This window comes from Capra hircus, chromosome 28 (genome assembly GCF_001704415.2).
Source record: "Capra hircus breed San Clemente chromosome 28, ASM170441v1, whole genome shotgun sequence".
Taxonomy (NCBI): Eukaryota; Metazoa; Chordata; class Mammalia; order Artiodactyla; family Bovidae; genus Capra; species Capra hircus.
Genome location: NC_030835.1, coordinates 20,307,611 through 20,420,508, shown reverse-complemented (window position 1 = coordinate 20,420,508; position 112,898 = coordinate 20,307,611). Strand labels below are relative to the sequence as shown.

Below are 112,898 nucleotides of genomic sequence, written 5' to 3'. Positions count from 1 at the left end.
AAGTAGTTTATGTCCAAATTCTGCAAGTCTAGGACCCCTGATATTTTCTAGTAGAAGTCTACATGGTTTGGGGACCCTTTCTACAGGTCCCAAGGCTGGTTTAAGTGCTTATTTATGCCTTCAACTGACACTTCGCCATCTCCCCCTAGTCTACAAAGCTTATTGAAGACAGACTTCTGTGCCGAATCCCAATCTTGATTCTCACACCTGACACAGTGAATGCTCAGCGGATATATGTTGAGCGCATGCATGAATGAATGACCAGACCCGCTTAACATCTAGTTCTTACCCAGGCTTGTGAGTCTGGGCGTCTCCTTTCAAGGGTCGAAGTTTCCACAAGATGATTACACATCACGCGCGTTTGCGCGTGAAAGGACCTTACAAACGCGAGCAATCTGATACAAAGCACTGAAGAGGCGCCACTCAAAAGCAAAAGCAACTTCAAATCTTCATTTATCAGGCCGGGGCTAGCGAGAATCTGGGCAGTGTTCGAACGAGAATAAAATCAACCTTTGTGATTCCTGCTGCTGCTGCTGCTAAGTCGCTTCAGTCGTGTCCGACTCTGTGCGACCCCATAGACGGCAGCCCACCAGGCTCCCCCGGCCCTGGGATTCTCCAGGCAAGAACACTGGAGTGGGTTGCCATTTCCTTCTCCAATGCATGAGAGTGAAAAGTGAAAGTGAAGTCTCTCAGTCGTGTCCGACTCCCAGCGACCCCATGGACTGCAGCCTATCAGGCTCCTACGTCCATGGGATTCCTACCCTTCTATAGAAGCCGTCTAGTCTAGGCGCCATAAGCAGTTAAGTCACAGAGTCCTCCGGATGTGAGAAGCAGCTACTTGGGTAATACCACCGACGCCCTCGCTTCCCGGTATATTCCGCTTCCGCTTTACTACAGGAAGTGACGAAAGCTGGGTGGGCTGTAGCGGCAGCGTTTTCTCTTCCTCTCCACGCGGTAGACGAGAGTGGTCGGCCTACACAGCTTGTGCTGAGTGATGCCAGGGAAACTTCTTAGTGACGCGGATTTGGAGTCAGACGCAGCCGTGGCAAAAGTGGAGATGCCGCGAAAACAAAATGAGAAGGTACCACTGAGGGCCGAGGGACTTGGGACCAGGCAAGACGAGGGCCCGGGCGCTAAGAATAGGAGCCCGGGCCGGGGAACAAGGCGCGCGGCGCGGACCCTGCCCGGCCGGAGACCCGCGTGGGTTTCGGGGATGGTCGGTGCTCTCCACGGGCGATGTGCGCGTTGCCGAGAAGTCCGGGCAGGTGGGAACTAGTGAGCCGGCCGGTGTCCCACGTGGTCCCAGAGTCTGGACGTCCGACACCTGGTCACCGTTAGGCCCCACATTTTGGCCGAGACTCAGACCTCCCGGCATGAGAGTGCGCGGAGGGAATTGTAAGTCAAAAGAGGGAACAGCGTTTCCTCCTGAAGTGGCGCAGCCAAAAACCCATCCATCTGCACACGTGGGTGGCGTCCGTCGTGACATTTTTTACCCTAGTGGTGGGAATATAGTTTTCCGGAAAGCGGCCCTTAGACGAAAAAGTAGTTCAGTTTGTCTTAATGTTTGTTGGCCAGATTTCCCGTGGAAATGTAGACGTGTTGTGCTGACTGCACACCGTGTTTTTTTTTTTTTATATAGGCCAGCAATGTGCGGTAGTCTTAAGTTACCTCGATAGCTGTCTGCTTCCTTTCTGTTACTTCCTTAGAAAGCGATTTAACTTGTGACTGATTCTCTGTTCTGAGGTAAGGTCAGAGAGAACAGATTGTCCCTAGGAACTTGTGTTGTTCATGACTTAGAATTTCCTGCTGTTTCTGGGTCTTTTTAATGGGAGAGTCTCGCCAGCAGCAATATTTTGGTGTTGTAGGAAGCGGAGGTAGCAGAGACTTGTCCCCAAGGGGAGGAAGTAGTCCTGGTTTCCTTGCCTTGCATCGGCCAGCCTATTCAGTCGTGGGATGCTGAAGATAGAAAGGACAAGACCAGCAAACTCCACTGCATTGCAAAGCAGTCCACAGGGACTGAAAATCCGCTCCCTTTGGTGGAACAAAGGGATGATAGAATTGAAGTCTTAAGATGGAGTGGACCAGATTGATTTTCAGATGTCTGAAGGATAAGTCATATGAGAGAGATTACTGAGAGTTTACTGTTCATCCACGATTTAAGAGCAGAGGCCAAGCCTGAAGTTTTTTGGAGGCAGATTTCAGCTCAATAAAATAGTACCCATATTTCTTGCTTGGCCTGAGGCTCTGCCACAGAGGTTTTAACAGAAGGTAAAACACATTTTCACTAAGTTTTCAGAAATATGAAAAGTTGGAGGTGGTCAGATATTTCAACTCAGAACTGTAATCTAGTTTGGTTTTGAGGTTTCCCTTGTTCCATTTACTTGTGACTTTGTGCTCTCTGTTTTTCCCTTTAAGTTTGGTATATCTTTTTTACGCATGAGGTGATAGATTGGGTTTTTACAACTTTTTGGTTCATAAAGTGTCTGTATGTAAATTTCTTTGCATTTGTGAGAAAAGCAAGGCAGAGATTATGAATCTCTTTTTTACTTGTAGCGGGCTTCAAGCAGAGAAAGAAATCTGCTTAATATCATCTATCTGTGGATGTACCTGCTTGTATTAACTTAATTAATCAAGTTAAATTCAGTTAAATTGTTCTTGATCACTTCCTGTCCTTTGTGGTTTATTTATTTTTTTGGTAATTTTATTGGGCTTTTTTTTTTAAATTTTATTTTTACTTTATTTTACTTTACAATACTGTATTGCTTTTGTCGTTTGTGGTTTAGAACATGTTGGAGAATCCTGTGAGCCATTCCAAGTCCCTTGTAAAAATTGGACTGTACAGCTTGTACAATTGAATAGTTACCAAGTAGCATTCTCTTCCAAGCTAATGAAGTTATTGGTATATTATTCTCTCCATGTTAGCCAAGAAACAGTATTAAAAAACATACTGCTTGATTTTTGCCTTAGTGCAAGGTGGAAGTACACATGTTGAAAAATGCCTCCATATTGTATTTTTCATAATTATGTGATCTTGAAATAATGCATAATTGATATATTATGCAACTGTATCAGTGCTTTGCTCAGCATTTGCATTGTCTTTATTTTTTAGAAAGGTAAGAAAGAGAAGCCAAAATCTAGTAAGACTGAAGAGGCAACAGAAGAAAAAGAAGAAATGATTTCTTCCAAAACTAAAAAGGTTAAAAAGAAAGTAGAGACTTCTGAGGTTGACGTGAATTCTCCTAAATCTAAAAATGCAAAAAAGAAAGAAGAGCCATCTGAAGATGACATTATTTCTCCTAAAACCAAAAGTTCGAAAAAATCAAAGGAGCCCTGTGAAAAGAGAGTTTCTCCTAAAACCAAAAAAGCTATAAAAAATGAAGAGCCTTCTGAGGAAGAATTGGATGCACCTAAGCCCAAAAAGATGAAGAAAGAAAAAGAAATAAATGGAGAAATTCAAGAGAAAAGCCCCAACCTCAAGAATGGATTCCCTGACTCTGGACCTGACTCCAACTCCAAGGAAGCTGCCAGTGAAGAAAACAGTGAGTTAGAGCAGGTGAAGTTGCATTTTAATATGTAGAATGTATCTTTTGATGTTGATTCAGTAAATAAGTATATAATTGTTACACATACTGTTTAATAATGGGAGGAAATTGGATGTGTCCGCACTTCATAGCGCCTCTCTTGAGGTGCAGGGTGAGTATTTTAAAAACTGCAGTGTCAGAATGCCTCTTTTGCAACTAAGCAAGGTTTAAGTTTAGAGAATGTCTTCTCTCCACACTTGATCTGCTTATTTTCAAGTCAGAAATCAACAGGAGGTATATAGTTACGCGTATGTACTCCAGCATCCCTCTGAGGGTTTCACCTAGTGAATCATGATTAAGTGGAACCGCTGAAAAGGTGCTTGCTTGATTGCACAAGTCTTCTTGCTTAGGTCATTAACTAACTTGAGATGAATACGATGCTTAATTGTCCTTGTGGAAGCTAATACTGTTATCTTTCAGAAGCTCAATCATCAAAGAAAATTGCTAAATCTAGTAAATTTCTCTTTGCCGTAGGGATGTAATCAAGATTAAAAAATTTTTCCTGATTATAAAAAACATATACAGCTGTTTTTTGTCAGACTATGATTTTATCAATATTGTATCTTGCCTTTTCCTAGCTTACCTATATTTTTATTTTTTAAACAACTTTTTTTATGATTGTGCTGAGTCTTTGTTGCTCCATGAACTACTCTTGGATGGCGCACCTGGGCTTCTTATTGTGGTGGCTTCTCTTGTTGGGGAGGACGGGCTTTAAGACTTGTCGGTTTCAGTAGTTACGGCACTTGGGCTCAGTAGTTGCAGCTCCCAGGCTCCAGAGCACAGGCTCAGTAGTTGTGGTGCATGGGCTTAGCTGCTCCGTGGCTTGTGGGATCTTTCCTGACTGGGGATTGAATTCATGGCTCCTGCGTTGGCAAGTGGATTGTTTACCGCTAAGCCACCAGGGAAGCCCATTGCCTATATTTTTATATAGGCATTTTCCTTACTTTTAAATATTAAATATTTTTAGTGGTTATATCCATCATATAGATGTTTAGAAATTCACTTAATTATTCAATTGTTGGACATTCAGATTTTTCACTATCACATAGTGCCAGTGTAATCATTTCTCATAAATGCTTATCCCTTATTTTCTGTGGATATATGAAAGATTTTGCTATGGGAAGTGGTTAATAACCTGTTCACCAGTGTACTGTTGATTTGGAATAACTGGAAAAGTTCTTAGTTGAGGCTGACTCTGCTTTCACTAGCCATATGTGGTATATCTGTACTGTATATATTTGCCACAAATTTTTCTTCTGTTAGGGTTTTATAGATTACTGTCATCTTTATCCTTTTCAAATCTTGATTTACTTACCAGAGTATCCGTGCCTTTTTGGTTGATTTAGAAGGAATGTTTTAGAATAATTTCTTAGGAGGCTTCCTGTATTTAACCTTTAGGGATAAAGTTACTGATTTCTTTCTGTGGCCCTTTATTTGATAGGAAATGACTGTGGAGCAAAAAGAAGGCGCTTTCTCTAATTTTCCCATATCTGAAGAAACTATTAAACTTCTTAAAGGTAATATTCTTGGAAACATTGTATAATGTTATTTGGAAGCACTTTACTGGTTTTGTTGTGATAAACTGGGACATGTTCTTATTGGAGGACAGTATACGCAGCCATATAATGAAGTAGGTCTGTATATTTGGTAAAGGACTAAACTAGTGATGGCCTTTACTGCCTCTTAAACGAATGATTAAAATTTATTCGATATATTCAAAAAAATAAAAAATCCATTATGTATATTCAGAGGTATAATGACTGATATAGTATTGGTGCCATTAAATAGTTGATGCCATGTTGGTATTTTTTTTTTTACCCTCTTGCACTTCTTGAGGCATCTCTAGGTTAATGATACTAGCATGACTCAGAACTCAGGTTAGTATTGTGCCTATGAACCAAGTAGAAAGTCACAGATGCTCAACTTAGGTGTTTTCTGAATCAGGTGTGGTGCAGTCAGGATAGCAAAATGCTTGATTTGGGGGCTTATATTGGCCTGTGGATGAGATTTCATGACAAGGGGCTTCATCTCTTAAGATAATTATTTACTGTACTCTGGTGCTTTAAAGTTTATTGATATTTTTTGGTCAAGAAGATTCTTCATTGCCAGAATATATTTGAACTTAACTTTGTAGATATGACCAGAATGTAGAATTCTAGAATTCTGCAGGATCAGAAGCCTGGCTATGCTTTCATCCTCCAGTATGACTGAGGCTTTAAGAACTGCACAGTCAGGTAACATGGCTCATTTATTCACAGCCCGTGGGGTGACCTTCCTGTTTCCTATACAAGCAAAGACGTTTCACCATGTCTATAGTGGAAAGGATTTGATTGCACAGGCGCGGACAGGAACTGGAAAGACATTCTCCTTTGCTATCCCTTTGGTTGAGAAACTTCTTGGAGAACTGCAAGACCGGAAGAGAGGGCGTGCCCCTCAGGTAAGTATCTTTAACACAGTCTTTAGAGTTTACAGGTTCCAAGTCCGCACAGAAAAGAGACATTGCTTGGACTTCACTTATATATCCCTTTGTTTTGTTTTGAGTTCTTAAGACCTTTTTCTTAAGATCTTTTTTACTAGAGATCTTTATCTGAAGATATATCAGGATAATTCTTTTAAGACTGTTGACCGCAAACCTTATGTATTTAAATATTGTAATTTGTTCCATGGTAATGATCACCTCTATTATTAATGCTTATATATTTCTTTAAGACATTCAGATGTCCCTGGGGCTCAAGGGTTTTGTCAAGTGTCTGCATTTTTGCCTAAAATGGGGAAAGCATGTTTAATAGAGATGTCTGAATAGGAAGGAGTATTCGATGTGAAGAGGCCAAGCCCTCTGATCAAGATGGTGCTTATTGAGCTCATTTCTAAAGAACTTGGCATTCAGACCTTGACCTCCTTGAAATGCCTGTGTTGTCACCTTGGCTTTGGGTTGTTGTACCTGACTCTTTGGCCTCACCTCATTCACGGGCTTTCCAGTATCCATGCCCCCTCCTCATTAATTCATTTGTTTACTGTTATTTGTCTGTAATTTCAGCAGCTGTAACAATAAATTATTCTAGCGCCTGGAATAGTGCCTGGTATATAATGGGTGTTCAGTAAATACCTGTTGAATGGATGTATTAGGTTGTTCTTAACTCATATTTGTTTTCATGCTGTTAACCCTATTTGAGGGTCTGTTGTGGTCTTGTGTTTCCTGTCATGATTCAAAGCCCTTCACCATATTGGTCTGCTCTTACTCTTCTAACTTCCATTCTACTTCCATTTCACTGTAGTGTGGAGATTTCAGACTATAGATTTTGTATCCTGGCTACCTGAATTTAAATCTAGGCTCTACCTTTTGGTTTGATAGAAATCTGTTATGTGTTATTGTAGGTATTATTATAGATATTTTGAAAGTAATTGTTAGGATGAATCGAACCTCTTGGTGCCCTGGAAATTTGTGAAAATATACTTTGGATTCCATTATTAGTTTTTCTTTTCAGGTACTGGTTCTTGCACCCACAAGGGAGTTGGCAAGTCAAGTAAGCAGAGACTTCAGTGACATCACAAAAAAGCTGGCAGTGGCTTGTTTTTATGGTGGAACTCCCTATGGAGGACAAAGTAAGTTAATCCACAAGTGAGGAAAAGAAAATGCCATCTACTGTTAAGATGACCTGATTGAATTTCTTCTGACTCACATCTGTCTTTTCCTACCTGATATAGTCATTTATGGTGGTTTTCTTTTGTCTTTTTTTTTTTTTCTTCTTTTATTTTTTGGTCATGTTATGTGGCTTGCAGGATGTCAGTTCCCCAACCAGGGATTGACCGTGGGCCATGGCAGTGAAAATGCTTAATCCTAACCACTAGACCACCAGGGAACTCTCTCTTTTGCCATTATTGTTTAAAGATGGTCAGGCACACGGTCCTGCCTGATGATGTGTCAAACCTGTATATGGATCTTAGGACTTTTGTTATTATTTATCTGTGTTTATCTAAAGACTGCAGTAATGCCTTACTGAGCCTAAGAGGACAGAGTCCAGGAACTAGAAAGTCAGAATTCAAGGTTATTCTTTTTAATCTGTCAAGGACCTTAGGTCTTTGCCTCTTTTTACTGAAGGCAGCCTTTCCTTTTCCTGGTGCCAAGGGCCATATGTATCCCCTCCTATAATATTCCATCATTTCCCAATTTAAGACCTAGAAACTTTGTTTTGTAGATCAGATACATAATTCAAGAAGGGACTTAAGCATTTTGAAAGTCTTCATATTGGACAGATGAACGAGTAAAGATATGGTCATACATACAGTGGAATACTACTCAGCCATAAAAAGAATGAAATAATGTCAGTTGCAGCAAGATGGATGAATCTAGAGATTATCATACTAAATAACTCAGGCAGAGAAAGACAAATATATGGTATCACTTATGTATGGAGTCTTAAAAAAAATGAAACAAGTGAACGTATTTACAAAACAGAAACAGACTCTCAGACTTAGAAAACAAACTCATATTTGTGAATTCCCTGGTGGTCCACTGGTTGGGACTCAGTACTTTCACTGCCAGGGCCCCAGTTTGGTCCCTGATCAGGAAACTAAGATCCTGCAAGCCACATAGCCCAATCCAGCCCCTAGCCTCCATTCCCTGGGACCCCCAAAAGGAAGAAAACAAACTTATGTTATCAAAAGGGGAAAGGTGGCAGGGTTGGAGGGTGGGAACTAAGTTAGGAGGTTGGGATTAACATCTGCACGCTTCTAGAAATGAAACGTGATCAACAAGGTGCTCCAGTATAGTACAGGAAACTCAATACTCTGTGATAACCTGTATGTGGAAAGAATCTGAAAAAGAATAGATATATGTATATGTATAACTGAATCACATTGCTATCTATCTGATACTAAAACAACATTGTAAATCAGCTGTTGTTCAGTTACTAAGTTGTGTCTGACTCTCTCTGACCTTGTGGACAATAGCCTGCTAGTCTCCTCTCTCCATGGGGTTTTCCAGGCAAGAATACTGGAGCAGGTTGCCATTTCCTTCTCCAGGTGATCTTCCCAACCCAGAGATGGAATCCATTGGCAGGTGGATCTCCTTCGTTGGCAGGTAGATCCTTGACTGCTGAGCCACCAGTTCAGTTCAGTTCAGTTCAGTCGCTCAGTCGTGTCCGACTCTTTGCGACCCCATGAATCGCAGCACGCCAGGCCTCCCTGTCCATCACCATCTCCCAGAGTTCACTCAGACTCATGTCCATCGAGTCCGTGATGCCATCCAGCCATCCCATCCTCGGTCATCTCCTTCTCCTGCCTTCAATCCCTCCCAGCATCAGAGTCTTTTCCAATGAGTCAGCTCTTCGCATGAGGTAGCCAAAGTACTGGAGCTTCAGCTTCAGCATCATTCCTTCCAAAGAAATCCCAGGGTTGATCTTCAGAATGGACTGGTTGGATCTCCTTGCAGTCCAAGGGACTCTCAAGAGCCTTCTCCAACACCACAGTTCAAAAGCATCAATTCTTCATTGCTCAGCCTTCTTCACAGTCCAACTCTCACATCCATACATGACCACAGGAAAAACCATAGCCTTCACTAGACGGACCTTGGTCAGCAATGTAATGTCTCTGCTTTTGAATATGCTATCTAGGTTGGTCATAACTTTTCTTCCAAGGAGTAAGCGTCTTTTAATTTCATGGCTGCAGTCACCATCTGCAGTGATTTTGGAGCCCCCCAAAATAAAGTCTGACACTTTCTACTGTTTCCCCATCTATTTCCCATGAAGTGATGGGACCGGATGCCATGATCTTTGTTTTCTGAATGTTGAGTTTTAAGCCAACTTTTTCGCTCTCCTCTTTCACTTACATCAAGAGGCTTTTTAGTTCCTCTTCACTTTCTGCCATAAGGGTGGTGTCATCTGCATATCTGAGGTTATTGATATTTCTCCTGGCAATCTTGATTCCAGCTTGTGTTTCTTCCAGTCCAGCGTTTCTCATGATGTACTCTGCATAGAAGTTAAATAAGCAGGGTGACAATATACAGCCTTAACGTACTCCTTTTCCTATTTGGAACCAGTCTGTTGTTCCATGTCGAGTTTTAACTGTTGCTTCCTGACCTGCATACAGATTTCTCAAGAGGCAGGTCAGGTGGTCTGGTATGCCCATCTCTCTCAGAATTTTCCACAGTTTATTGTGATCCACACAGTCAAAGGCTTTGGCATAGTCAATAAAGCAGAAATAGATGTTTTTCTGAAACCCTCTTGCTTTTTCCATGATCTAGCAGATGTTGGCAATTTGATCTCTGGATATGTATATCAATAAGGAAAAGATTAAAGATGAAACAGAGAGCATTAATGTTTCACATAAGAAAGTGGATTGTAATATATGAAATAAAATTCAGTTTCATTCACAATTAGAGATGTAAATTGAAATTATAATGAGTATTTCACCTGTTAGACTATCAAAGGATAAAAGATAGTTTGACAATTCCTTGATGAGAAAACAGGCATATTCTTTGACTACTAGAGAATTAAACCACCTCTTTAAATTGGAATACATAAACCCTTTTACTCAATAATTCTACTTATAGGAATTTATCCTACTGATATGATAACCATGTAGCCAAAGAGCTACTTAAGGTCCCTGACAGCAACTTAAGGTCTCTGAGTTCAGATGAGTTGACTTAAGAGTTCACGATTTTACAGTGGTACAAAAGTGATACATATTCAGTAGCAACTATACTTTGAATTTCTATTTTTTTCCTGGGCTAGTGAAATGCAATATACTCTCTCAGGATGCTGGGCAGTGGCAGCATACTCCAATATAAAATAAAAATTTACAAATAATATAAAAGATGACAAAAGAAGTCTTAGTATTGGCACACAAGGCTTGTGATTATCTCTTTTCGGCTTTGGTGGAACTAACATAGGTTTTGGCATCAGAATGGCCTGGGTTTGCCTCTAACCTCTGCTCACAGAGTACCTGAGTGATTTTTCAGTTTAAGTCGCTTGATTTTTCTGCACTTTAGTTTATTCATGTAGGATTGCTAAACTCACCCTGCAGTGTTGTGAGGATGAAATTGGGTAAGTATGTCAAGAACCTAGCAGTAGATTCCTCAACTGCAGTAACAACTCGATAGAAAGTTGCATCCAGATAACTAATAAGAACCTACTGTATATAGCACAGGGAACACTTTGCTGTACACCTGAAACTAACACAACATTGTAAATCAACTATACAGCAATAAAAATTAATTTTCAAAAACAGGATAGAAACAAAGTTGTATCATTACCATCTCACCCCAGTTACATTGAACCCCACTTTTCTGCACATCTCTGCACTTTCTTATAATACTTGCCCATCTATCCTGTCATTCTTCCTATATCTGCTTGCCTATGTTGTTGTTCAGTTGCTCAGTCATATCTGACTCTTTGTGACCCATGGACTGCAGCATGCCAGGCTTCTCTATCCTTCACCATCTCCCGGAGCTTGCTCAGACTCCAGTCCATCAAGTTGGTGATGCCATCCAGCCATCTTATCCTCTGTCGTCCCCTTCTCTTGCCTTCAGTCTTTCCCAGCATCAGGGATTTTTTGAGTGAGTTGGCTCTTTGTGACAGGTGGCCAAAGGATTGGAGCTTCAGGATCAGTCCTTCCAATGAATATTCAGGATTGACTTCATATAGGATTGACTCATTTGATCTCCTTGCAGTCTAAGGGACTCTCAAAGGTCTTCTCCAACACCACAGTTCAAAAGCATCAATTCTTTGGTGCTCAGCCTTCTTTATGGTCCAGCTCTCACATCGATACGTGACTACTGGAAAAGCCATAGCTTTGACTAGTGAGACCTTTGTCAGCCAAGTAATATCTCTGTTTTTTAATATACTGTCTAGGTTTGTCATAGCTTTTCTTCCAAGGAGCAAGCTTCTGTTAATTTCATGGCTGTAGTCACCATCTGCAGTGATTTTAGAGCCCAAGAAAAAGTGTTACTGTTTCCATGGTTTCCTCATCTATTTGCCATGAAATGATGGGACCGGATGCTGTGATGTTAGTTTTTTGAATGTTGAGTTTTAAGCCAGCTTCTTCACTTTCCTGTTTCACCTTCATCAAGAGGCTCTTTAGTTCCTTTTCACTTTCTGCCGTAAGTGTGATGTCATCTGCATATCTGAGGTTATTGATATCCTGGCATTCTTGCCTATAGGAAGTTACTATTTTTAAGATACTTGTTTTCACTTTTTGAAATATTGATACCCTCCACTAATAAAGGAAATAATCTCTTTCCTGGTGCTACCATCCCTCAGTGGAGCATTTTTTTTGTTATGTCAGGTAGTACACTGGACTGCCACTCTATTTTTTTCCATCCCACTAACACTGTGTGGTATGTGGGATCTTAAGTTCCCCCACCGAGATTGAACCTGTGCCCCCTGCATTGAGAGTGGAGTTTTAACCACTGGACTGCAAGGGAAGTCTTGGACTGTCATTTCTTACATATTTCCCCAGTGGGTCAAGGAGTGCTTCAAGTGTCTCTATCTAAAGTACTTGGCATAGTACCTTTTTTAATACTTGTAGTTAATAAATACTTTAGAATAAAAAATATATCAAATTGGTGTTCCAGATTAATAAAAGGACTTAAAAATCCAGCATGTCTCATCATTGGTGTTCTTTACAGTTGAACGCATGAAGAATGGGATCGATATCCTGGTTGGGACACCAGGTCGTATCAAAGACCACCTGCAGAATGGCAAGCTAGATCTCACCAAACTTAAGCATGTTGTCCTGGATGAAGTTGACCAGATGTTGGATATGGGCTTTGCTGATCAAGTGGAAGAGATTTTATGTGTAGCATACAAGAAAGGTAAATTCCACATTCAAGAACTGGCATAAGGGATCGGAGGAAGGGTAGTGATTAAGTAGTCTTCTGAAAGTTAAATGAAGCCTTAGGAAGTTGGCGGGAAATTTCCATGATTTGCACATAGTTACAGTAGGGAAAATTTGGGAAAATAAGAGAAGCCAGCTTGGTGTACTTTGTTTTTGGTTTATTCCTCATTTGTGCTATTGTGTGTGTATGTTAACGGTAATCATACTGTACATGTAAAACTCCATGAACTATTTGTGCCATGATAATCTGTCTATATATTTTAATTTTTACATAATATAAATCTGCTGATAGGCATTTTTATGTAGACAGCTTACTTCAAACAACAATATTCAAAATTAGTTCTTAAGGATAGATTTCGACAAAGGAGATCTGATTTGAAAGGTATAAATAGTTCATGTTCCTTAATATACAGTGTCAGGTTGCTCTCAGAAGGGTTCTGTCATTTATGCTACCATTTGAAATATAGGAAAATGCAGTGGTATTCTAAAAGCAAACTTTGAGTGGTATTCTAAGAGCAAAAAAATTGAGGTTGGGGAGTTACTTTTAGTGTCTGACCTCAAAAAATGAATAAACTAGAATTCTAACCTCCAAATGTTGAGGAAATGCTTGGGAGAATAGATGAGTACAGAATCTGTTGTGTTGATTATAGGTTATTTAGTGACTTAAATTCATTGGTTATTGGACCTCTTTAATTGGTGTTATCCACTTAGTAGGTCTCATTAGAAAGGACAAATTTCCCTCATGGTTCATAAGGGACGATGGTTAGAAAGCAAAATAACCTTAAAGTTCTCTGGGTATTTCAAGAATCCTTTACTTAAATTATTAAGGCAATATTTCTTTGCCCACTGGGAACCTTGATGTCTTTAATTTTTATGTTCTCAGTGCCTGGCTTGGTGTCAGAAGTGTTTCTTGTAGAATGTTGGATGGACCCTGGAAAAATTGGAAGGCTATGTAGGCTATTTTGAATTCTTACTTTTTTTTTTTTCTCCCTCAAAGATTCAGAAGACAATCCCCAAACATTGCTTTTTTCTGCAACTTGCCCGTATTGGGTGTTTAATGTTGCTAAGAAATACATGAAATCTACATATGAACAAGTGGACCTGATTGGTAAAAAGACACAGAAAACAGCGATAACTGTAGAGGTAAATGATTCATTCATTTGTTGGCATTAGTTACAAATAATATATAATGTTTTTCCCTATCTGATTGTATTTAGACTGCAAATACAAACTCCTTTTCCCGATAAGTATTAAATCTATGTGAAAAGCCAAGTAAAGTTATGTTCCTAATCGAGTGGTAAATGGTATCTGTTTTTTTTCTAAATTTCATCATCTGGTAGCCTGATTGAAGAGTCTTTTGGAACTTTATATAAATTAGTAAGTGGAATGACATTACACGTTGAGTTTATACATTAGAGGGCAACAGAACCCTAGTGTTGGTGTTGAAGCTGTTTTTTCCTTAGGGTCCGGTACCTAGTGGAATTTATTGCATCCAAGCAACAGACCTGTATGGAAGCTGACTACTGATTGCATGTTTAAGTGGATGAAAGAACAGAACACACAGAGGCTTTCCTGCTGTCTGATATTTGGTTTCTTGTGGGAATTTAGGAACAGCATTTCTTTCTTACATTTTCTGGGTTAGGTCAAAAAATGGATAAAGAAGCCGGATACTCTTTGGTGAAAGGGAAAAGGCTCTCTACTTTAGTTGTTTAGTTTTTTCCCCCTCTAAACAGTGGTGGTGGAAGTTTTCTGTAGTCAGGCTTAAACAATTGCTTTTAGTATCATTAGACTTGGGCAGATGATTTTAGATTCCTGTGGGGCTTTACTGAATAATCTTTTTTCTCCTCTTTCCTAAGCATCTGGCTATCAAGTGCCACTGGACTCAGAGGGCAGCAGTTATTGGAGACGTGATCCGAGTTTACAGTGGTTTTCAAGGGCGTACTATCATATTTTGTGAAACAAAGAAAGAAGCCCAGGAGTTGTCACAGAATGTGGCTATAAGACAGGTTGGTCTTTACCCTCTCTTCGCATAAGGAGACAGCATCTTTCAATTAATAGAGTATACATCTTAGAGTTCATGTGATTTGCCCATCTTATCTCATAGATGAAGAAAGCGTGGCTCAAACCCAGGGTTACTGTGACGAATATTTGATCACTCATATTTGGTGTAGTTGAATAGTAAAGGACAGGGAAGCCTGGCATGCTACAGTTCATGGGTTTGCAAAGAGTCAGACATGACTTAGTGACTGAATGACAACAAATAGTTGAATACAGTTGATTTAATGACCACCATTGAAAATTTGAGACTTGTCCGTGGAAGGCATATTTTCCACTTTGTATTATTTTCAGCAGAGGTGTCACCAAAATGTGAATGTCTTCGTAGGCCAAATTGGTGATTCTAAAAGTACTTGCATTGTATGATCTGGTATTCTTAAGTGAGCTTGTTTCTTTGGCAGGATGCCCAGTCATTACACGGAGACATTCCACAGAAGCAAAGGGAAATCACCCTGAAAGGTTTTAGAAATGGTGATTTTGGAGTTTTGGTTGCAACCAATGTTGCTGCACGTGGGCTAGACATCCCCGAGGTTGATCTGGTTGTTCAAAGTTCTCCACCAAAGGTAAGGGATTTACAGTTAGATGTTATTCCCCCCAGTTAGTAATTCATCTTGGATAAACTTCGCTGGCTACGATACTTCTACTGTGCAGAGCTACACTTAGCTTTTATTTTGTTGTTTCTTTTGGGTGTTAAAACAAATTGAAAGTTGTATTGCTTCTCTTCAGATGATTAATGATAGCTTTCTTTGGGGTGTTAGGTTGCTAAGGGTGATTTTAAAATGAACCTGTCGTATGTCCCCATCTCTCTCAGGACTGACAGTGTGGTGAGTGGGCAGAGGTTGGAAAGATAGTTTCTGGTCAGAGCATTGTCCTGAAAGGTTACTGGATGGGGGTAGTGCAGTTTTGAACTGGACTTTGAAGTTGGTAAGGCTTAGATGGGGTGGTGGTAGGATAGATAAACTTGAGAGCTAGAGAATAGAGAAGCGAGAAAGGCCTGTAGTTAACAACTTCTGGTTAAAACTCCTTGGGTGATGGGAACTTCCCAAAGAGGTCCTTGATGAACAGTTTATATAGTGTGGACACTTACATAAAAGTTAGTCTGAAGGAGCTTGTTCCCATCACTTCAGGCATGAAGAACCCATTACCTCCAAATTTGACAAATCCCTCAGGATTAATATTCACAGTGATGGAAAAATACATTACTACAAAGTCACCATTTCTTACACAGGATGTCCCATAAGTGTGTAGCATAGACCTTATTTAAATAAGCCGGTATACCTGCACTATCTGGTATGAGCACCACAGGCACGTGGAGCTGTTCAGTACTTGAAATGCAGCTAGTCTTAATTGACTTGTATGTGCTGCAAATATGAAATACACATTGGATTTTTTAAATATTTAAACTTTCTATTATGCACAGTAGTTTTGAAAGACTTGTGGGAAAAGAATGTATAATATCTCATTGGTAACATGTTTTGTAGAAATAGTATACTGAAATGGTAAACTTTTGGATATAGTGGGTTAAATAAAATAATGCTTTTTTAAGAAAGCAATACTTTTTGCAGATTTACCCGCAGCATAGGGACGGACCACTGTTCTAGAGGTTTCAGAGTTTTTCAGTTCCTAAAGTTGGAATGCAGAGGCGCCTCCTCCCTCACACCATCCCCTCTCGGCCCAGGTCTGCCGCCACACGTGGCTCTGCATAGGCTCTCGGGAATCTTCATCGGTCGCTGTCATTGACGTATTTTACTTCCATAGGATGTTGAATCCTACATTCATCGTTCTGGGCGAACAGGTAGAGCTGGGAGAACTGGGGTTTGCATCTGCTTTTACCAGCACAAAGAAGAATACCAGTTAGTCCAAGTGGAGCAAAAAGCGGTAAAACTTTTTTCTTAGCCTTCATTCAGCTAATGTTGAATTCCAAAGTCAGCCTTTGTCTCTTTATTCGGTTTTTATTAGCTTTATTTAAGTTTTATTTCTAAGCACATGGCCATGACTGAAAGCTTGTTGTTACATATGTGTTTTATATATTGTCCTATCATTTAAAGCCTGTTTTGAATAACTTTGCATTTGAAAGCAGTGGCTTTGTCTTAATATTTATTATGAGAAGGGGTCTTTTTTTATTGAGATGTTTGAAAGACAGTTTTCTGACAGTGATGCACAATGAACACATCAGAAATATTTTAAGTGTAGGTTTAGGGGGTTACATGAAGTTTGGAGAATTGCTTGAAAACCATAAAAGACAAGACTGTCAAAAGGAGAAACTTTTTAATGGGAAAGAAGGCACTTTTCCTTGCAGAAGAATTTTATACTTTCTCCTATGATAGGTGGAGCTTTAATCACCTTCAGTGGATTTCACTTAGTTACCAGCTTGTAAAGAGCAGAGTGTGATTGGGGGTGAGGACTTTCTCCCCTGGGGAGGAGCACCACCTGGCCAGGTGATCGTGGTCAACATCAGTGATGGGCATGTGCCCTTGATATGATGTACTGAGATAGGCATTTACCTCTGGTCATCTTCCTCTAAACCCATAACCCTAGTCTAACCCCCGTGTGAAAAACTGATATTCTCAAATTGAGGGCATTCTACAAAATACTGACTAGCTAGCACACCTTGAAACTGTCAAGGTCATGAAAGACAAATTGTCACAGATCAGAGAAGACCAAGAAGACACTGTTAACTAAATGTAGTGTGATGTCCTTGGTCATATATCAACAGAAGAAAGGATATTAGAAAAACTAGTGAAATTTGAATGAAATCTGGGGTTCAGGTAATAGTGATGGAGCTATGTTGGTTTCTTAGTTCTGATAAATGTACCAAAGTAATAGATGCAGGTGGACAGGAACTCTGTGTACTATCTTTGCAACTTTTCTATAAATCTAAAAACCTTTCTAAGATGAAAGTTTTGTTTTAAATAATTACCAAATATGTTTGGTAAGTATTAGAAAATTGGGGGCCTACTGGTCTCAATAGGAATAATTGATGGCCATGTTGTACATTAAATTATGGTTCATTTCTTTGTAGGGAATTAAATTTAAACGAATAGGTGTTCCTTCTCCAACAGAGATAATAAAAGCTTCTAGCAAAGATGCCATCAGGTATGTTCTATACCACTGCTGTGGTTTTTTTTATGCTTACTCTATTTATTACATGTTATTGTGCATTAATGAAATTTAGATTAAAATATATTCTATTTAGTGTTTTAAACAATTTATAACCTGCTTGTTAAAAAAAACAGACTGTGCTGAAGTAAAATTGAATAAAATAAAAATTCTCATTTCTGCTCATTGTGCCCAATCCTGTTCACCAGAGGAAACCATTATTAATAGTTTGGTTGTGTTGGGCATTTTAAATAACTGTGTCTTAGATATGGTGTAGGTAAAAGTTATGGAAAATATCTAGATGGTAAGGATTAGATTAACAGTATCATTGGAGGTGCTACTTGCATAAGGGCAAGAACATTCTTCATTGTGTGCAGTTGTCCTACAAGTTGAAGAATACTTAATATTTTGTTGTTGTTGAACTATAGTTGATTTACTGTATTGTATTAGTTTTAGACTCCTATTAGTTTTAGACTCCTAATTTATCCCTTTTATCCCTCCACTCTATTCCCCTTTAGTAACCATAAGTTTGTGCGTCTGTTTCCTTTTTGTAGATAGTTTCATTTGCATTATTTTTTTAGATTCCACATATGAGTCATATCATATGATATTTGTCTTTCTCTGATTTCATTTATTATGATAATCTCTAGGTCATCCATGTTGTTGGAAATAGCAATACTTAATTCTTTTTTATGGCTGAATAGTATTCCCTTGTATAGATATACCTTATCTTTATCCATTCATTGGTTGATGGACATTTAGGTTGCTTCCATATCTTAGCAATTGTGACTAGTGCTGCTATGAAATTTTTTCAAATTGGCGATCCCATTTTCTTTGGGTATATACTCAAGAGTGCAGTTGTAAGATCACATGGTAATTTAGTTCTAGTCTGTTGAGGAACCTCCATGCTGTTGCCTATAGTGGCTGCACCAATTTACATTCCCATTAACAGTGTGAAAGAGCTTCCTTTTTTCCACATCCTCTCCAACATTTATTTGTGATCTTGTTGATAATAACCATTCTGACAGCTGTGGGGTGATGGTCATTGTAGTTTTTCTTTCCATTTTTCTGATGATAATGATATTGAGTGTTTTATCATGTGCTGGTTGGCCATGCATATGTCTTTGGAGAAGTGTCTGTTTGGGTCTTCTGCCCGTTTTTTTGATTGGCAAGGATACTTAGCTGTTTAGCATCCCTGGCTGTGCAGTATATTCCTGAGGTTGAGTGTGGTGGCACCAAAAAGGTCCCAGTCATTTTTCAAATGTTTCCAAGTGGTGAGCTACATCCCCTGCTTAAGAACCAGAGTCTGAGCAACATTTTTACAGTGTTTTTCATAGTTACTATTATAAATGTGTGAGAAACTTGATTTAAAAAAGAGTTCATAATCAGAAGAAATGTTAAATATTAGCATACTAGTAGCTCAGGAAAGTTTTGCAAATGAAGAGAATTTCACTCAGCATTTTTCAAATTTAGCATGCTTTTCTTTATCCTACAGACAGGGTTTCCTGTGATGCCAGTTAAGAAAATTTGGGGTTAGATAGCCAGAAAGTTGAAAAGAGACCAAGATGCTAGTGGTACATGAGAAGGCCTGTAGAGCGGCAGCCTTGCCAAAAGAAGCTGCTTCATGCAGCCTTGTTCCTCCTTGTCTTGGGCGATCTCTTTCAATTTTGAGATGTGACATTTATTTCTTATCACCAGGATAATAGTCATTTCCTAACAAATGTATAGTCTCATAAAGGTCTGATATAACCTGATTTGAGAGTTCTTTTATTTCAGAATGAGAATAGCTGTAGTATTTTCTAATTCTAAAAGTAACACATACTTAATTGTAAAAGTTTGTTATTTATTGATACATTTTTAATGGCAGTATGGCATGTCATTGTATCTGTTTTATGGTTTACTTAACCAGTCCATATTGGTGCACATTTTAAAATTATTTATATTCTTTCTGTAACAGTGTAATGATCATCTTTAAACTTGTCTTATTTATTGTTTTCTTGGATAAATTTTTCTTAGTTAGATGGTAAATTAGAATTAGACACAATCAAAGGAGTGGATTTATTGCTACAGAAATGTGATAATTTTATTCACTACATCAAAATGATGTTACACATGTGCAAGATTTGGTTTGAAAGATCGATTTATCTCAAGATTGTGCTGTCTTGAAAATGAAATCTGTCCACTTTGACTATCCTTTTTTCCTAACAAATCTACTTTCCATCAAACCACAGGCTCTTGGACACTGTGCCTCCCACTGCGATCGGTCACTTCAAGCAGTCAGCTGAGAAGCTGATTGAGGAGAAGGGAGCTGTGGAAGCCCTGGCAGCGGCCCTGGCCCACATTTCCGGCGCGACGTCCGTAGACCAGCGCTCCTTGATCAACTCAGAGGCGGTAGGGGTCCCTGTCAAATTTCTGACACTTAGTGTCCCATTGAAACTTCTCAGCTGTTTTGACTTTTGCATGAAGGTTGATGCATATTAACAAATCCATAGAGACAGAAAGTTAGTTGTTACAGTGTCTTCCTGGAGGAGGGCAATGGCAGTGATTGCCGAGGGGAATGTGGGTTTTGGTGGGGTAAAGGGATACTGACGTATTCTGGAATTTTAAATACTGGTGATGATTGTAGATCTTGTGACTAAACCCCCTTGAATTGTATACTTTAAAATGCCAGATTTTATGGTATGTGCATCATATGTCAATTTTTCTTAATCTTAAAAAAAAAAACCCAGTCATATAAACAATGTAAGTGCATATGATTCCTTTACCCAGCATACCTAGAAACTTAAAAAGGTAGTACTTTTCTTTTTTTTTAAGTTGAAATTTTTGAGATAATTGTAGGTTCTAGTGAAATTGTAAGAGTTAATACAGAGAGATTCCTTGTACACTTGGCCAGTTTCCTGCAGTGGTAACATTTTACAAAAGTGTAATATGATCTGGATACCAGTGCTAGCGCAATGCACCAGTCTTATTCAGAGCTTCTCAGTTTTACTTGTACTAAAATGGTAGGGTGGGAGGGGTATGTTTTTAGAAAGAACTTTCTCATAAATATTTTAGAAACATGAGGATGAGTGTTTATATCATGTACGTTTGTTTTTGAGACTTTAACTTTGTTCCCCTTCCACAGGGCTTTGTGACCATGATCTTGCGGTGCTCAATTGAAATGCCAAACATAAGTTATGCTTGGAAAGAACTTAAAGAGCAGCTGGGTGAGGATATTGATTCCAAAGTGAAGGGAATGGTCTTTCTCAAAGGAAAGCAGGTAAGGCTGAGGCCTCTGTTGCAGCCTCCCCTTGGTTCAGTGGCTTCATGCTGGCAGTGAAACACTGCATGGTAGCTTTTCCCTGTTCCGCGGGATGCTGCATATTTTCATTCTGTAGATAGTCTTCTCTGGGCAGTGTCTTCCGTGAGCCTCAGTTGCCACTTAGTCATTGACAGCTGCCCCAGGTGTATCTAGCCTGAACTGTCTGCATAAAGTGCCAGACTTGAAGACCCATCTACTTCCCTGACATCCCCACCTGGATGGGGTTTATTAAGCAACTTAATGTAGAAAATTATTCAAAATTGGATTAAAAATCTAAAATCTTGCCTTTTGAACCTAGTGTTCATTCTTCTGACCCCTGCCCTCAGTTAATGGCATAGACTATTACAGCAATTCTCAAATATTTTGCTCTAATGACCTTTTTACATTCTTAATAAATTGTTAGGGACACCAAAATGCTTTTGTTTATGTGGGTTATACCTATTGATATTTATGTATTAGAAATTGACTGAAATTCTAATAAAGCATTAAGAATATGTTCTGTTAGTCATCAGACAACTGTATCAACTATAATGTAGTGTCTTGAAAACCTTCTACCCTTAAGAGGATGAAGAGGACAGAAAACTTTGTAGTATTATAAAAGTGTTTACTAGGTGGAATGCCTCAAAGATCTCAGGGTTCCAGTGGTTCATGGGCTATACTTGGAGAACTACTGACCTGGTAAACCAAATCAGGTTTATCTTCAACTCATTGCTTATCTGACCATGTTGTTTATCCTCTTAAGCAACTCCACATTTTCTGTGGGATAGAGTCCCAACTTTCACATGGGGATTCTTCATTAGCTGGCCCCTGTCCTCATTAGCAGCTTCCTTTCTGTCTCCTCACCACCAGAGCCCTCCAGTCCAACAATGCCAAGTACATGTTGCTTTCTTTCATCCTAGTGTATGCACAGTCGACTGTTTACAGAGTGTTTCTTATCTCCATGGTATTTTTTATGACTCGGCTTAGCCTTAAGTCTTTTTGAAACTTCCCCTGGCCAGATGGCAGAGTTGGGGGTACCTCTGTGTATACTTTAGCATTCTTTGAGTTTATTCATGTAACTTTTGCCTTGCTGTGCATGCGTACTGATTTAGAGTCTCAAGAACACTATGGCCGACTCAAGGGCCAAAATTGTTTTCTAGATGTCTCTATACTGCAGTGAGTGCCTGGTATTGAATGATTAGTTAATATGTGAATCAAGATTCCCATAGGTGGCAAAATCCAACAGTACCTGATGCTATCTGTAGTTATAATTGGGTATATTGTTAGTGAAATGGATGTTCCTCAAAATTTTGCAGTTAACAACAGCCCGGGGAGAGGAGTGTCTGTGTCACTTACGAAGGGAATTTGATTATTTTGTGGACACTGAGAAACAGGAGGACTTTTTTCTTCTGTTTTTTTTTTTTTTCCTTCCTTTTTTTTTTTTGACTTCATCCAGTGGCTTATGGGATCTTAGTTCCTTGGCCAGGGATTGAGGACTTCTTAATTGGAAATGATGGCACTGCTTGTTAACGAAGATACTGTCCTGTATAGTATTTAATTTTTAAATACTTTCCATTGGAGCTTGAATTATAGAAACTAGAAAATGAACAATATAATTTATTTTTCTGCTTTTAGTTAGGTCATCCTGATTACAGGAAGGCAGTGTATTTTAATGGTTTTAAACCATAGGTTTTAGTTTAGAGCTATGCTTACCAGGTTTTAAAAATTGCTCTTACCTGCTGTGGGACCTTAGACAAGTGAGTTAGCCTCATCAAGCCTTTGTTTTCTCAGCTATAAAATGTAGCTGATTGCTCTGTGAGGATTAGCACAGTGTAATAACCAAGAATGATCTCTAGTCAATTCTAAGTAGTCTTGAGTCCTTTCATAAATACCTCTGGCTTTTTGCTGTTGTTCTTTGGGGATGTATTGTGTTGGGCTTGGTCTAAGGTTTATCTAAAATGGTTTTTTAAAAAAAATCTTTTTGTTTGTCTTTTACATATTACCTAGTCTTTTGGAGTGTCTATTAATGTGCATTTTATAATTCTTGTCAAAATCTGGATTGACTTGCATTTGTTTTGATTTCTAGGGTGTTTGCTTTGATATCCCTACTGCATCAGTAACAGAAGTACAGGTATTCTTTTCTCTTAGATTTTGAAGTTAATGTGTATCTAAACTGTAAAATGTTTGTTATTTGAAGCACAGAATAATAGGGAAACAACAGCTCTAGGCTCTAAAAGACCATTAAGAAGTAAATTTTACTACTTTTTCTGCTATTCTTTTTATATTGATATCTTTTCTTTATTCAGCCTTCCTGTTCTCCTGTTTTTGTTTACAACATTGTGAACAATATCCAGCTTTTATCTCCATGGATTTTACAGGGGGTTTATATCGACATTTTAAATTGCTATATCGTTTTTCATTACTGTCAGAAATATGTTTATACATGGTATATTTATATGTTTTACTACCTGACAGCTGAGGGTACTCAGAGTGATACTTTATTTTTGATCAGTGATCTTTTAAGCACTTAGGTTATCAATCTAGTTTTTCATTAGAAAAAGGGTAAAAATATTGTCTTTCTCATGCCTTTTAAAAACAAATTCAGTAGAAATCACAGCAGGTAAAAACAGTACCTTCTCTCAACAGGGAAAGTGGCATGATTCACGGCGCTGGCAGCTTTCTGTGGCCACGGAGCAGCCAGAGCTAGAAGGTCCACGGGAAGGATATCGCAACTTCCGAGGACAGCGGGAAGGCAATCGAGGCTTCAGGGGACAGCGCGAGGGCAACCGAGGTGGCAGAGGACAGCGGGAAAGAAGCAGAAGCTTCAGAGGACAGCGATCAGGAGGTGGCAACAAAAGTAACAGATTCCAAAACAAAGGCCAGAAGCGGAGTTTTAATAAAGCATTTGGACAGTAACCTGAAGTAGAGGATTTATTTGGCAAAAACAGAACTATGTTCAGCAATGTGGAACTGAACATTATCTTTCATACAAAGTTAAAAGTACATTGTATTTCCTTCCTGACCACTTGCCCAGTCCACATCTCTTTGAAAGAGAAAAGCTTCATCTAAATTATTTCATCTGATTGATGACTATCATTTATAACCTTATTGCTACTTCTGTCTTGGGTATTCCTTTTGAGAAGGTGTATGGATTCATTACATATTCTAATGTATTGTTTATAGATTATAAGATAAAGTGAAGCATGTATCTGCTGATACTTTTTAAGTTGACCTGTCTTTATACTTAGCAATGTCTCTTAATAGTAGGCTTCAGATGGTGAAGACTGTCCTGCAATGCAGGATCCCGGGGTTGGGAAGATCCCCTGGAGAAGGAAATGGCAACCCACTCCAGTAGTCTTGCCTGGAGAATTCCATGAACAGAGGAGCCTGGCAGGCTATACAGTCCATGGGGTTGCAGAGTCAGGCATGACTGAGCAACTATCACTCACACTCATTCTTAATAGTGCCCTTCCTAAATACCATGGGGAATACAACAGTTTCTAGAGAAGCACTTTGAGCACTCAAAGCTTTGTTTTCTAACTGGTATTCCTCAGCCACTTGCCCACCAATTACTTCTATGGTTCTAGCATATATCTTTTGAGAATTAATAGCAATGTTTGGAAGCACGGTTTCACACTTAACCGTGATTAATACAGTTTATGCCTGCATATGCTCTAGATTTGGAGGATGGTGATACATTTGATAGGAGATAGTATTTAGATTAGCCATTGTTATGTGCATTTTGATACATTTTTAGCTTCTCAATAAAAGGTGATTTCATGCCTCAGTGAATTCTTCACAGATTTTAAAAATAATGTATATGTGTAAATACAAGTATTTTACTAGAAAGCAAGTATCTTTAAGGAATTCCAGGTGTATAACATGGCCCCATAACTTTCTTCCTAAGTAAGGAGGCTAGATAAATGGTGCTTGATGATAATGTACTCCACCTCCTATTGGAAAATTAACATTATTTACCAAGAAGGAACTAGGGGAATAGGAGGCAGAGACTTGCATTGCTGAAGAGTCAAAAAAACCATTGAAAATATTTTCTACAGCAAGAAGGAAACATGTATATTGAGAGCAAAGAGAAGAACAAGTGAAGGTGCATGATAAAGCTTTTTTTTAAATGATGTTAGTCTTTCTAGTAACAGGCAAGCTGAGGATTTTAGGTACAACGATCCAGTTTCATTTCTTAAAGCCTAGCTGATATAGCCACAGTATAGGATCTCTTCCTATTAGACTGCTACCTCATTAAAAGGTTGCAGCTACCTAGAGTTCTTCTTAAGAACAAACTATGGTTATTTTTAAGTTGCTTTGAGGGAACCAAAGAACCTAAAATAGCCCCTGGCCAGTATTGCTCTGAGGTCTCAAGTGTTATTTCTCTGAGAAACTTTGTACATGGTATAGGAGTTTAAGAGTAGCATTGTCTTCTTGCTTTAATTTCTGTACTGGGAATTTCAGCAAATAAACTATGACATGAGGAATTCAAACACATGGCCTATCTTACTTTCATTTAATTATTTTGAACAATTGAAGTCTTGTTAGACACTGGTTTCTCTGACTGGGTCTTTATAGCCAACTGCTGCTTACTCAGTCACATTTTCAGTAAGGGGCTCTCAGATTACCAACTCAAACTCCTTGGTTCTTGAGATAGCATTCTTTTTCTACTAAGATTTTAGCTCTGTTTTTGAATCCTGACTGGATGTCTCTGCTCTCACATTCTCTTGGCTTTTCTTCTTTGATCCACTTGTCACTTTCCTCATGGTTTCCCATTCAAACCAGAGGAAGTTAGGTAGTTGATGACCAACTACTCCTGCCTTGTGGATCACGTTTTATTAAACTCTGCTTTTGCTGAGATACTGGACATACTTAAATAACAACCCAAACATTTAAGTTTGGATAGGAATGGGTTGGTTTATCAAGTAGGACAGTGTACTTGTCCTTTAGGAGGAAATACTCGGGAGTGTAAGGGAGAAGATGAATGGGAATTTCGTTTTACACAGCTTAGGACAACATGACTCAATAAATGAAGCTAAACTTTCTCCTGGATCCCAAAATTCAAACCATATTTATAAATACATAATTCAACTACTGTTCGGTTTAAATGGGCTCGTTGGGCTAGCCTGGGAAATAATACCATTTTTACCATTTTCTACAGAGAAAGTATTTTCCAACTTATGTATCAGACAACTCAATGATCTTTTAAAAAGCAACCAGTTTTTATGTTGGAACTATCTGTGCAGCAGTTTCTTTACAGTTGTACATAAAGTGTTTTTACTGTAAAACTGAGTTAATGTATACAAATAGACCTTTATGCCATAATAAAATAACTAGTACTTACTATTTATGTTTTTGGTGACTTTTTTCCCTAAAATTGAAGCTTGGAATTTTTATTTTAAAAATAATAACTGATGAGTATAAATATCCAAACAGAAAAGCAAGTTAAGTCACCATATATCCAACATATTTGTGAAGATCTCTTCCAGGAATTCATTTACAAAACTGGAATCATTCCTTCAGTTTTGTGGACTGCTTTTCCCTCCACGGCATGTGCATCTTTTTCTGTGTCTTTTGTTTTTTTAGTTCTCCAACCAGGGACGGAACCCACAGCCCCTGCAGTGGAAGTGTGGAGTCTTAACCACTGGACCACCAGGTAAGTCCCTGTGCCATTTTTGATAACTGCCGTCTTACAGTATAAATATGCCACTATAAGATGGTCATGTTGGTTATTCTGTAAACAGTCCTAAAATGAATGTTCTTGTTTAAATCTTTGTGTACTTACCTGATTTCTCACCACTGTAGGATAAATCCTATAAAAGAATTGCAGGGTCAAAGTGAATGAATTTTAAAATTCGGTGCAAGTTGCTCTCCAAAGCAGTTCCAGTTTATGATCCTACCCTCCACTATTTCCCCACAGCAGTAACACTAGGTGTTGGCTTCTTTTTGTCACTTTGCTAGGTGCATTACATGGATTTATTTACGTCTTTTACTTGAGTGAGGATTAACATCTTAAGTTTATTGGTCACTTGCATTTCTTGAAAAGACTTTATTTTGAACTAATTTTGTACTTAGATAAATGTTGCAAAAATAGAACAAAGTTTGTGTATACTCTCCACTGGACATGAGTGGAGTTTAATAAATATTTTCCATTATCATAGCACAATGAATGAAACCAATCTATTAACCATCCCATAACCATCCCATAGCTTTTCTTTTCTTCTCAGTATACCCTGGAAGTCACATTAGTTCACAGAAATCATTTCTTCTTACAGCTACATCATACTCCATTGTGTGGGTACACCATAGTTTATTCAACCCTTTTCTTATTATCAATGGGCACATAGGTTGTTTCCAGTATTTTTCAATTACAAACAGTGCTGCAGTGAGAAACCTCATAATATGTGTATTTATGTACTTTCAGAGGGGTATCTTCAGAGTAGATTCCTAGGAGTGAGATAGCTGAATCAGAAGGTAAGTGCATATGTAGTTTTTGTTCTTTATTATCATGTATTGGCGAGGGGAATTCTAGAAGGGCAGTTTTTTTCTTGGAATTTATTTTTTGAAGAAGCCAGGCCATTTGTTCTGTAGATTTTACCACGTTCTGAATTCTGCTGAGGCATCTCCCATCTGTCACTTAAGCTCCTTTTCCTCCTGTATCAATCTAATACATTGATAATTAGATTGCAAAGTGTACCCAGTGTCCAGTTGAGAGCAAGAAGTGATCGTTGCCTAAATCTCGGGTCACCGTGTCCTGGTGATCTGTACTCTATGGCACGCACTGGACACCTTTTACAGGGACTGCTCCCTGGCAGCCAGAACACGCCCATCTTGTTTCCTAGCCCATGTCTGTGTGTTTCTCAGGTATGTCTGTCTAAGGATTGATCAAAATCCCTCTGTTTTCATCTGTGCATGCTTCTTGCAAGGTCCTTAGAGGTTCGCACCAAGTGTCGTGGTTTGTTGAGCTCCTATTGCAAGATGGTATTGCATAATGATCAAAAGTATGGGTTCTTGAGCAAAACTGCCTTACTGTATGTGACCTTTGGTAAATTATTAATCTCTCTAGACTTCAGTTTCTAATCTGCAGAATGGGAATAATAATATCTCAGAGTTGTTCTGAGGATTAGGTGATTTTAATATATAGAATGTTATCTGGCTCATAGCAATGAGATACCAAATAAACCATGTGCAAATCACTTTCCTAGTCACAGATGTATACTGGGAACCTACTATGGTCATTACAGTAGTTTCCTTAAAAGTCTTCCCGCTTTTTCCCTTCAGTTTGTTTTCTGAATAATCCTGTTAAATCATATCTTGTCACTCCTTCAAAACCATCCCATCTCACACAGACTATCCAAATTCACCATCAGTCAGTTCAGTTCAGTCGCTCAGTCGTGTCCGACTCTATGCAACACCATGAATCGCAGCACGCCAGGCCTCCCTGTCCATCACCAACTCCCAGAGTCTACTCAAACTCATGTCCATCGAGTCGGTGATGCCATCCAGCCATCTCATCCTCTGTCATCCTCTTCTCCTCCTGGCTCCAATCCCTCCCTGCATCAGGGTCTTTTCCAATGAGTCAACTCTTCGCATGAGGTGGCCAGAGTATTGGAGTTTCAGCCTCAGCATCAGTCCTTCCAGTGAACACCCAGGACTGATCTCCTTTAGGATGGATTGGTTGGATCTTGCAGTCCAAGGGACTCTCAAGAGTCTTCTCCAACACCACAGTTCAAAAACATCAGTTCTTCGGCACTCAGCTTTCTTTATAGTCCAACTCTCACATCCATACATGACCACTGGAAAAACCACAGCCTTGACTAGACGGACCTTTGTTGGCAAAGTAATGTCTCTGCTCTTGAATACGCTATCTAGGTTGGTCATAACTTTTCTTCTAAGGAGTAAGCGTCTTTTAATTTCATGGCTTTAGTCACCATCTGCAGTGATTTTGGAGCCCCCCAAAATAAAGTCTGACACTGTTTCCACTGTTTCCCCATCTATTTGCTGTCAAGTGATGGGACCAGATGTCGTGATCTTCGTTTTCTGAATGTTGAGCTTGAAGCCAACTTTTTCGCTCTCTTCTTTCACTTTCATCAAGAGGCTTTTTAGCTCCTCTTCACTTTCTGCCATAAGGGTGGTGTCATCTGCATATCTGAGGTTATTGATATTTCTCCTGGCAATCTTGATACCAGCTTGTGCTTCATCCAGCCCAGCATTTCTCATGATGTACTCTGCATATAAATTAATTAAGCAGGGTGACAATACACAGCTTGATGTACTCCTTTCCCTATTTGGAGCCAGTCTGTTGTTCCATGTCTAACTGTTGCTTCCTAACCTGCATACAGATTTCTTCATGACACAGATAATCACGATGGTGTGATCACTCACCTCAGACATCCTGGAATGTGAAGTCAAGTGGGCCTTAGGAAGCATCACTACGAACAAAGCTAGTGGAGGTGATGTAATTCCAGTTGAGCTATTTCAAATCCTAAAAGATGATGCTGTGAAAGTGCCTCACAATATGCTAGCAAATTTGGAAAACTCAGCAGTGGCCACAGGACTGGAAAATGTCAGTTTTCATTCCAATCCCAAAGAAAGGCAATGCCAAAGAATGCTCAAACGACCGCACAATTGCACTCATCTCACACGCTAGTAAAGTAATGCTCAAAATTCTCCAAGCCAGGCTTCAACAATATGTGAACTGTGAACTACCAGATGTTCAAGCTGGTTTTGGAAAGGCAGAGGAAGCAGAGATCAAATTGACAACATCCACTGGATCATCGAAAAAGCAAGAGAGTTCGAGTTCCAGAAAAACATCTGTTTCTGCTTTACTGACTATGCCAAAGCCTTTGACTGTGTGGGTCACAATAAACTGTAGAAATTCTTCAAGAGATGTGAATACCCGACCACCTGACCTGCCTCCTGAGAAAGTTTTATAAGACCTGGGTATATTCAGTGCTTTGAGATACACAAAGGTGCACTGATTCTGGAAGCTCATAGACACAAAGTTTGAATCTCAGATGTGCTTCAAATTGATAAGCTTCAAATTTTTTAAGCTTCACCTTTCTCAAGCAAAACATAAGTGATAGTATTATCTTCTCTATACAGATTCTATCCTTTATAAATGCTGGTGCTTCTCAGGAGTCTTTCCTAAATTCTGTCCTGGGGAGATCTTACAAACTTCCAAAATTTCTGTTGCATGGGCTGCTCACTTCCAAAACTTGGTCTCCAGGCCAGATGGCTCTCTGGAGATACAGGCTGTAATATTCATCTCCCAACTGGAACAACCACTCCTGGATGTTCAGCTGACTCCTGTATATCATTATGTTCAAATCGGAACCCAAGTTTCCTCTTCACATTCCCCTTCCCACCCACACCAAAATGTTCTCCTGTTTTGCATCTCAGTGAGTGACACCACTATACACCAAGCTGATTTCCTGCATTCACTCTCCTTTCTTCTCTCATCCTTATATGTAAAACTAAGCACTAGCCACCTCCAGTCCACCTTCTATAAAGCTCTTACATTGGTCTACGTTTCATCTCTTGTAGTTCAGACCATCATCTTTTGAATTATTTTAACAGGTACTCTTGCTGCCACTTTAGCTTCCTGCCAGTGCATTTTCCACACTTCCAATGACTAATTTGTTCATTTGATAAATACTTTAAATGTTAATTTGCCAGGCACTGTTCTAGGATCTGGGAATTCAGCAATTAAAAAAACTTTCTGCCCTAATACAAGGAAAGACATTAAACTATCCAGGTGGCCCAGCAGTAAAGAATCCACCTGACAATGCAGGAGACTCAACAGACGCAATTCAATCCCTGGGTTGGGAAGATCCCCTGGAGTAGGAAATGGCAACCCACTCCATTACTCTTGCCTGGAAAATTCCATGAACAGAGAAGCCTGGTGGGCTACAGTCCAGGGGGTTGCAAAGAGTTGGACACAACTGAGCACATGCACGCATGGGAATATGAGTTGTTATGGAAACAAAGGTGATAAGAACTGTTAGCCAATGAGGCAAGGTTGCTATTTTTAAACATGGAGGTCAGGAAAGACCTTCCTGAAAAGTCATCATTTGAGTAAATATCTGAAGGTGAGGGATTGAGCCATGAAGACAGGGGAAGGATAGATGAACAGCAAATACACAGGCTTTGACACAGGAGACTGTCTGATGTGTTCGAGGAAAAGGAAACTTCTTGGCTGGAGTAGAGAGAATGTAGAGAGCCATAGACGATGAAGTCAGAGAATTTGTGTGGACCTAACTATGCAGCGTTTATAAGGCTTTGACTATGCCAAAGCCTTTGACTCTGTGGATCACAATAAACTGTGGAAAATTCTGAAAGAGATGGGCATACCAGACCACCTGACCTGCCTCTTGAGAAACCTATATGCAGGTCAGGAAGCAACAGTTAGAACCGGACATGGAACAACAGACTGGTTCCAAATAGGAAAAGGAGTACGTCAAGGCTGTATATTGTCACCCTTCTTATTTAACTTATATGCACAGTACATCATGAGGAATGCTGGGCTGGAAGAAGCGCAAGCACACTGGACGTGAGTTTGGGTAAACTTCGGGAGTTGGTGATGGACAGGGAGGCCTGGCATGCTGCGGTCCATGGTGTTGCAAAGAGTTGGACACGACTCAGCAGCTGAACTGAACTGATAAAACTTTCTGGAGCCAGGCCTCCGCCCCTTCTATTTAGCTTGGTAATTTTAAAGGTTATGTAATCGGAAAAGCGTTGATTGAGTTGTCTTGTGACAGCTCTGGGACTTAACTCCTGTATTACTTCGAGAAGTTGAAATGAAAATATTTGTCAATCACTCAGTGCTTTTTACATTCATAGAGGCTATACATTAATAACAATACACGGATCATTGTTACATTTTTATCCACTGATGGGCTGGGTTATAGACTAATGTCAAAACGTTTCTGCCTTTCAGCTTATAGCAGTTAACGAGAGTAGTTACCTAGCTATGTTTGTAAACAACATTTCCTTGTGATCTGTTAGTCAATCGATGTCACCAGGTAAGAGAGACTCCCCGCCGCAGAGGGAGGGACTGGGCGGGAAATGGTAATACCTTCGGACAGCTTCCTTTCCATGACAACGGTTGCTGTGGTGACGACTACGCCTTCCCATTGGTCACTGCAAAGCATACTGCGGTTCCTTGGGAGTACGTCACTGGATAGCGTTCCGCAATGCGCAGGCGCAGGACTGTAGAGGCCGTAAGTGAAGCGTCGCAAAAGAGAAGGAAGGCGGGAGTCCCAATTGAAACCGAGGCTGACCAGGCCGCTATGGCGGATGCTCCGTGGGCCGAGATTCGTGAGAAATTCCAGACTGCGCTGGCCTTATCACGGGTGGAACTGCATAAAAACCCGGAGAAGGAACCGTACAAGTCGAAATACAGTGCCCGGGCGTTGCTGGAAGAGGTTAAGGCGCTATTGGGACCCGCTCCTGAAGACGAGGATGAGCGACCGCAGGCCGATGATAGCTTGGGCGCAGGGGAACACGCCTTGGGGCTGCCGGCTGAATTGGTGGAGGCCGAGGGGCCCGTCGCCCAGGGGGCAGTGAGGCGAGCGGTTATTGAGTTCCATCTTGGGGTGAACCACATTGACACGAGGAGTTGTCGGCGGGGGAGGAGCATCTGGTAAAATGCCTGCGGCTACTGCGCAAGTACCGACTGTCGCACGACTGCGTCTCCCTCTACATCCAGGCGCAGGTAAGAAAAATCCGGGCCCGCTGCTGTTGGCCAGAGGCCAGTGGGTGGAGAGGGGCCTCAGCTCTTGCCGAGACCAAAGGCAAACGTAATAAGGCACAATATGTCCCCACGTTTTCAAAACCTCTGTGGTAAGCGGCTTCCAAACTCCCTCTCCATCCTCTTCGCTTACTCCTTCATCACATTGCTTCACTTTAGTCGTAGTCAACACATCGGTTACCCAAGACCCTCCTACATCGTAAATGCTCTTTTCAACTCTCCACCTTTCCAAATCCAGTTCATTCTATTAAGAAAAACCCAAAGTAATTTGTTTATTAATTTCAGGTGTCAAGGAAATTGTAAAGAATAATCAGAGTGCATTCTTAATTTGAAATAAGATGTCTGTCTTGCCGTAGTCATTCGTTTGCTTCCCAAGGAATTTCCTGCCCATTCTTCAAAACCGATTTCAAGAATCACTTCATACGTTTAGTAGCTTTCTTTGGATCATTGTATTCTGAACTGACTTCCTCCTAGTACGTTTGATTTCTTGTAATACTGTTTCCTATTTCTGTGGTGCTTGGTTTATTAAGAAATAAATCTGACATTCTCGCTGGGAACGTAACAGTTCAGAATACAAATATGTATCAACTTTTGTGTCACGTACTTTGCTTAAGTTAGCTCACAAACCCTTACATTCAGTAGTTCCAGTTCCTAGTATATGTGATCCAGGGAACATTTACCTCAGTTGATCTTAGGGTAAGTAGGTCTCAAAGTTAAAAAGGACATTGTATAGGACATATTCTGTTATCATGGCCCAATTAAATTAAAAGCTACAAAATAACAGGAACTATATCTCTTTTTTGCTCATTATTTGTAATCTCAGTCCCTGGCACATAAAAGACCATTCTAAATCATTTGTTTGTTGAGTAGATGAATGATCTAATGAAATCCATAAGATGTTGAATTCAAACAAAATCTCAATTATTTGAAATTTTCTTCAACCATTTGGCTTCCTAAGATCTTGCTGCTAAGTCGCCTCAGTCGTGTCCGACTCTGGGCAACCCCGTGGACTTCAGCCTACCAGGCTCCCCTGTCCCTGGGATTCTCCAGGCAAGAACACTGGAGTGGGTTGCCATTTCCTTCTCCAATGCATGAAAGTGAAAAGTGAAGTGAAGGTGCTCAGTCGTGTCCGACTTCTAGCGACCCCATGGACTGCAGCCTACCAGGCTCCTCTGTCCATGGGATTTTCCAGGCAAGAGTACTGGAGTGGGGTGCCATTGCCTTCTCCTAAGATCTTAATGAACATTTAAAAAATTCCTTCAATATCTCAAAAATAGAAACCTTCCTTAATGTAATATAGATCTCCAGTATTTACTGTACTTTTGTGACTTTTAATGTGCATATTCTTAAATATATTAATATCTCTGAAATCAGGATCGTTCTTACAGCTGATTGATTTTATGTAAAATTTAGTTGGCAGGGTTTTCTTGTTGATACATAAAATAATTGTGTCTTAAAAATTGTAACATCTTACATTCAATGATTTACAGTATTTTGAACAGCCAGCTTTTTCTGAAGGGTGAATTATTAGAGATATTTTTACTAAAACCAGGAACAAAATCTTGAATAGAAGTACTGGCCATTGCAATAATATAGAAAGCAAAAAACAGTATCAATCTTTTAAAATAAAAAGCATTTTTAATGTGATTTATGTATACCTAAAGTCATCAACTATAAAAGTCTTAGAACTGTTTGATGAAACAGGAGGTTAACAAAACAAAACCAGGAGGTTATATGGTAAATATATAATATCAATAGTATTCTATCTATAAGCAATAATTTGTTAAAAGTGTTACTTTTAGAAATTGCATTTACAAAAGGCTGGATAATAGAACTGATAATCTTAAAAGGAATGATATACCATGTTCCTCGGTGGCAAGATTATTTAGATTCGGGTTATGCTAGTCTGTTTCTGAAGTCTATTGCTTAGCTGATCTGTTTATTACAGGGGCCTTTTATTACATTTAATATATGCTTTGATGAGAGATTTGACCTTACTAATAATAAAGCAAACTGAAAGGATGGTATAGAATAATTGTATCACATTGGCAGAGATTATTAAAGATATTGATTGCATTCATTTTTGGAGAAACTATGAGGAGATGGATACTGTCCATTAGCATAATTATTGGTGGAAATATAAATCCATAGAACTTTCTGGAGATCAGTAGGTATCTGAGTCAAGACTTCGACTTAAAAATTTCCTGTCAGTATTGTAAAATAATATTGAAACAGGTATGCAGAGGTCTGTTAACATGGATGTTTGTCATATCATTGTTAATATAAAAAAGAAAAGAATAAAATAAACATTAGTGAGTAGCTCTGTAGTTAAATAAGTATTGGTACATCCATATAGAAGAGCAGTATGTAGCCTTTAGAAATGATTTATGTTTGTTCACCAAAATATCAATACTAAGGAGAGAGAAGGCTCTGAGGCATGCTTGGCATTATGTAGAGTGATTCCATTTTGGTAGAAGACTACCTGTGTGTTTGTGTTGGTATAGAAAAAGTTTGAAAGTTCATGGGAATTTATGAGATTCTGACTGCTTTGTTCCAATCTGGTGTCTGCTTCCTGGGAAATTATTGATATACAGGACCTGGACCCACATTAGATTATCAAGAGAGGCTGTCCCCCTTCTGTCTTTTCCAGAAGAATGTGTTTTTCTCCAGTTAGCTGTCAGAAATACATATTTGCATTATCATGCTGAGCAAAATTTAACTTGACAAATTAGTAGGTTGTTCTTCCCACTGCCAGGACATATGTGTATAAGGAGGACCTCAGCTTTACTGAGGTATAGCTGACATATAGTAAACAGCACGTATCTAAGTATGCAATTTGATGAATTTCGACATCTCTGTATTCCCATGAGACAGTCGCGGCGATCATGGTGATGATCACATCCATCACCACTAGAAGCTTCTTTGTGCACGTGCATTTGTAACCCCTCGCTCACTCCTGTATTCTCTTTCCCTTCTTGCCCTCCTCCCCCGCATTGTCTAGAATTTCATGATGGACTTATATTGTGTATGCTCTTCTTTTGTCTGACTTCCTTCACTCATCATCATCATTTCATTGCTGCATCGGAGATAATCTTTTTTATTTTTTTTCTTTTGTCTGTTAATATGGTGAATTACATTGATTGATTTTTCTAATGTTAAGCCAACCTTTCTTTCCTGTGATAAACTCCACTTGGAGTTTTTGCCAAGCCAAAGTTGGCTCAGATATTACCCTTTTTATGTACTGTTGGATGGAATTTGCTAAAATTTTGTTAGTATTTTTTGTATCTTTGTTCATGAAGGATATCAGGCTGTAGTTTCTTGTTATGTCTTTGGTACAGAGGAACTATTCTTTCCTCTTTGTTTTTCTGGATGAATTTGTGTAGACTTGGTATTATTTTTTCCTTACGTGTTTGGTAGAATTCACTAGTAGTACTTTTTTAGCTGTTTTTGATTCAGTTTTTTCCCTTACCTATTCTGTTATCCCAAGGGCAGGAACATGGTGATGCTCTGTGAATGATACAGTACTTTCTGATGTATTATGGGATTTCTATTGTAAAAATAATTAGCACATTAAAAAAAAAAAAGATTACCTCTGTGGAGGAAACACTGAAACAAAACATTAACAGTATTTTGAAAAGTCAGGTCAGTTCTAGATCCCTTGCATGGTCCTTAACTTCAGGACCTCAGTAAGTTATGGTTCAGAAGAAAAACCTGTGTCGTTTCTAGACACACTCTAGGTCTCTACTTGGTTTCAGATTTACACATCAGAGTTGGTGCTTCCTGAGGCAGAGCTCACCCTGGATCTAGCAGCCTAAATGCATCACCATCCCATCTAAATAGAGTAAAAGTGGCTAACCAGTTCCTGGTAGTAGGTACTTCTCTGGTTAGGTACAGTCTGCTGGGTTTGGGCTTACTGGTGTCATGGCCAAAGTCTCAGACGAAAAATGAATTGACCTAGGGAGTGAGAAAAGGTGACTTGTGGATTCATTTCTAAATTTTTAAGAAAGCTTATATTCTCTTGAAGCTGGATGGGCAGAATAATCATTAAGTTGGTACTGAGTCTTTAAGCTTCCCGAGGGTACTACAAAGAAATATAGAGGAGAGAATTGCCCAATCTCAGTAATTTATCACCATAACCTACCTGCAGCTCTAGGCACTGAGAACTGATCAAGTCACTTAAAAAAAAAACCCCAAAACTGTAGAATAGGTATACTATGCAAAGCCTTAGGACCAGAGGTCTGTGTTCCAGGGCAGCGATCATATTACCTTTAGACTGTAGGATTTTGAAACATTTTTTGTGTCTGCCACATGCCCCTTTTGCAGTCTACTGAAGCCTGTATTTCATGAAACAGAATAATGATTTTAAATGTATAAAATAAAATGTAGAGGGTTGCAAAAGAAACCAGTAATATTGAAGTTATCAAAATATTTTTTAAAACAAATGTATGATATAGTGATATATAAGGTTCCTTATGAGTCCATTAAATAACATCTATTTTTAAATATAACTTTAAAGTATTATTGAATATTAATGATGGTTTAAGATATCTGTGAGCTATAATACAAAGATTTTTTTTACTTCCATAGACCACAGAGTCCCAGGTACTGTAACACTGTTACATTTTGTTTCCTGCCTTCATAACTGAAAAAAAAAATGCTCAATTTTAAGAGGATATAGTGAAAATGACTGTAATGTTTCCGCATCCACATTCATAGACTCTGAATTCTCTTCCTGGGTGATTTGTGGGTTCTTGGGCCAAGGTTAAGAACTTGCTTTAAAAACATTATTTCCTTATCATGTTCCCTTCTCTGGGGGAGTAAGCAAAAGAGGGTAGAAGCTCAGCCTCAGAAGAATCCCTGTGCCTGAAAGACTGTCCTGAGGGTTGGGAGGCTGACTAATCCCATTGTCTAAGCAGGAGCTCCTCTTCAGCACAGGCCTGATTTGCCCTGTGATGAAAGAGTTGTGTAGCAAGGGGAAAACTGACTTAGTTTTTTAAAATGTAACATTGTACCCCCAAATTCAGGAGGTTGAAACTTAATTACTGAAATAACAGGAATCCAGGCTGGTTTGCCTCTCGCTCAAGGTCTGTCATCAGATTATTGGCCTGCTGGGGCTGCACTGGGGAAAAGGCGATGGCACCCCACTCCAGCACTCTTGCCTGGAAAATCCCATGGACGGAGAACCTGGTAGGCTGTAGTCCATGGCGTCACGAAGAGTGGGACACTTACTGAGCGACTTCACTTTCACTTTTCACTTTCATGTATTGGAGAAGGAAATGGCAACCCACTCCAGGCTCCAGTGTTCTTGCCTGGAGACTCCCGGGGACTGCAGAGCCTGGTGGGCTGCCGTCTGTGGGCTCACACAGAGTTGGACACGACTGAGGCGACTTAGCAGCAGCAGCAGGGGCTGCACTGGAAGGTTCAGCTAGAGAATCCAAGCTCACTTGTGTGGTTCTTGGCAGGATTCATACAGGCTGTTGGTCTGAGGCCCTGACTGTTGACTTCCCTTAGTTCCTTGACACCATAATGTGGCTCAAAATACGGCATTTGACTTCCCTCAGACAGAACAGCAAGAGGGAGCACCCAGAATGGGACTATAGTGTTTTGTAACTTGATGTTGGAGGGGACCATCCATCACTGTTGCCATGTTCTGTTTGTTAGAAGCAAGTCCTCAAATCTAGACCAGACTTAAAGGGAAGAGATTGTACAAGGGCATGAACACCAGAAGGCAGGAATCATTGGGGAACCCAATTTAGTGACTGCCTCCTGTTCTTCCCTGGTGGCTCAGATGGTAAAGCATCTGTCTGCAGTGCAGGAGACCTGGGTTCGATCCCTGGGTCAGGAAGATCCCCTGGAGAAGGAAATGGCAACCCACTCCAGTACTCTTGCCTGGGAAATCCCATGGACGTAGAAGCCTGATAGGCTACGGTCCATGGGGTCGCAAAGAGATGGACATGACTGAGCGACTTCTCTTCCTCTTCTTCTTCTTTCCTCCTGTGACTTAAGGACAACAGTATTATGAATAGTTAATTCATTGGTAATCAGACACTAGTACTATTTAGGTAAGCATTGACTTTGAAATTATGAAGACTACTTTATTGGATGATTTATATTGTCATTTTTTTCTCTTTTTATTCTCCAGAATAACCTGGGTATCTTGTGGTCTGAAAGAGAAGAAATTGAAACTGCACAAGCTTATCTAGAATCATCAGAAGCTCTATATAATCAGTATATGAAAGAGGTATGTTGCATGTCAGATAAATTTTAATCTTTGATAGAAACTAGTTAAGAATTGATGGTAAGAATTCCTCATTCATAATATTACAATATGACTTTTCAGTGTGCTTTATGCAACTGTCTATGTGGTCACCTAATAGCTAAAATTATTTAATATTTTTTATTAAAGACTTTAGCATTCTTAAAAATAATCTTGCATAAAGTCTCAATCCAAGTATAACTGTATAAGAAATATTATTTCAATATCCTGAAATACTGATACTTGCAAAATTTCTATTTTGATTTCTACTGAGGATAGCAGTGCTTAACTTAAAGGAAAGCAAACAGCTATCAGTACTTAAGCAAAATATCTGAAATTTTGGAGGCGCTGGTTCTCAAGTTTCATCATGTATCAGAATCACCTGGAGAACTTGTTAAAATATAGTGCTCAACCCCAGACTCTGAGTGAGTAGGTCTGGGTTGGGACCTTTTTAACCAGGTGCTACTGCTGCTACTGGTTTGGTTTTTGCACTTTGAGAAGCACGGCTTCAGGGCAGTGATTTTCAATAACTTTATTTTTTGAATTGTAAAACCCTCCTGAAATACAATATGTAAAGCTTGATGGAGCTACTGTGGGGCAACAGGTCAGAAGAACGCTGAGCCCACTCCACTGCAGATGCCTTCTCCCCTCCCTGCCGTGGCGGCACAAGAGGTGCTGTAGAACTAGTTCTAGGGCTCTAGAGAGCCACGTGGAAAACTTTGGCTTTAGAGGCTCACCGTCCTACAGAGGTAAACTTTGTAATGCTTCTGGGTTGCCATTCATTTCCTTAATAAATTAACGCGCCCCTTGGCATTCTGGAGGAGGCCGTACATGTTGGGGGCAGGGAGGTCAATAGGAAATCTCTCTACCTTCTACTCAGCTTCACTGTGAACTTAACATTGCTCTAAAAAGTGAAGTCTGTAACCAGAAAATATTGGCAGTCTTCTGAAATTAAAATGGATTTAGTTAATTTTGTTCTGAGGCTATGTGTGGCAGTTTTTGAAATAACCAGGTATTTTGGGGTTTTTCAAACTCAAGGTTAAGAATCAATGTTTTACCAGTTTCCCTAGTGATTCATATATTGCTAAACTCAGTAGTAAGTTCTTAGTCTTCATCTTATTTGAGCATTTGGCATAGTTATTCAGTCTGGCCTCTGGCTCAATTGGGTAGTCTCTCTTCCTTGACATACTTCTTTTTTTCTTTTATACCACGTTGTATTTTTATTTCTTTACTTTTGGCTGCGCTGGGGCTGGGTCTTCGTTGCCGCATGAGGGCTTTCTCTGGCTGCAGTGCATAAGCTTCTCATTGCGGTGGCTTCTGTTGCAGAGCGTGGGCTCAGTAGTTGTGGCTCACAGGCTCCATTACTGTGGAGCATCTTCCCAGACCAGGGACTGAACCTATGTCTTCTGCATTGACAGGTAGATTCTTAACCACTGGACCACCAGGGAAGTCCGACTGCTCCTTTTATTTAGCTTCCACATGTTTGTTTTTCCTTCTTCCCAGTTCTTGTTGCTTTGTCTTTGTATCCTCAACGTCTAAACAGTGGGGTACCCAGAGTTCAGTGTGTTTGGGTGTCTCCATCTACATTCACTTCTTTGTTCTAAATACTATCTCTGTACTGATGACTCCCAAATTATATCCCCAGTCTCTACCTCTCTAATTCCAAACTTGTCTGTCCAACTGCTGATCTGACACTTGCACTTTTTATGAGGTAGGTAGGTATCTGTAAAACTCCTGTCTAACACTGAGCTTCTAATACCTTCCCCTTCCTACCTTGCTTGCTGTGAACACCAGTTTCTTTCATGAATTGTTGAGGCCTGAAACCTTGGAGACTTCTACTCACAGTCTCAGCAGAGTCTCTTGGCTTTACTTTTATTTTTTAATATTTGTTTATCTATTTGGCTGTGTTGGGTCTTAGTTGTGGCACTTGGGATCTTAGATCTTTGCTGTGGCATGTGGAATCTTTCGTTGTGGCATGCGAATCTAGTTCTCCAACCAGGGGCCTAATCCAAGCCTCCTGCGTTGGGAGTGTGGAATCTTAGCCACTGGATCACTGAGGAAGTCCTTTTGGCTTTACTTTTAAATCAGGTCTAGAATCAGTCAGTTGAGTTGCTCAGTCGTGTCCAACTCTTTGTGACTGTATGGACTGGAGCACGCCAGGCTTCTCTGTCCATCACCAACTCCGGGAGCTTGCTCAGACTCATGTCCATCGAGTCAGTGATGCCATCAAATCATCTCATCCTCTGTCGTTTCCTTGTCCTCCTGCCTTCAACTGTTCCCAGCATCAAGGTCTTTTCCAATGAGTCAGTTCTTCGCATGAGGTGGCCATCGAAGTATTGGAGCTTTAGCTTCACCATCAGTCCTTCCAATGGATATTCAGGAGTGATTTCCTTTAGAATTGACTGGTTGGATCTCCTTGCAGTCCACGGGCCTCTGAAGAGTCTTCTCCAACACCACAGTTCAAAAGCCTCAATTCTTCGGTGCTCAACTTTCTTTACGGTCCAGCTCTCACATCCATACATGACTACTGGAAAAACCATAGCTTTGACTAGATGGACCTTTGTTGGCAAAGTAATGTCTAGAATCAGACCACTGCTATCACCATCATGTCTTGCTGCCCTTATACCCCCTTCAGTCTGTTCTCAGCCCTGTTCAAAGGTAAATCAGATCACATCACTCCTTTCCTCAGATTTTTCAATGGTTTTCCCATCCTACTCAGTAGACTCTGAAGACCCATGAAAACCTACAAGTTCCTTATCTGATCTGGCTACAGTTACCTCTGATTTCATCTACTATTCTCCCCTGTCTCATTCTATTCTAGCTACACTGGCCTTGCTGTTCCTAAAACACACCAGATAAGCTCCCAACTCAGGACCCCTGCACTTGTCTGTTTCCTCTGCTAATACTGCTCTTCCCCTGGATATCTGTCTGGGTCGCTCCCTCATTTTCTTTGGATCTTGACTCACGTGTCTCCCATCCAAGGAGGACTCACTGGCTACTCACCTCACACTGCAAACCAACCCTCCCTAACACTTCATACCCTGCCCCTGCTTTCCTGCTTTTTTTGCTTTGCACTTGTCACTAACATATTATTCATTTTAATATTTTATTTATCACCCATCTTCAGTACTAGAATGTGTGCTCCAGGATGACAAGGATGTTTTTGCTATTGCATTCGCTGCAGCATCTAGAACAGTATCTGTTTCTTGATAACCAGTGAGTGATATTTTACCTTGTTCATCCAGATCAACCGAAAAAGGAATGGTGTTACTACTGAGTGAATGCTTGAATGAATTTAACGGAGAGTTTCAGTTTAAAAATGTATAAGCTAGTGGTTAGTTGGAGAAGTTTGATTGCTTATATGGTTTTCTACTTGTTTGGTATAAATCAGTAATGAATAATTTTGAAGAAAGTATTTCATAAATTGTTGACCTAATAGTGGCGGGTTAGAATGCCATATTTTGAAAATCTGTGCATACAAAATATAGTTCTAGATAATGGAGAGATCTAAACAAAGTGAGGAATCATTGCATTTGAAGATAGGAAACAGGAAAGCAGATAATAAAGTAGTTAATGCAGAGTCACTGAAAAAATGCTGTATGCATCCAGTGATGGCAGAATGGTTACATAAATATGATACTCTCTTAGCAAGGCAGTATAATGTAACCATTAAAATGATAGAAGTATTTGGATCATCAGTACATGGAAGATGTGCTTAACATATACAACGTGATTACAACTATATTAACATTTTTTCTTGTAAGGCCCTGTAAAGATGAACTAGATGATAAAACTAATAAAACTAATGTTTTGGTTTTAGAAGATGCAACTAATAAAGACTAATGTTTATTGAGTGCTTAAGCAGGCTAGCTTTTATTCTCATAACAACACTATGAAAGAAATACTGTTATTCCTATTTATAAGTAAGGACTTTGTGATTCAGTGAGATTAGCATATACTGTGTGACACAATCAGAATTTAAGTGTGGTTTGTTTGATCCCAAACTCTTGTTCTTTGTCACGCTGCTTTCCAAGGTGATATATTAGTTATTGTCTTAAAAGGATTCTTTTTCTCTATAAAATTGCTCAAATATAGAATAATAAAAAAGAAAATGCATTCTGTAGTTGTGACGAGTTATTTATTAGCAGGTTTTGGGTGGTGGTTGTTGAAGAGACACAATCTTGTAAGCCAGAAGGTTTTTATTTTATTATTACTGATTTTGGACATTACCATACACTTCAGATTTTTAATGTGGCTGCACTGGATCTTGGCTGCAGTGTATGGGGGCTTCTCTGGGTGTGGATAGTATGGGCTCAGTGGTCCCACGTTATGTGGGATCTTAGTTCCCTGACCAGGGATGGAACCTGCATCCCCTGCATTGAAAGGCAGGTTCTTAACCACTGGACCACCAGGGGAGGTCCTGCAGAGGAGTTTTAAACATTCATTCATTGGTTTACTTCCAGATTTGAGATACAATTGGCGTATAATTTGTGTAAGTTTAAGATGCACAGTGTGAAGATTTGATTCACAGATATATTGAAAATGATTACCAGAACAGGATTGGTTGACATCTCCATCATCTCATAAAGTTACTTTTCTTTTATTTGTTTTTGTGGTGCGAATATTTAAGGTTTACCATCTTAGCAACTTTTGAGTATGCAATACAGTATTATTAACTGTAGTCAACATGCTGTACATTAGATCCCCAGAGCTTTCTTATAACTTGAAGTTTGTACGCTTTGCCAAACATTTCTCCACTTCTCCCATCACCTCAGCCCCTGGCAGTTCAGTTCAGTTCAGTCGCTCAGTCGTGTCCGACTCTTTGCGACCCAATGAATCGCAGCGCACCAGGCCTCCCTGTCCATCACCAACTCCCAGAGTTCACTCAGACTCACATCCATCGAGTCAGTGATGCCATCCAGCCATCTCATCCTCGGTCGTCCCCTTCTCCTCCTGCCCCCAATCCCTCTCAGCATCAGAGTCTTTTCCAATGAGTCAACTCTTCGCATGAAGTGGCCAAAGTACTGGAGTTTCAGCTTTAGCATCATTCCCTCCAGAGAACACCCAGACTGATCTCCTTTAGGGTGGACTGGGTGGATCTCCTTGCAGTCCAAGGGACTCTCAAGAGTCTTCTCCAACACCACAGTTCAAAAGCATCAATTCTTCGGCGCACAGCCTTCTTCACAGTCCAACTGGCAACCACCAGTCTATTCTGTTTCTAGGAGTTCACTCTTTTTAAGATTCCACATATCAGTGATGCTATACAGTATTTGGAAGGTGACCATTATATAAGCATGTCAGTCATTATAAAATTGCTACAAAAAGTCTCCCGATGTATTCTTACACCACTGGTATATGAGAGTTCTGATCTCCTTCACATATTTTCCTTACGTAGATTTTAAAAAATTCTTTGCTAATATAGGCAAAATGTCTCATTTTACCTTGAGTTTCCTTGATTAAAATGATAATTTAAAAATATTATTTGCATTTTTGTATTTTCTCTTTTGAAAATGTGCATACTTTTTACACTTATTTACTCAGTTTTTGTGTTTTCTTGCTAATTTGTTTGCTCTTTTATGTTAAAGCTTTTTGAGTTATCATTGACATACAACGTCAGTTGAAGGTATACAACATAATGATTCAATATATGTATGTATTATGAAACGGTCATAGTAAGCCTGATTAGTATTCATCACCACACATTTTTAGAATTTTTTTCTTGTGATGAGAATTTTAAGATCTACTCTCAGCAACTTGCAGATATATAACACAGAATTAAAAAATTTTATTGGAGTATAGTATAGTTATATGTTGTGTTGGTTTCAGGTATACAGCAAAGTAAATCAGTTATGCATATATCCACATGTTTTTAGGTTCTCTCCCATTTAGACCATTACAGAGTATTTAGAGAGTTCCCTGTGCTGTACAGGCGATTTTCAGGTTGCTGTTTTGGGAAATGGTCAGAGTGGCTGAATTTCTTCACACCTAACTCTGCTTATTGCAGTAATTAGAGCCTTAGGGGAATTCCTTTTCCCGGGTTGTAAATTAGAGTGAAATGTGCCAGAATAAACATCCAAAAGTTTGTATCTCAAAACTCCGTTTTTTTTTTTAATTTAATATGTATTTCTTTGTGATGTAAACTTGATTTACAACGTGTTGTTTATTCTAGGTTTACAGAGTCTTCTTCAGGTATATGCACACTTACGTATTCATCTTCAGTTTCGTTTCACATACAGATGATTAAAGATTGCTTAGTACACCCCTCTTGCTATATAGTAAACCTTTGTTGACTATCTCTTTCATATAGATTAGTGTGTATAGGTTAATCCAAACCTCGTAATATATCCTATCCACCACCTTTCTTCTTGGTGACTGTTAAGTTTGTTTTTGAAGTTTGAATGTCTATTTCACTTTTGCAAATTAGTGCATTGGTGTCAATTTTTTTTTTAACCTATTCCACCTACAAGTAATATCATATTATATCTGTCTTTCTCTGAATTACTTCACTTACTAAAATTACGTACAAGTCCATAGGTTACTGCAAATAGCATCATTTCGTATGTTTTTTCATGGCTGAGTTATATTTGATTCTGTGCACATGTCAGTTCTTTGTCCATTCATCTGTCTGTGGGCATTTCAGTGGCCTCCATGACCTGGCTGTTGTAAATGTTGCTGTAGTATACGTTTGGGTGCATGAGTCTCTTCAGAGTCTGGGTTGCTGCACACATTCTCTTAAGAGTGTGATCGCCAGGTCATAGGGTGGCTGTGTTTTTACCTTTGAAAGGCGCTATTATAGTGTACTCTCTAGTGGCTGTTAGCATCAGAGGGTCCCCTTAACTCTGTTGTAGCCGTTATTGTCTGTAGACTTCTTGATTATGACCATTTTGATTGATGTGAGGGGATAGATACCTGTACTTCTGATTTGCATGTCTTTAATAATTCATCATATTGCGCCTGTTTCTGGGTGCTTTTTTTTTTAATCACTGAGTTGGACTTCTCTGTTAAAATTGTCTTCTTGAAAGTATGCCCTGTGTTTAATTCTTTTTGCTTGCGTGTGTGTGTGTGTGTGTGTGTGTTAGTTGCTTAGTTGTGTCTGACTCTTTGCAACCCCATAGACTGTAGCCCACCAGGCGCCTCCGTCTATGGCATCCTTCAGGCAAGAACACTGGAGTGGGTTGCCATTTCCTTCTCCATAGGAACTATAGAAAGAAAGAAAGAAAGAAAGAGAAATTGCTCTGTTGTGTCCGATTCATTGCAACCTCATGGACTTGGACTTGACCCCATGAGTTGTACTTCTCTGTTGAAATTGTCTTGTTGAAAGTATGTCCTGTGTTTAATTCTTTTCACTTAATCACCTCTGGAAGTATTGGAGGGCAGATATTACATACAGCCCACCAGTACTTGTGCATATTAAGTTCCCATAGCAATAGCTTTCAGGTTGTTGTTGTGGGAAATGGTCTCAAAGTGGAAATATTTCTTCATCTCACCTCTGGTTACGCCAGCTAGCCAGCAGAGGCTTAGAGTAAGTCCTGCTGTGGGGTTTTAAGTTAGAGTGCAGTGTGCAGGAAGAAGCACCCCAAAGCTTGTGTCTCATTGCCTCTCTTCGGGTTAAATTTTTTTCTTATCTTGTATTGGGATATAGCCGATTAACAGTGTTACAACAGTTTCAGGTGAACAGTGAAGGGACTCAGCCATACACGTACGTGTATCCATTCTCCCCAAACTTCCCTGCCATCCAGCCTGCCACATAACATTGAACAGAGTTCCTTGTGCTATACAATAGGTCCTTATTGGTTATCAGTTTTAAATATAGCAGTGTGAACATGTCCATTCCAATCTCCCTAACTGTCCACACCCCCCCACCCCCCCTCCGGCAACTGTAAGTTAGTTTCTTAAGTCAGTGAGTCCCTTTGTTTGTAGGGAAGTTCATTTGTATCATTTCTTTATAGATTCCACTTATGTAAGAGATGTCATGTATTTCTCCTTCTCTGCCTGACTGACTGCACTCAGTGTGGCACCTTCCAGGTCCATCTGTGTCGCTGCAGATGGCATTACCCCATGCTTCTTAGCGGCTGAAAAATGTCCTCCGGTACTCATGTACCACTTCTTCATCCAGCCCAGTGTCAGTGGAGATTGAGGGTTGTGGGTTTTTTTTTGAGTAACATGAAATACAGGCTGTGTGTGTTGTGGGTGTACAGGATCGTTTCCTGTTACCCATATGCCTATATAGTGTGTGTGTTTGGATTCCTTTCCCATAGAGCTTGATACAGAGTGTTGGTTAGACCTCTCTTGGTAGGTATTGCCCCTTGTTAATTATCTGCTTTGTAGGGAATTGTTTTTCTTCATCCCATCCTCCTGCTTTATCTCTTCCAGGCTGCCTACCTCTGTGGTAACCATAAATTTGGTTTTCAGGGATCTGAGTCTGTTTGTCTTCCAGTTAGTTCATGAGTGTGCCTGCTAAACTGCGCCTATAAGGGCTATCATGATTTTTGCCTTTCTGATTCTGACTGACTTCACTTAGTAGGATTATCTGTGGTTTCAGCTACGTTCTGGCAGTGGGCATGGCTACATTCTTTTTCACGCCTGAGTCAGATGACATTGTGAACATTTTCCACCTCTTTATCCGTTAATCTGTCCACGGACCTTTTGGCGGCTTCCGTGTTGTGGCCGTTGTGAAAGGTGCTGCAGTGCATGTTTGGGCGCCTGTGTCCTTTGGATGTCTGGTGTGCTCTGCACTTACTCTTAAGAGTGGGGCTGCCAGATCACATGGTGGCTGTGGTGTTACCATTTTTTTTTTTTTTAAGCTAAGTGGCTTTATTAGAGAAAACCAAAGTTACAGAGGGCTTAAGAATTGGTATTAGGTCCTTCTTTCCAAAGGAGGGCGCAGCATTAATAAACGCTGGATGTACGCATATGCCTCTTGACTGGCCCATTGTTCTCTTCCTTTCTTATTTGACCACCTTCAGGGTCTGACCTCTTACTTTCCCAGCATGGGTCAGGGAACCATGAGCTTTACCTCCAAGTATGCGGCCGGCTACTTCCTGCGTGCTCAGAGCCTCCACCCCACAGTGGCTCAGAATAGCCTCATCCTGTAGGGTGGTGCCTGCCGGGAGGCAGGACTTGATCTTCCAGAGCGATGCCCTCCAGTGAGGCTACACGAGCCTCGATTTGGGTGACCATCCCCTGGCCAGTCACCTTAAGAGTGTGTAGCTCCTGGTTGCGCACAAAGAGCTGCGTGTTGGCAACTAGGTCGCGGATGGCGCTGCGACTGCCTCGAAGATAGAGGCGAGAAAGCGGAAGGAGACCTGCTGCATGCCACATCACTGCTTGGTTTTACCTTTTAAAGACACTTTCACAATGGTCTGTCTAGTGGCTGTGACCTTTGTGTGACATTTCGCCGACACCATAGGAGGGTCCCCTTTTCTTAATCCCACTGTGGCATGTATTCTCTGTAGACCTCTGGCTCATGGCGTTTTGACTGGAGCAAGGGAATAATACCTCCTTGTAGTTCTGATTTGCATGTCTAATAATTCACATGTTGCAAATGTTTCCAGATGCTTTTTTGTTTAAACACTGTGAGTTGTAATTCCCTGTTGAAGTTGTCTTCTTGAAAGTGTGCCCTGTGTTTAATTCTTTTGCTTCTAGGAGTTACTTACTCCCTAAAAATTTTGGAAGGTGGGTATGATTTAAGACCTACTAGTGCTTGTGACGGAGAAGGCAATGGGACCCCACTCCAGTACTCATGCCTGAAAATCCCACGGATGGAGGAGTCTGGTAGGCTGCAGTCCATGGGGTCGCTAAGAGTCGGACACGACTGAGCGACTTCACTTTCACTTTTCACTTTCATGCATTGGAGAAGGAAATGGCAACCCACTCCAGTGTTCTTGCCTGGAAAATCCCAGGGACAAGGGAGCTGGTGGGCTGCCATCTGTGGTGTCGCACAGAGTCGGACATGACTGAAGTGACTTAGCAGCATCAGTGCTTGTGAATATTAAGTTCCAGTAGCAATAGTTTTTAGGTTGTTGTTGTGGGAAGCAGCCTTAAAGAGGCAGCATTTCTTCATGCCCAAGTCTGGTTACCTCAGCCAGCCAACAGAGCCTTAGAGCAAGTCTAGTTTTGTGGTTGTAAATTAGAGTGCAGGGTGCCAGAGGAACCACCCCAAAGTTTGTGCGTTGTTAGAGCTTGTTAGTATTAAGTTAATTTCTATTTTTTGAAGTAGCATTGAAGTACACTGTGTGTTGTAAGTATACGCAGTCTTTTCCTGTTACACATATACATGCATCTACACACATTCTTTTCCCATATGGGATATTACGAGAGTGTTGAGTAGACTTCCCTAGATAGATACCGCTCCTTGACGATTATCCGTTTTCTAGGTAATAGTTAGCATTTGTACATCTCAACCTCCTATTTATCTCTTCCTCACTTAACTATAAGTTTGGTTTCAAATCTCTGCTCTGTTTATACTTTCTGGTTAATTCATGGGTGTGCATGTGTAAATTGCACCTATAAATGATATCTTATGATTTTTGCATTTTTGATTCTGATTTATGTCATTTACTGGGATTATTTCTAGGTTCAGCTATGGTCCGACAGTCGGAATGATTACATTCTTTTTCAAGGCTGAGTCAGATTGCATTGTGAACATTTTCCATGTCTGTATGCATTCAGGGGTTGATGGGCATCTTGGTGGCTTCCGTGTCTTGGTTGTTGTAAAAGGTGCTGCAGTGCACGTTTGGGTGCCTGTATCTTTTTGCTGTATGCCTGCTCTTAAGATTGGGAATGCTTGATCGTATGGCATGTATGCTTTTACCTTTTAAGGCAGTTTATACAGCTCTGTCTGCTGACTGTTACCATTGACATTTCAGCAGCACCATGGTGGGGGGGGGTTCCCCTTTTCTTAACCCCATTGTAGCAGCTTTTGCCTGTAGATGTCTTGATTATGACCCATTTGACCAGTGCAAGGGATACCTGTGGTTTAAGTTGTCATTTGCATGTCTTTAATAATGCATCGTATCATGCTTGGTTGCAGGTACTTTTTTTTTTTTAATACTCTGAGTTGTATTTCCCTGTTGAAATTTTTTTTCTGAAAGTTTAGTTCTTTTCGCTTACTTACCCCTGGAAATTTGGGGAGCAGGTATCATTTACAGTCCAACGGTGCTTGCGAATATTAAGTTCCAATAGCTGTTGTTTTCAGGTCTTTGTTGCGGTAAGTGGCCACGAACAGGAGCATTTCTTCATGCCTAGCTCTGGTTACCCAGTTTTGCCAACACAGCCTTAGTGCAAGTCCTGCTTTGGGGTTGTAATTTAGAGTGGAATGCGCCAGAGGAAGCACTCAAAAACTTGTGTCTTGTTACCTCTTTGTGTTAATTTTAATTATTTGGTATGCTGCTGCTGCTGCTGCTAAGTCGCTTCAGTCGTGTCCGACTCTGCGACCCCATAGATAGCAGCCCACCAAGCTCCCCCGTCCCTGGGATCCTCCAGGCAAGAACACTGGAGTGGGTTGCCATTTCCTTCTCCAATGCATGAAAGTGAAAAATGAAAGTGAAGTCGCTCAGTCGTGTCCAACTCTTAGCAACCCCATGGACTGCAGCCTACCAGGCTCCTGCGTCCATGGGATTCTCCAGGCAAGAGTACTGGAGTGGGGTGCCAGTGCCTTCTTCGTTATTTGGTATAACACTGCAATAATGTTGTATGTGTTGACGATATACAGAAACTTTTACACGTATGCGTATAGCTATGCATGTTTGGATTCTTTTCCCATGTAGATTGATACAGAGTGTTGGGTATACCTCCCTTGGTAGATATTGCTTTTTTTTTTTTCGGATTATGTGCTTTGTAAGTAATAGCTTGTATTTGTTCGGCCTTTCCTCCTAATTTATCCCTTGTCCACCTCTTTGCCCTGTGGTAACCATAAATTTGGTTTCCCAAGTTTCTGAGTCTGCTTTGGTTTTCCAGTTAGATCATGGGTGTGCATGTGTAAATTACACCTACGACTGAATGTCGTGTGATTTTTGCCTTTCTGATTCTTGCTTACTTCACTTGATAGGATTATCTCTGGGTTCAGCTCTGTTCTGGGAATTGGCATGGCTGCATTTTTTTTCATGCCTGAGTCAGATTGCATTGTGAATATGTTTCACTTCTTTATCGAGTCAAGATTGCCAGGAGAAATATCAATAACCTCAGATATGCAGATGACACCGCCCTTATGGCAGAAAGTGAGGAAGAACTAAAGAGCCTCTAGATGAAAGTGAAAGAGGAGAGTGAAAAAGTTGGCTTCAAGCTCAACATTCAGAAAACTAAGATCATGGCATCTGGTCCCATCACTTCATGGGAAATAGATGGGGAAACAGTGGCTGACTTTATTTTTCTGGGCCCCAAAATCACTGCGGATGGTGATTGCAGCCATGAAATTAAAAGATGCTTGCTCCTCGGAAGGAAAGTTATGACCACCCTAGACAGCATATTAAAAAGCAGAGACATTACTTTGTCAACAAAGGTCCATCTGGTCAAGGCTGTTGTTTTTCCAGTGGTCATGTATGGACTTGAGACATAAAGAAAGCTTGTCTAGAAAGAAAGCTGAGCGCCGAAGAATTGATGCTTTTGAACTGTGGTGTTGGAGAAGACTCTTGAGAGTCCCTTGGACTGCAAGGAGATCCAACCAGTCCATCCTAAAGGAGATCAGTCCTGGGTGTTCATTGGAGGGACTGATGTTGAAGCTGAAACTCCAATACTTTGGCCACCTGATGTGGAGAGTTGACTCATTGGAAAAGACTCTGATGCTGGGAGGGATTGGGGGCAGGAGGAGAAGGGGAGGACAGAGGATGAGATGGCTGGATGGCATCACCAACTCGATGGACAGGAGTTTGGGTGGAGTCTGGGAGTTGGTGATGGACAGGGAGGCCTGGCGTGCTGCAGTCCATGGGGTCGCAGTCCATGGGGTTGCAGAGTTGGACACGACTGAGTGAGTGAACTGAACTTCTTTGTCCGTTCATCTGTCAGTGGAACGTGCTGGTGCTCGCTTGTCTTGACTGTTGTAAAGGAGCTATAGTGCGCGATGGGGTGCCTGTGTCTTTTAGAAGCCTGGTTTGTGGTGCACATTCTCTGAAGAGTGGTAGTGCCAGATCACGGGCACCTATGGCTTTACCTTTTAAAGGCACCTTTACACTGTTCTCCATAGTGGATGTTACCATTTACATTTCACCAACACCATAGAGGTTCTCTGTTTGTAACCACCTTGTAACTTTCACTGTCTGGAGACTTCTTGTTCATGGTTATTTGATCTGGTTCCAAGGGATGCCTCCTTGTTCTGATTTCCGTGTCTAATAGTTCACCAGCTCTGATTATCCTGGGAGGCAGACACAGCCTTAGAGCAAGTCCTGCTCTGGGGTTGCAAATTGAAGAGGAGCCTGGAGGCTACAGTCCATAGGGCTGCAAAGAGTAGCACATGACTGAAGCGACTGGGCGGGCAGGCAGGTGCCAGAACTACCCAGCAGCTTGTGTCGTTACCTCTTTTTTGTATTAAATAAGAATTTTTAATTGCTGTGAGATTGAAATACATGTTTGGTGTTTTGTAGGTGACCGAATTTTTCATGTTACGCAGATGGGATGATTATATTCTTTTACATGTTTGAATCAGATTATATTGTGAATATATTGCAGTTCTTTTTTATCCATTCATTTGTTGATGGAAATTTTTTTGGCTTCCATGTCTTGGTTATAGTAAAAGGTTCTACACAGTATGTTTGGGTGCCTGAGTCTTTTCGAAGTCTGGTATGATGTGCACAGACTCTTAAGAGTGGGACTGACAGTTCATTTGACAGCTGTAGTTTCACTGCTCAAGGCAATTTTATATTGTTCTTTCTCGGGGCTGTTACCGTTGAGATTGCAGCCTCACCATAGGAGGGTCCCTTTTTCTCAACTCCATTGTAGCTGTTATTGTCTTAGACTTCTTGATCGTGGCCATTTTGATCAGTGCGAGGGGAGGTCTCCTGGCTGTTCAGAGTTGCATGTCTCTAAATCACCGTATTTCTCTTGTTTGTGCGTGCTTTACTCTTTGTTAAACATTGTGACTTGTATGTCCCTGTGAAATTGTCTTCTTGAAAGTGTGCCCCGTGTTCACTGTTTCTCTTGCTTACTCCTGGAAATTTTGTAGGGCAGGTGCAACATACAGCCCACCAGTGCCTGAGTTTGCTGTTTTGGGAAATTCGCCACAAGGCAGCAGCAGTTCTTCATTGCCAGGTCTGGTTACTCTAGCAGACAGAAAGCCTTAGAGCAAGTCCTGCGTTTGCGTTGCACACACCGTGCAGTGTGCCAGAAGAAGCACCCAACAGCTTGTGTCCTCACCTCTTTTTTGTATCACATTAATTTTTATTTTTTTATTAGTGTTGGATTGAAATACATGTGTGTGTTGTAAGTGTACCAGATTTTCTGTGTGACACAGATACAAGTATCTACATACGTTCAGATTCTTTTTTCCAATTTTGTTATTACTGAGTGTTGATTAGACCTCCCTTGGTAGAATCTCTCCTGATTATCTGTTTTGTAGAAATAGATTGTATTTGTTCATCCCAAGCTCCTAATTTATCCCCTCCCCACTTCTTTCTGCTGTGGTAACCATAAGTTTGATTTTCAAGTCTGCGAGTCCATTTTTGTTTTCCCAGTCCGCTCATGGCTGTGTATGTGTAAATTGCAGCTCTAAGTGATATCATATGATATTTGTCTTTCTGAGTCTTGCTTACTTCACTCAGTAGGATTGTCTCTAGTTTTAGGTAGGTTCTGGAGGCTGATATGATTTTTCATGCCTGAATCAGAGTGCGTTGTGAATATGCTGCAGTTCTTCTTTATCCATTCATTTGTCCATGAAAAATTTGTCTTCCGTGTTTTCTTCATTACTGTAAAAGGTGTTAAGAGTGCAAAGTTGATTGCCTGTGTCTTTTCAAAGTCTGTTTTTTTGTGCAAATACTCTTAAGACTGGAACTAACAGATCGTTCGGCAGCTGCAGTTTTACTGCTCAAGACACTCATACTCCTCTCTCGGGTGGCTGTTGCCATTGACAGTTCAGTCACACCATAGGAGAGTCCCCTTTTCTTAACCCCATTGTAGCTGTTATGTCTGTAAACTTCTTGGCCATGGCCATTTGGCCCTTATGAGGGGATACCTCTTGCAGTGCCGAGTTGCATGTCTCTAAATCACCCTAGTTCTCATGTTTGTGAGTGCTTTGTTCTTTTTTAAACCCTATGAGTTGCACTTCCTTGTTGAAATTGTCTTCTTGAAAGTGTGCCCCATATTTAATTGTTTTCATTCAAAACTGCTTGACTTTTTGCACAGCTGGTACCATGCAGCCCACCAGTGCTAGTGAATATTCTGATCCTCCGGGAGATAGTTTTCAGGCCGCTTTTGCTAGGTTGGCCACAAGGCGGCAGCATTTCTCCATTCCCAGTTCTGGTTACCAGGGCTCGCATACAGAGCCTTACAGCAAGTCCTTCTTTGGGGTTGCAAATTACAGCGCAGTGCGCCAGAAGAAGCACCCAACACCTTATGTCATTACCTCTTTTATGTTTTAATTGATTTTTATTTTTTATTGAAGTAAGATAGAAAAACAGATTGTGTGTTTTGTAGGTGTACAGAATTTTTTGTTTACTCACATACATATATGTTCAGATTCTTTTCCCAGTTAGGTTATTACAGAGCATTAATTAGACCTCCCTTGGTAGATATTGCTCCTTATTGACTGTTCTGTAGAAATAGATTGTATTGTTCATCCCAAACTCCCAATTTATCCCTTCCCTGCCTTTTCCCCTTGTTACGACCGGAAGGTGATAGTCAAGTCTCTCACTCTGTTTTCTGAGTTAGTCCATGGATGTGCACATGTAAGCCGCCGCTGTAAGCGATATCCTCCGATTTCTGTCCTTCTGATTCTTGCTTACTTCCCTCACTAGGATTGTATCTAGTGTCAGGTAGGTTCTGGAAATTGGCATGATTATTCTATTTCATGCCTGAATCAGATGCATTGTGAAATGTTGCAGTTCTTTATACATTCATTTGTCGATGGACATTTTCTTTGGCTTCCATGTGTTGTTTATTGCAGTAGGTGCTACTGTGCATGTTTGTCTTTTTGAATTCTAGTTTGCTGTGCACATATGACTAAGCATGGGACTACGGGGTCATTTGGCAGCTGTGGTTTTACTTATCGTGGCTGTTACTATTGACATTCAGCCACACTGTAGGAAGGTCCCCTCTTCTTAGCTCCATTGTAGCAGTTACTGTCTGTAGACTCTTGATCATGGCCATTTTGACTGTTTTGAGGCGATCAGTTCAGTTCAGTTGCTCAGTCGTGTCTAACTCTGTGACCCCATGGACTGCAGCACACCAGACTTCCCTGTCTATCACCAGCTCCCGGAGTTTACTCAAATTCATGTCTGTGGAGTCAGTGATGCCATCTCATCCTCTGTTGTCCCCTTCTCCTCCTGCCCCCAATCCCTCCCAGCATCAGGGTCTTTTCAGATGAGTCAGTTCTTCACATCAGGTCGCCAAAGTATAGGAGTTTCAGCTTCAGCATCAGTCCTTCCAATGAATATTCAGGACTGATTTCCTTGAAGATGGACTGGTTGGGTCTCCTTGCTGTCCAAGGGACTCTCAAGAATCTTCTCTAGCACCACAGTTCAAAAGCACCTTGTTGCAGTTCTGAGTTGCTTGTCTCTAAATCACCATATTTCACGTTTGTGGGTGCTTTATTTTTTAAACACGGTGAGTTGCACTTCTCTGTTGAAATTGTCTTTGTGATAGTGTGCCCATGTTTCATTGTTTTCACTTAATTACTCCTGGAAATTTTGGAGGTCAGGTGCCATGTTCAGCATACCTGTGTTTGTTCCTCTAGGCGATAGTTTTCAGGTTGCTGTTGTGGTAAGTGGCCACAAGGTGGCAGCATTTCTTCATTCCCAACTCTGCTGCTGCTGCTGCTGCTGCTGCTAAGTTTCTTCAGTCGGGTCCAACTCTGTGTGACCCATAGACGGCAGCCCACCAAGTTCCCCCGTCCCTGGGAGTCTCCAGGCAAGAACACTGGAGTGGGTTGCCATTTCCTTCTCCAATGCATGAAAGTGAAAAGTGAAAGTGAAGTCGCTCAGTTGTGTCTAACTCTTAGCAACCCCATGGACTACAGCCCACCAGGCTCCTCTGTCTAAGGGATTTTTCAGGCAAGAGTACTGGAGTGGGGTGCCATTGCCTTCTCGGTTCCCAACTCTGGTTACCCACAAAAGAGCCTTAGAGCAGTTCTTCTTTGGCTTTGCAAATTACAGTACAGTGTGCCAGAAGAAGCACTCAGCAGCTTGTGTTTCACCTTTGTTTGTTTTGAATTGTTATTTTTCATTACATTATTCAGTCTTACTCATGATTGACATACATATTGTGTGTGTATAGGTGTACATAATTTTTGGTGTTACACATAGGCATGTATCTATGTATGTTCAGATTCTTTTCCAGTTAGGTTGTTACAGAGTTTCGATTAGACCTCCCTTGGTAGATATGGCTTCTTAATTGATTATCTGTTTTGGAGATAGTAGATTGGGTTTGTCCATCCCAAGCTCTTAGTTTATCCCTTCCCTACTCTTACCTTTTGACAACCGTACATTTGATATCCAGGTCTCTTATTTCATTTGTTTTCCCAGTTCATGGGTGTGCATGTAAATTGCACGTGTAAGTAATATCATATAATTTTTACCTTTCTGTTTCTTTTTACTTCCCTTGGGATTATCTCTAATTTCAGGTAGGTTCCAGAAATTGGCGTGATGACGTCTGTTTCATGCGTTAATCAGATTGCATTGTGAACATGTTGCAGTTCTTGTTTATCTGTTAGATGGGCGATGGAAAATTTGTTTGGCTTCCATGTCTTGGTTCTTGTAAAAGGTGCTATAGAGGACTTTTGCGTGCCTTTGTGTTTTGAATTCTGGCTTGCTGTGCACATACTCTTAAGAGTGGGAGTACGGGATCATTTGGCAGCTGTGGTTTGACTGTTTATGATACTTGTATACTGTTCTCTCTAGGGGCTGTTACCATTGACATTTCAGCAGAACCGTAAGAGGGTCCCCTTTTCTAAACCCCACTGTAGCAGTTACTGTCTGTAGACTTGTGGATCATGGCCATTTTGACCAGTGGGAGTAGTTACGTCTTTGTAGTTCTCAGTTGCATGTCTCTAAATAACCGTATTCACATGTTTGTGAGTGCTTTATTCCCTTTTAAACTGTGTGAGTTGTACTTTCTTTTAAAATTGTCTTCTTCAAAGGGTGTCCTGTGTTTCATTGTTTTCACTCACTGACTCTGGGAAATCATGAAGGGCAGTACTGTATGCAGCCCGCCAGTGCTTGTGAATATTCTGTTCTCCTGCCAAGTCGCTTCAGTCGTGTCCGACTCTGTGACTCTATGGACTATAGCCAGCCAGGCTTCTCTGTCCATGGAATTCTCCAGGCAAGAATGCTGGAGTGGGTTGCCATGCCCTTCTCCAGGGGACCTTTCTGGCCCAGGGACTGAACCTGTGTCTTTTACATCTCCTGCGCTGGCAGGCAGCTTCTTTACCACTAGCACCACCTGGGCAGGCTCCTCCGTCCATGGGATTCTCCAGGCACGAATACTGGAGTGGGTTGTCATTTCCTTTGCCAGGGGACCTTCCCAACCCAGGGATCAAACCCATGTCTCCTGAGTTGGCAGGCAGGTTCTTTACCACTGAGCCACCAGGGAAACCCCTTCTTTTCCCCTGGGTAGTATTTTTCAGGTTGCTGTTGTGAAAAGTGGCCTTAGGGTGACAGCATTTGTTCATTCCCAGCTGGCAAGCTGCCAGAGCCTTAGAGCATGTCCTGCTCTGGGGCTGGAAATTACAGTGTAGTGTGCCAGAAGCAGCAGCCCGCGGCTCGTGTTGTTACCTCTTTGGTGTGTTAAAGTAACTAGTATTTTTTATTGGAGTATGATTGTGTGTGTTTAGGTGTACAGAATTGCATGTGTTCAGCTGTACAAAATTTTAATGTTACCCATATACATATATATATCTACGTATGTTCAGATTCTTTTCCCGATTAGGTTATTACAGAGTGTTAATTAAACCTCCATTCATAAATACTGCTCCTGGTTGTTATCTGTTTTGTGGAAGTAGATTGTATTTATTCTACTGAAGCTCCTAACTTATCCCTTCCCCACTACTTTATCCTGTGGTAACGGAAAGTTTGATTTTCATGTCTGTGAGTCTGTTTCCCAGTTGGTTCAAGGCTGTGCATGTGTAAATAGCACCAGTAAGTGATCGCTTAGGATTTTTGCCTTTCTGATTCTTCATTACATTGGTTAGTAGCGTTATCCCTAGCTCCAGGTAGGTTCTGGAAATTGGCGTGGTTGCATTCTTTTTCACCCTGAGTCAGGTTGCATTGTGAACATGTTGCAGTTCTTCTTTATCCATTCGTTTGCCGATGGATAATTGCTTTCCTTTCCTTGTCTTGGTTATTATAAAAGGTGGTGTAGGGCATGTTGGGTGCCCATGTCCTTTGAATTCTGGTTTGCTGTGTACCTGCTCTTAAGAGTGGGAGTACTGGGTCATTTGGCAGCTAAAGGCACTTTTATACTGAGCTCTCTAGTGGCTGTTACCGTTGACATTTCATCCACACCGGAGGAGGGTCCCCTTTTCATAACCCTGTTGTAGCACTTACTGTCTGTAGACTTCTTGATCATGGCCATTTGACTGGTGCGAGTGGATACCTCCTTGCAGTTCTGAGTTGCTTGTCTCTAAATCACCCTGTTTCACACGTTTTTGGGTGCTTTATTCTTTTTTCAACATTATGAGTTGTACTTCCCTGTTGAAATTGTCTTCTTGAAAGTGTGTACTCTGTTTAATTGTTTTCGCTTAACTTGCTGCTGGATATTTTGGAGGGCAGTTACCATAGAATCACACCAGTGCACGCGAATATTCTGTTACCCCGGGGAAGAGTCTTAGATTGTTGTTGCGAGAAGTGGCCACACGGCGGCAGCATTTCTTCATTCCCAGCTGTAGTTACCTGAAAAAGGATGGAGCCTTACAGCGAGTCCTGCCTTGGGGTTTCAAATTTACAGTGCAGTGTGCCAGAAGCAGCACCCAGCAGCTTGCTGGGATGTATTAAATTCATTTAATTTTTTTTGGAGTAAGATTGAAATACATGTATATGTGTAGGTGTATAGAATTTTTGTGTTATAGATATGCATGTGTCTACATATGTTTGGACTCTTTTTGCCATTAGTCTGAGTGTTGACTCGACCTCCCTTTGTGGATGTCGTTCCTTATTAATCATGTGTTTTGTGGGTAATAAATTGTATCTATCTCAAGCTCCTAATTTATCCCTTCCCCCCTTCTTTCTCCTGTGGTAACCATAATTTTGATTTTCAAGTCTCTGATTCTGTTTATGTTTTACCCACAGTTCATGGGTGTGCATGTGTAAAGGGCACCTACAAATGGTGTCCTGTGATTTTTGCCTTTCTTATTCTTGCTTACTTCACTTAATAGGATTATCTCTGGTTTCAGGTATGTTCTGGAAACTGACATGATTGCATTCTTTTTCATCTGTGCATCAGATTGCATTTTAAAGATGTTGCATTTCTTTATCCATTCGTCAATAGGAAATGTTTTGGTCCAAGTCTCGATTATTGTGAACGGTGCTGCCCTGCACATTGGGTGCTCTTTCTTTTCGAAGTCTCGTTTGCTGTGCACTTGCTCTTCAGAGTGGGGCTACCGGATCATTTGCCAGCTGTGGTTTTAGGGTTGAAGGCACCTTTATACTGCTCTCTCGAGTGGCTGTTACCACTGACATTCTGCTGCACCACGGGAGGGTGCCCTTTTTTTAACCCCGTTGTAGCAGTTATTGTCTGTTGGATTCTTGGATACGGCCGTTTTGACCGTTGCGTGGGGATACCCTGTGGCGGTTCCGAGTTGCATGTCTCTAAATCACCGTATTTTGCTTGTTTGCGGGTGCTCTGTTCTGCTTTTAACACTGAGTTTTCTTCCCTTTGATATTGTCGTCTTGATAGTGTGCTCCATGTTTGTTTTCACTCACTCCCGGGAATTTTGGAGGTCAGGTGCCTTTTACAGTCCAACAGTGGCTGTTCTCCGAGGCAATAGTTTTTAGGTTGCTGTTGTGGGGAATGGCCACAAGGTGGCAGCATTCCTTCATTCCCCGCTCTGGTTACCCCGCAAGCCAACAGAGCGTTAGAACCATCCTGCTTTGGTGTTGTGGATCACAGTGCACTATGCCAGAAAAAGCACACAGCAGCTTACTTTGTTCCCTTTTTTTGGTTTTAAATTATTGTTTCATCGAGTAAGATTGAAATACATGTGTATGTTGTAGGTGTACAGAATTTTTCACGTTACGCATATACATAGGTCTACACATGTTCAGATTCTTTTCCCAGTTAGGTTGCTACAGAGTTTTGATTAAACCTCCCTCGGTAGATATCGTTTCTTATCTCTTTCACAGGTAATAGATTGTATTTGTTCATCCCAAGCTCCTAATTCATACCTTCCCTGCTTCTTTCCCCGGTGATAACCATAAGTTTGATATTCAAGTCTGTTACTCTGCCTGTGTTTACTCAGATAGTTCATGGTTGTGCGTGAGTTAATTGCACCTGTAAGTGATATCGTGCAATTTTTGCCTTTCTGATTCTTGCTTAGTTCACTTAGTAGTACTAACTCTAGTTTCAGATAGGTTCCAGAAATCGGCATGGTGACATTCTTTCACGTGCGTGAATCAGATTGCGTTGTGAACATGTTGCTGTTCTTCTATATCCATTCGTTAGTCGATGGAAAAGTTTTTCAATTCTTGTCTTGGTTATTATAAAAGGTGCTATAGTGCACTTTTGCTTGCCAAAGTTTGTCAAATTCTGGCTTGCTGTGCCATTCTCTTAAGGATGGGACTACTGGATTATTTGGCAGATGTGGTTTTTACTGGTTAAGGAAGTGTTTTTACTGTTCTCTATGGTGGCTGTTACTATTGACATTTCAGCCGCAACATGGGAGGGCTCTCTTTTCTAAAACCCTCTGGTAGGAGTTACTGTTTGTAGACTTCTTGATCATGGCCGTTTTGATTAGTGAGAGTGGCTACTTCATCATTCTCAGTTGCCAGTCTATAAATAACCATTTCTCACATGTTTCCTGGTACTTTATTCTTTTTTTTAAAACCGTGAGTTGTGCTTCCCTGTTGAAATTGTCTTCTTCAAAGTGTGCCCTGTGTTTCTTCATTTTCACTTACTTTCTCCTGGAAATTTTGGAGTGCAGGTACCATGTATAGCCCACCAGTGCTTCTGAATACACTTCCCCTCAGCAATGTTTTTGAGGTTGCTGTTGTGGGAAGTGGCCACAAGGAGGCAGCATTTGTTAATTCCCAGCTCTGGTGGCAGGGCAAGGTGACGGAGCCTTAGAGCAAGCGCTGCTTTGGGGCTGGAAATTAGAGTGCAGTGTGCCAGAAGAAGCAACCAGCAGCTTGTATTGTTACCTCTTTTGTGTATTAAAGTAACTTATCTTTTATCAGAGTACGTTTGGAATACAAGTTGTGTGTGTTTAGGTGTATGAACTTTTTTGTGTTACACCTATACATATATCTTCATATGTTCAGATTCTTTTCCCAGTTAGGTTATTAAAGAGTGTTGATTAGACCTCCTTTGGTAGATGTCCCTTTAGTGATTCATATCTGTTTTGTAGAAACAGATTATCTTTTTTCATTCCAAGCTCCTTATTTATCCCTTCCCTGCTTCTCTCTCCTGTGGTAACCAAAAGTTTGATTTTCAAGTCTCTGACTCCATTTATGTTTTCCCAGCTAGTTCAAGGTTGTGCATGTGTAAATCGCACTTACATGTGATATCATATGACTTTGACTTAGTAGCATTATCTCTAAGTAGGTTCCGGAAATTGTCATGACGACATTCTTTGTCATGCCTGGGTTAGATTGCGTTGTGGACATGTTGTGTTCTTCTAGGTCCATCCGTGTGTCGGTGGAAAGTTGTGTCACTCCTGCGTCTTGGTTATTGTAAAAGGTGCTGCTCTGCACATCCAGGTGCCCTGTCTGAATTCCAGTTTTCTGTTCATGTATGCTCAAGCATGGACTACCAGATCACCTGGCAGCTGTGGTTTTACCGCTGAAGCTAATATATACTGTTCTCTGTGGTTGCTGTTACTGTTGACATCCAACCGCACCGTAGGAGGATCTCCTTTCCTTAACCCCATTGAGCAGTTATTGTCCATAGACGTCCTGAGCGTGGCCGTTTTTACCGTTTTAAGGGGATACCTTGTTGTACTTCTGAGTCGCGTGTCTCTAAATCACCATATTTCACTTATTTGTGGGTGGTTTATTCTTTTTAAACACTGTGAGCTGTAGTTCCCTTTTGAAATTGTCTTCTTGACAGCATGCCCCATGGTTAATTCACTTAGCCCTGGAAATTTTGGAGGGCAGATAGCATTTCCAGTCCCCAGTGCGTGTGAATAGTATGTTTCCCTTGGCAGTGTTTCAGCTTACTGTTGTGGGAAGAGGCCACAAGGTGGCAGCATTTCTTCACGCCCAGCTCTGGTACCCTCAAAAGCGGACACAGCCTTAGAGCAGTCCAGCTTTGGTGTTGCAAATTACAGTGCAGTGTGCTAGAAGCACCAAACAGCTTGTGTTATTTACGTTTGTATTAAATTCATTTTTATTTTTTACTGGAGTAAGATTGAAATACACATAGTGTGTTTTATATGTGTAGAGATTTTCATGTCAGACATATCCATATGTTTACATGTGTTCAGATTCTTTTCCCAGTTAGGTTGTTACAGAGTTTTGATTAGACCTCCCTTGGTGTAGGTATCATTTCTTATTTATTATCTGGTCTGTAGATAATAGATTGTTCATTCCAGCTCCTGATTTATTCCTTCCCTGCTTTTTTCCCTTGTGGTAACCATATGTTTGATTATCAAGTCTCTGACTCCATTTATGTTTTCCAGATAGTTCATGGGTGTGCATGTATAAGCTGCGCCTGGAAGTGATATGTGATTTTTGCCTTTCTGTTTCTTTTTCCTTTATTTAGTACGATTATCTCTTATTTTCAGGTGAGTTCCACAAATGGGCATGGTTACATTCTTTTTCATCCTGAATCAGATTGCATTGGGAACATGTTTCAGTTCTTCTTTATCCGTTCGTTTCTCAGTGGAGTATTTCTGGCTTCCAAATCTTGGTTTTTGCAAACAGTTCTATAGTGTACTTTTGGGTGCCCATGTCTTTCATATTCTGGCTTGCTGTGCACATACTCTTAAGAGTGGCATTACCGTATCATTTGGCAGCTGTGGTTTGAGTGTTTAAGGGAATTTTATACTGCTCTCTCTAGTGGCTGTTACTACTGACATTTCAGATGCACCATAGGAGGGTACCTTTTTCTTAAATCCCAACTGTAACAGTTATTCTTTGTAGACTTCTTGATCATGTCCATTTTGAAAAGTGCGAGTGGATAACCTTTCAGTTCTTGGTTGCATGTCTATAAACCACCATATTGCACATGTTTGTGGTGCTTTATTCTTTTTCAAAAACTGTGAGTTGCACTTCCCTGTTGAAACTTTCTTCTTCAACCTGTGCCCCCTGTTTCATTGTTTTCACTTGCTTCTGGAAATTTTGGAGGGCAGGTACCATATACAGCCCACCAGTGCTTCTGAATACTCTTCCCCTCAGCAGTATTTTTCAGGTTGCTGTTGTGGGAAGTGGCCACAAGGAGGCAGCATTTGTTAATTCCCAGCTCTGGCGGCAGGGCAAGGTGACGGAGCCTTAGAGCAAGTGCTGCTTTGGGGCTGGAAATTAGAGTGCAGTGTGCCAGAAGAAGCAACCAGCATGTATTGTTACCTCTTTTGTGTATTAAAGTAACTCTTTTTTTTTTTTTTTTTAACTGTAGTACATTGGAATACAAATTTTTTGTGTTTCAGTTCAGTTCAGTTGCTCAGTCGTGTCCGACTCTTTGCGACCCCATGAATTGCAGCACGCCAGGGCTCCCTGTCCATCACCAACTCCCGGAGTTCACTCAGACTCACGTCCATCGAGTCCGTGATGCCATCCAGCCATCTCATCGTCTGTCATCCCCTTCTTCTCCTGCCCCCAATCCCTCCCAGCATCGGAGTCTTTTCCAATGAGTCAGCTCTTCGCATGAGGTGGCCAATGTACTGGAGTTTCAGCTTTACCATCATTCCTTCCAAAGAAATCCCAGGGCTGATCTCCTTGCAGGCCAGGGGTCTCTCAAGAGTCTTCTCCAACACCACAGTTCAAAAGCATCAATTCTTTGGCGCTCAGCCTTCTTCACAGTCCAACTCTCACATCCATACATGACCACAGGAGAAACCATAGCCTTGACTAGACGGACCTTAGTCAGCAAAGTAATGTCTCTGCTTTTGAATATGCTGTCTAGGTTGGTCATAACTTTTCTTCCAAGGAGTAAGCGTCTTTTAATTTCATGGCTGCAGTCACCATCTGCAGGGATATTGGAGCCCCCCAAAATAAAGTCTGACACTGTTTCCACTGTTTCCCCATCTCTTTCCCATGAATTGATGAGACCAGATGCCACGATCTTCGTTTTCTGAATGTTGAGCTTTAAGCCAACTTTTTCACTCTGCTGTTTTACTTTCATCAAGAGGCTTTTTAGTTCCTCTTCACTTTCTGCCATAAGGGTGGTGTCATCTGCATATCTGAGGTGATTGATATTTCTCCCGGCAATCTTGATTCCAGCTTGTGTTTCTTCCCGTCCAGTGTTTCTCATGATGTACTCTGCTTATAAGTTAAATAAACAGGGTGACAATATACAGCCTTGACATACTCCTTTTCCTATTTGGAACCAGTCTGTTGTTCCATGTCTAGTTCTAACTGTTGCTTCCTGACCTGCATACAGATTTCTCAAGAGGCAGGTCAGGTGGTCTGGTGGTCCCATCTCTTTTAGAATTTTCCACAGTTTATTGTGATCCACACAGTCAAAGGCTTTGGCATAGTCAATAAAGCAGAAATAGATGTTTTTCTGGAACTCTCTTGCTTTTTCCATGATCCAGCGGATGTTGGCAATTTGATCTCTGGTTCCTCTGCCTTTTCTAAAACCAGCTTGAACACCAGGCATAACTCATTGCAGTTCTGAGTTGCATGTGTCTAAATCACCATATTTTGCCTGTTTGTGTGTGATTTATTCCTTTTTAAACAGTGAGTTGTATTTCCCTGTTAAAATTGAATTAAAATTCTTGAAAGTGTGCCTGTGTGTAATTGTTTTCATTTACTTACTCCTGGAAATTTTGGAGGGAAGGTACCATATACAGCCCACCAGTGCTGGTTAATATTCTGTTCCCCCAAGCAGTAGTTTTCAGGTTGCTGTTGCGGATGTGACCACAAGGCGGCAGCATTTCTTAATTCCCAGCCTTGGTTCCTCCTACAAATGGATGGAGTCTTACAGCAGGACCTGCTTTGGGGTTGCCAATTACAGTACAGTTGCTAGGATAAGCACTCAACAGCTTGTATCGTTACCTCTTTTTTGTATTAATTTTTATTTTTTATTGGAGTAAGATTTAAATGTTTTGTGTGTTGTATGTGAACAGAATTTTTCATGTTATACATATTCATATGTCTTCGTATGTTCAGGTTCTTTTCCCAATTAGGTTTTTACATTGTTGATTAGACCTTCTATGGTAGCTATTACTCCTTATTATCTGTTTTTTAGAAATAGATTTTGTCCACCCCAAGTTCCTACCCCGCTGATTTTCCAGTCTCTGGCTCCTTTGTGTTTTCCCAGTTAGTGCATAGGTGTGTATGTGTGAATTGCACTTGTAATTGATGTCTTACGATTTTTCCCTTTCTGAAATCTTGCTGAACTTCCCTTAGTAGGATTATTTCTAGTTTCAGGTAGGTTCCAGGAATTGACATCATCACATTCTTTTTCATGCCTGAATCAGACTGCGTTGTGAACATTCGCATTTCTTCTTTATCCATTTGTCACTGGAAAATTTTTTTGGCTTCTGTGTGTTGGTGTTTGTGAAGGTGCTAAAGAGCACTTTCGAGTTCCCGTGGTTTTTTGAATTTTGGTTTGCTCTGCCCTGACTTCCATGAGTGGGACTACCAGATCACTGTGAGCTGTGGTTTTACTGGTCAAGCACTCTTATACTGTTGTCTCTATTCTCGCTAGTGGCTTCTACCATTGACATTTCAGCAGCAACATAGGAAGATCTCCTTTTAACCTCATTGTAGCAGTTACTGTGTGTGAAGAAAGCTGAGTGCTGAAGAATTGATGCTTTTGAACTGTGGTTTTGGAGAAGACTCTTGAGAGTCCCTTGGACTGCAAGGAGATCAAACCAATCAATCCTGAAGGAAATCAGTCCTGACTATTCATTGGAGGGACTGATGGTGAAGCTGAAGCTCCAATACTTTGGCCACCTGATGCAAAGAACTGACTCATCCTGATGCTGAGAAAGACTGAAGGCAGGAGGGGAAGGGGAAGTCAGGATGAGATGGTTGGATGGCATCACTGACTCAATGGACATGACTTTGAGCATGCTCCGGGAGTTGGTGATGGACAGGGAAGCCTGGCATGCTACAGTCCTTGAGGTCACAGAGAGTCGGCCACGAATGAGCAACTGAACTGACGTATATATGCAACGGGAAAAGATGCTTCTTGATTATGGCCAGTTTGAACAGTGCAAAGATATATCTGGTTTTAGTTTTGAGTCTCATGTCTTTAATAAAAATGTATCACAGTCTGTATGTTTGTGGGTGCTTTTTTTTTTTTTTTTAAACACTTTGAGTTGTGTTTCCCTGTTGAAATTGACTTCTTGAAAGTGTTCCCTGGGTTTAATTGTTTTCACTTGCTTAACTCCTGGAAATTACAGGGCATGTACCATATACATAAAACCTGCCAGTACTTGTGAATAGTCTTTCTGTTCCTTCAGGCAATAGTTTTCAGGTTGCTGTTGTGGGAACTGGCCACAAGGCAGAAGCATTTCTTCTTTCTCAGCTCTAGTTACCCTGGCAAACTGCCAGAGCCTTAGAGCAAGTCCTGGTTTGGGTTTTTAAATTACAATGCAGTGTGCCAGAAGTATCACCCAGAAACTTATGCCTTGTTACCTCCTTTTTGTATTATTATTATTATTTTTTGAGTAACATCGAAACACATGTTTTGTGTACTTTAGGTGTATAGCATCTTTTCCCGTTGCATATATACGTCAGTTCAGTTGCTCATTCGTGGCCGACTCTCTGTGACCTCAAGGACTGTAGCATGCCAGGCTTCCCTGTCCATCACCAACTCCTGGAGCATGCTCAAAGTCATGTCCATTGAGTCAGTGATGCCATCCAACCATCTCATCCTCTTACTTCCCCTTCCCCTCCTGCCTTCAGTCTTTCTCAGCATCAGGATGAGTCAGTTCTTTGTATCAGGTGGCCAAAGTATTGGAGCTTCAGCTTCACCATCAGTCCCTCCAATGAATACTCAGGACTGATTTCCTTTCCTTCAGGATTGATTGGTTTGATCTCCTTTCAGTCCAAGGGACTCTCAAGAGTCTTCTCCAGCACCACAGTTCAAAAGCGTCAATTCTTCAGCACTCAGCTTTCTTTATAGTCCAACTCTCGCATCCATACTTGACTACTGGAAAAACCATAGCTTTAACTATACTGACCTTTGTCAGCAAGGTAATGTCTCTGCTTTTTAATATGCTGTCTAGGTTGGTCATAGCTTTTGTTCCAAGGACCAAGTGTCTTTTCATTTCATGGCTGCAGTCACCATCTGCAGTGATTTTGGAACCCAAGAAAATAAAGTCTGTCACTGTTTCCATTGTTTCCCCATCTATTTGTCACGAAGTGATGGTACCAGATGCCATGGTCCTTGTTTTTTGAATGTTGAGTTTTAAGCCAGCGTTTTTACTCTCCTCTTTCACTTTCATCAAGATGCTCTTTAGTGCTTCTTCACTTTCTGCCATAAGGTTGGCGTTATCTGCATATCTGAGGTTATTGCTATTTCTCCCAGTAATCTTGATTCCAGCTTGTACTTCATCCAGCCTGGCATTTCACATGATGTACTCTGCATATAAGTTAAATAAGCAGGGTGACAATATACAGCCTTGATGTACTCCTTTCCCATTTTGGAACCAGTCTGTTGTTCCATGTCTGGTTCTAACTGTTGCTTCTTGACCTGCATCCAGATTTCTCAGGAGGCAGGTAAGGTGGTCTGGTATTCTCATCTCTTAAAGAATATTTCCATATATATGTATACTTGTTCGGATTCTTTTCCCAGATAGGTTAATACAGAGTAAGTATTGAGTAGACCTCCCTTGGTTGATAGTTTTTTTTTAATCCTGTGCTTTGTAGGCAGTGATTTGTATTTGTTCATCCCATCCTCCTGATTTATCCCTAGAAGCATCACTATGAACAAAGCTAGAGGTGATGGAATTCCAGTTGAGCTATTTCAAATCCTAAAAGATGATGCTGTGAAAGTGCTGTACTCAACATGCCAGCAAATTTGGAAAACTCAGCAGTGGCCACAGGACTGGAAAAGGTCAGTTTTCATTCCAGTCCCAAAAAAAGGCAATGCCAAAGAATGCTCAAACTACCGCACAATTGGACTCATCTCACACACTAGTCAAGTAATGCTCAAAATTCTCCAAGCCAGGCTTCAGCAATACGTGAACTGTGAACTTCCAGATGTTCAAGCTGGTTTTAGAAAAGGAACCAGAGGAACCAGAGATCAGATTGCCAACATCCGTTGGATCTTTGAAAAAGCAGAGAGTTCCAGAAAAACATCTACTTCTGCTTTATTGACTGTGCCAAAGCCTTTGACTGTGTGGATCACAACAAACTCTGGAAAATTCTAAAAGAGATGGGACCACCAGATCATCTGACCTGACTTCTGAGAAATCTGTATGCAGGTCAGGAAGCAACAGTTAGAACTGGACATGGGACAACAGACTGGTTCCAAATAGGAAAAGGAGTACTTCAAGGCTGTATGTTGTCACCCTGCTTATTTAACTTTTATGCAGAGTACATCATGTGAAATGCTGGGCTATATGAAGCACAAGCTGGAATCAGGATTGCTGGGAGAAATAGCAATAACTTCAGATATGCAGATGACACCAACCTTACGGCAGAAAGTGAAGAAGAACTAAAGAGCCTCTTGAAGAAAGTGAAAGAGGAGAGTGAAAAAGTTGGCTTAAAACTCAACATTCAGAAAACGAAGATCATGGCATCTGGTCCCATCACTTCATGGCAGATAGACAGGGAAAGTCAAAACACTGACAGACTTTATTTTTTGGGGCTCTGAAATCATTGCAGCCATGAAATTAAAAGACGCTTACTCCCTGGAGGCAAGGTTATGACCAACCTAGACAGCATATAAAAAAGCAGAGACATTATTTTGCCAACAAAGGTCTATCTAGTCAAGATTATGGTTTTTCCAGTTGTCATGTATGGATGTGAGAGTTGGACTATAAAGAAAGCTGAGCGCCGAAGAATTGATGCTTTTGAACTGTGGTTTTGGAGAAGACTCTTGAGAGTCCCTTGGACTGCAAGGAGATCCAACCAGTCCCTCCTAAAGGAACTCAGTCCTGAATATCCATTGGAAGGACTGGTGTTGAAGCTGAAACTCCAATACTTTGGCCACCTGATGCGAAAAACTGACTCATTGAAAAGACCCTGATGCTGGGAAAGATTGAAGGCAGGAGAGGAAGGGGAAGACAGGTTTAATGCCATCACCGACTCAATGGACATGACTTTGAGCAAGCTCCAGGAGTTGGTGATGGACAGGGAAGCCTGGTGTGCTGCAGTCCATGAGGTTGCAAAGAGTCAGACACAACTGAAGTGGATGGAACTGAGGCTAGTTTTCAAGTTGCTGTTGCCTGAAGCAGCCACAGGTGGGCAGCATTTCTTCATCCTCAGCCCTGTTTTCCCCGGGAAGCAGACATTGAACCTTAGAGCAAGTCCTGCTTTTGGGTTGTAGAGTGGAATGCTCCAGAAGAAGCACCCAAAAACTTGCCTTTGGCTAGCTCTCTTTTGTATTAAATATTTTTTTATTGGAGTAACATGTAAATACATGTTGTGGGTGATGAACATGTACAGAATCTTTCTGTTATACATATACATAGATCTTTGTATGCTCAGATTCTTTTCCCATATCAGTTACTGAAGAGTGTTAATTAGGTCGTCGTTTGTAGAATATCACTTGTTGTTAATTATGTTTTATGGGTAATAGATTATATTTGTTCATTCCAAGTTCCTAATTTATCCCTTCCCCGCTTCCTATTGTTACCATAAATTTGGTTCTAAAGTGTCTGAATCTGTTTTCCCAATTAGTTCATTGGGGTATGCAGATTACACCTGCAAGTGATATAAAATTTTACCTTTCTGATTCTGACTTCATTTAGTAGAGTTATCTCTGTTTCACATAGGTTCTGACAGTTGGCATGATTACATTCTTTGCTGCCTGATCAAATTGCATTGTGCTCAGGTTCCACTTCCTGCCTGTTCATCAGCTCACGAACATTTGCTGCTTCTGCGTCTTTGCTGTTGTAAAAGGTGCTGCAGCGCACATTGGGTGCCTGTGTCTTTTCAAAGTCTGCTTCACTGCCATATCTCTTTTAAGAGTGGGACTGCTGGGTCGTATAGTAGGTGTGTGTTTTTCTTAACGTTTTAAAGGCACTTCTGTACTCCTTTTCATAGTAGGTGTACCAGTTTACTTTGCTACTAACTGTGGAAGTGTGCCTTTAGCTTTTATTGTTTGTAGAAATTTTGATGATGGGTTTTCTGAGTGGTTTGAGATGATGTCTCATTTTTAATTCTGAGTTGAATTTTTCTAATTAGAAAACAGTTTTGAGCATGTTTTCATGTGCCTCTTAGTTGTGTGTTTTCTTTTCTAGAAAATTTTTTTTTAGGTTGTCTGACCATTTTTGATTAGTTTAACGTACATTTTGGATGTGCATTTTTAGGCCATTAATACTTTTTCTGAGGAATATATCACCAAATTGAATTTTAAAAGCTGTGGATATTCTACCTTAGTTTTAAAAATTTCCTCATAAAGTGCTAAGGTCAGAGCCTCACAAAGCCAGATTGATGTGTTTGTTGCCTTTATGAGTTTAGGATCATCTTACACATGACATTGTTAGTTTAAAATGTGAAGATTGTATTTCATTAAGCACTAGTATTAATTAGCATTTAATGTCATTATTTCATTTAATACTATTATTACCTATATTTCATTAAATACTATTATTAATATAAAAACATAAAACACATAGCAGAATTCTTTGTTCTTAATTGTACCTTTTTATTTAAGAGACTGGTTTGACTGTGTTACAGTATGATGTGTGATATAGTATGTACATAAAAAATAATTACTTCCTCTCATCAGGACAGGGCTAAGCATTCAAAACAGCCCTCAAAGTTGTGAAGGAGGTTTCTGAAGAATATTTTGTTTGCCTTAGGCCTTGCTTCCTGTCTTAGCCATTTTTACTTTTTGTGAATTCTAGGAACAGAAGTGATCCTTTTAATGTTTGCATCTAGAATATAAGATCACATTTTTTTTAAAAAACGGAAACCATGGTTGCTATTTGAAGTTTAGTCAATTCAGTTTAAAGCAGAGGAGCCTGTCCTCCCGGAAGTAGAATGAGGCAGTGGTTAAGTAGTTCTCATTTTTTTTGGAAGACCTCAGATACGTTTTTTATATGTATTAACTCAGTGAATCCTCATAACTACTTGTTGAGGTAGATGTTTATTATCCTTAGTTTATAGATGAGGAAACATAACAAGAGTTGGAGTAACTTGCCCAGGGTAATAAATGATGGAATAACTGACTTTAATTTCCCTGTGTTGATTCCCTGGGGGTAATCTTTGTATGCTTTCCTTGTTTCCCTGACAGTATTAGAATAAATATTGGAAACTTTGATTTTTACTGGTGGTCAGCTTAGAACAATGTTGCTCTGAGGACCTATACACATTTTGTTACATGTCATGCTTTTGTAAGTTTTCAGAAGAGCTTTTGTTGTGAGAAGATTAAGACTTAAAATACCTATAGAATTATACCTCTCTAAAAATGAAATTTTTTAAAGTGTATTTGAAGTTACTCCTGAGCAGCAATTAAAGTATTGTTAAGTGTGAGCCTGTATGTATTCTGTTTTTATTTGTTTGACTCTAAGATTATTGTTAAGAAGTTACTTCTTGGATAGTATGTGAAAATGAACTAGTTAAAAATGAAGTAAAAATTTAAAAAAATAAAATAAAATTTGATTTCTCAAGTTCCTCCAGAGGAGGGTGCTTGGTGTTTACAGTAAAAATTTGGTTTCTTTTTCTTTGATTGCAGATTGGGAGTCCTCCTCTTGACCCTACTGAGCATTTTCTTCCTGAAGAAGAGAAACTTCCTGAACAGGAGAGATCAAAAAGGTGAGCAGGTCTGGAAATCAGCCCTTACAGGTATTTCCCCATAGTGTGTTTGAAATGATTGCTCAATATTTTCCCTTTCAAGGCAGAGGTTACAGAATGTGGATTCTGACATGGATTAAAACCTTCATTTGCTACTTCTTAGATGCATTACCCCATTTATATCTGGGGCTCAGTTTCCTTATCTGTCAGATACAGTAGTCATATGAACTGGAGGGTCAAGATAAAAAGTTCCTTATAAATTTGATAGATTTGAAAGTTCGTTATAAATTATACACTGTTACAGAAATATTTTTTCCTTTATAGATTTGAGAAGGTTTACACTCATAATCTGTATTACCTGGCTCAAGTCTACCAGCATATGGAAATGTTTGAGAAGGCTGCCCATTATTGCCACAGTACCCTAAAACGCCAGCTTGAGCACAACGCCTACCATCCTATGGAGTGGGCTATTAATGCTGCTACTTTGTCACAATTTTACATCAATAAGGTAAGCTTCTCAGAGTAGTTACCTACCAGTGTTACCAATAGTGTGTATAAAAATAGAGCCGAAAGAAAGTATGTTGAAAATGTCATCTTTTAAAAACAGATAGCTTGTAGTTTATGATGTAAACTAAATAGAAAAATGCAGTCCAGTTTGCCAGTGTACTAAAGTTTGTAGCTTTTTGTTGCAGTAATCCTTTTGAATCTTAAAGTAATTTTATCACGTCCTACATGTTTCCTAAGAGTAATTCTTTTTTGATACCGGCAGGCTATCTCTGTTTTAGTGAAGTGTTACCTTAAATTGCAGATTTTATCTTGTAGATTTAACTTTATCTTTATGCATTGGTAATCTGGCAAATGTGAGAATTTGTCTGAGGAAGTTGACTGTTAAATGTGGGCTTTGATAGAAGCATGTAATGCTCTCAGTTATTCTTTAGAATTAACTCCTTTGTGAAACTTGTTCTGTGTTGGGAATGTCTTGCCTAGTTCCAGAGTTCTAGGTGGTTATATTTTTTCCTAGAGTATTACACAAGGACAAATTTGAGCTTCTTCACTGCTTTCAGAATTATCCTGAATTATGAAGATATCTTTTTGTTTTTTTATGTAGATATATTCTTAATTGACCTTTTAAGTTTTTTAGCCCTTAAAAGAATTTTTAATGCTAAAACACTTTAAAGCCTCCTTTTTCAGCCAGATTTTATATTAATTCTCAATATCTCAGTAATAGAAATAACTTTTATTTGTATTTTGAATTCACATGCCTCTGAAACTTTGGTAATTCTTTGCTTATCAGAGTTCTTTCTTAGATCTCTCTTTATCTGCTGCTGTGTCCTTACTGGGCCTATATCCTTTCTAAGTGTCTTGTTAGTGCTGGTTCTATAAATGCGCCCTGTGTTTAAAGTATTGTCCCACAGAATTTCATTCAGAAAAGCTATTAGCAGGAGAGAAAGGGCTGTGGTGACTACAGCATCGCTTCTAGGACTTTGGTCTAAGATCAAGCGTGTAAGTAACGCTACTGCATATATCAGAGCATTCAGTTAAATCTAAATCTCATTAATTCATTTCATTGTGATCATCAAAACTTACCTGGGGCTTCTGCTTGTGGCACCTTTCTTAATAGTTCCCAGAAGCACCTTATTTTGTTTAGCAACTTTAAAATTATTCGCTGTAATTGTACTAGATATCCAGATTTTAAAGTTGTTAAGCATTGCTTATGTAGAGCATGCAGTAAATTTCACGAGGACCTCCCCCACCCTGTGCTTTTATATTTGTTCTTTTTTTACCAAAGTGTTTTGTAAGTTTTGTTCCAACTAAGTTATAATGTGAAGAGAGATTTGAGCCATCTTTAAAAAAATACAGTCGTCATTTATATCACTGTCATTTCGTCTGGTTCCATGAGGTTTTACTGCGTAGTGAGTCCCTACCTTGCAGGTGCTAAAGTCCCACATTTACCAGCCACGTAGAGGACAGCATGCACACTCACTGTTAGTTCCAGCAGTGGTTACTTTCAGATAACCAGTCTGGACAGTGCTGAAGTGATAATGAAGAAGTTATAGAGCAACAATTAAAACTTCTTTATGTAAACTGTAACTTTCTTTTGGGTTTTGAGGTTTAACACCAATATTTTGATCTGTAGATACTGCTGGGCTAGTACTACACGTGGTACCCAGCTGTGCTCAAGATGGCTTCTGAACTTACCATAATTCAGATACATTGAGTGCTGAGATTTTAAAGTCATAGTCAACTGTTAAAAGCCACCTTAGCAAAATCAGTGTTACTAATATGAAATAGACATTTAACAAGGGTGGCTTGGTTCCATCTAAAATTTGACTTCTAACTTGGTACTTCTGCTGAGTATTCCTGTGACTTACATGGCACATGTGAAGTAAGTAACAAGGAGATCTTCTCCAAGGGTTTGAGAAGCTTACCATGCCCAGGTTTGAATTGTGAAGTCTTCAACTGTGTTGGTAAAGCAGTTCCATAGAGTTCGTCTGTGGAAATCTGTTGACTTGGAAAGATTTCAGAAGACAGGAATCTCTTATCAGTATTTATCCTGCTTGCCTTTGAATGATTGGATTTAAAGGGGATCTCTAAACCTGAGAAAGATGAAATCTTCCAGTCAGAATATAAATGGTCTACACATTGATCATACAGGGAATTCGGCTGTTCAAACTGAAGCTTAGAGGATGTGGAGGTGGGGTAGGACGCTAGGATGATATCCGTTCTTTTCTGCTGATTGATTCCTGGAGGGGCTAGTTTCCAATCAGCAAGCATTTCTCCAGGCAGTTTGGATTATTAAGAGTTTGAGGGTATTGTTATTTTAATCTTTAAGATAGTTTTTTAACCAAATAATATTCAGACATGTCTTACATACTTTCTTGTTTAGTTACCATACAGGGTCTCCTTAGTAGTGTTTTTTACCTGCATTTGTAGCTGTTCCCATATTAAGAGACTATGCAAGTATCTATTGCAAATAAGGTTTTGTGATAATTGAATTTATTCTTATTTCTGCAACAGCAATGCTTTATGGAGGCCAGACACTGTTTATCAGCTGCTAATGTCATTTTTGGTCAAATTGGAAAGATCCGAACCACAGAAGACAGTAAGTTTATGTGTACATGTTTGATTATATAAATTAAAAAAAAATCTTTTTATTTTGAAATCCTGTTAATTTAGAAAATTCAAGAACAGAACGAAGAATTACCATAGGCCCATCTAAATTCACCAAGTTTTTGCCTCATTTGCAGATATGTTTAGGCTCCAATTATCCCCTAATACTTCAGTGAGTTTTTCCTAAAAATATTTTCTTACATAATCATAGAACAGGAAATGTAACATTGATACAGTTCTTTTACTTATAATTTATATTTAGCAGCTGTCTCCATAATGTCCTTTGTAGCAGTTTCTCTATAGTACTAGTTTCTCTCAGTTCAGTTCAGTCGCTCAGTCGTGTCCAACTCTTTGCGACCCCATGAATCGCAGCACACCAGGCCTCCCTGTCCATCACCAACTCCCGGAGTTCACTCAAACTCAAGTCCATCGAGTCGGTGATGCCACCCAGCCATCTCATCCTCTGTCGTCCCCTTTTCCTCCTGCCCTCAATCCCTCCCAGAATCAGAGTCTTTTCCAATGAGTCAACTCTTTGCATGAAGTGGCCAAAGTACAAAGTTTCAACTAGTTTCTCTAGTACTTTAAAAAAGTTTTATTGACGTAGAGTTGATTTATAGTGTTGTTAGTTTCTGCTGTACATCAAAGTGAATCAGCTTTGCATATGCATATATCCAGTCTTTAGATTCTTTTCCCAGGGGCTACCCTGGGGGCTCAGATGGTAAAGATTCTTTTCCCATATAGGTCATTACAGAATATTGAGAAGAGTTCCTGTAGTATACAGTAGGTCCTTCTTAGCTATCTGTTTTATATATAGTAACGTGTATATGTCAGTCCCAGGCTCCCAGTTTATCCCTCCCCTCCCTGCTTTCCTCCCGGGTATTCATAAGATTGTTTTCTACATTTGGGACTTCATTTCTATTGTATAAATAGGTTCATTTGTACCGTTTTTAAGATTTCATATATAAGTGATATCATATGATACTTGTCTTTCTCTGACTTAACTTCACTCATATCTCTAAGTCCATCCATGTTGCTGCAGATGGCATTATTTCTTTCCTTTTTTTTAACGTCTGAGCAGTAATCCATTGTATATATGTACCAGGTCTTTATCCATTCTTCTGTTTATGGACATTCAGGTTGCTTCCATTTCCTGGGTATTGTAAATAGTGCTGCAGTGAATATTGGGGTGCGAATATCATTTTGAATTATGGTTCTCTTTGGATATATGTCCAGGAGTGGGATTGCAGGATCATAGGGTAGGTCCATTTTCAGTTTTTTAGGGAACCTGCATACTGTTGTCGCATTTCTCTAGTTGTCTTTAATCTGGACCAGTTCCTCAGCTTTTCTTTCATCAGGCATTTTTGAAAAAATTTAGACCTCTTATTTCATAGATTTTTTACCATTTGGTGTTTGTTTCCTTACAGTAAGATTCAGATTATACATTTTTGGTTGGAATACTATGTATGTGATAGGTCCAAATATCTAGTTTAATTATAGTGTTTCACTTAGTTTTATAAATCACAGCACAGTCAGCATGTGTATTTTAGCCAGTCAGAACCAAAACAAGCTATCACTTCACATCTGTTAATTGGCCATTATCAAGAAGACAAGAAATAACAAGTGTTGGTGAAGGTGTAGAAAAGGGACCCATGTGCACTATGGTGGTATTGTAAATTGGTGTAACCACTATGACAAACTGTATAGAAGCTCTTCAAGAAATTAAAAATAGAACTATATATGATCCAGCAATTCTTGGGTGCAGTTGCCCCTTGGTGTCCACCGGAGATTGGTTTCAGGACCACCCCCCCACGCCCCCCTAGATAACAAACACCTATGGATGCTCCAGTCATAATGCGTATAACCCGCACACATCCTCTCTTGTATACATTAAATCATCTTTAGAGTATTTACACAATACCGAGTACAGTGTGAATGCTGCATAAGTAATGGACAACATGTGGCAAATTCAAATTTTGCTTTTGGAATTTTCTAGAATTATTTTTAAAATTTTATTCTATATTGGAGTACAGTTGATTACCAGTGTTATGTTTCAGGAAAACAGCAGAGCTCCCTGTGCTCCACAGTAGGTCCTTGCAGGCAGCCTGTTTTAAGTGCAGCAGCGTCTCTTTAGTGGCCGAGTGACATCCCACTGTGTGTGGCACACCTTCCCGAGCTAATCTCTCAGTGGACATTTGGGTCGTTTCTGTGGCTTGACCGCTGTCAACAGCGCTGCAGTGAACACTGAGGTGCGTGTATCCTCCTGTGCCGTGATTTTCTCCACGTACGTGCCCAAGAGCGGGATTGCTAGATTGTATGGTAGTTCATCTGTTTTTAGTTTCTTAAGGACCTTCCATACTGCTCTCCATCCTGGCTGTACCAGATTACATTCCTGCCAACAGTGTGGGAGGGCTCCTTTTTCTCTATACCCTGTCCAGCATTTATTAGTAGTAGACTTTTTGATGATGGCCATTCTGACTGGTGTGGGGTGATACCTCATTTCTCTAATGAGTAGCAATGTTGAGCATTTTTTCATGTGCCTCTTGGCTTCCTAAATGTCTTTGGAGAAATGTCTATTCAGGTCTTCTGCCCATTTTTGATTAGGTGGTTTTGCTGTTGAACCATGTGAGCTATTTTTAAATTTGGGGGATTAATCCGTTGTCCATCACATCATTTACAAATATTTTCTCCCATTCTTTGGGTTGTCTTTTCAATGGAATATTATTCAGCCATTAAATAGAACGAAATAATGCTATTTGTAGCAACATGGACGGACCTGGAGATTATCATACTAAGGTGAAGTAAGACAGAAAAAAAGCAAATATCATATGATATCACTTATAAGTGAAATCTAAAAAAGATGATACAAATGAACTTCTTTACAGATGAGAAACAGACTCCCCACTTTGGAGAATAAATTTATGGTTACCAGGCTTGAAAATTGGGAGAAGGGTTAGATTGGGAATTTGGGATTGACATGTACACACTGCTGTATTTAACATAGGTTACCTGAAAGGACCTGGCTGTATAGCATAGGCAACTCTGCTCAATATGCTGTACTAACCTAAATGGGGAAAGAATTTGAAAAATGATACGTGTATATGTATAACTGAATTACTCTGCTGTACACTAACACATTGTTAATTAACTATGCTGCTGCTGCTGCTAAGTCACTTCAGTCGTGTCCGACTCTGTGCGACCCCATAGACGGTAGCCTACCAAGCTCCCCTGTCCCTGGGATTCTCCAGGCAAGAACACTGGAGTGGGTTGCCATTTTCTTCTCCAGTGCATGAAAGTGAAAGGGAAGTTGCTCAGTCGTGTCTGACTCTTCGCAACCCCATGGACTGCAGCCTGCCAGGCTCCTCAGTCCACGGGATTTTCCAGGCAAGAGTACTGGAGTGGGGTACCATTGCCTTCTCCATAATTAACTATAATATTGAAAAAAAACCCAAACAGTAATATGCCCACATAGGACCTTTGAGCACATTTTAGTAAGGTATCAGTTCAGTAACTTTTGCTTCTAGACCTTAAGGAAGTCAGTTACTCAGATCCATAAGCTATAATCCATAAACTATGTCTAAAAAGGAAAGATCAGGCGCTTCATATCTTTGAATTTGCCTACTTGCTACAATCTACTTATAACCCCCAAGATTATTACTCGAGGCACTTCTATGGTCATTTGCAGAGAGCCAGAGGGTTTGAGACACCTGAGGTGCACATTACCAGCTGAGGTTGAACAAGGTAACGCTCTGCCTTCTCATGTCAAGCCCTCATACTATGAGCAAGTATACTTTTTGTGGTCTATTTAGTTCCACATTTTTCAGATTTTTCTGCATTTTGTTGTTTAAAATGGCCCCCAGCTGTAGTGCTGAGGTGGTATCTAGTGTTCATAAGCACATGAAGGCTGTGATGCACCTTCTGGAGAAAATACAGTGTTATGTTCACATAACCACCATGAATGATGAGAATCAGCTGTATATTGTTTCCTTAGAATCCAGGTAGAAAAGTTTTACTGTTGGGATTAAAAATCACCTTTTCTATAGAACCAAACATTCGTATGAAGGAGATGATCCAGCTGAATAGTGACTTACATCACTTCTGGGAGATGAGCAACTTGCTTCTCCCCAGGTAGAGCCGCTGTCCCAATCTCTGCTCTCTGAAATTGGTTGGGGGACTCTGCAACCTTGCGAAGGCTCAGGACAGATAAAAATCAAACCTACTTGTTCTGTACAACAGGCTGAACATCATGATAATAGGTGTTGGTTTCTAACAAGACACTTAAAATATCTAAAGTGTGTGTTCTTACTAGGGATGAAAATGGTTTTTTGGAAAGTGAAAAGTAAATCTTAGCTATTACAGTGGTATGTGGAAAGATAGAGAAAAAGAAGAAAAGAAATCTTGCCGTTTTTGACAACATGAATGGACCTTTAGAGGGCATCATACTAAGTGAAATCAGAAAATGGCACACACTGTATGGTTTCACTTATATGTGGAACCCAAGGAAACAAAACCCCAAACACAACTCCTAGGTACAGAGAACACATTAGTGGTTGCCAGAGGTGGGTGTGGGTGAATGTGTGAAGGGCGTCATAAAATTTATAAGTCATGGGGATGTAAGGTACAGCATAGTGTGTGTTATAATGTATTGATTGCATATTTGAAATTTGCTAACAGAGTAGATCTTAAAAGGTCTCATCCCAGGAAAGAACATTTAACTATGTATAGTGACAGATTCTAGCTAGACTTACTGTTGTGATCATTTTACAGTATTTAAAAATATCAAGTCATTATGTTGTACACCTGGAACTAATATGTCAGTTATCTCAGTTTAAAAACTGTGTTAGTCACCTAACAAGTTTTATGATACAGTAACTGTATCATTAAGGATCAGAAGAATACAGAGGCTGAGTTAGAGGAATGTACATTATAAAATTAATTTTTTTTCTCTTATTACATTCAATTAATCATAGATTGGTTGAAGTCTAAAAGGTATTTGTCCAAAAAAAGAAATAGTTAATGAGAACTAAACCTCCAGTGAGATGTTTTGTTTTTACTCTTCGAAGTAGAAAGTTAAAACATTGGCTGTGTTCAGTATTTTTAAAATGACTTTATTGAGCAGCCTTATATGTTGTTAGAGTATTTGTTGAAAATAATTTGGTAGTGTGTATCAAGCACGTTTTAAATGGTGTAAACTCTGACCCAGTAAATTTCACATCTAAGAATCTATCTTAAGGAAATAATTGAAAATCCAGACAAATTTATGCACAGAGATCTTTCTGTTTAGAGTTGTTTGTAAAGAGGAATTGGAAACAATGGCCAGTATTAGAAGAATGACCGAAGTATAGAAATATATTTCTATACATTGTACATGATGCTATACTTAAAAATGACGTTAAAGAGTTGATAGTGATAAGTATGTTGTGTTAGTCACTTAGTCATGTCTGACTCTTTATGACCCCATAAACTGTAACCCACCAGGCTCTTCTGTCCATGGAATTCTCCAGGCAAGATTCCTGGTTTGGGTTGCCATTCCCTGTTCCAGGGTATCTTCCCGATCCAGGGATCGAACCTGGGTCTCCCGCATTGGGAGCAAATTCTTAACCATCTGAGCCATCAGGGAAGCCCTCATTTTATTACATTTCACTGAATTAAAAAAAAAAATGTTTTGTGGCAGCTCTCGAGCAATTGATCAATACTGTTTTTCTAAGAGCATTTTCTCAATTCGTGTCTCTGTCACACTTGGGTAATTCCTATTATTTCATACTTTTTCATCATTGTTTGTTATGATGGTCTGTGATCAATGATCTTTCACTGTTGAAATTGTTTTGGGGTGCCACTAACTGTGTCTATATAAGATGGTAAAGTTAATTGGTAAATGTGTTCTGACTGCTCCACTGACTGGCTGTGGTCTTGTGTCTCCCTCCCTCTCCTTGGGCCTCTCTATTTCCTGAAGACACAGCATTATTAAAATTAGATCAGTTAATAACCCGACAGTGACCTTGAAGTGAAAGGAAAAGTTGTACATCTCACACTTTAAGCTAAAAGCTAGAAATGATTAAACTTAGTGAGGAACCCATGTAAAAATGGGCCAGAAGATACTCCCTCTTGTGCAAGTTAGCCAAGGTATGAATGCAAAGAAAAAGTTGCTGAAGGAAGTTAAAAGTGCTACTCCAGTGAACACACAAATGATAAGAAAGCAAAACAGCCTTACTGCTGATAATGGAGAAAGTTTTAGTGGTCTGGATAGAAGATTAAACCAGCCACAACATTAAGCCAAAGGCTAATCCAGAGCAAGCCTCTAATTTTCTTCAATTCTGTGGAGGCTGAGAGAGGTGAGGAAACGGCAGAAGAAAAGTTTGAAGTTGAGATTTAAAGAAGGAAGCCGTCTCCATAACATGAAAGGGCAAGGTAAAGTAGCGAGTTATCCGGAAGATCTAGCTAAGATCATTAATGACGGTGGCTACACTACACAGACTTTCAGTGTGGCTGAAACAGCCTTCTGTTGGAAGAAGAGGCCATCTAGGACTTTCATAGCTGGAGAGAAGTCAGTGCCTGGCTTCAAAGGACAAGCTGCTGACTCTCTACTTAGGGGCTAGTGCAGCTGGTGATTTTACCATTCTGAAAATCCCAGGGTCCTTAAAAATTATGCTGATTATGCTTTATGCTAGTCATGCTACCTGTGCTCTGTAAATGGAGCAACAAAACCTGGATGACAACACATGGCTTCCTGAAAATTTTAAGCTCATCGCTGAGACCTGTTCAAAAAAAAAAATTCAAAGTATTATTGCTCATTGACAGTGTACCTGGGTCATCCAAGAGCTCTTATGGAGATGTACTTACGATTAATGTTGTTTGCTAACACAACATTCATTCTGTAACCCATAGATCAAGGAGTCATTTCGACTTTCAGGTCTTATTATTTGGAGAAAAAAATCACGAGGCTGTCACTGCCGTAGATGTGGCTCCTCTGATACATCTGGGCAAAGTAAATTGAAAATCTGCTGGAAAGGATTCACCATTCTAGATGTCATTAAGAAGATTTGTAATTCATGGGAAGAGGTCAAAATATCAACATTAACAGCAGTTTGGAAGAGGTTGACCAGAGCCTCAGGGATGATTTTGAGGGTTGCAAGACCAGTGGAGGCAGTAACTGCGGATAGAGTAGAATTTTCATGAGGACTAAAATTACAAGTTGAACCTACACTACACAGACTTGAACCTACACTACACAGTGGTCCAGTGGCTAATACTCCGTGCTCTCAAAGCAGGGGACCGACATTTGATCCCTTTTCAGGCAGTTAGATTCTACATGCCACAACTAAAGCTCTCATGTGTCACAACTAAGACCCAGTGCAGCTGAATACGTAGCTAAATAAATACTTTAAAAATGTTGAACCTGAAGGTTTGTCTGAGTTGCTATAATCTCATGCTAAATTTTGACAGCTGAGGACTTGATTCTTAGGGATGAGCAAAGAAAGTGGTTTCTTGAGATGGTGTCTACTTCAGGTGAAGATACTGTGAAAATTGTTGAAATGACAACAAAGGAGTTAGAATATTACATAAACTTGATAAAGTAGTGGCAGGGTTTGAGAGGATTGACTGATTTTGAGAGAAGTTCTACTGTGGGTAAAATGCTATCAAACAGCATTGCATTCTACAGGAGACAGTGTTCCTGGAAGAAAGAGTCCATCAGCACAGCAAACTTCTCTGTTGTCTCTTTTTAAGGAAGTGCTACAGCCTCCCTACCCCAGCCTTCAGTAACCAGTACCCTGATCAGTCAGCCATCATCAATGAGGCAAGACCCTCTAACTAGCAAAAAAGATTATGACTCTCTGAAGCCTTAAATGATGTTTAGCATTTTTTTTTAGCAATAAAGTATTTTTTAATTAAAATGTGTACATTTTTAAGACAATGCTATTGCACACTTAATAGACTACACCATAGTGCAAACCTTAACGTTTATAAGCCACAGAAAACCAAAAATTCATGAGACTCATTTTATTGCAGTGATCTGGAACCAATCTTGCAATATCTGAGGTGCTTGTACTCAAAATTTAATGTATATGGTATCCTTAGTTTCTACCTGTAGGTGATACAAAAGAAAAAAACTAGAAAGAACCTCTGGGTGGTAGGAATTTTGGGTGAGTTTTTTGCTGCTGCTTCCGGTAGGACTTGTTATTTTTATAATCAAGAGTGATATAAAGAAGAATGGCGTACACAGTGAAAATTACAGTTGTGACCATTGGCTCACACAAGTCACGTTGTACCTTTCAGCTACGGAAGCTGAAGGAGATGTGCCAGAGCTTTATCACCAGAGGAAAGGGGAAATAGCAAGATGCTGGATCAAGTACTGTTTGACTCTCATGCAGAATGCCCAACTTTCCATGCAGGTAATACGGTCAAAAGTGATGTTTTCTGTCTTAAACAGTAGGATGTAAGCAAAAGCTTGAAATGGGAAGTGTGCTCACTGGGCTCACTGCACGTGTGTTATTCGTGGCGTGCGGAAAGCTTATTTCTTGCTTTCCCTGTCTCATCCTGTTCAAATCTTACTCTTCCATTAAGGCTGTCTCAAACAGCACCTCTTCCTTCAAGACTTGCCATTGGATAGAGCATAAGCCCCACCAGAGGGGAGTCTTCATCATATTCATACTATTTACCGATTTCTAGACATAACAGGTGCTCAAAAACTATTGAATGTATATACAGTTCTTAAACCCTACGGATCTCTTCTCCCTCAAGAGCCCTCCCTAAGTCACTTGACTTTTTATTATTGTTACTCATATTCTTATCTTATTCCTTTACCTCTTAGACTGTAAGCAAGCTGATGGCAGGAAATCTTACTAATCTTTATATACTTTAGACAGTGAATATATATGCTGATAAAAGGATAAGTATGAATGTATCTGGAAACAGCCTGCTAGTTGGTGGCTGTGTCTGTGTGGCAGTTAACGTCTCCTTGTCTCAGTTTCCTCACAAGTAAGACGGAGATAATAATAGTACTTAATAGTGTTCCTCTGAGTTAAATATGTATAAAGGGCTCAGAAAGTGTCCAAGAGGTAACTAAGTCCTCAATCACTGATAACTATCATTGTTGATACCATTATTATTAATCCATACTTACTGGATTCTAGTTCCTAATCAGAGCTCTGGTGGCTCAGATGGCAAAGAATCTGCTTACAATGCAGGAGACCCAGATTCTATCCCTGGGTTAGGAAGATTCCCCTGGAGAAGGGACTGGCAACCTGTTCCAGTATTCTTGTCTAGAGAATTCCATGGGCAGAGAAGCCTGGAGGGCTACAGTCCCTGGGGTCACAAAGAGTCAGACACAGCTGAGAGACTAACACTACAGAGGAAAACAAATCATTTGGATGCATATTCTCCAGGAGACTTTCCTGGAGGGGTTTCATGCCTCTTTTCTGTTTACATGCATTAAAGTTTAACCATTTTTTACTAGTAAATATAGAACCTTGTGAAACTACTATACAAAATAAAAGCAAACAAACCACAAAACCCCAGAAGCAGGAGTGTTTCAAAGGTGAGAGCCCTTTGGAAGTCAAGGGTAAAGATGAGGCATATTTGGAAAAGGAAGGGTGTGGGGAGAAGAACTAGGGAGTTTTATGTCTAGAGAAATTGCAGCCTGGAAAATCTGTCAGCATTCTTCTGCTCAGAAAGCAGTCTAAAAAGTGTGTAAATAAAGACGCCACCAGGAAGCACGGTAAGTAAACAAGATTAGAGGCTTAGGCCTGCATTTGAAGTGATTGTGTCAAGCAGAGTGCCCTGTCGCTTACTCTTGCCATTCCTTTAGTCTGTGCTTTCCAGACTGGGCACTGGAATTTACCACTTGCTTGTATGGCAGTCCACTCCAGTACTGTTGCCTGGAAAATCCCATGGACAGAGGAGCTTGGTAGGCTACAGTCCATGGGGTCGCAAAGAGTAGGACATGACTGAGCAACCTCACTTTACTTGTTTTAAACTCACATAGTGACCACACTGCTAAATTACTCAGATTTCCTTTAATCTGGCTGTTACCTTAGCTTCATCCTTTGATCATCTGCTTACCTGAAAAGCCTTCAATTCAAGTTTAATAACATATACAAATTTAAGTATTTATTTCTGACAGGTTTATAGTAGTCATTGTACTACGATGAACAAAAATAGACCTAGTTTTTTATATCATACGGAAGTGCAACTTTAGTAAGTTCCACAAAGGAGAGACACAAGATATAAAAAGTCACAATGGGAGGAAGTAACATCTGAAGGAAGCTCTGGGAATGCGTAGGAATTTCTAGACTGGAGAAAAAGCACAGCATTCCGAGGAGCTGAAGCAGCATGTTGAAAAGTTCTGAGGTGTAGGGAGCCTGGTGCTGGAAATGATGGAGCAAGGCCTGTGAGGCTGGAGCAGAGAGAGCATGTGTGATAGAAGGCCGAGTCAGAGAAGGGCTGGAGCATGCCGGGCCTTCCGTAACTGGAAGCCTTGGCGAGGGGTGGGAGGGTTTGGACTGATCACTTAGGTGGCAGAATGGAGGATTGAGGGAAGGCAAGCGTGGACGAGGAAGATTACTCAGGTCACTGGAACAGTGGGGGTGAGATGTGAAGGGAGCTTGGGCTAGGATGGTGGCAGAAGAGATGGTGGAAAAGAGTGGGTGCAAGAGGTTATTTAGGGGGCAAGACAGAAAGGATTTGATGATAAACACGAAGTGTGGGCTAAGAGAGGAGAGAGACATCAAGGATGATTCTCCCGCATCGGCTGGCTGTCCAGATTGAGGGAGTGACCTTCACTAAAATAAGAGTCGAATAGGAACCTGTTTGTGGAAGAGGGAGAGTTCCATTGTGGACATATTGAGGATGAGGGGTCCTAGTCTCCCCAGAGGAGCAGGAGGTGTGTGAGGCGCTTTAGTTATGGGTCTGGAGCCTAATAAGAGCCTGGTGTACCTGAAGATTTGTGGGTCCTCCTCCTGTGGATGGCAGTTGCAACCATGGGCACAGATGGAGACAGCTGTGTAGAGCTGTGCTGAGCAATAGAAGTAGGAAACGAGCTACTTAGGTCACTTTAAGCTTTCTAGTGGCTACACTGTGCTCAGTGCTAAATCGCTTTAGTCGTGTCCAGCTCTTTGTGACCCCATGAACTGTAGCCTGCCAGGCTCCTCTGTCCTTCGGATTCTGCAGGCAAGAATACTGGAGTAGGTTGCCATGCCCTCCTCCAGGGGATCTTCCCGACCCAGGGATCGAACCCGTGTCTCTTATGTCTCCTGCATTGGCAAGTGGGATCTTTACCACAAGCACCACCTGGGAAGTGGCTTCATTAGACAAAGAAAAAAGCAGGTGAAATTAATTTTAACTTGTATTTCTTCCACCTAGAATATATAAAGAAATATTCATTTCTATTTGTCATTAATACTAAAAAGTTGTTGGACTATTTTGTAATTTGTACTAAGTCTTGGAAATTGGGTGTATATTATTTTACACTGATCGCATCTTAGTTTGGACATTTCAGATGCTCAGTAGTCATCCACGCGCAGCACATGACTCTGTTCTGAGCAATGCAGATCTAGAGGGAAGACTTTTCAAATGAAGAGAAGAGCTGGCCTTGGGGCTGACCGCTGGTGATCTGATGCTTAACTTTATCGTCCAGGAAGAACAGAATGAGCTGACTATTTTTCTACCATCTTAGTTCCTTCCTCTTTTTTTTTTGCCCCAGGAGGTAGGGGAGATAACTTTAACTATGATGGTAGATTTACCACTGTCTTTATTTTAATATCTCTGAGAGATCTAGAGCATTCCTCTGTAGTATATTTTATTAAATAACTTAGCAGAAACATCATGCTGTTAATGGAATTTCTTTGCAATATTTTAAAGACAGATTTCAGCCTTACTCTAATGTTAAAATATCAATACTAATAACGTATTACATGTATGTAATATTTCTTAGCTCTTACCATTTTCATATGCATTTATGTTATCTGAAGGAGTAACTATAAATGAATTAGTTCCCCAAAGAGGAAAGTATTGTTATTTACTTTTTTCCTAGTTTCTTTCATTTTTAATTACTTGGAATATAGGTAGAAAGAAGTCAGGATTTCCTGGTGGTCCAGTGGCTGAGACTCCACGCTCCCAATTCAGGAGGCCTGGGTTCTATCCCTGGGTCAGGGAACTAGATCCTGAATGCCTGCAAGTAAGAATTTGCTTGCCACAAACTAAAACATCCCACATGCCACAGTTAAGAGCTGGATCGGTCAAATAAAATAGATAAATACTTTAAAAAAACTAGGAGTTTTAAAAAAAGGTGGGCTTCCCTGGTGGCTCAGGTGATAAAGAATCTGCCTGCAATGTGGGAGATCTAGGTTTGATCCCTGAGTTGAGATCTCCTGGAAAAGGGAATGGCAACCCACTCTAGTAATCTTGCCTGGGAAATCCCATGGACAGAGGAGCCTAACAGGCTACAGTCCATACAGTCACAAAGAGCTGGACACAACTGAGTGACTAAAAGATGTGATTATAATACCTCCCTCCACCAGGTTGGGAAGTAAGAGGGTTTTCTTGTCTTTACTCTTGTGTGTTAGTTGCTCAGTCATGTCCGACTCTTTGCAACCCCACGGACTGTAGCCTGCCAGGCTCCTCTGCCCGTGGACTTCTCCAGGCAAGAACACTGGAGTGGGCAACCATTCCTTTCTCCAGGGGATCTTAAATTTGCTTTAGTACTGGTAGCAGGAGACAAGTCAGTGTCTATCTTCCTTAACCATAATTTATTTTTTTCTTTCAGGACAACATAGGAGAGCTTGATCTTGATAAACAGTCTGAACTTAGAGCTTTAAGGAAAAAAGAACTAGATGAGGAAGAAAGTGTTAGGAAAAAAGCTGTGCAGTTTGGAACCGGTGAACTGTGTGACGCCATCTCTGCAGTGGAAGAGAAAGTGAGCTATCTGAGGCCTTTAGATTTTGAAGAAGCCAGAGAGCTTTTCTTAACGGGTCAGCACTATGTCTTTGAGGCAAAAGAGTTCTTTCAGATTGATGGTTATGTCACTGACCATATTGAAGTTGTCCAAGACCACAGCGCTCTGTTTAAGGTGCTTGCATTCTTTGAAACCGACATGGAGAGACGGTGCAAGATGCATAAACGCAGAATAGCTATGCTAGAGCCCCTGATCGTGGACCTCAACCCGCAGTATTACCTGTTGGTCAACAGACAGATTCAGTTTGAAATTGCACATGCTTACTATGATATGATGGATCTGAAGGTTGCCATAGCTGACAAGCTGAGGGATCCTGATTCACACATTGTGAAAAAAATCAATAATCTGAATAAGTCAGCACTGAAGTACTATCAACTCTTCTTAGACTCTCTGAGAGACCCAAATAAAGTCTTTCCTGAGCATATAGGGGAAGATGTTCTTCGCCCTGCCATGTTAGCTAAGTTTCGAGTTGCCCGCCTCTATGGCAAAATCATCACTGCAGATCCCAAGAAAGAGCTAGAAAATTTGGCAACATCATTGGAACATTACAAATTTATTGTTGATTACTGTGAGAAGCACCCTGAAGCTGCCCAGGAAATAGAAGTTGAGCTAGAGCTTAGTAAAGAGATGGTAAGTCTTCTTCCAACAAAAATGGAGAGATTCAGAACCAAGATGGCCCTGACTTAATGATCCTTGTTTCTAATGATAGAAGATGTGCAATATTGAGGAGATTTTTTCCCCCTTAGTTAAACAGACCCAGTTCCATTGTGATGTTTAACTTAATAGCCAGGCGAGTGCTGTTTGAACTGGAGATACAGTCAGACCACTTGAGTCTTTGCTAGGACCTTAATCAGCGTAATTAATAATTTATACCTAATTATGTAAATACATTGCCTTGTTAAAGTGACATGTGATTGGTATTTTAGATTGCTCGTTTCCTATTTAAATATAAGCCTTTTCTGCCTCATTTTCAAAAAGTAGGTTTTTTGTTGGCTAATATTTACTTGATGGATTTGTTAAGGGAAAAAATGCTGGCTAATATACCTGGGGGGCAAGCTCTTACTGTATTAAAATTGAAAAAGTAGCTTCTTGTAGTTATTCTTCCCAAAATGTTTACTTTCCTAAAAAAAAAAAGTTTCCTTTCTGAGATATTAAAAAACTAAGTTATGTTGTAAAATATTGTAGTATGTTTCATTATAGAGAAAAAAGGGCCTTGTTGGAAATATAATAAATTGACTTGTTTCACTAACAAAAGCTTCCATTTATTCTCTTGTCTTCTTGTAAGAATTGGTTTATTTTTGATACTTCAAAAATATTACCTTATTTGAAGCCAGAGAAGAATTTCTTTGGTAATGTTGTACAGAGAGAACACATAAAATCTCACTGAGTAGCCTTACTGAAATACTACCATGCACCAGAAAAGTTCTACTGGCTCCAGTTTCTCAGAGGATCCTAGTATATTGGTGAACCTTAAAGCCTTGTTGAAAAAAGATCTGTACATAATAACATTGTTAATATGTTATATTAGATGCAGGATTGAAATGGAGCTCCTGGTCAGATAGTGCAAAATTCAAGATCAGTTGTAAAATTTGATGCAGAGAATAGCACTGTATGTTAACCTAGTCTTAAGCTTTCTGAAGCCAAGCCTAAGATTCTGTAATGTTGATGTATGTGTGGTAAATACCTTACTTTTCCTTTGAGTTCAGTTTGCTGGAGGGGGTCGGGGGTGTGAATCTTTGAATGTAACAGCATTGTGTGATTCACTGAATATTTAATACATTAAATATCTACTGTGGGTCAGGCACTGTTCTTGCTTTTCTGAGCTTAGAGGATACAATACTGAAGAAGATCAACAAGGTCCTGTTCTCAGGGAGCAACTAAATAGAGAAGCAAGAAGATTTCAGGTCATGAATGCTTTTAAGAACGAAACCAGAGGGACTTCCTAGTGGCCCAGTGGCTAAGACTCCCCGCTTCCACTTCAGAGGGCCCAGGTTTGATCCCTGGTCAGGGAACTAGATCCCACATTCTGCAACTAGAGATCCTGTATGCTGCAACTGAAAGAGCCTGCATGCCACAGCTAAGACCAGTGCAGCCACATAAAATAAATATTTTTTTAAAAAGGAACCAGAATGTTGACCAGGTTGACATTTAATGGGAAGTGGAGCTCGTTTAGTGACAGTGACCTGAAAGGCTGCTGTAAAGGTGGGAAGTGACACTGAGATAAGAATTTAATGGGCTGAAAGGCCAGAATCACTGCAGATAGTGGCTGCAGCCATAACATGCAGAGACGCGTGCTCCTTGGAAGAAAAGCCGTGACAAACCAGGAAGCATATTAAAAAGCAGAGACATTACTTTGCCGACAAAGGTCCATCTAGTCAAAGCTGTAGTTTTTTTAGTAGTCACATACGGATGTGGAAGTTGGACCATAAAGAAAGCTGAACACCAAAGAATTGATGCTTTTGAAATGTGGTGTTAGAGAAGACTTCTTGAGAGTCCCTTGGACTGCAAGAAGATCAAACCGGTCAATCATAAAGGAAATCAGTCCTGAATATTCATTGGAGGGACTGATGCTGAAGCTCCAATACTTTGCCACGTGATGTGAAGAACTGACTCATTGGAAAAGACCCTGATGCTGGGAAAGATTGAAGGCAGGAGAAGGGGATGACAGAGGATGAGATGGGTGGATGGCATCACTGACTCAATGGACATGAATTTGAGCAAGCTCAGTTGGTGATGGACTGGGAAGCCTGGTGTGCTGCAGTCCATGGGGTCGCAAAGAGTTGGACACGACTGAGCGACTGGACTGAACTGACTGAAAAGAGCAGCAAAACCAGTATTCTTTGGGAGAGGATTCCAGAGAATATGAGGCCCTCAGGCTGGACTGAGCTTAGGAAAGAGTTTTGAATTTGAGAAGCTAGGAAAGGCCTGTGTGACTGCAGCAGAGGAGGTGGGAGCCAGATGGGGTGGGGCAGGTGTGGGAGAGGACTTTGTGGATGAGGGTAAGGAGTTAGGATTTTATTATAGGCTTAGTGGGAACATTTGTGGATTTTTTTTTTTAAAGGGAGAACATGATCTGATTGGCATATTAATGAAAAACTGATCTGGGTCCTGGGGGGAGAATAGATTGTAGGGAGACGGGGGGAAGTACCGAAAGAGAAGCAGGGAGACAAGCCACATTCCATTAGGATTAATCCAAGGGCAGTCGAGTAGGGGTGGAGAGAAGTGGATAGCTTCAGAATGTGCTTTGGAAGTAGAACCACAGGACGTGCTAGAGGATTATGTGGAAGGCCTGAGAGGGAAAGGAGTTAAGAACCATATTAGGTTGAAGTGTGCAGGAGAAGCTCATGTCTCTGAGGGAGATGTGGGGTTAGAATAGAGTTCTGTTTAGGATATTAAGATACTTTAGATGGAATGATTGCTAACGGCCTCTTTTAATCAGACTTGAAAGTGAAGGGATCAAGAGGAGGCAAAGAGGGGAGGGAGGTTGACTGGGGATGTGAGACGGCTCTGCATCTCAGGTCCACTCATTTCTTCAACCCTCTTGAGAACTGACTAGAACAAGTCCCCCTGTTATAAGCCTTTCCTGATATGGCTGTTTTGTTCTCAACATTATTCAGTCTCATAACTTCCTTTTATAGCCATTCAGGTGTTTCCTTAACTGACTGAGCTCTTTTTGTGTGCTGCTGCTGCTGCTGCTAAGTTGCTTCATCGTGTCCGACTCTGTGCGACCCCATAGACGGCAGCCCACCAGGCTCCCCCGTCCCTGGGACTCTCCAGGCAAGAACTGGAGTGGGGTGCCATTGCCTTCTCTGTGTGCTAGTTGTGCTAAACTCTAGAACATGATCTGTAAGGCACAGCCTCTTAAGCCCTGATAGCTTTTCCTCCTCTCAACTGTTACTCAACTTGCATTTAGAAGGTAAAGTTCAACTGTAACAGGCACTGGTCTTAAAACCAGTTTTCATTCTCGTAACCATCAACATACTTTGCTATTTTCTATTTGCTATCTAGTGACTTTTCATGTTTTAAGACTTTGTCTCTAGTTATCAGCAGAAAATCTGGCTGCTTCATGGCCTGCACTGGTCACAGAACCTGTTTCACAGACTGCTTTCCTGAGCGCAGGGTTCCAGAGACAGCTGTTCTCTGAGACTTTATTGTTTCCCTGGATTAGTAGTTCTCGAACTTGTTGGTCTCAAGGTCCCTTTGCACTGAAAACGGAAGATGCCAGAGAGCTTTTGTTTTCTGTAGGTTATAAGGTTATATCTTTCTGTGTTTACCCTATTTGAAATCTAATTTTGGGAAACTTTAATAATTTAATGTTAATAAATCCATTGGGCTTTTTTCTTTTTTTTGGCTGCACCCTGTGGCATATGGGATATTAGTTCACTGACCCGGGATCGAACCCACAGCTTGTGCAGTGGAATTGCAGAGAACCACTGGACCACCAGGGAAGTCCCTGGATATGAACAGTTTTATGAAAAAAGTGGAAAACTTTACATTTACTTTAGAAAAAGTGGCATACTTTACATTTTTGAAACATAATGTCTGACTGAATAAGAAACAGGTTGATTTTCATAATTGGTGTGATGTAACATGTCATGTAGCCTTTGGAAAACCCCACTGTACATTTGTGACAGTGTGATTGAACAAAATAATGTCATATTATGAAAATAGTTTCATGAGACATCATGCTCCAGTCTGAGGTTCCCTGGGCCCTACCTTAAGAACTGCTGCCCTACTTTATCTCCAAAATAAATTACTCATAAAACTCAACAACAAGAAAAGACAACCCAATCAAAAAGTGGTCTGAAGACCTAAAGACATTTCTCAAAGAAGGACAGTCAGCCACAGGCACATGAAAAGATGCTCAGCATCACTAATTATTAGAGAAATGCAAGTCAAAAGTACAATAAGGTACCACTTCACAGCAGTCAGAATGGCCGTCTTTGGTCATTTGTTACAAATAACAAATGCTGTAGGAGGATGTGGGAAAAGGGACCCCTCCCACACTCGGTGAGAATAAACATAAGTTGTCACTATCAGAAATAGTATGAAGGCACTCAGAAAAGTAAAAATAGAATTACCATACAATCCAAGAACCCTACTCCTAGGCATATATCTCTACAAACTAGTTTAAACGATACTTGCATCCCTGTGTTCATAGTAGCACTGTTGATAACAGTCAGAACATGTCAACAACCTGTCCATCAACAGATGAGTGTGTAAAGATGTGGTCAGTTCAGTCGCTCAGTCGTGTCTGACTCTTTGCAACCCCATGAATTGCAGCACGCCAGGCCTCCCTGTCCATCACCAACTCCCGGAGTTCACTCAGACTCACGTCCATAGAGTTGGTGATGCCATCCAGCCATCCCCTCTGTCTTCCGCTTCACCTCCTGCTCCCAATCCCTCCCAGCATCAGAGTCTTTTCCAATGAGTCAACTCTTTGCATGAGGTGGCCAAAGTACTAGAGTTTCAGCTTTAGCATCATTCCTTCCAAAGAACACCCAGGACTGATCTTTAGAATGGATTGGTTGGATCTCCTTGCAGTCCAAGGGACTCTCAAGAGTCTCCAACACCACAGTTCAAAAGCATCAGTTCTTTGGCGCTTGTCTTTCTTCACAGTCCAACTCTCACATCCATACATGACCACTGGAAAAACCATAGTCTTGACTAGATGGACCTTTATTGGCAAAGTAATGTCTCTGCTTTTGAATATGCTATCTAGGTTGGTCATAACTTTCCTTCCAAGGAGTAAGCGTCTTTTAATTTCATGGCTGCAATCACCATCTGCAGTGATTTTGGAGCCCCCCAAAATAAAGTCTGACACTGTTTCCACTGTTTCCCCATCTATTTCCCATGAAGTGATGGCTCCAGATGCCATGATCTTCGTTTTCTGAATGTTGAGCTTTAAGCCAACTTAGACACACATAATGGAATACTATAATGGAATACTGCTCAGCCATAAAAAAGAACAAAACAATGCCATTTGCAACACCATGAATGCAACTAGATCCTGTCATACTAAGTGAAATAAGGCAGAAAAAAGACATACCAGATATCACTTATATGGAGAATCTGAAATATGGCACACACGAACCTATCTGTAAAACAGAAATAGACTCACAAATAGGACAGACTTGTGGTTGCCATCGGGGGAGAGAGAGGGAGGGACTGGTAGTTGGTGAGTTGGTGTGAACTATCACCTTGAGACTGGATACACAACAAGGTCCTACTTTATAGCACTGGGAAGTATATCCAGTCTCCTGGGATAAACCATAATGGAAAAAAGTATGAAAAAGTATGTATATTTGTATAGAATTGAGTCACTTTACAGCAGAAATTAACATTACATTGTAAATCAACTATACCTCAATTAAAAAAGAACAGCTTCCCTAGCCTGTTCTGTGTTGGACAAGGTGCAGAATGGATGTTGAGACTTAGTTTAATGTGGCTGCAGTTGCATGTCTAATCCCATGAAAAGAAAAAAAATAATCTCCTCTGTTATTTATTCCACGTTGGCGTTGATTGAATGTAGAGTCATGGCGATGTCATGCCTTTATTATCTTATCATGAATGTATTGGGTGTCTTGGCAGTGCTGGGTTCTTTCATCCTATTTTGTCTGCTTCAACTCAGTCAAAGCTGTTTCATTGTTATTTTCATCCCTAATAGTGTGGAGTTGCTGAAGGGTAATTAGTGGTTCCCCCTTACGAAGCTGGTTCATGGTTCTGGGATTGTTTTGCAAAATCTTCCTTGAAATACATATGCCCAGAACCCTTAGATGTGTTGGCAGCATGACAGAACTTGGGCCAGAGGCAGTGACCTATCAGAGCCACAGAGCCTTGTGTTCTTTCTCTTACCCCTACAACTAATTACTACAACTAATGACTGTACACCGAGGTAATAAAAAGTGGGCTTTTTTTCAGGGAGCAAGCAAGGGAAACTGTTGCTTGTCCTTACTCCCCTCTGCTTCAGCAAAGGCCCCTGTAAAGCCTTTCCTGAACTTCTAGTCTATTTTCTGATCAATTTCTACTGATGAAAGAGACCAACAACCCTGGTTGGTAACAATTTGTGGCGCCCAAAGTGGGGATCGACTCCTACTGAGGAAAGGATCTGGGCACCTCTGGGACACCTAACACAGCCTCCACGTGGGTGACAAGAGTCTGAACCACTTGCTTCAGAGTCACCTTAGTTTGTTAACTCTTCTTCCCTGGCCCCTGGGGCCTCAGTCCCCTCACTCAGGCAACGCTTTCCCCTTGCCTTTGTACCTTTTCGTTCACCACCATTTCCCTTTTCCCTCTCCTGAAATCTCTCCACTTTTCTCTCTGTCCTCTCCTTTTGAGAGAGTGGACTAAGCAATTGTAGCATCACTCCCCTCAGCTTGTGAGACCTGTTCCCTCTGGCCGGCAACAGCTCACCTCAATGGGTGACGAGCAGAGGGGAGAGGCTTAGCTCATACCCTGCAGACCTTGGTCCAGGGGCTCCCCACTGACTGGAGATTTATGAGAGGGATACAGGTTCAAACCTCACATCCTGTAGTGACCGGAAGTCTGATCCTCCTAATACCCTCACCTTTATTTTCCTGCCACCAAGAGAAGTCCCACAGGGCATGGGCTGAAGCAGCAGATTTCTATACGCTGGTGTACGTGTGAGGCCCACTTGTGGGTTGCAGCCCCACACAGGATGGACAATTGGCTGGTCCAGGCTCTTTCACCCCAGTGGGCAGGAGACAGTGCCCCCTCCTTCACCAGCCCTTTCTGGAAGCCTGTGGCTGGGGGTCTGGATAGACACCCGCAGGGGATGGGTTGAAATGGTAATCTCTGTGTCTCTGTTTCTCAGTGTTTTCTGTCCCTCCTCCCTCTACCTCTCCCTCAGTCCTCAACCCACACTTCCATCCCCTTTATCCTGAAAACTTCTGTTACTAAGTATTATCATTGGTATCTTTGTGAAGTAGTTTTGTCTGTCCAGCAGCTCCTGCAAGTCTTTGCTGACATTGTGGTCACAGTGGAGCACTGAAGCCTTGAAATAAAAACAAGTCTGTGTTGCCTTGGGCTCGGCCTTGTTGGGGTGCTTAGCAGGATTTTAAAAAACAAAAGATAAGGCTGCGTTTTCCCCTCCTCTGCTCTTGCCATGTGCTTGTAACTCTTCTGCCTGGGCTCTCAGGAAATACCTCATTCATCTGTAGTCCCCCAGACAGCTGGTGGAGGGGGGTGTGTATGTGTAAAGAGAAACATTTTAAATACAAGTGGGAAAACTGAGATCTCTGGTTCTAGAGAAATTAACTTGTCTAGCTTACACACTATGACTTTAATTCATAGACTTTTTAAGAGTTATCAATATTAAGGATAACACTTTCACTGTACCCAGAGTTACATGAAGTCAGTAAGTGCATATTGTTTCTGTTATAAATCCTGTTAACAGGGAAAAATAACCTGATATGATTAAATTTTTAAGTAAATGCAACTTGGATAAGAAAGTTTTGGGAAAACTATAGGAATAATTATGTTTTGGAAATGTCCATCTAAAAGAGTCTCTCCAAATTTTCATAAATTTGAAAATAAATGAGAGTAATTGGACATTCACACCATTTCAAATAAGATAAAATATTGGAACATTAATTGTTAAACAGGTCTACTATCATCTTTTTGTGAGACAAACTAAAGATGTTTGGTGCCACCTTACATGTTCTTTAGCAATGAATGGAAAGCTAATGGAAAGGACAGTTCATGGTTGCTTAAGTAGGATGTGTGTTTTCAGAAAAGAAGCTATAAGGACTGGAAATATATTTTTTGAAAGGAAAATGGGTGATTTTTCCCTCAAGCTGGCAAGTTTTGAGTGGGGAATTAGGGACAGACTTTGGCTGCAGAAAGTTTTAGAAGATTGGCAGGAGAGAAACACCAAGAAAAGAATTTTTATGTGGTCAGGATTTCTAAGGTTGCATGCTGCAGTCCATGGGGTCGCAAAGAGTCAGATACAGCTTAGCAGCTGAATGACAACAGGCAGTCTAGCGTGCAACAGGGTCACAAATAGTCAGACACAACTGAACATGCACCTCCATGCACACATTTCATTAGGTATGCATCTAAATTTCATTAGGTAATTGGATTTTTTTTTTTTTTTTTAAGTAGGACTGGATTTGGTTCTTCTCTCTCATAAAATTGTCCTGGATGCTGCTTTTGAGAACAGAGCATGTGAGTTCCTGTGCCTTTAACTGATGTACATTTACTTTTTATTTTTTTCTCCCAACTTAGCCCAAGGAATAAGTATTGTTTCACAGAAACCTATGATCCCATATGACTGAGTATTATAAAACTTCTACAAATTTTAGACAGACTTCCCAAATACCAAATTCTAATTGAAATTCCCTGGACTAATTCCCAGTTAACTTTGGGGTGCTTCAAGGGTCCCCCGTGTGCATGGAGGTGCGTGTTCAGTTGTGTCCGACCATTTGTGACCCTGTTGCACTCTAGACTGCCTGTTGTCATTCAGCTGCTAAGTTGTGTCTGACTCTTTGCGACCCCATGGACTGCAGCATGCAAGGCTTCCCTTTCCTTCACTATCTCCAGGAGTTTTCTCAAATGCTTGGAAGGTCCCAAAGAGAAATCCTAAACTAATTGGGTTGATCTGTAAGGAGAGGTTTGGCAGGTTCTCAGAGAACTCTGACAAGTTCAGGGATGAATTTGTCAGTCTGGGGTTGGCAGTCTCTCTCACCTAGCAGGACATCACGGTATTTCATGCCCACTGTTGCACCTGGGATGAAACGGAGCATATACCGATAAAGGCCGGGGAACATGCAGATGGCTTCCTGCCACCCGTCCACAACACATTTACCAGGTGGAGGAGATGCAGTCCCAGAACATGACCCACACCTGGACTGAAGATTGTATAAGCCAGGCTAGGATGAGACAGTTACTACTTATCTGTCAGAAGGGATGAAGAAGTGTATGGTGAAGCCTGTAAATTATGATAAAGTCTGAGACATTACACAGGGGAAAAGAAAACTCAGCAGTCTTTCTGGGCCAGGTGATAGCGGCATTCAGAGAGGACACCAGTACAGACCCTGGTTCCACAGAAGGGAGGACACTGCTGGCCATGAACTTTATCACCCAGGCTACTCCTGACATACAGAGAAAACTACAAAGGCTTGAGGCTGGGCTTGAAACGCCATTGTCAACTTGATAAATGAGGCCTTCAAGGTCTATAACAACCAAGACTTAACAGAGGAGACCAGTAAGGACAAGAGGCTAATGAAGAAAAAGCAGCTTTGGCTGCTCAAATTCACCTGTCATGTTTGGGGAACCCAGAGGGATGAGAAGACCCAACAAACAGCCAAGAAGCCACGTGGGCTGAAACCAGTGTGCCTTTTGTCTAAGGAGGGACCCTGGAAGGGACAGTGTCCTGAGCACCCTCCAGTGGGACATTCGAGAGGTACCCCTGACCAGCTTCAGTTTCTTGATAATTTCTCAAATTAGATTCCTGTACACTGTCTGGCAGGCCCAAGTGCCTGCCTGGCTCCAAATCCTACTTGACCATCCTCAGGACTCCAGTAGAGCCTCAGTTCACCTTAGATGTGGCAGGTAGGAGAACTGGATTTCTTACAGACACCTGAGCCACTGCTGTGTTCTGACTTGACCAGCCGGTCCCCTCTCCAGCCATGACTGTACTGTGATGGGAGATGATGAACAGACAAAGGGAAGGTGGTGTATGTCTCCCCTGGCCTGTGGACTCAGGCCCGTTATCACTACTCACTCCTTTCTGTATATGCCAGAATGCCCTGTCCCCCTCTGTGGGAGAGGTTTGCTAAATAAATTAGGAGCCATGTAGACTTAGGTGAAATCCAGGGAGGAAAGAATTCGAACAGAACATGCATCTATTGGTAGTGATAGCCCCAGATGGCCCACCTGCTGGTCATCATAATATTTCCCAGGACATCCTCTAAGAAATTAGGGAATAGGTGGATCTTGTAGTTTGGAGTAACTTGGTTCCAGGAAGGGCGAAATGCCTTCCCTTATAAGATTAAGGCCTAGAGCACAGCAATCCTACTACTGGGCATGTACTGCTGAGAAAATCATAATTCAGAAAGACACATGTACCCCAGTGTCCACAGCAGCACTATTTACAATATCCAGGACATGGAAGCAACCTAAATGACCACTTACAGATGAAGGGATAAAGAAAATGTGGTATAGGTATATAATGGAATATTACTCAGCCATTAAAAAGAATGAAATTGGGTTATTTTAGTGATGTGGATGGACCTAGGGTCTGTCATACAGAGTGAAGTAGCTCAGAGAGAGAGAAACAAATATCAGATATTAACAAATACATGAAGAATAATGAGCAGCTGCATACCAGCTCCAACATACCAGAACACTGCTTAACCTGTTTCATTTCCTTCCTTCCCACTTCTACCTGCAGAGGTCCTAAATTTGGTATTTATGCATACTATATAATTTATCAGAAGTTACATATTCAGGGCATTCCAGTGGTTAGGACTCCGCTCTGCCATTGCATGGGCCGCAAATTTGATCCCTGGTGTTGGGAAACTAAGATCTCATGTTATTCAGCATGGCCAAAAGATAAATAAAGAATAAAGACTAAGGCCTGGAGCATATACCAGGACAAAACTATGATTCAAAAAGATACATGTGGACTTCCCTGATAGTCTGGTGGTTAGGAATCCACCTGCCAATGCAGGGGGACGTGGGTTCAATCCCTGATCCAGGAAGATTCCACATGCCATGAGGAAACAGCCCATGTGCCACAATTACTGAGCCTGAACTCCACAACAAGACAAGCCACTGCAATGAGAAGGCCAAGCACTGCGATGAAGAGTAGCCCCCAGTCGCAGCCACTAGAGAAAGTATGTGTGCAGCAAGGAAGACCAAGCACATCCAAAAATAAAAATATATACTTGCACCCTCAGTTCATAGCAGCACTATTCAGAATGGTCAAAACACGGAGATAACCTAAACGTCCATCCACAGATGAGTGGGTAAAGAAGAAGTGGTACACTTATACAGTGGTATACTACTCAGCTATGAAAAGAGAACAGTATAAGGCCATCTGCAGCAGCACGGATGCAGTGGGGCCGGGAGCCAGTGTGAGGGATCCCGCCCGTGGCAGAGGTCATGAGGAAAGGGGCCTGACATACGCAAAGGCGGGATCAGGCCTCAGGGGTCCCCCCGGACTTTCTCGAGCATCTGCCCCCAAAACCAGAGTCTGCCTGCCTTACTGTATTATGCCTCTCACCAACTCTTCTGACATTAACAGGGGCTATCCCCCACCACCTCTCTCTGAAAAAGGTTAACTTAAAGCTCCAGTTAATAAGTCTCCTGGGCGTAACAAGAGTGTTTCAGTCTGAAAACTTCCCTGATGACTCTTTGACCTGCCTGACAGGTTTGTCCGGCCACATGTGATTGTTCACAGCCTCCCAACCGTGAGAGGCACGAGATGCTTTAAACTTTCTAAATACAGATTCCTTTGAGAAGTTAGGAAATTATTAGTATAGTATTAGTGGGTTATTAGAATAGTACTGGTGGAGGGTTTCATTGTTGAGCCAATATTTTGCTGCTAAGTCTCCATACCCTTGTCCCTTTATACACATTAATTGGTATAACTAACATATAGGAGAAATAAGTATTAACCTTTGATATTAATTATGTTTAACCTTAGGCTAGTGAATTCTTTTCTTAATTATAACCACTGCACCTTTGCCCTGTAGGAATGCAACTTCATCTGGTGCCTTTGGAGGGTGGTGCCTGGTTTAAGAAAAGTCACTCCTGGAAAAAATAAGTTTTCTGGTTGACTGACCATTATCAGAAAGAAAGGGTCATAAAATGTTAGCAGGCCCCCTGGCCAGAAGATGATGTAAATTCACCTAAGACCTTTGTATGCATGCATATGAAGCACCTGGTTTTAATAAGGGTCAGGACTGCTGACCCTGCATGACTTTGTACATTTATCTCTATGTATAACTTAAAGTATAAAAGCGGCCCTGGAAAATAAAGAGACGGACCAGCTACTGGAAAGACTGGTTTCCCCGTGTCGTCTTTTCTTTCTCTTCTTTTCAGGCTGAATTCCCATCTGGAGCACAAAGGCTCACCGCGTCTGCTAATTTTGCCTGGGCTTCTAAGACCTGAACGGGGAGGCTCTTTGCGTCTCCGCTCCTACGGGAGACCGGGAAGGCGCCTGTGGCCTAAGGTAGACGATGCAAGTCTCTTGTTTTGAGATTTTATTGGCTTTTTGTGTAAACCAAGGAATACAGCCTCTTTTCTTCCACTATGCTATTCTTCTCTAATCTCTCCTTTTATCTTCAATTAAATCTTTAATTAAATAATTGTTTCCCGATCGCTGATGCCGTCCCCACTTCGAATTACCCTGGATCCACCAGGGCTGGACCCCAACACCATGGGAGATAATCATCCGAAGGGAAATAGAGAAAGATAATAATAATACCACATGGTATCACTTGTATGTGAAATTTAAAATATGACCACAAATGAATATATCTACAAAACAGAAACAGGCTTACAGACTAGAGACCAGACTAGTGGTTCACAGGGTGGAGGTGGGGAGGAGAGGGACAGACTGGGAATTTGGGGTGGGCAGCTGGATTTAGAAAAGGCAGGGGAACCAGAAATCAAATTGCCAACATCAGTTGCATCACAGAAAAAGCAAGGGAGTTCCATAAAAACATCTGTTTCCGCTTTATTGACTATGCTAAACCCTTTGACTGTGTGGATCACAGCAAACTGTAGAAAATTCTTAAAGAGATGGGACTACTAGACCTCCTTACCTGCTTCCTGCAAAGTCAAGAAGCAAGTTAGAATGAGACATGGAACAATGAATTAGTTCCAAATTGGGAAAGGAGTACATCAAGGCTGTATATTGTCACCCTGCTTATTTAATCTATATGCAGAGTACATCATGCAAAATGCCAGGCTGGATGAAGCACAAGCTGGAATCAAGATTGCCAGGAGAAATATCAGTAACCTCAGATATGCAGATGACACCACCCTAATGGCAGAAAGCTAAGAGAAACTAAAGAGCCTGTTGATGAAATGAAAGAGGAGAGTGAAAAAGCTGGCTTAAAACTCAAAATTCAAAAAACTAAGATCATGGCATCTGGTCCCATCACTTCATGGCAAATAGATGGGGCAACAATGGAAATAGTGAGCGACTTTATTTTCTTGAGCTTGAAAATCACTGCAGATGGTGACTGCAGCCATGAAATTAAGACACTTGCTCCTTGGAAGAAAAGCTGTGACCGACCTAGATAGTGCATTAAAAACCAGAGACATTTCCTTGCTGACAAAGATCAGTATAGTCAAAGCTATGGTTTTTCCAGGAGTCATATATAGATGTGAGAGTTCAACTTTAAAGAGGGCTGAGTACGGAAGAATTGATGGTTTTGAACTGTGGTGCTGGAGAAGACTCTTGAGAATCCCCTGGACTGCAAGGAGATCAAAGCAGTCCATCCTAAAGGAAATTAGTCCTAAATACTCATTGGAAGGACTAATGCTGAAGCTGAAGCTCCAACATTTTGGCCATCTGATGTGAAGAACTGACTCATTAGAAAAGATCCTGATGCTGGGAAAGGTTGAAGACAGGAGGAGAAGGGGACGGCAGAGGATGCGATGGATGGCATCACCATCTCAATGTACATGAGTCTGAGGAAGCTCCAGGAGACAGTGAAGGACAGGGAAGCCTGACATGCTGCAGTCCTTGGGGTCGAAAAGAGTCAGACACAACTGAGTGACTGAACAACAACAGCAAGATGCAAACTATTATATTTAGAAACATAAACAACAAGGCCCTACCATACAGCACAAGGAATTATTTCCAATCTCCCAGGATATAAGGGAAAAGAATATTTTAAAGAGTGTATTTTATGGAAAAACTCAGTCACTTTGCTGTATAGTAGAGATTAACACATACTATAAAAGAACTATATTTCAATTAAAAAAAAACAAAAAAAGTCAATACATGAAACAAGAACAGAAACATCAAACACTGCCAATTTTTTTCTGATAGGGTTAAAAAAAAAATAAAGATTAAGACCTTGGGACAGATACTGCTGAAAGAGACAATATCTTTTAGAGCCTGAAGCCCTGAAGGGGATCCAACCACTGGTTAGAAAATTCCTAAAACACGGACTCTTTAGGCCCTACCAGTCCCCTTGCCGGAGAAGGCAAGGGCACCCCACTCCAGTACTCTTGCCTGGGAAATCCCATGGATAGAGGAGCCTGGTGGGCTGCAGTCCATGGGGTCGCGAAGAGTCGGACACGACTGAGCAACTTCACTTTCACTTTTCACTTTCATGCATTGGAGAAGGCAATGGCAACCCACTCCAGTGTTCCTGCCTGGAGAATCCCAGGGCCGGGGGAGCCTGGTGGGCTGCCGTCTCTGGGGTCGCACAGAGTCGGACGCGACTGAAGAGACTTAGCAGCAGCAGCAGTCCCCTTGCAACACCCCCATCCTTCCCATTCAGAAATCTAGTGGGGAGTAACTGTTTGTGCAAGACTTTGCAGCAGTGAGTGAGGCAGTCATCCCTGTTCACTCACTGGTGCCTCAAAGATTCTTTTTCTGTATCCATCTACATTCAGACTCTTAATATCAATTTGCCTTTGAATGGAGGAACCTTGACACCTTGACAGACACTCAGTACACATGACAGGATTTTTGCAGCGTTTTTGAGACAGCTGCCATCCTTTGGGGCTTCCCTAAATGAATTAGCGAGGCAACTGAGGGAACTGGGCCTTGAGATGGGAACTCTTCTACCACACGTTGGTGATCATTAATTAAGTAGTGTGACCAAACAAGATTCACATCAGAATACCGTTAGGGTTCTAAATTTTCTGGCAAAGGGGCTATAAAGCCTCTCTAACAAAGGCACAGATCTCACAGCAATGGATTCAATATTTAGGATTTCTTTTGACCCCAGCAGCACAAGCCCCGATCATAGATTGAAAACAAACAATTAGTGCATTACCATCTCCAACCAAAAAGAGGCAACTCGAGGCTTCTCAGAATGGCTGGCTTCTGTTACATCTGGATTCTAAATTATGGCCTTACAGCAAAACCCCTACTTGAGGCTCTACGGGGAGGAGAAAGGGAACCCCTTCAATTGAATAATAATCACTAGCAGGTCTTTGAGACTCTAAAGACAGTCAAGTAGAGCACCAGCAATGGGGCTTCCAAATTTGGACAAGCCATTCACCCTGTATGTTCACAAGAGGTCAGAGATAGCGCTAGGAGTCCTGACCCCAAAACTTGGGCTGACTCAGAGAGTACTGGCTTACTTTTCAAAACAGCTGGACTCAGTGGCCCTGGGATATCTAAGTTGCTGGCAAGCAGTAGCAGCCACAGCCCTGTTGGTTAATGAGGCTTCCAAGCTCACCCTAGGACTACACTTACTTGTGTTCATCTCTCATCAGGTACAATATGTGCTGGAGGTCAAAGGACATCATTTTTGACTGAAGGAAGTTTAGCAAGTTATCAGGCCCCTTCTTAAGGACACCCCTGACATTACCTTGAAGGTGTGCCAAACCCTGAACCCAGCAACTCTGCTTCCAGTGGTTAAGAGTGGAGACTTAATGCAGAATATATAGAGACCCTAGAATAAACTTACGCCAGCAGGTCTGATCTTCCAGATGAGCCTCTTGACAGCCCTGAGGTCGAATGACTTAATGATGGGAGTAGTTTTGAAGAAGTGAGAACCCAGTGGGCTGGCTATGCCTTGGTTAGTCTAGATGAAATCACAGAAGCCAAAGGCCTGCCATCCCTGACTTTAGCCCAGAAGGCTGAACTAATCGCATTAGTGAGAGCATTGCAATTAGCAAAGGATAAGATATTACATATTTTTACTGACTCTAAATATGGGTTCCATGTGCTCAATGCACATAGTGTCATTTGGAAAGAAAGAGGATGTTAACCGCTGTAAATTCCCACATAAAACAAAGATTTCATCCTGCCTCTTTCAGAAGCAGTGAAGCTCCTGACCTGGGTAGCAGTAATGCACTGTAGAGGCCATCAGAGAGATAGATCTTCTGTGAGCCAAGAAAACAGCAAAGCTGATCAAATTGCAAAACAGGAGCTCAACTGCAAGAGGCTGAACAAGTTATGGCTCTAGTGATTGTCCCTCTGAACTCTCTAGCCTTTCCCAGTATTCTCCACAGGAAGAAGAAAATGCTGAGAAATGGAGCTATGGGGAAAAAAAGTACAGGCTGGCATGAAAAGGAAGAAGGCCCAACAATGGAAATTCATGACGAGCTTACTGATGCCACCTGCTATGGGAGGGGTGTATATGGGCAGAAGGCTTTGCAGGAAGGGGGTGACGAGGACAGCAAAGCAAGAGATGCTTGCCTATGATTTATGTGCCCATGATAACCCACACCATCCAATCCCTGTCTGCTGTTCAGATCGATTAGATGCTGAGGGACATATCCAGGGGAAGACTGGCAGTTAGATTTCACCCAAATGTCCTCATGAGCAGGACATATCTTCTGAAGTTTGTTGATATTTTCACAGGATGGGTTGAAGCCTTCCCCACCTGATCTGAAAAAACTGTAGAAGTCTGTAAGTCCCTTTCAAAAGAAATAATTCCTTAGTTTGGACTTCCAAAATCCCTTCTGAGTGATAACAGGCCCTCTCTATAACCAGAATCACACAGGGGCTCACAACAGCCCTACGAACAGACTGCAAGCTCATACCCTTGGCACCCCCAGTCTTTGGGTAAGCTAGAGAAGTGAACCATACTTTAAGGAAAACCTTAGCAAAGCTCTGGCAAGAAACTCAGGAACCCTGGACCAACTTACTTCCTATTGCAGTCCTCAAGGTCTGTGTATCGCCCAGGAGTGATCTGAGACTTAGCCTATTTGAAATGACCTAAAGGAGACTTTTTCTTACTACTGACATTCTAGTGAGTGAGGACATGAACCAGGCCTTGAGATACATCACTTATCTAGGACAAGTTCAGAAGCAATCCAGGACAGTCCCCACAAGGCACTGCCACCTCCCCCTAAAAATACACAGGAAGGAGCAGTTCCTTCACAAAGAAACCCCGGGGACCAAGTTCTTCTTAAAACCCAGAAAGGGGTTCCCCCAACCAACCATTTAAACCATCCTCACTGCTGTCAAACTGAAAGAGAACGGGTATACTTGTCCAGACTAAAGATTTTACTTCCAGAAACCCCAGCACAAGAGAAGAGTACATCTGTGAGCCAGTGGAAGATCTGAGATACCTAGTCAAAAGACAAGCACCATCAACAGGTAAGTAAAAGGATGTAGTGGGATGGATCCTATTTGAAGCCTTTGTGGACTTGGGACCACTACTGTTTCCTTGGCTGGTGTGGTTCTTGCCAATTGTCTGGCCCTTGAGTACCTTCTGGCAGAACAAGGTAGAATTTGTGGGATAACGAATATTTCCTGCTGCACTCGGAACAATGTGATGGGACACAGAAAAGTTAATATTAAGGAAATATAAGTCCAGGCAGACTTGGTGTCATAACTTTGGTAGGGGATTTAGTGCCTCCCTTAACTGGTCAACAGCTCAGGAAGACCAAAGTTAAACCTGGTTCCTTCCCTTTCTAGGCCCTTCAACAGCTATTGTTATCATTCTCCTTTTTAGCCCTTGTTTACTTAACTTTTTGGTTAAGTTTGTGTGCTTAGGCTCCAAAAGTTTGAAATAAGACTCATGATGGTGCAAGGAATGCAGTCCATTTCAGTGGAGGGTGGCCCAGGTTCCTACAGGTCCTTGAAACAGTCAGCGAGCTAAGGTCTGCGGTCTGTCCAGGAAGCAGTTTCAGAACAAGAGACCGTCAGCCCCTTACCCTACAGGCCCCTGAAACAGTCAGCGAGCTAAGGTCAGCAGTCTTTCCAGGAAGCAGTTTCAGAACAAGAGACCGTCAGCCCCTTACCCCTTTAGAATAAAGATGCAGGTATAAATGAGGTATTAATATTTCCTGAGAGCCCAGGCAGAATAGTTAGATTGCAAGTACAGACAAGGGGAAAATGCAAGCTCTGTCTTTTCCTCTGTTTTTTAAAGTCCCACTAAGTAATTTAAAGAAGGAGCCTCAGGAAATATGGGCTGTTTGTATTTCAAGGCTTCAGTGCTGTGCCGTGCCCACATGTCAACAGAGACTTGCAGGAGCAGTTGGACAGACAAAACTACATCACAAAGACACCAATGACAAAGCTGAAAGACACAAACAAGAAGTTTTCAGGACAAAGAGGACTGGAGCATAGGGCTGAGGACCAAAGGAGGGGTAAAGGGTGGAGGGGCAGAAAGCGCTGAACACGAGAGGAGCTGCCATTGCCACGCAGCCCCTGAGGGTGTCTGTCTGGCACCGACCTGCACTCTTCCAGAAAGGGCTGTGGAGGAGGGCGCACCCTGTCCGCTGCTCACCAGGGTGATCAAGCCCAGAAACCAGACAGTTGTCCATCCTGTGTGGGCCTGCAGCCACACAGTACACCCGTACATAGAAATCCTCAGCCTGTTCCCAACTAGACCTCTCTTGGAAACAGTTAAATAAAGGGGAGAATATTGGGACAATTGGACTGCCAGCCACTGCGCAATATGAGGTTTAAACCTGTATCATTGTCATTAATCTCCCATCGGGCAGATTGCACTGGAACTAGGTTTGAAACATATGAGGTGAGCCTCTCCCACCTCTGCTCATCACCCATCAAGGTGAGACTTTGCCGGCCAGAGGAGGCAGGTCTCACAAGCTGAGAGGAGTGATGCTATAGCTGCCCATTGTCCACACTCATGCGACGATAGGATAGAAGTAAGAGAGGACAGACAGAAATAGATTTTAGGAGAGGGAAAGGGGAAAGGGAAACATTGCCTGAGTGAGAGGACTGAGACCCCAGGGGCCTGGAAGCAGACTTAACAGGTGAGGCTGAAACAAGAGGATCAGGTGGCCACTTGTCACTCACAGGGAAGGTGTGAAAAAAATCCAGTGTGTTATTATTAACATAAATTATTAAAATTTCCCTAAATTGACTGTTAAATAGGGTAAACATAGGAAGATATAACCTACATAAACAGAAGCTCTCTGGCATCCGCCATTTTCGGTGCGAAGGGGCCTTGATACCGAAGTTTGAGGACTGCTGATCTAGAGAAACAAGAACGTCTGGGAGAACACCTGTCTCCGGGGCCCGGTGCCCAGGTAAAGCAGTCTGTGGAATAGGCTGTGTGAACAGAGTGTGGGCCACAAGTGGCCAGTGAGGTTTTCTGCTGATACATAAACTCTTAAAATATGAAAAGTCACCATAGGCAGCAAATGGTCAATAGCAAAGTATGTGGATGGTTTTTAGGATAATGACTGGTTCTAAGACCAGTGCCTCAACTTCAATTTTAACTTTGGAACTCAAGTTGAATAACACAGATGAGAGGAGGAAAAACTATCAGGATTTAAGAGGCTATGACTTATGACTTACAGATCAACTTCTAGAGTTTAGCACGAAGACTAGCACAGAGAAAGAGCTCAGTAAGTATATGTTAAGCAAATGCATGAATGATTATAAGAGGAAGTTATGAGACTGCATAAGGTTGAGAACCAATTGGCCATCTCAAGAAAGACTTATAACAGGAAGACTTGTTCTAGAGTCAGTTCTCAAGAGGCTTGAAGAAAGGAGCTGAAATGCAGAGCCATCTCATCCCCAGTAAACCTCTCCCCTCTCTTTGCCTCCTCTTGATCCCCTTCACTTTCCTTTAAAGTCTGACTAAAGGGGGCTGTTAGCAATCCTTCCATCTCAAGCATCTTCATATCCTAAACTCACTTGCTCTAAACAGAAGTCTTCATTCTAACCCCACATCTCCCTCAGAGACATGTGCTTCTCCTGCACACTGTAACTTACTACGCTTCTTGACCCCTTCCCCCTCACGCCTTCCACGTAATCCTCTAGCATGTCCTGTGATTCTACTTCCAAAGCACATTCTGAATTTACCTACTTCTCTCCATCCCAACTCCATCACTGAGAAGTTTCTGACTTCAAGTGTCTAATTGGGTGGGATGGGTGTGTCTTTATGAGAGCTGTGCTTTCTGTGGGATTTCTCCTTGACAAATGGTTCCTTGCTTTCTTGAAATTGTTTCCTATTTTAGGTTTTTCTAAAGTCCCAAAATAATAAGTATTGATAAAGTCAACTTGAAAGGACATTATGACCACCAATTGATTTTTTTCCCAAAAAGATCACCTCTCTCTGAAGTCCAAAATGAGTAAAAGGCCCAGTTTGTACTGGCATCGTAGTTTTTCAAATACTTTGATTTATTTATCTTGGCTCTGCTGGATCTTCACTTTTCTCTAGTTGTAGAGTGGGCTTCTCACTGCAGTGGCTTCTCTTGTTGTGGGGCACAGCCTCTAGGGTGAGCGGGCTTTGGTAGTTAGGGCACATAGGCTCAGCAGTTGGGGCTCCCAGGCTCTAGAGTAGAGGCTCAATAGTTGAGGTGCATGGGCTTAGTTGCTCCGCTGCATGTGGAACTTTTCCAGATCAGGGATTGACCTTGTATCTCCTGCTATTGTCTGGCAGATTCTTTCCCACTGAGCCACCAGGGAAGCTGACTGACACCCTATTAACGCAAGTATTCTACACAGAGCCATTAAAAAAAAAAATCATTCCCCTAAGGTATTTTGAGTTTTTCTTCCTATCTCACAATTAGTAACTGATTGTGATAATCAAAAACAGACCTGCAATGCAGGTAGCTATGGAAAGTTTAGAAGTACTGCAACAACTTAGCTACTTAGCTACAAAAAGGACTATTTTAAACATCTATGTATCTGTATGTAGATATAGTTCTAATTATAATTTGGACAGTATGATTTTAGGTTAATCTTTACTTATTATAACTTCAGCTTGGTTCAAAGGCTTGTCAGCAATTTTACTTGACATGTAGTTGTCACTTGAAAAAAAATTTATTGATGTCTAGATGATAAACGGGCTTCCTTGGTGACTCAGACGGTAAAGAATCCACCTGCAATTCAAGAGACCTGGCTTGGGAAGATTCCCATGGCAACCTACTCCAGTTTTCTTGCCTGGAGAATCCCCATGGACAGAGGAGACTAGCAGGCTACAGTCCCATGGTGTCACAAAGAGTCAGACACAACTGATTGACTAAGCACAGCACAGGTGATATACAATGTTAGTTTCAAGTGTACAACAAGATTTGACATTTATGTACACAGCAAAATTATCACCCCAATAAGTCTAGTAACCATCTGCCACCATACAAAATTCCTGTATGATAATATTATATGTATAAGTAATACTATTGACTATACATCACATCCATTGTTGACTATTGTGTATGTTATATCCCTGTGACTTGACTTATAACCCTGATCTCCTTCACCTGTTTTGTCTAACCTCTCACCCTCTTCTCTCATCTGAAAACTCCAGTTTTTTCTCTGTATCTGTGAGTCAGTTTCTATTTTGTTTATTCATTTATTTAGTTTTTTAGATGCCACATGTAAGTGAAATCATGGGGTATTACCTTTCTCTGACTTCACTTAGCATAACAACCTCTGCATCCATCCATGCTGTTGCAAGGAGCAAGATTTCATCCTTTTCTTATGGCTGAGGAATATTCTATTGTGTGTATATACCACATCTTCCTTATTCACTTATCTGTCAGTGGATGTTGGTCTTTTCTTATAGTCCATTTAAACTAAAATGAATAGAACCAGCAGCTTGCTAACTTTCTGAAAGATACTCATATTGACCTTGGTTTAAATAATAGTTCTGTGAACCTCTGTGAACTTAAGCAAGTCACTGAAGCTCTCTAAGCCTCAGTGACACATTCTGTAAAGGAGGATGACAGTATCCATGTCAAAGTTTGAGACTATTATATCAAATAATGCCTATAAAGTGCTTAGCAGAGTACCTAGAATAGTGCTCAATAACATTAGTTTTTATAAGCACATTTTACATACAAGGTATAAAGAAATTATTAAAAGTAAACCAGTTTCATTGACTATCCCAAAGCCTTTGATTGTGTGGATCACAATAAACTGTGGAAAATTCTGAAAGAGATGACCAGACCACCTGACCTGCCCCTTGAAAAACCTATATGCAGGTCAGGAAGCAACCGTTAGAACTGGACATAGAACAACAGACTGATTCCAAATAGGAAAAGGAGTATGTCAAGGCTGTATATTGTCACCCTGCTTATGTAACATATATGCAGAGTACATCATGAGAAACGCTGGGCTGGAAGAAGCACAAGCTGGAATCAAGATTGCCAGGAGAAATATCAATAACCTCAGATATGCAGATGACACCACCCTAATGGCAGAAAGTGAAGGAACTAAAGAGCTTCTTGATGAACATGAAAGAGGAGAGTGAAAAAGCTGGCTTAAAACTCAACATTCAAAACACTAACATTATGGCATCCGGTCCCATCACTTCATGGCAAATAGATAGGGAAACTGTGGAAACGGTGAGAGTCTTTATTTTGGAGGGCTCCAAAATCACTGCAGATCATGACTGCAGCCATGAAATTAAAAGCCTCCTACACTTATATGCAGAGTACATCATGAGAAATGCTGGGCTGGAGGAAGCACAAGCTGGAATCAAGATTGCTGGGAGAAATATCAATACCTCAGATATGCAGATGACACCACCCATATGGCAGAAAGCAAACAACTAAAGAGCCTCTTGATGAAAATGAAAGAGGAGAGCGAAAAAGTTGGCTTAAAGCTCAACATTCAGAAAACTAAGATCATGGCATCTAGTCCCATCACTTCATGGCAAACAGATGGAGAAACAGTGGCTGACTTTATTTTTGGGGGCTCCAAAATCACTGCAGATGGAGATTGCAGCCATGAAATTAAAAGACACTTACTGCTTGGAAGAAAAGTTATGACCTACCTAGACAGCATATTAAAAAGCAGAGACATTACTTTGCCAACAAAGGTCCATCTAGTCAAGGCTATGGTTTTTCCAGTAGTCACGTATGGATGTGAGAGTGGGACTATAAAGAAAGCTGAGGGCCGAAGAACTGATGCTTTTGAACTATGGTGTTGGAGAAGACTCTTGAGACTCTGTTGGACTGCAAGGAGTTCAAACCAGTCCATCCTAAAGGAGATCAGTCCTGGGTGTTCATTGGAAGGACTGATGCTGAAGCTGAAACTCCAATACTTTGGCCACCTGATGTGAAGAGCTGACTCATTGGAAAAGACCCTGATGCTGGGGAAGATTGAGGGCAGGAGGTGAAGGGGACGACAGAGGATGAGATGGTTGGATGGCATCACTGACTCAATGGACATGGGTTTGGGTAGACTCTGGGAGTTGGTGATGGACAGGGAAGCCTGGCATGCTGCAGTTCATGGGTTCGCAGAGTCGGACACGACTTTGTGACGGAACTGAACTGAACTCCTTGCAAGAAAAACTGTGACAAACCTAGACAGCACATTAAAAAGCAGAGACATTACTTTGCCAACAAAGGTCCATCTAGTCAAGGCTATGGTTTTTCCAGTAGTCATGTATGGATGTGAGAGTTGGACTATAAAGAAAGCTAAGCACCAAAGAATTGATGCTTTTGAACTGTGGTGTTGGAGAAGACTCTTGAGAGTCCCTTGGACTGCAAGGAGATCCAAGTAGTCCATCCTAAAGA

At 41.0% G+C, this 112,898-nt stretch overlaps 2 protein-coding genes across 2 annotated transcripts; both read left to right on the top strand.

The window, feature by feature from the left end:
• Nucleotides 897-26,194, top strand: DDX21 (DEAD-box helicase 21). The gene is made up of 15 exons (XM_005699126.3): nt 897-1,081; nt 3,110-3,553; nt 5,023-5,098; nt 5,840-6,018; nt 7,067-7,184; nt 12,208-12,393; nt 13,414-13,559; nt 14,273-14,422; nt 14,873-15,034; nt 16,230-16,349; nt 17,494-17,567; nt 19,802-19,961; nt 20,695-20,829; nt 22,937-22,981; nt 23,497-26,194. The coding sequence occupies exons 1-15, from the start codon at nt 995-997 to the stop codon at nt 23,764-23,766; spliced, it is 2,352 nt and encodes a 783-aa protein (XP_005699183.2). The 5' UTR covers nt 897-994; the 3' UTR covers nt 23,767-26,194.
• On the top strand, nt 32,057-89,540 carry KIF1BP (KIF1 binding protein). The gene is given in 8 exon segments (XM_005699127.2): nt 32,057-32,460; nt 32,463-32,566; nt 38,745-38,843; nt 72,171-72,250; nt 72,554-72,737; nt 75,248-75,332; nt 83,612-83,727; nt 88,098-89,540. Coding segments are annotated over 8 exon segments (1,863 nt in total). The 5' UTR covers nt 32,057-32,141; the 3' UTR covers nt 88,974-89,540.

Coding starts and splice junctions, on each gene's coding strand:
- DDX21 (XM_005699126.3), top strand. CDS start 995: ATGCCAGGGAAACTTCTTAGTGACGCGGATTTGGAGTCAGACGCAGCC. Junction 1,082..3,109: donor CGCGAAAACAAAATGAGAAG/GTACCACTGAGG, acceptor TTTATTTTTTAG/AAAGGTAAGAAAGAGAAGCC. Junction 13,560..14,272: donor AAACAGCGATAACTGTAGAG/GTAAATGATTCA, acceptor CTCTTTCCTAAG/CATCTGGCTATCAAGTGCCA.